Source organism: Anopheles ziemanni, chromosome 2, assembly GCF_943734765.1.
Source record: "Anopheles ziemanni chromosome 2, idAnoZiCoDA_A2_x.2, whole genome shotgun sequence".
NCBI lineage: Eukaryota > Metazoa > Arthropoda > Insecta > Diptera > Culicidae > Anopheles > Anopheles ziemanni.
Genome location: NC_080705.1, coordinates 75,688,630 through 75,802,015, shown reverse-complemented (window position 1 = coordinate 75,802,015; position 113,386 = coordinate 75,688,630). Strand labels below are relative to the sequence as shown.

Genomic DNA, 113,386 nt, shown 5'->3' with positions numbered 1-113,386 from the left:
TTTTCAAGTATGGTTTATGTTTTCCTAGTTGTATTTTGTAAAATTGAATCGGTTTAGATTGTTCAAGTGGAAAGTTTTAAACTGCCAGCATACACAGCACATTGACAGCATATAGCATTCTGTCAAAAGTAGTGGTGGGAAAATCATATCCCTGGAAGGATTCGAATCTTTAAATTCAATTCCGTCCTCAGATCCGAATCACCTTATCCAAATCCCAATCTTTCATATCATGTACGTGACATGCAAGTATATCAAACAAATAAAATCTAATTCAAATCCCAAGCGAGTCAAATGATATACAATCCTCGAAAATCCGTCAAGGGATCGAGTCTTTGAATCTTCCGAATCCCGATTCTGCCAACACTAGTCCGTCATCTGTTTGTAAATGTAAACAAAGACAAGGGGTGCTTTTTTTCGAGAAGAAAGTCGCACTTGCAGAAGTGTTCGGCAATAGCAGACACAACAAAATGCAATGCAAGTTGGAAAGTTCGTGAAACAAAGTTCAAGTTTAATTAAGTGAAGAGGACCGAAAAGTGAAAAAGGTCTGTTATTGCAAGCGAGTTTATCTGTTTGCTTTGCCTAAAAACAATGCGACTTCGAGGAAAAAAGAAGAAAGTTCTTTGCACCTGAACCAACGAGTAGAATTACGTCGTCGATACTAGGGGAAAAAATCGAGGGCTTAATGGTCGCATAATTTTTTCACAGGTCTTGTCCACCAAACCGCCACCAAAGCAGATTAAACCCCCGCTGTGTAGTGTTTGCCTGTGCATGCATTGACCCCCCTCAATGGTGATGTTATAGGTAGTTTATGTTACTGGTGAAAGTGTTTTTAGTGGGGTCGGATCGTTGCAATAATAAAGATTTAACTCTTTATCTATCGCAGAAGAAAAAGAATCAATCCTTGCGTTTGTAGAAGCCAACCATCGTACAGTGAAGGTAAACAGACAGCTTTCTTTAGAATATGTGTTGTGTTATTATCTTTAAAATGCCATGCGTGCCCTTGTGACTAGCCGGTTCTCTTAACCAGCCTAGCTTAAAAATAGCATTGGAATGAACCATCGCGATTGCTTGTTTCGATCGGTTTGTCTGCTCTAAAAATAAAATTAAAAAATAACAGGTATTCCCCGTTCGCAAGAGACACTGTTAAAAAATGTGATACAGATTTAAACGTTCCAATGATTCAGAGGGAGAGAAAGCTGATAATTAAAATTTCAAAAAAATATCGCAGCTTTGATATGCCTTCCACTGATTTTTTTATGCGTTGAAAAAACTTTTTCCGTCGATAAACGTTTGACTGCGGGTCCATTTCGCACTTCAGTAGCATAAAAAAATGGTTGCATAACCATGTTTAAACAAGTGTGTTCGTGCACTGAAGAGATTGTTTTTTAATTTTTATCACACAAAGTAGAAGTGCTTTATCTTGTAGGGCTACTATCGAAATCGCACGTGTGTGGTGGAAAACAAAATAATGTTATCTTTTTTTCCTCATTTTCCTCATTGGTAGATTTTTTATCCGCACGAGTGGAGTGTCGCTTGCAGCAACGTTGGAGCATGCGCCTTGATGCGTTGGTCGCATGGTATCAGAAGAAGATCGGCACCTACGACAAGCAACAATGGGAGAAAACGATCGAGCAGAAAATACTGGCCGGCATCAACCATCTGCCGCTGAAGAACACCAAGCTCAAAACCGAACTGATCGATGTCGATCTGGTGCGCGGTTCCACCTTTCCGAAGGCTAAATCGAAGCTCTCCATCCTGACCGTGCTCTACCTGGCCGCGTTACGCTTTCTGCTACTTCCGGTGTACGCCCGCTGGTGGGTTCAGCAAACGTCCCCCGGGGTGTTTATGCTGCTGCTCACACTTTATCTCCTGCAAATGCTCAACCTCGGCATCTACAGCTACCGAGCACGATCGATCGTTGCGAACAATGACGAGGAGGAGGGTACGTGTGCCGACCAGGTCGATCACATAGTGACGATGTCGGACTTTTTAATTCCACTCGCCCTGAGCCTGCTTCTCAGCGTTATTCACTCACAGATCGTCGCGACGGCTTCAAACAACAACGGCTCGTCGCTTTTCTCCTGCGAGCGGAAGCTCTCGCAAAAGTGTCACTCGCATGGAACCTCCACAACGTCGCAACACGCAACCGCTTCGGCGACGGCAAGTAACTCGATGTCCACGGCCGGTATGGCGATGAGTAAGAAGCAACGGGAGCAGCGCATACGCCGGAAGCGACGGGTCCGCGCACACTCCGAGACGACACAATCGTCCGCATCCAAAACTCCCTGCGAGGATCGAAGCAAGAAAGCGTTCGCAAGTGTTGGTGGCTCCAAGTCGGCCACCAGCTCACCGGCACGGACGGCCCCGAAGAAGGGTGCGTGTAGCACGAGCAGCAGCACGAGCAGTGATGCCGTCGAAAGGCAACCACTTCAGCTGAACGGTGAGAGCACGGCGAAAACAAGTTCGTTGAGAAAAATGCTTGACGACCCGGTTGGCATAACGGTGCGGGATTGCGGACCACCGAGTAACCCCGGTCACTCGGCAAATAGCTACCAACAACGGTGTCCCATGGTAGATGTAACGATCACGACGACAAACAGTTCCAGTGATCATTCACCACCGAATGGACGCGTTTCGCTGCCGACAACGAGTGATCACGCGGGATCGGACGAGATGCTTCTTGTTCCGGTGGGGCTGCGTCGACGCAACGTTAACTGGGATCCGGCGGTACCGGAACGGGCCCGTTCCGATACGTCCCCTTCGGAGGCGATCGTTGATGACGACGGGTTTGAAAGTTTGAACGGGAAAAGCTCCGGCGGAGAGGATAGCGTGGGGAACGTTTTTCATGCCGATCGGCGGGTGTACTACCGGAAGATGGATGTTAAAGGTGAATGGATTGACAGCAGCACCGCGATGGAGGCCCAAGAGCAGCATCGCCAGTCGGACTCCGATACGGACACGTTGAAAAATACCACCTCTGCTGGTCTCGGCTCACCGGTTGGTGTTAGCGAGGGTGTGTTGAATGTCCCCTTTCAACTGCACCACAAGCAAACGGAATCGACGGCCAAACTCAGGCCAGATATGGTAACCCCCGTAGAAGCACCACGAGTGAAAGAGTTGAAGCGTAACGCATCCGAATCGGACACCGCCAACGGGAGCGTTCGGGAACGGCAACGGCGACCAAAGGACTCAAGTAAGCAGCAACTGGCAGCGTCAGACCCGGCCCGCCCGTCCAAGGACGACGGTACGAGACGGTCGAGCGGTCCGGACGAAAAGCTAGGGACAAGCTGCAGCGACACGGACGACGAGAACGAGTACGATTTGCATTCGCCGTCGCCGCCACACATGCACCACCACTCACCGCCACCTTCGCTTCGCCATCATCCCGTCGGCATGCGCCCATCGGCGCCACCATCGGTACTCGTGGCGCAGCACCATTTGCTTCACCACCTTCATCGTCATTCCATGCAGCCGCTGCATACCGTGCATCATCCGCCTCATCCCCATCAGCACCACTTTCACCATCAACCCTCCGTACTGACCGAAGGTATGCTCATAAACTCGAATACCATTTCTTCAGACTAAACATTCGATAAACAAATCTTAACAAGCGCTTTGCGACACGTGAGTCATGCAAGAATCAGTATAGTTTAGTGATAACGAGTTTTGCAAAAGAATCAAATAATTTTATCTCTCCATTAATTCAACGTGTGCTCACCTTACCAATCATTATGAGAAGGATTAGCTGACCAATACTAATCTGACAGTAGTTTTGCAAAATAACACAAATTCATTTTGACACATTTTTACAGATGTACATAATTTTTTTTTTACTATTTATCAAATAGATTGGAATGTAATAAGTAGAATAATGTAATGTGTGTATTTACTGTATATTTTTAGTGTTAGGAACAATCATCAATTGAGAGACAATTTAATTTATATTTTATAGCTCGTATGAATTATATTAGCAAAACAGTTTTAGACACTGGCAATCATCGCCAATTTTAGAAAAAGGAATATTTTTTAAAGTATCGCAAATTTTCGCATATAATTTAGTAAAACAATTTGGCTGCAGTTTAGGAAGAAAGACATTCTGTGACGAAATTTAGTTATGGAAAGCACTTTGTTACATGTATTCTAGTTCTAATTCGAATCTAATTGATTGCGTTTGTGTTTTTCCCTCCCCTAGGTGAAGAATGTAGCTACAGCTCCGAGTTGGACCATTCCGATACGCAGAACGAGCACTCGGACGATGACTACGAGCTCGAGGATGCCCCAACGATCATACTGAATCCGGCCTGCGGTGCAAATGACCGTGTCAGCTGTACCATCTGGGAGGCGCGCGAGGCCAAAAAGGCGGAAATGTCTGTGCTGGAGATATCGTCCGCCATCATCGAACGTGTCGAAGCGATGCCCGAGTCGTGCGATTACGTCTACATCGGGGTGGTGCTTAGCGTGTTCCTGTCGCTGGTACCCGCCTTCTGTAGGCTGTGCGAAGCGACCGTCGATTCGACCAATTCGACCGAGGTGAACTTTCTCGACATGCCGCTGATACTGTTCGAGAAGGCATCCTTCTCGCTGCTGGCGATCTTCCGCTTCGCCTTCGGTGAAAGCGAATGGGAGCGGTTCGTCCTGGTGCTAGGTTTCTTCCTGCGGTTGGTGCTCACGTTTCTGGTGTTTTTCCTGCTGGCCGTGGCCGAGCGCACGTTCAAGCAGCGGTTCCTGTACGCGAAGCTATTCTCCCATCTGACCTCGTCCCGGCGGGCACAGAAGTCCGCCATTCCGCACTTTCGCCTCAACAAGGTGCGCAACATCAAGACGTGGCTGTGCGTACGATCGTACCTGAAACGGCGCGGTCCACAGAACTCGGTCGACGTAATTGTGTCGGCGGCTTTCATCATCACGTTGCTGCTGTTGGCGTTCCTGAGCGTCGAGTGGCTGAAGGATTCAGTGCATTTGCACTCGCAGTTCAACCTGGAAGCGCTCGCCTGGTCCTGTGCGTTTGGTACGTTTCTGCTGCGCTTCATGACACTGGGGACGAAGATCAACAAAAAGTACAAGAGCGTGTCGGTGCTGATCACCGAGCAGATTAATCTCTATGTTCAGGTAAGTGATGATTGAATAAATATAGGACCAGAGAAAAAGGTTTGATTTAACACATTTCTTTCGCTTGCAGATCGAGCAAAAGCCAAACAAAAAAGATGAGCTAATGATATCGAATAATGTGCTTAAATTGGCGGCCGACCTCCTAAAGGTATGTTCGGAAAGGGGCCCCTCAGTTGAAGATTGTTTAACTATGTTTTGTTTTCCTTCCCTCAGGAACTGGAATCTCCGTTCAAAATCTCCGGTCTCAGTGCGAACCCCTATCTTTATACCACCGTAAAGGTGGTCATTCTGTCCGCCCTTTCCGGCGTGCTTAGCGAAATGCTCGGGTTTAAGCTTAAACTCCACAAAATCAAGATTAAGTAATGGTCTCTCGATCGCTAGAATGTTTCGGGTCTGGCCAACCTTGTGCCAGATCGATAGTATTAACTGGTTATGAAAATATGGTTGCAAGATTGTGACGCAACCGGTAGATAACAAACAACTCGCCCATATATACCTGTGCAAGGAGCAATGAATGATTCCTAACCTGATGATTCTCATGCCTGACGATACCCCTTGAGGGTGATGAGTGTGGATGTTAAATTGGTAGTGCAATAGGGTTAAGCCGAACGGTGGTAGATGTACGATGATGCAGTAAACTGCACAACACAGGGTTAGTAGAATGTCACGATCCGTTGATCGGTAGTTTTTGGTAGCAAGTTTTCGTAGCCGCCGTCCCTCTCGGGAAAGAAGCTAAAGAGATAGATATCCCAGTGTGGGAACTGTGTTAGAACTGAATCGTATAGAGTTTATTTTTCTAGGAGGAAATTAATCAACTAGCAAAGATTTTTAAATAATATCACACTCTGCAAAGCAAAGTTGTAGCAAACGGGGAGGCAAAACACTTTTACACGGCAGAGAAAAAGAGGTCGTTTACGTCGTTTTAGATGGGGATGAGCTTCACACAGCACTAGTGGCCCGGTTGCCGGAGCAAATCATGCCTGCGTTTAAGGAGTTGTGCGTTTTACGACTGGTCCTGTTCCTCCTGTCGACGTGAATTAGGTGTGTAAGTGTGTACGTGTGTTAAATGTATGTGTTAAAAATGTAAAGATAACAGGATAGCAGAACCTACGCCTACTTTCACTTTACGGCAAACAAATCAATTATTATAATCTTTAACTTGATGCAACGGTAAGAAAGGTCGAACGTACGGCACGTTCTTGCCACACTAGATTCGCTCTATTTTAGTAGTTCTCAAAGAAGATAATTGTTAAAATCATAAACCGATAGTTGTTATTGTGTAAAAAACCGAAAGAAACCCACACTCCCTTTACTATTAAACATAAATCGAACCCGATGGTGCGATTCTCACCATGCATAAATAAATCCTTTTAGCTTTATATTGACTCTTGTGCAATACATAATGCTTTGCTCTTAATGAGAAGCTGATGATGTATAAAAGGAGCTCAACACCCAGGAGGGAAGGTCAATAACACTTTTTTCTTTGTGCCTTCTGTAGTCGAAAGTGTCCACGAGATGAAGAATAAAGTGCCGGTCAACTCGATCACGTCGATCATTGAGATGAACTTCAAATTCTACCGTTTGGTTGGTCTGTCTCCGTTCGAGCTGAACGCGAGCCGGGTTCGCCTGTCGAAACCGTTGTGCTGTGCGGTCGGTGGGTTCGTTACGTTCTACTGGACGTCGATGGTGTCCTCCATTGCCACGAGCGACCACGGCAACGATCGCATTTCCCGGATCTCCAACTATTTCCAGCTCATCAGCAACGCCATCATGCTGACGACCATTTTGCTCAGTCCGGCGTTCAAGTTGCGCAACTTTGCTGAGCTGGTACGCGGGCTGCGAAAGCTGGAGCAGGATTTGACGAAGGCCTCGATTATGACCAACTTCAGACAGATGACACGCTGGAACGTTGGTATCATTGCCGGCACGATCACGTTTCTCGTGCTGATGACCTCGTTCGATTGCTATGTGACCGTGTTTAAGGGAATGATTCGGGTTGATTATTGGATCATTACCATACTGCCCCAGTTTATCAATGTGATCGCCGTTACTCAAGTTATCTTGCTGCTGCTCTACATTAACGGCCGTTTCCGGCTGCTCAACCAAATGCTGCAAGACGAGCAGCATCCGGTGATCGGGAGGAAAATGTTGCTCCATTCGCGTAAGCCCACCATTTCCACGTCTAATGAACCGTCGAAGATAGGCCTGCATGTCATTGAGGTGCCGAGCGGAGGAATGGATAACGATCCCATGAGCCACCTGAAGTTACCGAAGATCCTGTATCTGTACAACGATCTGTACGACATCTGCAAAATGGCCGATCGCTACTACGGACTGCTGTTTCTGCTGACGTTCACGTCGATCTTCATCGTAACGACGATTCAGCTGTACTATAGCTATACCATCCTTTACTGGTTTACAGACGAAAATGGATTCACCATTTGGTCGTTGATGGTTTGCTTCAACACGATCTTGATCAACCTTGGTGTGCTTCTGACGATCGTGTTGCTGTGTGAGAAAATATCCAACAAAACCAAGCAGGCCAACGATCTACTCTCGGATTTGCAACTACGTGGTTCTCGTCAAATGTCGTCCGAAGTAAGTACCGGATGGATGGCACGTGATTTAAATTTAAAAAATTCTCTTATAACATTCCTGTTTGTTACCATTCTTATAATAGCAAATCATCAAACTTACCGTGCCTTTTCAAGCATCGAACAAGGTGTTCAAATTCTCAGCGATGGGTTTTTTCCTTATCGATTGCAACATGCTGTGCGGGGTAGGTACGATTGTTGAGTAATTTGATGATTGTTAATGGCGCACGTTTCTCCCTGTTTTGCTGCAGATGATTGGCGCAATCACGACGTACTTGGTTATCTACATTCAGTTCTACATCCTGTACGCGGATGAAGTGAAAAAATCTACATTCGTTTCTCGATTCCAGATTTAAAAGGACGATTGGTAACAGTTACTGGCACAAATTTGGTGAATGAGTTAATAAACTTGTTTTCTCAAATAATTGACACAAATAAAGAGCAAAAACAGCAAGGAGATGATGTCCGTGTAATTCGATTATCTAACAGCCACTTGGATCTGAATACCCTGAATAATCGGCGCTCTACAGTATCTAGAACTGTATCTTTTGGCATGACTCCCTCATATGAACTTTTCATGCAAGATTCTTTCGCATTGATTCAGAGACTCATGAATGAGTCGCTGGAAAGAGTGATTCAGATACATGAATCTGAATCTGAATTACTCTACTCTAGTTCAATCGGTTGTCAAACTAAAAGTCAAGGTTACTAAATACTAGACAGGTTGCGACAGAGCAGTTTTGCTCGGAACCATTTTGAATATCTTGTTTACAATTTGTCTGTCAAAATAACGGTGGTGTTGTTGCGGTTTTCAGGAACGATGAAGATTATTTAGTGGCTCGCATAAAAATGCTTCTCTTTTAATATTCTTTTGGTTTGCTTGGACCATGGCCGTATAGGTTGTGATATGCGTAAGATGTGAGAAACAACATTGCTCTAAATCATAGAATCGGAGGAAGGATTCAATGTGTACAATGAGTTGATTTTGAAGAATGATATGAACTTAAAAATCGTTTACGAAGTTTATCGAGGATTTAGCCCGGCTACAGGCACACCGGTACTCAAAGATTGTGTTCAATAAATTTCGAGTTCTCTTAACGCCTGCTCTCGTGGAATTGTGAATATGTCCCTCCGCTAACTTTAATAATCTGGTTAAAGCCTTCTTTGATTGAAAATAGCAGCGCAACAAACCATTCCAACTTGTTTGTCAAATTTTTCTTTCATTTTTTTATCGTCAAGCGGTAAAAATGTTCTGCTTGTCGCAACCTGTCTAGTGTTTAGTAATCTTGCTAAAAGTGCTTGATCTGTGTGCGAGAGTGAGAAGGCTAGCTGTTGCTCAGTTGTCAAAATAGGTCGAGCCCAAGGTTTAAAGCTTTGCCTATACAGGTTGGATTACAAAGTGCATTTTGAAGGAGAAAAATATCGTTCATTAGAAAGAAATTGCATTAAACTCATTTTTGGAAGCATTGAATTGTTCAAAAGATTTGTTTTTCTCAAAAGTACACATTCGTGGCATTTGAAAGACAGGCGGTGAGTTGAAAACGTAAAATGTTTCGATACGCAAAATCAAAATAAAGAGACATCAAAACATGTTATGGCCTTACCTCTAGAAACAATTACTGCACGTCCGAGTAGCCTTGGTCGTGCGTTGTTTTCAGAAACGATACATCTAGAAAATCGCCAGATTCCCGTGGTATTCGCATCGCATTGTAGTTAGTGCAATATATTTCTTCGGTTACCCGAAGTAAACCTCCAGCGTCCACCGTATCGTGGTCAGGGTTTCTCGTTTTTATCATCCTTTATCCCCCCCTTTAAACGGAGGCAGATTCGGTTGCTGGTTCTGTTTTGGGAGTGTTCCGTCGTGTCGATAGTGTGACACCCATATTCCCCCTTCGGTGTACCGAACCGTGTGGTGAAAAGCGAATACTATCGACAACCAGAAAATATTCTTCCCATTTGCCGATCGTCGTGCATATCGAAACGAAACTATTCAGCCCGTGTCGAAAGAAAGTGATCCGCAAGCAAACAGCTGTCACAGTTCATCCGCAGTCACGTCGTAGTTGTCCATTTTGGATGTGAAAGTCTCAGTGCGGTAGTGCAGATTCAGCTGGATGGATCACTTTTGAGAACGTACGTGTCCCGAAAAACCCCACCTCGGGCAATTAGATACACCGTCTTTGCATAATATTATCGAAGAGTACTTCTGTTATCCTAGTACAGCCGAAACGAAACAACCAATCGAACCCCCCTGTCCTACATACACTAAGTAGGCTCTGTGATCAATCTAGTCAACCAGCATCATTGGCTGTCGAAATATCCACCGCGACTAGTTTCGCTCCGTTTGCTGTGCTCGAGTGTCGATTATCGGTTTCGTGAGTAGGGTTTTCCCTCACCACACGCCTGCAAAAAGTTGCCAGTGACCGCCGGACGGATCACGTATCCCAGGGAACTAGTGTAATCCTTCGGTGTTCACCTACCGTACCGTCCAGCCAGCAGCATGTCGGAAGAGGAGCAACATCTGCGGGAATGTGAGGCGTACATCCAGACGCACCGCATCCAGCGGCTGATGAAGGATTGCATCGTGCAGCTGTGCATTTCCCGGCCGGAAAATCCGATCGTCTTTCTGCGGCAGTACTTCCAGAAGCTGGAGCGGGTAAGTGTACGTACCGGATCTTAGAGCTCTTTGATTTCATGAACACGTTTGTTGAAGTATTTATCTTCTTTTCGTTACTTTTTTAAACTATTGGAAGGTATTGTTAAACAATGTTTGATTGGTGCCCTTGGTATGTTCGTCCAGTCCAAGAATCTACTTCGCGTGATCATGACCCTATTCTACTTGCGTTTTTGTTTTGCACTATCTTTCTTCCTTATTCCCCTGTCCAAATATCATGGCGATCGAGTACTCTGTTGTGGTCCCTGTCCAGTTTCAAGACGCCAGCTGACCTTGTGCGTTCCGTCGTTTCAGCGAGAACGATGACGCTTGCTGTCCAACGTCCAACATACCCCATGGCCTGGTCGGTTTCATATCCCCGCCCCTTCATCTCAGCTTCCCAACAGCATGACACGATAGATCGCGATCGAGACCGCAGCAACCAAACACACAGTGCTCAAGCGCATGTCCACTTACACACATGCACGCGGTTTACCCTTTGCGCCGTGGAGCGTTTTTTGTTTACCTTCGCGATTGTCGGGTGTTGTTGCTGTTGTTGCATTGCCATGCAACCGTGAGTTAATATCGGCTTGCTTGCCTACAATCGTGATCGTAATTGTGTGAAGCTCGCTATGCGGGACGGCCAACGACGGGTTTGGGGAGCGGGAACGATTATCATCGACTGTCACCGTGATCGATCACTCCACGGTCCCACGGTGGCAACCGAGGCAGCCCGGCGGTCCGGAGAAGGTGCAAATTCGTTACTCAAAGCCAACGTGTTGATCTCGCGGCGAAGGTCTTACTGCCGCTTTGCCGTACATTCGACACGAATCGACAAACGGGCTCGCAAAAATGGGGAAAACCTTTTGTCACAGAAGGGGGGAAACAAAATTAACCTTTCCCCCTTGTACATTGTGCACAATGCTCAATGCGTCCCATAGCTCAACCAAACTGGTACACGGAGCGCTATCAACAGTTTGCCAATCGCTTGCTCTAATCAACAGCAACATCTTCAACATCGGCTGGAACATGTTTCGTCCGTGCGAAAGATACCCCACACTGCAGACAAGGCCAAAGCCACCAAGCAGAAGATTGCACCGGCCGACGAACCGTTGGCTGTCGTCACAGTGCCAGATTAAATCGATTTTAATTTTCGCCCCATTTCCTTCCGAGTTCAAGGGGGAAACAGATTGATGCGGCGATAAGAAAATTGGGAGCGTGAAAGTGGAACTTTCAAATGTATTAAGCGGTGGGAAAAAATATGGTTGGTAAAATAAATTAGTCAGAGGTGAACTGATAGACCAGATTGGTCATGCTAATGAAGGTGCAAGATGTTATAAGTTCGCTCAAAGTCACAAGCCTTGTACACACCCCCAAAGTTGTTATACTAAACTCTCTAAACTATTTCAGCAACGACCCGTTTTGGCTGGTGCAGGAAATAGAACTCCCCTCGAGATTTGCGTGCGGAACTTTTCACCATGGAACCCTGTCTCCGATGGGACCGAGCTGATGAGGTCATTGGAAAAGTATCTGCTTAAAACTTGATTGAGATACTTCCTTGTTCCTACAAGCCCTTCCTTGTTCCTGCCAGAAGCGGGACTCCCAATAAGAAGAGGGAGGGGCCGATGATGACGAAACGATGACGCCGCGACTTGCTGGCGACAACGGGCTAACCTTGTTCACGGCGATAGTGCTGTGCAGCCGCCTTTGCTTTGGATGGGATTTTGATTCGCTCGCTTTCTTTGTAGCTGCTTAACTACCGCTCGATAAGCGCACGTGAAAGTGGGTTGATACAATCTTTTAACACTATATTGCTCGAACCTTTCCGTCACGGGTCCGTCACGGTGCACGATGGCATTCAATATTGGGAGGCAATGGTTGTCGGGAGTGCTCGAGATCAGTATTGCCGCACCGCGTGCTTTGGCAGCACCATGTGAATCTGTCATGTGCATTTTACCTGCCTCATAGATGGCTTTTACGTTCCCTTCGCACATTTTTTATGTACATGGGTGTTTAATTCTATTTATGATTTCATTGTTTGCTGGGAATATTTTGCGAAATGTGCTAAATTCAATAATATGAATGAGACGTATATGACATTTTTCAAATCTATATCTATCTATAAGTCGAGATGGGGTTTTGCATCATGCAACTCGATACACTACTTATGGTACTTATTAATTAATCAACTTATTTATACCATCGCACAACATACTTTCAAAAAAGTTCTTCTGACTAGATCTGATATAGTTCTTGCAAAAGTGCCTCGGATTGTCAGGTGCATGATACAATACGTAAAATGTTATTTCAATATTTTTTTTGGTTATCAAAATCAACTACATCAAATTGCAGTTGCAAAACCGACCAGAAAAAAATCATTCGCTATCGGTATGTGTGTTATCAGGAAGAAAACAATATGCAGTCTATTGGACAATCGCTTTGTTGCTCATCTGCAAGATTGTCGTTTGCCTCTTTAGAAGTCGAATATTCAAAAGCCTATCCCATACCCGTAATCTCTGATAATGCGATTTAAACCCGTTCCAGATGAGTTTTTCCCGTGCATTGATCTTCTATGTTAGCAGAAGAGATTGCATGAGAAGTTTTCCACGGCGAACGTTTGCCGCACGAGGAAAGCCTTTTCGTCGGTTCGGGCTTGGCAGATGTTTCGTTGCACAACCCCGAGGTCTGTGTGTGGAGCACCAGGACTAGCTGAGGCCGACAACGCAGGAAAGAACGGTGTGTCGGGCGTTTCTTTATCTCCACCATCCGGGTGCATGCCGAAGAAAAACGAATGTTTTTGTTCTTTTTCACCATGAAGGGAAAAAGGGAAGTAAACAGTTCCCCCTCATCTACTGCACCTGATACCGATACCTTTGGTTGTGGGTGGCGCCCACCCAGGTACAGCGGAGCCCAAATGCAGCCCTACTTTCCGGCGAGGCGAATAGGCGAGTTTGGCATTTGCACATACACAAAAACCGGTCCCTCCTCTCAGTTTTCCAATCTCTATAAGCACGGTATGCAAAGAAAGTTTTCCCACCCGTTGCCCGTTGCCAGTCTCTTGTTTCCCCTTTGCAAAAGCTTTTCCACGAACGGAAAGCTAGGGATTATTTGCCCAGCTTCGGCCGTACTGTTGCGCTTCGAGGTTTTTGCTGGCTGGGGTAAGGTTTTCCACGGTGATTCTCCTGGAACCAACCGGTTGTTGCTTTGCCTGTTCGTGTCTCGTTTCGGTGGTCGCTTGTTGATATGGGAAGAATGTTACCATCGACCACATTGCACATCGGATCGGTCGGTAGGTGTCGTCCTGCGATGCTAACCGTACACCACCAAGGGAGACGCCTACGTGACTCCGATCGACGCTGTTCCTATGTGTGTGTGGGTGGGTGGTCAATTTATTATTGTTGGGCAACCGCCCGGGAAGCGGAAGGTTGCCATGCACTATCCGGAAGTTTAATATTAAATATAAATGGCTCTCTCTCTACCGACTCCCGCATTCGTAAGTAGAAGCGAACGTTAATGGTTTCATTTTAGCAACATAAAGTTTCCCTCCTTGCGCACGGTGTCGTTTAGTATTGTTTCGTTTGTTTGCCACATACTGGTTACATACTTACTGGCATTCGTTCCGAAATAAGCGAGTAGAATGGTTGTTAAAAATTAATTTGTACAGTTGACTGTAGCTTCCACCTTCGTATCACCATAACGATCCAATTAACATAGTAGTAATGAAGGTTTTTTTCCTGTGTGAAAAAGTACAACTTTTTTTTTCCAATTCCACAAACGGAAAGGAAGCTTTGCGTTGGTAGGTGTGCCAAACGGTGCGAGAATGAAAACTCAATCATTAAAATCAGACAGTCCACCCGGAGGCGTATTATGGCTGCGAGGTGAAAAGTTAACGATGAATAATACATCTCATTTGAAGCTGAACTTTATTCACATCCAATTTCCTTTAGGGCCCGATCGAACCATCAATGAATTCGATGAAAAGTGGGCGAAGAGAAACATGTGGAAAAATCAAATTGCATTCGTTGAAAACATATATCAAATTAACCGATAGAACGCCGTGAGGAAAAGCTCCACGATCGTGGAGAGTGTTGCCGTGTCAAATGCTTTTCGTCAGTGCGTTAAGTCGATTTTCCAGGTCAATAATTAATGCTGCCCTTGAGGGGATTCGGTCGTATCACGCGATAGATTGGGTAATGAGTGAATGTTTTGTTTGTTTATGTTGCCATCAGTGCGACAGATTTTTCTTTAGGTAGTTCTACGATCTTAAGTTTTTATGCTATTTTTAACTTGTTGAAGTATCTAAATTTTTTTTATGTTATTCCATAAATGACAATTATAGCTATACCATGGCTACAGTTAAATCGACGGGGTAAATCGATCAACATGGGATTTTTCAGATGTTAATGCCTGCACCTACTTTAGATATGTATCTGATTAGTGATGATTACAAAATATAAAATTGATATTTTTTTTTAAAGAATGCACTTCAAAATTGCTCTGCTATATGAAAATATCTTACAAAAAAAGATTGGTATTAACTCAACGAGAATATCAACAGTTTATGTTTCAATTTTATATCCTGAATACTTCAGAAAACTGTAATTTATCCTTCTTCACTCGTTTGTTTGCTCAAATTATAAAATAAATCTCTCAAGATACCCTTGAGATGATATTTTATTATGCTTTTTTTAAAAGGATGCTTAAATTCAATGTATAAATCCTATTATAAAGGCGACTTTCCACCACCCGTTCCTGCACGTCTCCCTTTGTGGCTTGAACAACGTCACATGGTTCCTACATGGAAGAGGCGTATCAATGCATCTTGTTTGCTTATCTTATCCACGGCAACAGTGTCATTCGTCCGCCGAGGTTCGTTCTTATCGCCGTCGCCGACATGGCATCGAAAATAGGGCCTGCCTTCCCACCGACAAGGGTGGGTGAAGGGAAAATAAGGTCGGTTAAAAGCACCCACCCCGGGTGGATGGCTAATCTTCTCCGATCACTCCCCCTCAAGACACACATACAGAAACGAACACTCCAAGCAGGGCACGAAATAAGGGTTTCAATTTCAAGCAAAGCGTCTCGCATCCGCATCGACGAAATGCCCTAATTCTTTGCGCGTTTATGTATTTTGTCACCTGATACACCTCATACGACCGCTCCGCTAGAGGGGAGCCCTTTCTGGTCTGGTTTGAAACGTTAACCTGTTTTCCTCGAGAAAATCGATGCAAGTACTGATAAGGACTTGGCAAATATTTGCATTCGATAGAGGTGGGGTGGTTTCTATCTAATCATACGCAATCGCATTCCCTCCTGCCCTTGGGTGTTTTCCCTACGCGAAGGCATCCCACAAAGAGGTTAGATAAACCATTTTACTCCGGAAAAGCGCCACTTTGGTGTGGTAAAACGTATCGATTATTAGATAATAAAATGGTAAATGCATGCGTGCCTTGGCGTGCCTGGACCACCGAAGCCCCCGAATAAACGTTGGGTTGCGTTTCGTGCATAAAGTCGCTGGGGGAGAAGCATTTCGATTTTCTTTCAAACAGCCTAAATCTGGTGCAATCGTTGTGTAACTTTAGTTTGGTGATACTTTGTGTAAATTTCTGTTGAAATTTTAGACTCCCAGAAGGAAAAAGGCTTGCGCGTAGGGCGAAGACTCTTTGGAAAGTACCCGAAGTGATAGAATTAGTGTCTCGCCCTCGTATTTTCCTCCGGATGGGCAATCAGTTAAGCAACCGGCTCGGGACGCTGTTCGGGCTCGAGAAGCAGGGCTCGGCTACGACGGCGGCGGAGGCAACGGTGGAAGGTGATGGTGCTGCAGGCTCGTCGACAAAGTACACATTAATCGAATCAAGGCCGCTCCATGCGAAAGGTCCTGTCAAAGGATCGGCGGTCAAGCAGAATCAATCGCTGAGGGAATCCTCCACCGGCTACGGAACGACATCGCTGGTGGAAGCTCCTAATGGTGATGGTGGTGGTCGATTTAGTCGTGTTCGGTCCTTCTTCCTGCGCTCCACCCCCGCGAAGGACCCGCCAGACGCGGTCCAGCGAAACCACCGACCGGCGGGCGGTAGTTTTTATTCGCGCAGCGGAAGCCGACGAAGGTTTCGCTTCTACACGATTCGTCGGCGGCAACAGGAGCAACAGGAGTTTGATGGTTCGCAGGCTCGGGAAGGCATCGGCACAACACGCCCGGAAGCGGCACGGGAAGAATCGAATCAATCGTTGCTACCAGCGAGCCATGGCAGCCAAAGGACTAACCCGTGGATCCACCGGCTCCCAGCGGGGGAAGTCGAACCCGCACCGGAGCTGGAGGAAAAGACAATCCAGCCTAGCGTGGGTGCCATGCCAGAAGCAGATCAGCCATCCGGTGCTTCCCAAGCCGACGGCAGTTTGGAGGAAACGAAGGTACGCAGCTTCTTGGTGGCTCCCACAAACGAAACACTGTCTGGAGGAGTGTTTTCAAACAAAGGCTTGTAACACTTTTCCATCGGTTGCTCTAGAATGTAGAAGTCTTTGTGCGCTGAAGTGTCTGGCATGTCGGGATGCTGGGAAAGGCAACGCAAACGCTTCGTTGAAAAACAACTTGCCCGGGACACACGATATGAGATACGGGATGGAAAACGTCCCTCATTTTTCCTCTCCAACTAACGCAATTAATTACGAGATTCTATTCATTGCGTTTCACTCACCGTGGAGGGAGGAGTGGAAAAGTTCATGACCTGTTATCGCATCGCGAATGTCTTTTGTGTGGCGTCCGGAACCTATATTTTTTTGTTGTTGTTTTGTTCGCCTTTTCCGTCACTCGAGCCAACTTTTCTGTTGCGTATTACGGGAGTTATCTCGCCCGGGCGGATTGAGATGCGTTTGTCTGTTTTTCTTGCGCATATTTGTTTTTTGTTGAGTTACTCGAAAAAGTTACTCCACAAGTGCTTCTCGCTTCGGAGCGTAATCGTATAATGTTTGCTTCAGTTTTTACTCTGCTTGAAGGAAACATTTACGATGGCAAATGTTTACGGATTATGAAACCGTTTAATCCTATAATACTTTGTTTACGAGTAAACTGAACTGCAAGAGAATATTTTTCTCTTAATTTTCTATTACCATGGCTTAAAAGTCGTTTTTATTAGGAAAGAGGCTATAGGTTTGGTTTTGAATGTCTTACTTTTTATATAAGTTATTGTAGTTTTTTTTAATTGAATTTTTAATTATTTTTATTTTTGTTTGCGTACTTTTCTATATTAAATTCGTAATTTGTATCAAAATTCTGCTTGGTTCCACAATTTCGAACTCACGTACAAGCGTTGCATAGTTAGTGATTAACTTTGAAAATTTAAAACACCTTAGTGCTTAAGAAAAAAATTGAAATGCTGGTTTTGGGCAAATTGTATGATTAAAATAACATTGCAAAAGGTTCGTGGGATTTTTTTCCCCACAATTCAGGCGTTATACAGAAAAGCACTGGAATACGCACCTGTGTTGCATTTCTTTTTCTTCCATCGTCACTAGCGTACGTAAGCTTTGGAAGCTTCGTGGAAAACGACTTAGTTCCACATTTGTGCATGATAGGGCGCCACAGGAATCTAGTCTTTTCCGTCGGTAAAGCTCCCTTTTCAAGAGCTTTTTAAATTGCGAAAGTTCGCACATGAGAAGAAAATTCCGGCGTCGGGAGGAAATTGTCTGTCGGACGAGTGAAAGAGACATAACGGTGCTTAGTTTTTCTCTATTTGGTGTTATATCGTAATACACACACCCACAACCGCAGGAACCATACAACCGTCCCCCCCGAGGTATGGAAAACTTTCGATGACGTCAGGGCGTTTTTCGCGAGATCATCGCCGGCACTCTGGAGCTTGTGGTTGAAACATTTTCCATGCCGCTCCCGCTCAGTGCGGGTTCAGGTTTTCTCTTTTCCTTGCGTGCGCGCGTGTGTGTCTTCGTGCGAAGGTCATCGATAGCGGGAAAAGAATGTTGACCTACGGACGCACACAGGCGCCCTCGAATAAACCGGATCCCGGTGTGGAACATACAACTCAATTTCGCACGTGTTTTCGTGAGCGTTCGTTTGGCATCAACTGTTCGGGCAAGGACACACACATCCTTTGTCGATGTGTGTGTGTGCTTGTCTGTTTTGAAGGGCAAACTATTTACATCATTATGTATTGTGGTGAAGCAAATCGCGGCAAAATCTCTCACAATATACTTTCCATGGTGGTGGAAAACCCACACGATCGCGCGCGCAACCTGTTCCAATCACATGCGTCACTGACATTGCGTGTGCCAAAGGTGGAAAAGGATACGGTAAGGACCGTGGGAAAACCGTCAGGATGGGCAATTGCTAAAGAAGGGAGTCAATTGACCCTCCCCCCATTCACCTAACGCAGGGTTTCCACTTTTGCTGATGAGTGCTAATGAACAAGGCCGACCGTTTCGGTTACGGAGGGTGTGTTTTCGTTGGTAATGTTTTTCTTTCATTTAGCGGCCGGACGATGAAATTAATATACCTTGGTGCTGGTAGACCTATTGATGCCTTTCCCCAATCACCCAAGGGTTTTCTCACAAACACGGGCTGCTTTCTCTCTCACTCTCTTCTTTCGCTTTTTCTCTCGCTTTGTGGCGCTTTGTGGTCGCCTTTGCAAAGATCAATCGTCTTTCTGTCCACTCCTTCCCCACTTGGCGACTGTTGCGTTCCTCTTTTGCTTGACGGTGGGAAAATTCTCCTCTCCAGCTTTCAGAAGTTCTCTACCAGCCTAAGCTTTTCCCGCCTTTCCCGCGACGGCAACCGAGCCATCGGTGCCGTCGAGCGACGGTTTGCGGCCGATTCAGTTCTCAAGTGACGCTCCTCTGTGCACGGCGTTCCGATCGGGACGAATTTTCCGGCCACACGGAACGGGGTATAGTGTGTTGTCGTGCTCATTTATCGTAATTTGTAAATTTGGCGCGTCTGAGCCGTGGAACCGGAGGGTGCGCCTCGTAGTCGTCGTCGTTGTTTTCCAAATGTGTGACGCTTTTCCTTACTCAAGACCGTTCTATTCGCTTCGGCCTGTCGGTAAAATAGGACGTGCGTGCGTGCGTGCGTGATTTGCCGTTTCAGTCGGGTTGGAATACTTCCATGTGCCGTTCCGGATTACGCTTCACGGTGTCGGCCTTTTTGTTATCTAATCGACGGGACGTTCCAGAGAGAAAGTGCTTCGCTACTATAGATTTTCCTTCGGTTTGGGGCAAGAAGTCAAGGAAAATGTAAACCAGAACGTTGAATCCTGAAGAGCATAAAAAATCCATTCTGATGAACCGTTGTATTATACTGGACACACTCGAAACGAAGTATTCAGAGGTTATTTTCAAGTTTGAAAAGTGCTTCGCTTCCAAGAAAATATGAAATCTTATCTCACTGAAATTGATTTAAAAACTTTGTAGGCCTTTGAATGTGGTGTGCAGTGGAGAAAAGTTTTGTAATAAATAGCGGCTTCCGCTAAGGACGGGCTCTCGCATTATTATCTTTGAGGACTCGTGTTCCTGCGTTAACTTTATTTTCTTCGACTGCAGCGGTGACCCTCATTTGGTAGGCAGTTTTCCTAAGAAAAGAAAATGGTTTGGTCTGAATGTTTCGAATGAAGAATGGTACGACCAAGAATGGATGCGGTAAATGTGCTACTTTCTTGGCCAGCGTCTGAGCCGTCGCATCCGGACAGGCGATCAACGGAAAACAGCGACCAAAAACTTCGATCGATTGCTCACACTTCGAACGCGTTTTGTGGCGTGATTTGAACGCACAGCTGTTTTCTTTCGTCGGCTTCGTTCGTTTGTGGCGTGGCTTCAGGACCGATTTTCCATCCAAGCAGGACCGACGATTGAATGTCTTTATGTGGTGGATTTGTAGTCGGAAAAATAGAATTCCATTTTTGGGTGCCAATGAACGCGCCGCAATGACGCACTATCCGGTTGCCCCCTATTTTTCCCGTCCTTTCCACCGCGCACCACAACGGGATATTTTGTACTCCGTCACTGATGCGGGTAATTGATGCCTTCCAGCCAAAATTTTCGTCATTGCCACAGAACGGCTTATCGTGACGTTATGGTTTCTGGTTGTAATAAATCATTCCTTTTATGAACCAACCCTAGCGATCCTCGGAAATGTTGGGAATCGAGTGTAGAACGAGGACTGAGGAGCTGGAATGGGTGAGTTCTCTCTTCTGGTCGGGACTTAGTGTGTCGCCACGAAAGTAAATCAGGCACGCGGCCACAAACATCCTTTCGGTGGGTTGACCGAAATAAAAGCCACCCCATTAATACCTGTAGCGAGGGCGTTTTCCGAGCATTTTTCGCTGGCCGGGTATTAATTTATGACAATTGGAGTTTTGACGCACGGAATGTGCTACTGTTTTGTTTTCGATGTTATTCGGCGCCCTGACTGGTCCCCTTTTAACTTTTAAAACCCAATCCCATATGGCTAGACTAATAATGAATGCAGGGAAAACTTTGCACAAACGCTGGGTAATGAAAGCATATAAAGCAACGCATGCCAATTTCACGCGGTCCGATGCGAGCCCCGGTTCGTGTTTGTTGCCTCAACTTTTCGGCATTTGGTACGGGTGTGCCTTTTTCGGTTGACGACTTAATAGACTTTGATAAATTGCTTCATTATGGCAATTATTGATTATCTAATCATGCCACGTTCCGGACGCGGGGTCTGCTGGTGGTGGTGTTTGACTTTTGTTGGCACAGGAGAGGAGAGGAGAGGTGAGGAGACACCCAGGAGAGTAATCCCATCGGTGGCCAACCCCGTGCTAATGAGGCTTTCCTTTAGGGTATCAACGCTTGAGGTTAACTAATTGGTGGACGATTAAATTTCTAATTCATTGTACTTTCCCCCGTAGGTTCATCTTTCATGTTTCGCTTCTCATAGAAAGCAAAGTTTGATCGCAAAGGTTTCTTGAGAGTGAGCAAATGAAATTCAATTAAATACGATTTTGGATGTTTTACCAAAGTAGAAAAACTAATGACTTTGTAGATATTCTTAAAAATAACTAGTATAAGCTACTATTCCATTCCTGGCAATGAACGAATAATGAAGAAATGACTTTGTATCGTATGTTGCCGTTTCGCTTTCCATGAATTCCTTTCAGAGCATTCCCGTACTCATTGTCTGTCGTTTAGCTTTTCTTTGCTTTCAGTGGCGTATCTCATACGGTGGAATTCTTGGAATGTTTCGCGTAACCTGAGATGAACTAACGCATAATGTGTTCGCTATTTTCTGCGCCACTGAGAGATATAATTTTCCCCGAAAAGATGAAAGCAGAAGTGAACTAAAGTAAAAGTAGCCTCTTGAAGTAGTCAACTGAAGAACCTCATCCTTTTGCGTCGATGGTTTGGTTTGAAGTGAATGTATTTCACGCGCAATCGTGATTTATTGACTCCATTGACAGGTCTGTCGTACGAACAAGGTTTATTTCCTATTCCCGGAAGAATACCCACGACAGGTTTTTGTTGAGTGAACTCATTTTCTTTTAAATTTAGCAAAGTTTTCTTTGATATGTTGGGGTCTTATTAACTTAGACGAAAAACATTAATGCTTTCTTTCGCACATCTTTCATTTAACAAAAAATATACTTACTCGCTAAGTAAATAGAAAGGAACTGTCGTTTACAGCAATGACGAGCAACGAACCGGTCGGAAATGATAGTTTTCAAAGTAACTTTCTACCCCGAAGAAACTTGAGGTTGACAAGGCCAGATTGTTTTCCAATGGAGGCGCCTGGTTGCTCGTGAAGTTACTACCGGCAAAGATTGGATAAAACTTTCTCCTGCATGCAACAGTATGTGTATGTATGCGTGTATAAATAAGGGGTTTTTTACTACAAGCTAACAAATGCAATCTAGAAAATGTAGATTACATTACCGTTCGAGAAAGAAGAAAATAATTGAAGACTTTTCGAGAAATTCAGACAGGTGTGCGGTATCGTAAATGAAATGATCACGTACACCTATATTCCATATGGCAGATTCATATTCAGAATTATTATAATGCTTACAATTGACGGTTTATTATTCCAATCGATTGTATTCTCGATGGAACGTTATCCACATCCACTAGTATCTATCATTTCTTTTCTCTTTGTCCGAACCACCACCACATTAGGTGCTTTTCCCACATGTCTTTATGTATTTGTGTGTGGTAATATGATATAATTGTTCAATTTATTATTGCTCGGTTGTGTCTTAAATACTTCTGGAAAATGGTGACATTTGAGTCAATATCTTTTAAAGAACATTTTAGTTTAGTTTTTATCCTTTGAATCACTAAAAGATGGCAATATAGGGAAAGATGACAGTTTACGCACGATTTCCATATGGCTGTTTGTCGATGTGATGATTTCATCCTAATACCTTTGTCCCGTTTATTGGATCCCGTTGTCTTTTCAGCTGAGAAACCTTAAGGCAATAAACAATAAAATGGATTATTTGTCACAGCTTAATTGGGACGTTTGGTCGGATTACGGCCACGCCTTTTAGAATCATACCACCGAGCTGAGCTACCTCTTTCTTAAGCGTTTGGGAAATGCAGAAAAACGGATGGTTCGATTTATGTTTGTAGAAAACATAATCCATAAGATATACGAAAAGCATAACAGGCTGGATTTTTATTGTTGCATATTTGCCCTTCCATGGTGTGGGTTGTGGCAATACTTTCAAACATTTCGAAAGTTGCGTTGAAAATGGCGGAAAAGCGATATGAGCAATGGTACGAATTATGACAACCAACACCACTAGGCCACGGGAACTACTAACCCAAATCGACTGAGAAAAACCAGAATGGAACAGCTCGATTTTTATGCTAATGTAACGACCGGTTTGGTTTACATCGCGAGGCTTCTGTCTGGCCAACATCGGCAGTCGGCATTTCTGTCGCTTTCCATTCGATTCTGCTCGCCAACACGTTTCGTTGCTGGATGCCTTTGAGAATATTGGGAAAAGTCTAGGTGGCTCATGGAGATGGGTTATCTTTTTTGTCGGTTCAAAGTATGTACCACCGCACCGTTTTTTTTAGACAAAAACAATGTAAAATGTGGCGCCATAATTTTGCTCTCGTTTGCGTTGGATATTTTTGCGGTTTCTTTTGTGGATTTGCACGATCCTAGATTTTTTTTTTCGTTTGCAGACGAAATGAATTGTAATAATAATCATAGAAGTGGAATAATATTTAAAATTTGTGGATAGTGGAAAACGTAGGTCGTGAACTTGAGCTTGACGAGCAAAATAGCTTGGGAAATAAGCTTGCTGCTGCCCGACTCGAGGTGGCAAATGGCATTGCAGGTCAAGAGCGAAAGTTAAAAAATTTAAAAATTTTGATATTATTTTGTTTCCAAGGTTGATAAGTCTTAGCCATTTCATACTTGCTTTTGATGGTTAAAACACTACAGTTGGTAAAATTGTTCCCCATTTAGAGAAATGACTAATGAAGTCTTTGCAAGTTTGAATTAATTAAAACTTGGGAGGGAACTTCAAACGCAGATTTTCTCATCGTTTTCCTTCGTTAAAATTTCTTCGTTAAATGGTTTTACCTCTCGTTTTGTTCCTTCATTTCTTGCTTGTCTCGCACAAACTAATTAACTGTGCTTTCGTAGGAAAAGTGGAACAATGTTTTCCATTTGCATGCACAACTTGTTGGAAATAGTTAAGAAGCGAATAAAACAGGTTTATCTGTTGAAATATTATTAATTATATTTCTTCTACATTGCTCCTCTTCCATCTTCCAGCAAATATACGGCAAAGTTTTTCGTTTAGGTTTGGTTGTTTAAGTATAATCTCCAAACTATGCATGTGGTAAAATAAATCCCTTTCATAGTGCAACCTCTTTCAAAAAGACGTTATCGATGCACTTTCCCTCGAAGGTCCTATGCGTTGAAGTGGAACTGTTTACTAACGTGTTTGCAGTGGCGGGGGATCTTGTTTCATTTTCTTGTGTGTTTTAATGGCACAAGACATCCTTCCGTCATCAGCTGAAGGAGGTTACTTGAGAGTGTGTATGTGTGTGTGTGTGTGTGTGTGTGTGTGTGTGTGCATTTTTTAAAGCCAGTATATCGATGGCGCTCGAGTGCCTGCTAAGATGGCTCATCATCGCCATCTTGGCAATCTTCCTTGCTGGTGCTGCCAGCGGAATCGTTGCAAATTCTGTTCGCATTCTCGAGCATTCCGTTGAGCATGGAGAGAAGTATCCTTCGACAAAGCAAACTTCTTCCGTTTGCCTTTACAAACCTTCCTGCAACCCCTTTTCACTTCGCATCGAAAGTGCATAATCGTGTCAGTGTGTTTTATAGCGGCTTGCTGATTCTCGCTTCCCTTCACCCTTCCACATGCCATCCTATTTGTGGCCCAGTGTCACAGTTTTTTAATTCGCAACGTTTTTCACTTCCCATGACCGTCACAACAGCTGACGGGGCGCGAGGGTGGGCGAAGCAGGATGGCAAACGTGGAACAGCTGGCACTGACAGGATAAGCCCCGTCCTGACCCCGTTCTGCCCCATGGTCGAAGCCGTCTGTGTCCTTCCGGAGCAGATGTGGTGGTAGAGTGCTGTGTTCGCGAATGCATCAAGCTTTGCATCCAACCCATGCATCCGTTGATGTAACAGCAGCATGAAGCATGATATTGTACGCACAACAAGCTGCTACTATATATGCTTGCGCGTGTGTGTGTATGTATTGATGAAGGAAAGTGGTGGAAGAAAAGTAGGGCTCACTTTAATGGGATCAAACTGAGAAAATCGATTTCCACACCATGCTGTTTCCCACCACCAGTGTGTTGCCATTGTGCAGCAATCATACCCAACTTGGGTTTCTTTTCCTTTTTGTCAGCTTCTGCTTTACTGAATCTCTAAACTGAAGCTCGTTTCAAGTGCACTCAGCATTGGCTTTCCTCGAGAGCGTTGGAGAGTCAAACTTGCGAAAACAAACGAAACCGATTGAGGTTTAATTTAATTGACAAATTTAAACCCTGCAAATAGTTTCTCAGAAATTTTATGAATGTAGTTGTTTTAGGTTGGTTTGCAAAATAACACTTTTCTTACATTGGTACATTGAGGAAACATGTAGTAATGTTTTATATTCATATCGATTTGATCGTGGTGAACGTTTCTCTGACTGCTTTTTTGTTGTTACGAGCTGGTCTTCTCTGTTTTTGAACTTTTGCTAATGTTTGGTTTTTTTATTAAAATTTATTGTTGCTTTAATTTTCATTCTATCTATTTCCACTTACGTTGCATTTTATTTAATGTATGTAAAGAATTAATTTATTCTCTTATCTTTTTTTCTAATACTGTACATCTCTTCGCTTGCTTTTGCCATTTGTTTTAGCGAAGAAAGTAAGAGTTGGGTTGATTGATCGAAACAATCCTTCACCAGTACAGTACAATTTAACTGGCGCCAGCTTGCATTGCCGTTAGATGAGCTCTCTTCTGAGAATAATTCCATCCTCAGCAATCTTCTCAAAATCTGGCGATTAATTTCAGTTGAATTTTCTTTCCCGATCCTCCGCTGTGGAGAAAGACAAATCCATCTGACGTGTCTGGATGTTGCAAGTAATCTCAATCTATTTGCTCCCCCTAAAGACACCGCACAAATTATCTTTCTACGTGTAATCGTGTTGAGCGGCGAATAATTGAGTTCTTGATCGTAAAACACTGTGACACTTGGGTTAGGGTAAGGGCGTGAGTAACTCACAGTGATGATCCTCGCGATGCACTTCGGCCGGCTGTGAAATTGAATTTTTTCCTCTTAGCTAAATTGCTTTCTTTCGAATCCCTCGCGAGCCACTTATCACGCCATCCGGTAAGCGCTCGGTCGTTTTCTATTTTTTCGACGTTTGTTTCGACCTTTACCTTTGAATTTTCCCTCCTTGTTGTCTCTGATTACTTCCCCCTGCGGGCCGAATGCGCACCGAGCGAAATATTAATCAGCAATGCTGTGGGGGGGTTTTCCTGCCCGACTGACCGCGCGCGGGTGTACGATGATAAATGAATGCAAATTAATTTTACCAATCCCTGCCCGAAGCACTTTCTCTCTCTCGCTCGCTTGTCGGTTTGGTTGGTAGTGTATTTTGTTCGTGGGAGTTTGTACTTAAAATTGATTGTTTTTGCAAACTGCAATATTTCTCTGGGCAAAGCCAAAAAAAATTTTCTTCCATTTCAACCGTTTATTTCTTCCATTTCAACCGTTCTCCGTTATGCAGTGCTATAAAAATAAAATCAATCGACAATGTTTCCACTAATTGGAATCGCATCGGGCTGGATGACGGTGATGGTGTGAATGGAAGCGCATAAACACCGGCTTGTGGAACAATCGCTAAAGTTCAGTCAGAAAAATAGATCGAATTCCAGTCGGCTTTTTGAAGCGTGTCCATCCAACGGGCGGTGAAAAACTCGGGTCTGGTTTGTGGTGCATCGTTGAAAATAGTGCGCAGTATTGAAATAACATTAAAAAAAACCCAGCCCACCACAAAACCAACCATGTTGACCTTGCCGTTGGTGAGTAATGGATGAGATTTTTTTTTCCAATTGTCTGTTTTTAAACGCTCTTGTTCCTCATGGAGAATGGAAATGTCTTTTTGTTTGAAAACCATGTCGTTTAATCGTAATCGTTGATTTTATTTTTTTTTTTAGCTCATTTGAGATTATTTTCGAATATTTACAAATATTGATTTGTTTTCATGAAGCAATATTTTGTTTCTAATATTTTCTATTTCTTTGTGCTTCTTTACAGGTAAGTCTTGATGTGCGATGAGTACGATGTACGATTTACGATGTCGGAGTGTCTGTCGGAGATATTATACTACTTATCTGCAATTGTGTAAGGACCGGTAATGACTTGGCCAAGGATTTTTTTCATCCGTCTACATGCAACAGCGGACAGCCATTTAAAGCTCGTTTGCTTTCCATTTCCTTTCTTCACCCCGAAACATGATTGACAGCCAGAAACGCAATCAACAACGGAGCTTCAGGGTTTCATTTTTTCTCCGTCGGTCGAAATCGATCATCCATTTCGGTTTGATTAATTTTTCGCTCGGCTCCCAACACTGGGCGGTGGGATTTATGTTTTCTTTCCCGGAAGACATCATCAATCGTAGCATTGCCTTCCAGCCAGACGGTGTTAGGGCCCGCTCGAGACTCTTCTTTCCGGCCCATTTCCGGAGCGACACATTTCCGGCTATCATCATTATCGCAACTTCCTTCGACGCTTTCCAGTCCACCCCCACCCCGAATGGTCCACCATCGTTATCACGAGTTTTCAACGCATGCCGGATATCCTTTCGTGCCGGAGTCGCCGCGCGCTCAACGCATCAGCAAAAGAAAGCCCACAAACGGTGCCCTGAGAGCTCCGACAATGGCAACGGAAATGGTGCTGAAGAAACGGATGGAATGAATTCATAAGGATAACTCTCCGTGCTCCATCCGGTTGGCGCCGTTTCGCCTGTTCGGTCGTTGTTTGCCGCCCCTCTCGAGGTCGCTCCTTGGTGTCGCGTGTCGTCTCAAGGGCCTGAGGCAGGTTTTTTTCCCCTCTTGTATTGGGATTATATTTTTGATCTTCATTTCGTGCCTTGTTTTTCCGCCAAGCTGTTTTCGGCTTAGCTTTACCACAGATGATGATTGTATTTCCATCGAATCCTTAGTGGGTGGGTGATTTTTTTTGTACGATCCAAACTACATACTGTAACGTTTTGTTTTCATCTTCCTTTCAAACCACACAGTGGCGTCAGATAGCGTCTAAATATTGTCCCATTTTGATATCGCTTTATTTTCCCGACAGCTGTCGCCGTTGGGGTAGAATTTAATCATAAATACATTGCTTTTCGGACCACATTTAATCAACTTCTCTGACCTATTCAATGCTATTCATCAGAGAAAAAAAATTGCTAATGTATTAACTTGTTTCTCGAAGATTCACAAAGCTGTGCGGTCCATTATCATTTTATGGTCGTAAAGTTAAATGTAGCTGGCATACTGACAAGAAGACACCACACCCACCTTCTACGAACTAAATGCATCACGGTTTGCCTCGTTCCAACCGTTTGCATCCCGAAAACCCGGTACCGGTGGTAAGTGTCCGTCGGGGAGAGCTATAAATTTGTTCCGGTTCGACTCGAGGTGGACGCTTGCATTAATGGGTCGCGCTACGGTTATGGTGCCCGTCCGTCGCCAGCCGACTGACAGATTAACTAATTTGGCGTGGGTCAATTCCATAAATATAGGTCACCTACGAGTGACGTCCGTATTCGTACTCTGTTTTTACTGTTCTGCTGCGTGGAATGGAGTGTGTTCAAATATACAGTCGGACTGAAGGTGATAAGGTAGAGACGGTTTTCATGAATGGTTTCGTTTCACAGTGGAGTTACATAATGAGGGATTTTAATTTATTCGGGTCGTAAATGTATTCACAAATTAAAAATAAAATGCAAAACCAGTTTTCTCTCTGCTAAAAACATTACCTTTTTAAGAAAAAGTTAGCATCTCTCAACCTCAAATCGAATGAAAGTTATTTGTATTACCCTTTTTCTCTAATATAATTGAGCTTTTGAAACCCTATTTTCAAGCTGTTATTTTTTTATCAATTAAATTTAAAACCAGTACAAAAACATTTATAGTATATAAAGAAACTTCTCCTGTAAACTTATAAAAAATTAAGGAATACATTTGTTCCTACACGTAAATTATTGAAGGTTTTGATAAAGGAAATTTCTTTTACACATTACTTATTTATTTTTTGGACTTTTTAAGCTCGTGCTCCTGCTTCAAATCAATAAGTGAGTGAAAATTAAATTTCACATCCAATTTCTCAGCCATTCGCGGAACTGTCCCCATCACTTATCATCCTCTCGGACCCTGTGCGCCTCGAGCAATGGAACGGGGAGCACGCAAGTTGTAAACAACTTCCATTTCAACCGCCTCCCATCGCCGAGGTACCAACACTACCACAAACCCGGGGACCCGGCTCGGGATAAGATTTCGAGACACTCGAGGCACGCGGACCGTCCCCGCTCAAGATGTTACTTCTTGAGAGCACTACACAACACAAAACCGACCGAAGTTGCACGAAAGAGGCCCGTACACGTACACAGATACACACACACACACATGGTCACCGATGGACGGACGAAAGTTACTAGCTTGATGGAATTAGTCGCAGGCGTCGTCGGAGGATTAGCTGCCGGGTGGTTACGGCGAAACGTAACGTTGTTATGGTCGTTAGTGGCCGCTCGGCATGGTGTTGGTGCTAGCCGACGGCAACAGCGACACACTCTTGAAGCGCAATGTCGGTGGCATCTGGCGCAAGCCGAACGCTGGCTCAGTCGTAGATTGGCGCGTATCTTGGACGGAGCTCTGACGCGTGCGAACTTTGAGTACGACTCGCGTAGTGATCCAACGAACGTTTGAAGGGTTCGGAAGTAACAGTCCGTGTCCTCGAGAGTGTTATTGTTGAGCTAGAGGGCTTGTCATTTTGCGCGCAAGACCAACCAACGGGTACGGTTCGTGGACCGCTTGCGAAGGAATACTCCTACGTTCGTCGTGGAACAAGTTCTTCTGCTTCTTCTCACAAACCCACCGGAGTGAAGCGAAGAGCAAACCGCAGCCCTTCTTGACAGGAAATGCATCAATTGGCGTAAATTCAATTAGTGGTTAGATGACGTTCCTTGCTGGCCGGTTGGGGTGCGGTTTAACTCGCTCGATTGTTTCTCGTATGCAAATGGTGGAAAATTGAAAAATCGTTACCTCCTACACGCGCCGTTACGTCTCGCCCCCGGGTACCGTACGATTTATGTAGGAGACATAGGAGCTGTGGTGGATTATAAAATTTGTCCTACATTTCTACACCTTCGGCAAGAAAGGCAAAGTTTCGAAGATCACCTGCTTTGGACCGTCGTGATGTTCTTGTTTCATTTTACCATCTCAAGCGAAGTGATTTGTGTGCAACAAATGGCGATCTGCTGCTGAAACAGAGCTCGCTCTCGTGGGTTCTCGCCCTTCCTCCAGACTAACGACGGTTGTGAAAAGATCGTCCCCCAAAATTGCTTTGCCTTTCCGGTGTGACGTTTGTTCACACCGGTTCTGCAAAGCGGTATTTTTCCTCATTTCGATCGTTTCCATCAGGCATTAGTGTCCGTGCGTTGGAGAAGTGTTTATTTGTGTTTATTTAGCGGTAATTGACCTACTGAATGACCAAAGAAAATCGATCCTCAAAGCGCGCTCGGAGTTTGGTTTTTAATGTTTTTTTTCCACTTCCTACGGTTTCTCGTTTTCTTAGCAGCCAACATTTTCCCGTAGCCAAATAAACTGTTTGGCGAAGTTCTCAACCACAGCGAGAGAATCTCCGCCCGGTGGACATACGGGAAATGATCGTCCGACCGTCCGTCGTTCTATAAATACGTTCACTTTTCTCGACTCGGTGAGAGTGCACGGAACACTTGGAACATATTATAGCGGAGGAAAATTGGAGCTCCCAGTCGTCCGTCACGGTCCATCGGGTTCGGTGTTGCATCGTGTCGCCTGAGTTTGCAGGAAGAACAGTCCAAAGCAAAGTGATCGTAGCGATCAGTTCTTGTGCATCGGTGCTGTGTTGTTTGAGAAATGATATTTCTATAGTGCGATCAGTGTAAAGTGTTGATTCCTGGAGTTTAAAATAAAGCAATAAGGAATATCGAAAACCACCATCTTTCCACGGTGAAAGTCCTGCGCCTCATCATCCCTGGAACCGATCGAGCCAGTTCTTACGGAATCATTTCGGAGCGTACACCAACGTCACAATGAGCGAGGTTAGCGAGTTCTTCGTCCCGTGCGCCGGGTTCGGACCATCACCTCCGTCGGTGCCTGCCGTTGATTAGATTAAGTAACCTTTTTTTTTCGAACGGAAGGCCGGTTTCGGCCGGAGTGGCGTGACGTCGAAGCGCCATCGTCGCTCGCCGTCAACATAATTTGATAACGCCGATAACACGATGGAGGCGCCTGGTTATGGAGGTGGCACGTGGTTTGATTGGCGAAATTTAGGCCGTTGTGGCTGATTAAATGTGTCGTAAACAGAATGATTTCTTACTTGACCATCTTCCCTCGCGTTCGCAACTCGCTTCGTCCGTCGGAGTCATGTGACAAATTCCACACGATTGGACCGGGAATTGATGGACCGAAATCCCGCCGACCCGACGATCGCACATACGAAACCTGTTCTCGCGATCGTGATTGGCACGGTGACAGAAATTATTTTAATCTTTCGCCACCTTCTTACCTACACGGAAGGGAATGCCGGGAGTATTTTTAAGAGGGGGTGGTTTTCTATTTTACGAGAGGGTGACAACGGTTGATGAAATGTGAACATATGCTGAAGACGGGTTTGGAAATCGGATCGAATGGAGTGAGAGGTTTGGTTTTTCGTTTCGTGAAGAACCTATCGATTGCATCTTTAAGAATGATTCAATAATGTTTGTCATCTTCTGACCATCAGTCTTACCCGCTATAAACCACCGTTACGTTCCTTGGTTCCTTTGACCCACGGGTTGCATAACGTGGGGAAATGGAAAATGGTAATCCGAATCGAACCGTCTTCGCCGAAGGGAAATTTGTTTTCTTTCCATTGTGCGATTTTCTCTCGCTCGCTCTGTGCGTTTTTGACTGTGTGTGTGTGTGGGGTGTATTTTTAGTTCGCGTACACATTTTTTTATGGCTTTGTTGCGTTTCGACCAGTTGTTGTTGTTATAATTATCGTTTTTTCCCCCTCATTCTTTCGTCGGTTCGGTTGGAACATTTTACGCCGGACGATGTCCTGCGCGACGATGATGGGCCCATCCGGACAGGGACAAATGGGTGGGCACATCGGTGGCCAGCTGTCCGTGAGTAGGATTTTCTTTGCACCCCCAGGAACAGGCGGCCTATCTCGAAATTGGCGAGCCTCGAACATGGTCAGCTGTTGCCCGGTGCCGGAGTGGTTGCGCTTTAGAAGAAATAATATTTAGATGTTACTTCTGTGCGCAAACAGCTGTCACTCCCAGGCCTTTGCCGGCGAACTGTTTACATCCGCCGGTAATGGGGAGGGGAAAGGGAAGTGTAAAGAAACCGTTTTTCCGAACATGAAACGTCAATTAATAAACCGACACCGACGGCGCCTTTGTCGATGATCCAGCACTCGATGGAAGGAAGGACGGAAAATGTTTTAATTCTTTTTATTTAACACCGTTTAATTGCAAGTTGCACGATGTTACTATAGTGGAAGCGAGTTACTTCCACATTTCTTACAAGTATATTAAATTGAATGATGTTACCCCAAACGCAATGTCCAAGCGTTACTGGAAAAAGGGGTTGAGTCCGTCCTTGCCCACTCGTTACTTTGTTTGTCGGTGATCATAAATTAACTTCAATTGCGGTCCATCATCGGTCGGGATTGGTGTTGGTGTTCGAGGGGGAGAAGGAAGTGGGATGGACATTGCTCCCCGAGGTTAAGAAAGGCCTTATTTGTCTTACTGTAGGTCAACTCCTGATGGACCGCAGAGTATAACATCGAGTGTTGTGAGTAAAATGCCAAATCGTGTTAAAACATCCATAGAATGATAGTGTACTTTAGCGGGAGAGCTTCAGTACGAGGAATAAGGAAGGTTAATCAAACATCGCTTATCTACAATGTTGCTTGTCAACAATGGTGATAATGCTGCTGTTCTATGCTGAGCGAGGGCGTTTGAAGATCAGATAAGGCTATTCGTGTTACCTCTTCTGATTCTAAATAGGTTTTCTAAAAATTAAGTATTACTGCGTAAATGAGAACAGTGTAAGAGATGTGTATAATGTTTTCGATAAAAATCATACTGCTTGAGAAAAACCATTCCGGTAAACTGCCCCTAACAAGTGATGTAAGATTATTTCAGCATTGTTCAACTCGGACGCCTAATGTATTTGATTTATATTAATGATCATTATGCTCCTTATACGTCCGGGGCTCCATTGCTGCTTCTGCAACGCCCGCCGATGAATTGCTCCACACTTCTACCCCGTTGATCAGGAATAGGCGATAACTTTGGACACCTCCCGTGGATAGCTTTGTCTTATTTATTCATTTGGTGTAGCTCCTTTTCTGCACTTCGTCTTTTGGCAAAGAAAGCCAGCTAACGACAGTGTGGAAATAAATAGCTAGTTGCCGGCAGGGCGGATGGAATTAGGGCGTCTTTGCAGCAAACGGCAGTCATAAATCAAGTCGGAATTAAACTGATCTCGGGTTGGCGAGATCGGCGCGAGTCCGTTCCCGTGTGCCGAATTTGGTACTGGACCTCTTCGCCGTGGTGAAGTCGTCGTCCCAGGGCCGGAAGAAACCTGTTGTGTCTATCGGCGTCGTCGTCGCCCCCAAACCTGGAGCGAGCAGGCAACGAATCGACTTATACCGCTTCAACCGGTCCGCCAGGTCACGATGACGCCAGCGGGTGGGTGGCAAGCCATTAACATTATAATTTGATGCTTTTTACTGGCATCGACGCTGCGGTCCGAGTGCGGGCCCTGGGCGCGTTGTAACACAATGTCCACGACGGGGTTCAAGTCTCCCGCACTTTTTCCCGCACGGGACGGCACGCGACGTCTCCACGTTCATTCGATTCCCTCGCCATAACCGTGGTGGACGTGTTGGTCCGTTGAACGTAAATGGACTAAAAATAGTTCGTCCACGCTTTTCGGTCGGTGGAACGGACATCACCATCTCCATTTATGCGTTATGGCGCGATGGCCGTGGATGATCGGTTGATGGCTGCGGACAAATAGTTTAATCACTTATCTACAATTAGTTTGTTCCGGAAGCCCGGCCCGACATCGTAAAGGAAGCGTGGTGATAATGGCGTTTACTTTTATGCTCATATCCTACAATTTGTGCGTGTATTATGTAATCCAGTAGTTTAACCATAACCTGACAAAGAGTGTAATGATACGGTCATACATCATTGTTAACAATCTGTCAATTCTAGAAGATTATCAATACGCGTTATGTCGTGCAATATGTTTGTTGATGTATTACGTTTATTTTTTACTTATCAAAACACAAATGTTTTGTAAAGTATCTTTCAGATAGTTAACAAGTGTTTGCATATCGAAATACCTGAATTATTTGCAAATATTATACTAATCAAAGCTCATTACCTGACTTTTAATTACATCATGGTTCATAGAATTCATGGTTTTGATCTTCTCACCAGTTAATTTTGAATTTAATAATAATTCTTATTGTCTTTAAATTCCTATCCTCGAAATAACGGTAGAAGTAAAACATGAGATTCCTGTTTTCTAATTTTTACAATTGTTTTTCCTAAAACACTGGGTAATTTAGATTCTGAAAACAGTACTGTTTGCACACATTCAAATATGAAATTTTGTTGCAAGATCCAAAGCAGAAAACAAAACAATCTTGCTTGGTGTGTGGTAAACTTTCAAAAGAACGATATTCACTCAAATCTATCAAAACCATCAAATCATTAGCTTGCGGCTAAGAATGATAAAAATTGTGCTAAATTATTTTTAGCACTTTATAATAAACCTTAACGAAACTTTTCGAAGAGTTTTGTGAACCTGTTTTCATAATTTTTAATGAATTTCAGTAAATGTAACAATTTAACACGGAAAAAGTCTGATGAGTATTTAAACAAACATGATCGCAGACGCTACAAATAATGAGTATTTCAGGATAACCGCAAACGCAAAACAAAGTGAGGTTGCCGAAACGAAAGCTGTCTGTGACCGCAACCAAAAGCCAGCGTATTTGTGGTTTTTGATCAGAAAGTTGAAACTTTAGACGGCTTCCTCAGCTTCCTTCCTTCCAACCTTAGGAAGTCAAGGTTTCTTGTGTTTCGCGACAAAGACGAGCTAAGGTAGCATAGTGTAACGACAACACACGAAAAGGGTATTTTGAGCTATGTTAGTGCCTGTAAGTTCCACAATTTTGTGGTCTTGCGTCATTTCAACGTTGTTGATGATGAATTTATTTATTCATTTTAGGCGTTAACTGTTTCCCATTGAACCAACGTTAACCTATTAATGAGACAATGTTAACCCGCTAAAGGGGGCAACGTAAGTTAGCGGTACGTTTGAATTAATAATCTTCACGCACTTTCTTTGGGGTGTCATCTTCGATCATCGTTTCGCCGACACACAGCGTACGGTCCACACCCGTTGGCGCCGTACTGTAAACAACGTTTGCCAAGCCAAGCGACCTGCTGGCAAGACGCATGCCGGCGCTTGTACTAAATATAGCCCCGTTATACTTACATTTTAATAACTCGCCGGTCGTGTAATGAACTTATATTTATTCCATTTAGTGTCGACCATTCGAGGGTGGGAAGGTAAAAATAAACATCACTTTCGTTTGTGGCCTGCAGCAAGGAACCAAGGATTGTTGGAGAAGCCCCGGCGTGGATGTGCCGGAGAAAGTATGGCCTGAGCTGCTTTTGTGCCACTTTGTTGTTACTGTGTGCCCGGCAGCTCATAACTGAGCCGATGAGCTGTCTTCTTTCAACGCCATGTGATGTTGTTTCTCTGTATCAAATGTTGGTGCGTCCATTACTAGCAGGGTAGAGTACGTTCTCTGGAGGCGTGTGTCGAGAAGGAGTGCTTCATTTGTGAGAATGTCTTTTGGAAACTGTATACTGTACTAAAAGCTGCTTTCAGAACGCGCCACATCCAAAAGCGATTACGATTTATTGTAGGAGATATTTTGATTTATTTTCTTCTGTAAGTAGGTCACATAAAGTGCAACGTGGTCTTTTCTTCCTTCCCGCTACACCTTACTCGTTCCTTTCGATTGATTTGCAACACACACACTGCGGATGCTGGGTAATCCATCATGCCCAAGGAGACACTTCGTTTGTGTGTTGTCGGTTCTCCTTACACTCCTTACACGAACGGAAAGTGAAGCCAGAAAATTTGTTTAGCCTTACCGTTATCTGCAAAATTGGCCTGCACTCTCGTTGCCATTGTACGGTTCCGCGTTCCCAAACACGTTCCGGATGGTGGAGAAATGTTCGTGCCTTGTTAGAAGAGATCATGTCTGGAGTCAACCGGAGTACCAACACTCGCGGAAGACAAACGAGGCCACGCGGCTGTACGAATGTACGCGGGCGATGAATCAAAACTTTGACATGTGATACACCGCGGGCGTGATTGAGTAATGAATGACGACGTCGTCGAGATCCGAAGCCTGTCGTCTTGGCAAAGTGTCTTTCCGTTCCTTGTTTTGTTTCTTGATGGCACAGACTTGTAACACGTACGACTTCTAACCACCAGTCCTGTATGTGTGTATGGGTATTCTATCCTTGTTTTACCAATTCCCGCGTAACGTGTTGTACTCGACTCAAGGTGTCATATGGTATACATGCCAACCAGCCGACGTCTCGTTGCACTCCCCTCCGCTCGGTTTGATCAACTTTCTTTTCGCGGGAGGTAAGGGTGTTTTGATGATTTGTGTGTTTCTTCTAGACGCGTGACATCTGCTAATTTCTTGCTTGCAATAAGGGGTGGGTGGGTCAAAAGGTTTAGAGGAGATAAGTGCGCTATCGATGTCTAGGCGGAGATTGAAGCCCATTCCATTTAAGGCAACGGTAAAAAATATGTTTAGATCTCTGGCATATATTCAAACATTTCCAAACACTAACAAGAAGCGAAGATGATATATTTTTATGTTTGTGTTTCTCGTTTTCGTTTCGCTGTTACTCAATACTTTATTTGCCCTTCTGGAATATTTCTCACGACATTCGGTTTTGCCCTGTACGAACGAAAAAAGGTTCAAACATCCAACACAACTCAATTACACTGCCGGGTCTCGGAATGTCAGATTAAATATTTTCGAACACTAATTAAATGATGCCGTTCCTCCCGCCCGGTTCTTTTCTCTACCTAATCCTTTTACTATGTGCTTTATTTGATAGAACGGATGGATAACGCCCTCAGCATGCGATTCATCCGTGCGATGTTGTTAATCTAATACATCAATCCCACGCTCCTGTCACACCCCAAATTCTGGAGGTGTTCTTCTACAATTTGCTTTAGGTCTTTTTTTTCGCCAGCATTAATCCAATGGAAAGCGAGTTATGATTGATTGCCCTCGGGTGAGTGATAAAAGAAACGCAACTGGCTACAAATGTTTGTTTTAGAGCGCACCTAGCGGCACGGGAACATCCGATGCCCAAATAAGGCACGATCTTTGACGTCAGAACCCGCCGTTCCGGCTCGCTTCAACGTGCTGGCAAACGGAGAAACGGAGCCGCCATTTCCATTGACTGATCGTTCGGCTTACGCCTGGGGCCGCTCGAAATTCCTCGAAAGCGTGAACTTTGCACGTCGGTTGCCTAAATTTGCTCATTCGTTATGCAGACGCGATTTCCCCGGGTGAAGTGTCAAAGGTTACGCACTCCTGGCGATGGTATTAGTATTCGGAAAGGCGGTGCCATGATTTTCCTAGCAACAAGTTTTAGTAATGGATTATTCGTTTTCCAGGCCATCTGAAAATCCAGCTCGTCGGTGTTGAAGTGGACGTACTTCGAGTCCTTTCTGTTTTCCAAGGACTTGCCCACGCACCGTTGCTCGTTTTCCGGCAGTCAAAATTCTTCACCCGACCGATTTCTTGAGTGGGGTAAGATGTCAAAAGAGGGGCGAAAAAAAAGCTCCTCCGAAGGGAAACCTGATGAATAATTGACGGCTGCCCTGAATAACTCATGCGATCGTCGCTCGCTTTGGCCGTTCCCTGTGGTCTTCTTCGATAGGTCGTCGCTTCCTTATTTTCCCGCCCACCCCCAAATCACGCCCACCGTCCGATGCATTCTTCGCGCGGGAAGGAAGGAAGCAAAGATCATTACTGGGAACGCGGTGGCGTTTGCCGACACTCCCGGGGTGAGTTTTGAGTAATTAACGTCGGCCCGTTGCTAATGTAACGTGTTAATTAGTGCCATTCGGAACGCGATCCAGATAGAATGTTGCGTGGCCCTCCCCCCTGGCTGTCGGCAGCCTTGTTGGATGTTGTGTGCGCGTGGCCAGGGATCCGTTTCCGTGACAAGGGGGAATTATTTATTTTTGCAGAAGGATTCTCGCTGGTGTTATAATTGTGAATGAACTGGGTGTTAGCGCGCCGATCCGGGGACCATATGGTTCGTTGTTTTGAATCCGATGCTAAAAAAAATAGCCGTCGAGCAAATTCTTTCGCAAAAACGTATCGATTACACGTGGAAAAATGTTCACACAAAGGAAGGAAGGTTATCCCATGTGTTGCTTGTTTCGGTTAGGTTGTTTTGTTTGATTTTTCACTCCACGCTACTCCTACCTCAAAAAGCTCCTTCCGTTAGGTTCTGTTTTAAAACAACGATACTATTTTTGGTTCTTCCCATATGGAGGTTTTTTTTCCCACACACAGACAAGAAAAATCTTTCCCATCTTCGTCTCATCCTTCTTCAAAGCATCTTTGTTACAGCTAGTCAGTGAAAATAAACGTTTGCCTCACGAAGTGCTCTCTCTCGTTCGGGGAGCCTTCAACTTGTACTCCCCTCTCCCCTTCCCCTTAAAGTTGGTGGTTAAACGGTACCGGGTTCTCGTACTGCTACAACACGAGCAACGACAATATTGACTTTGCACCGATGTTTTGCTACTTTACTGCCACTGAACCAGTACAAACCTCGAGCCGCTACTTTGTACTTTCTTGTGCTTATCGTACGGCAAGCATGTGGTGTGGTGTACCGACAAAGGGTCGCCTATTTGGTCGTGTTTGGTTTCTTCTACGGCATTCAATTTACATTACTTCCGGCAGATGGAACATTACGGACTTTGTGGCGACTGGTTTTCTTTTTATTTTGTTATAAATTGTTTAAAATTTATGTTTGATATGGTTTGATGTGCAATACTTTTTTTTATAAATTTTATCGTTTTTCACTTAATTGCCTTATTAATGGAAGGCATAAATTAACTTCTATGTTGCTGAGGGTTATCGGCAATAATAAGCGCGCTTGAACTTCCGTTAACAATTAAAAGCTAAATTTGGAAACCTACGTACCAATGCCGCAGAACTTTGACCATTGTCGAGCAGCCTTCCTTACAATTTTTCTTGCCCGACAGAAGGTTCAGTCACGCGAGCACCAGATCAAACGGAACGTTTGTAGAGGTAGACAAACCCCGAGGCGAGAAAAGTAAAACACAACCGGTGGATCCGCATTTTCTCACCGCATTAAATCGTTCTCACACGACGTCCGTTCCTGCAGATAAAGGTTACGTGTCAAGGTTTGGTACACAACCAGCGCCCTTTCCTTTCGTGAACCGGGTGATAATTTTCCCGTTGCCTGCCCAGAACCACACTGGCGGGTTCAACTGGTAGCCTTTTTTTTTTGTTTGATTATCGCTGACGCACGGACGCAGCGGAATGGCAAGAACGGGGGGTACGGAAAATGTTATGGTTTTTTGATGAGTGGAAAAATCTTTCCCGTGAAAAATTGATTTGACGTCACAAGTATCGTCGAATCGAACGGAGAGGGTTCGAACTAGCGCCTAGGACCTTTAGAGGAGGGACATGATGCCCGTTTAAAAATGGACGGATTATGGGATATAAAACAAAATGTACACAATGCTGCGTGCGGGGTTAGTGAGTGCTTCGCTTATACGTACGAAAAATGAGTTCAAATGGGAAGTGTTGAGACACTGATGGTACGGTAAATAAGAGCGGTTCACGTGTTTGGCTCCGATTGTTTACCCCTTTTGATGTTTACTTGATAGTGTGCGGTTAACGCGAGTGGCGTTGGCGGATATTTTTAAACTGTTCGCCCTTCGGCGAAAGGAAAAGAATCTCATCAGGCGGGTATTCGATTGCCGGTTGATGATGTTTTTGGAAGCAATACATTAAATAAACAAAAGAATAAACGATTCCGGCTTGCGTTCAGTCCATATCAGTGGTGCTTTTCGTGTTGTCATTTGTCCTGACTTCAGTGAAGTACTGGGCGGCTCCATTAGAGATTGAACACTTTCGGGAGTGCTTTTGTTTAGATTTTTAATTCAAATGTTTTCCCCGCGTGAATATAATTTTCAATCGTCTACCAATTTGTGTAGCATTTAAGATATAAGAAAACTAACAAATTGAACAAATATGATAAAATTTTACATCATTTTAAAAAAATTATTTCAAACTTTAATGTTTAATGTTGCTATTGTATTTTAATGATGAAACTTGTTGTACTTACAAATCTGTTTATGAAATTTCTGTAAGTAATGAGAGAAAGTGTTTAAAATATTGCACTTTAAATACACTTTTCCAGGAACAATTATACTATCTTCAAACATGTTTCAATTATGTGACTTTTTCCTACAAACATAAGCTACAGATAATAGCAAATTTATGTCTGACTCAAACCGCATGCTGTTAACGAATTTTAACAAAAAAAAAAACACACACACACATTGAATCTTATTCTTTTGTCTCTACACTTTCAAACATCCTCTCTATGCTTCTTAAAGTTGCCAACAGCTGCTCCCTGACGTACACCACCGTACCTTAAATCGAAAACGTAGAATGAATAAATACAGGCAATTTGCTCCACCGGAGAAGGCAACTTCCGGAGATGATGATACTCGGCGGAGGTAGGCTCGCAGCCGGCATCACTGGTTCCGCTATGGCCCCGAGTCTAATTTGCGGTTAGGCTTGGGGGAAATAAAATTTCCTTTCCGTCCGTGCTGAAACCAAACCTTTTCAAGTATGCCACTGAAGTAATGTAGGTTGAGTGTGGGAGAAATTGTAGGTTAAGAGGTATTGAAACGGAATAAATAAGTCGCTGGTGAAAGATAAATTTGCACAAACGAGTGGCGGCGGTATGGTTTGGGGTGGAAATTGAAAAGGATTCATTTCATTTCATTCATTCCAACAAACCGACCATCATCATCCGGCGTCTTGTCGACCTTATTGAGTTACTTTGTGCTTACTTATGGTGGAAATATTTGCGGCGTAAAGATGCTGAACCGTTTTCATTTTTTCTCCCTTCTTCTCACCCGGACAGGAGCAGGCAAAGCTGGACGCGAGCAAGCAGGCGGCCACGCCGGACGATCTGGATGACCTGAGCCCCATGCCACAGACGACGGTGCCGCCGGTGCGGCGCCGCGGTGGCATCTCGGCCGAACCGGTCACCGAGGAGGACGCGACCAGCTACGTGAAGAAGGTGGTACCGAAGGACTACAAGACGATGGCAGCCCTCTCGAAGGCGATCGCGAAGAACGTCCTCTTTTCGCACCTGGACGAGAACGAGCGGTCGGACATTTTCGACGCGATGTTCCCCTGCAACTTCCTGCCGGGCGAACCGATCATCCAGCAGGGCGACGAGGGGGACAACTTCTACGTCATCGACATTGGCGAGGTTGAGGTGAGCGCTAACAGTTCTTTCCCGGCGGTTTTAGGTTAAACGATGAAGGTTGAGGCAGTGCGGTTTGCAAAAACCACCTTTGCCGGGCGGCACTGGTGAATGTTTTCCTCGGGAAAGCGTAATATTTACATTTCCAAGCCGGCGGCCCCAAGTCACTCGTCGGGTATCCCCAGCGGGGGAGGTGCATGTGTTGTTTCATATTTACACAAACAAATACACACATCAACGACTCGTTTGCCGCTCGCTTTCCAGCTTGCTCTGTGCCGACTTGTTGTTCGCCCGGATTCGTCGGGATCGATCGACGAAAGGAACACTCACGATCGGGAAAACAACACCCAACCATCGGGCATTGGAATTTCCACAGCTCAGCTGTGGCGGCGTTCACGTTTAGCCAAATGTTAAACGGGGTTGGCGTTCCGACCTCGCGTTACAGGCGCGTTAGCAAATAAACAGTATGGAAATAAATTACATCAACAAGCGCGCAAATTTGAATGGCCACACCGCTGTTCGCCGCCTCCCCCATGGGTGGTGGATGAGCGTGTGCATCGGGATTTAATCTCATAAATGAAAGCCCCCCCCTGGGTGAGGTGGAACGAAAGGTGGGGCAATTGTTTGCGGTGGCAAATTAATTTGGAAGACTTTTATTCTCATCCCCATGCCCTCTCTGCTGGTGGCGAAATGTTTATGTTACCTTCCAACTGGAAAGGGAAACAATTTGGCACAACATCCCGGACGGCCGGAGTGGGATTACGAAATGAGACAGGCCACAACATATTTTACGCCATTAGTGAACTTGAAATGATGTACGCTGTGGAGAGCTATTTAATGCACTGGTGTGTTTCCGATTTAAATGGGGGTTCCTTAGTTTAATGGCCACGGCTCGTGCACGATCCGTGATTTTTCACCCACCACCGGGCAGACAAAAAGGGCGAACCTGACTGACCCTACCCAATGGAATGGCCTGCAGCAGTCAATTTCATAATTATACATCTCGGATTTGTTTGCGGAAAACATATGGACCACCCTGGTTTACCGTTTAAGTTTCGCTTCATCAATCTTCAATCTGTTTTAATGACCTCAATCTGACGGGTATTTTTCGGTTACTTTGAAAAGACAGGCTTTTCCCCGAGCGGAAATCCCGCATCATTTCCTAGATTTCGGTAAATTACTTTTAACACAACCCAATCCCCGTTTAACTGGGTTTTGGATGTTGGATGGGTTGTCTTGAGCGGATGCCAGTAATTGAAAGAAATGAAGTCTTCCTGAGAAAAATAACCTTTTGGTTCGTTTCAGCACTTTTCGGCTGTCCTACGACCAGTTCCCCCTCCCTGGATCGGCAGCAGATTGGTTCACATTTCACCGAAAACACCATAACCGTTCTCTGGTCTAACCGAAACTGACAGATTACGACAAATTGTTTCAGGGCTTTGCGGTTAGCTTACAGTGGTGAGGACGTTGAGTGCTGAACGAGGTTGACCAAACACCGGTCCAACGCCATTCATGCTGTCCTTCCTGCGGTCTCGTTTGTGGTCAGCCCTGGTGGCCGGCTTTTGGAAGATGGGTTCCACTCTAAACGTGACCGGGATAAACACTTGCCTTCTCCAGCTCTCGGGCTGGACAGGATTCTGATCGATCTGCTTAATATGACGAGGGCACGTTGGATCACGTCCCATGCCCTGCGGCACTCAATGTCCAATCAAACCGCTCGAATACCGCACGTTGAATTGCCTGCCACGTCATCGTTCCCTGCGGTGGCAAGCGCAAGACGTGGATAGTAAAGAGTGGTGTCATCACCTCATCATAGACGTCCGACCAACGATGGCCATTGCATTGCGGACAATGGAGGCCATTTGTTGTTTCGTTGTTTCAATTAGAATGTTCCGGTGTGTCAGTCAGGACGAGCTGTGTGTTACCCGACACTGAAAGTACTCGACGTGTGTACTTACGTGTGTGTTATCTCCCCATGGAGAGAATATGATATTGTCGGCAACACAAACCAGCATAGCTTCCCTGGCATTGTATGCTACGGAAGAATGAAGTCTGCAGACAAATTTTAACCTTTCACCACCAGCTGGAAAAGCATTAGGGAAAGTTTAATTTTTCCTCTCCCACTGCTAACTGGCATCATGACCTTTCCCATAACGCCCATGACCTTTTGCGATGCCAATCGTTTTCCGGAAGCTCATTTCACTGCCATTCTTTCGGGGAGAGATTTTACTGACGCGCCCAGATTTTAACTCCCTTATCGTACAAACCCGAGCCATTCGAATCTGCTTCAGCAGAGCCGTAACCTCCGTTCCATATGTGTTTTTGATCCCCTATAGGCCAGAGGGAACCGATTGTGTCCCATAGCCGTGATGGGAGAAGGGCTGGGTGTGGGAAAGGAAATGTACAACTTTTTCTAATTAAAACTTATCCCACTGAAAGATGACCCCACGTTCGTTCGTTCGTTCGTTTGGTCGTTTGTGTTCGTTTGGTGCTGTTGTGTTCACGTTGCACAGTCCGTTGTCCCAGAACATGCCCTCATCGGATGTATGCAGAACAGAACAAAAACCTCAGCCAGATACACTCTCAGGGCAATGTGGCACCTCGGAAGCCTCCTACGTGTTCACTGGAGGCCATTTGCAGTAATGTTTGTTATGATAGATGGCAGTGCTTGGGATACATTTAACAAGAGTGCCCTTTTTTTTTATTCACTTCAAATCCTTTATGGCGAAAGTGCTCTACCAAGCCTTCGAGAGTTAAAATGATGATAATTTAGGAGATTTTCATTATCAAAATATTATCCGATTTTGATTCGATTTGTCAGTTTTTCTTTTGCCTTCTGACACATTTAAATAATTACCCTACCAGCTCATCGATTCTCATTCATTTTCTTTTTAATTTTAACTGGTTGTCAAACACTGTTATCTTAGAAATACGCCTTATGTAATACAATTATATTAAAAGGACTTCAACTAATCTAGTCATCAAAGACGAGATATGCTTATAATAATTTTGATTACTGTAGACCTTTCTTGGATTTCACCTGAATGGTGCAGTGTGGTCTGTGATTATTTTGCTGCAGTTTCATCCCTTCATAATAGACATACTCCAGAAAGAGACAAATGTCTGCACATGTTGACAAGCTACGCGAGACTGATGCTAACGTTCGTTTTAATTGCATTGAGGTCTACTTCCGGATTACTTTAAACTACCTTTGCTTTCCCTTCTCTTTGCAGGTGTTTGTAAATAACGAACAGGTGACGACGATCAGCGAGGGTGGCAGCTTCGGCGAGCTGGCCCTGATCTACGGTACGCCCCGTGCGGCCACCGTTCGTGCCAAAACCGACGTGAAGCTGTGGGGCATCGACCGGGACTCGTACCGCCGCATTCTGATGGGTTCGACGATCCGCAAGCGCAAGATGTACGAGGAGTTCCTGTCGCGTGTGTCCATTTTGGGTGCGTATATCAATTCCCCTTGACATTCCGTTTTTCACATATTTAATCGATTCTTTACGTTGTCGGATAATCTTGTAGAGAGTCTGGACAAATGGGAACGGCTCACTGTGGCCGATGCGCTGGAACCGGTCAGCTTCGAGGACAGCGAAACGATTGTGAAACAGGGTGAACCTGGTAATGACTTCTACATCATCGTCGAAGGATGCGCCACCGTTATGCAGAAACGGGGAGAGGTAAGAGGGAGTGGGTAGATCTTCATCTCAAACGTACTCTAATGCGCTTTCAATTTCATGATTTTAGAACGAAGAGGCAGCGGAAGTGGGACGGCTCGGACCGTCGGACTATTTTGGTGAGATTGCACTACTGCTCGATCGTCCCCGTGCCGCCACCGTCATCGCCCGCGGGCCGCTCAAGTGCGTCAAGCTCGATCGGGCCCGATTCGAGCGGGTGCTTGGCCTGTGCGCGGACATCCTGAAGCGAAACATCACGCAGTATAACAGCTTCGTTTCGCTGTCCGTTTAAGGAGGATGCAAGCCCCAGCTATCGCAGGCCGGCTTTCTTAGTCTGTAGGGTTCGCTTTGTTCGCTGCAAAACAAGTTTCGCCCGTCGACTAGCGACTCACATTTTTTCTTGTGCGGTAGTGAGCGATAACATGATTAACAAAATCAAAAAAGCAGTAGAAGCGACCCCATACTGTACGTCACAGCACTGGACGAGCGTGCTCTAGCAGCGTGTACCATTACTTCTACCGCTTGTGAAGAAACACGTCAGCAAAGGACAAAAACAAGAAGCCTATGGGTCCCGGGCTAAGCGGCCGTTTATAATCAATGCAATTCAGATAATGTTTTCACCATCAAAGCAGTGTATGGAGCTTTGTTTCTAACTACGTTTGGTAGCGACGTTTGGTAAGGTTGTCCCCAGGGTCACGAACATGGCCATCTGTTGCCCCCAATGCAAGCAAGCAACAAGCCCATGCCAAACACCGGTGTGAAGGCTGAGGACACGTCAGCATTGTGGCCAGATGTTTGGGTCGCGTGTGCATAGTTTACTTAACAGTAGTGGGATGGGTGGTGGTTGTAGAGCCAAACAAAAGAAGTAAAAAGGATGCAAAATGTAAGAGAGCGAGTGTCCAAAGGGAGACGAGAGAAGTGTTTTAGAAACACCACGATAGAAAAAATAGGGAAGGATGTAGTGTTATTAGTAGGCGACGACGTGCAAAATTTCGCTCGCAGCGCTTGGTAACGATCGGATCGAATGATGAGGGTAAAAGTTTTCAACCGCAAACATAAATGAAAAAAAAAATCGTCTTAATTAATGCAAACTGTCATCTCTATAAATTAACGGATAAAATTAGTTAACTATTTATAGCTGACAGAGCAGGCGTCGAGCGAGAAGGAAAGAGTAGGCCAAGGCAGAAAGGCAGCAAACATTTCAATTGGAGACGCTAGGTCAAAGGATGGCCCGCGTCCGGTGTACGTACATTATTGTATTACTTGCCGAGGTGTGAACGCGAAAGGGAATGGATCATAGTGATGGAAAGGAACCCCCCCGTAACCCAACGTAGGACAATTATTTATAAATTGATCAGTAGGGCTGCATCCGTGAACTGAAGAGATAGTGATGAACGAGAACAGCAAGGTATTAATAGGATGCAGAATCGGAATGTGTGACAGAAGTTCGATGATGGGGCCCTGTTTGCATTTTTAATCACACAATTGGCAAATTAAACTTGAAAGGATTAGACCGCCCACAACAATGTGGATGAGGGTGAGAAAACTTTGGACAAAAAAAAAACACAAAACAACAATTAAAGTTAGGAGTAGTGGTATCATGGAGAAAAATGTTGTCGGTTTGCAAGCACAATTATGAAAACAAACATTGAACCGAACACAGGTTAAGTGTGTAAAACTCCGGTTGACACACTAGCTGTTCGTACACAGGTATACATATTTCTCTCAACGTTTTTAACTGTTTGGTGTACAACTGTTTGAATGTAACAGCATGAGAGAACGTGGCCGGAACCCAAACCGGCCCTAACGTACCGCTCACCGCTCCGTCACTAATCGTTTTAAAATCGAACAAAAACAGTCGTTTTCTCAACGAGCGTCTGCCGATCATACGTTTCTTTACGATGATCGGGAGGGTTGGCCTTTTTCTGTGAAATCTTTTCTTCATAAATATCATATCACGCACGTTGCAAGGTTTTCGGAGAGCTTGTGAAGTTTCCTTTTCGAATCGTCGGGGAAAGGGTTCATATGAATGTTTCTCTAGTGGTAACGTACCCGATAAACGCGGGGAACGGAGTGTCCTTTTGTCATCAAGAAAAAAAAACACAAACAAACACACATACTTTACATACATATTCATGCATATTCATAGCCCGCGCATAGGTCATGCGACACAAAATCCTTAAAAGATGTGATGTTGCCTTGTGAGATGTTTTAATGTAAAAAAAACAAACAAACAAAAAAGCAAAGCAGGAAAATCCAAATAAAACCTAAAACGAAAATCGGACAATGATGTTGAGTGTTTGTCGGCCGAGACAGATCAAAAGTGATTAAGAGATCGACGAGGCGATGCTCTAAATGCGCGCAGTAAATATTTTCTCACTATCGACACCGAAGAACGGCTTCACGGTACACTCTTTCATGTGGGGTTTTCAGTTAAACTAATGTTTGTTTGATGCTTACACGCTGTTTCCTACGCGCGCGCCTGCGGAAACTAGTTTATAAGGGCTTTAATTAGATTAATTTTCTTTCCCGCTATTTTCGTTTTTAAGTTTTTAAGACGCATGAATGATGCTAGATGCAAACTAATGCTATGATAGTAGAGCTCTAGAGCAGGATGCATTACCCGTAGACAAGGCTGGACCTTTATTATTTTTTATATTTTTCTTCTAAACTGGATAACAGGGCGCAAACTAACGTATCAATAACACAGTTTTACCAATCTGCCCCCAAACAAACGATTCATTACTACACGCATAGGCGGATAGCGTTTTTAGAAAAGCGTAGAAAAACTCTAGGAAATACTTTTTGGATTCTCCAACTCTCTCTTCACGCACCGCAATCGTTCCACGTCCGTTGAAGTCGCTTTAGCTACTGTAGGGGACTGTCTTGTAATTTTCAATAGCAAAAAAGATGCGTGCAAAATAGACATCGTTTAAATCACTTCCGTTCTTGTGACTACTAAAACTCGATAAATGCCCGCTAAAGTAACTAGAGGGAAAATATGGAAGCTGGCGCGTTTCGGATCATCCAACTTTTTCATGATCATTTTTCGAGTATTTCTGCTAGAACTAGGAACCTAGCGGCTGCTGTAGGAAACGAAGGGTGGAGATGATTAGATATCGTTTCTATTTCTGTCTAAACATCCGCCAAGCCAAATCTTAAAGTAGTATTGAACTTCTTCCTCTCTTTCCCAAACGGTCGTAGTAAAAGGAACCACGTCGACAGGAGAATAAATATCGACAATGAAATTGCTTTCGTTTTTCCCTATACCATTTTTCTTTTCTCGTTTAGTGAATCATTGGTTTCGTTTTAACGTTATTTTGATTTATAAATTAACCTTTTTTGTTGTAGATCTTTTGACAAGTCTTTTACCGATCATCTGATTCACTAACAATCAATTGGCACCATTGTGAAACGTTGTTGAAATCGTATTTCAATCATTTCATTGTAGATTTGGTCTGAGGAAGACAGGGTTACAGTTCGTTGAAACGAGAAAAACGAGATCGAGGAAAGTCGTGAATGATTTTTCAAGTCTGTCTGTTTTCCTGGGAAAGTGCGCACTAGTAGAGAATGTAAAAGTATGTAAAATGGATGTAAAGAGTGGAATAAACCAATACAAACAGAAATCTGTTTCAATACAGGATATTTATCGCTCCTTCTTAAGTTTAACTGTTATCACAAAACTGTATCCGTCCTACAGCATCTTTTCGAACGTAATAACTTCAGCCCCAGGCGCCATTCGGAACACGGGGTTTCCTTGATCATCTTTGTAGTCTTCGAAACGCATCCGGTGAATTTCCTTCATTCCCACTTGAAGCATGATGCGGGCTGAGAACGGTCCCGTTGCGTCCACCGTCACGGAGTCGAAGGCTCGCTGGCTGCATTGCTTAGCCAGAGCAATCTGCTCTTCCATCAGCCGTCGACCGATCCCAAGACCCCGATAAGCCGGGTTCACCGCGAGGGCGTGCACGTTGTACGAAGGTCGAGAACCAAGCGCCCGCAGGGAGGCACGTTCGTAGAGCATCCCGAGAAATGCAACAATGTCGGCAAACTTGCGGGTTTCGATCGGAACGTTGAGAGCACTGTCCGTGGGACTACCGATCGAAATGCCCACCAGCTCGGTGGGATCCGCTCGAAGCCTAGCCACGATGACACCGTTGTGATCGAGAAAGGAAAGATAATTGTCCATATCGTCTGGTGTAATGGCAGGACCGTCCCGGTGGGAGAACGTCAGTGGTTCCTCGGGGCAGTAGTAATTTGCCAACGCGGCCCGGGCAGCTTCACGATCCGAACGCGTTGCAGTGACGTATTCGATGTCTCGACTGGACCGCATCGTACCAACAACTGAATGTGTGAGACAATGATGACCTACATTTTTCCGTTTTGAGGGGAGGGAAACGTGTACTAAAACCCCCATGTGTGGTGTGTGAGAGCACGAGCTTTTCATTATCGATCCATTGGAGGGGCTACCCAAGCTATAACTCTGTCTCGTGAACACGTGCTTTCTCGACAAGCTTTTCGGTCACGTTCCAACAAAAGCTCGGCGCACGAGAAACCTTCGAAAGCATTATCAATTTTCAAACATTTCGGCAGGTTCCTTTAAACATGTTTTTATTAGAAGACAAATAATTGATGGCTCTTTGGCTACCGTACGGCAACGTTGCGGCTTTTGGATGTGCCTCGCTCACCCTAAATATTAATCGTTGAATGATTATGTGCCATTCGCTTCGTGAAGAACATTCTGTAGTGTATTTTGACTACCATGAATTGAGAGTCGTAATTTTTTTATCAAAATATTTTTATTTGACATATTGCTAGCAGAACATCTCGTAACGTTCTGATGTCGATGCCTCATCTGGAATCCTATGGGAATATGGTTTTTAGAAGATATCAAACGTGTGGAAGCAGCTAGCAAAAAAGGATAACAAATTAGAGTGGCAAAAACCAACTCAGAATTATGGACATCCAAAGGTGCACGAAGAATAGAGAGCAACATACGCAAGCAAGAAGCAAGAGCGAATGCGAAAATGTGACCGAGAGATCCGAGCGCTGGCCGAAAATTTTAAATTGGGATCTGATATTCGTCTCAAAAGCGTGCTTGGGACGTTTTCCCCTTGTTTTACTGGACGCTTGATCTAACTAGTTTTTTGGAGGTCAACTACCTGGCCCGTCGGACCATCTAAGTTGGCATGATATCTTGAAGTTTTATAGCCTGTACGTAGATATCTTCGTCCCGTTTGATCACCACGATAAGCAATATCTACTCAGGAAGTCGGTGTCTATTGATTTCAAGTAATGCGTACGCATACACTCTGCCTAGTTGATATAAACCCATATTGATTTTGGTAGGTTTAACAAAATATATTGAACAGCTTGATCTCGATAATTTTTTGGTTGCCCTATTGTCAAGCAGACACCATTACCTGCAGGCAAGATGGAACCTATTCATAGTTTGTACATCTGAAATGATTAAAAGGACGTAAGGAGAAAGGGTAGGAGTAGTATTGAAATTTTCTCCCTCTTTTCGAAAAGTAGTGAAAGGAAACTGAACCACGTGTTCCCATGGAAAGCAGAGTACGGGTAACGAAATTGATTACTTGTTTAAAATATTTTTTTAATGTTTCATGTGCTTCAATACATTTATACTCCTTCTTGTGGTTGCTTTTATTAGCTCTTTAAATGATTAAAAATTAAATAAACGTTGAATGCCACGCATTTTTAGAACATTTTTTTTACAACTTACACAGCCTACTACTATATTAGTGCATGTTTGCTTCATGAGTTTCGTGGCAAGTATGGAATTGCCTGTCACCCACTATGTGCCATATCACAGCATCCTACAGCATCTTTTCGAAAGTAATAACTTCTGCCTCAGGCGCCATTCGAAAAACGGGGTTTCCTTGATCATCTTTGTAGTCTTCGAAACGCATCCGGTGAATTTCCTTCATTCCCACCTGAAGCATGATCCGGGCAGAGAACGGTCCCGTTGCGTCCACCGTCACGGAGTCGAAGGCTCGCTGGCTGCATTGCTTGGCCAGAGCAATCTGCTCCTCCATCAGCCGTCGACCGATCCCAAGGCCCCGATAAGCCGGATTCACCGCGAGGGCGTGCACGTTGTACGCAGGACGGGAACCAAGCGCCCGCAGGGAGGCACGTTCGTAGAGCAACCCGAGAAACGCAACAATGTCTGCAAACTTACGGGTTTCTATCGGAACGTTGAGGGCACTGTCCGTGGGACTACCGATCGAAATGCCCACCAGCTCGGTGGGATTCGATCGAAGCCTAGCCACGATTACACCGTTGTGATCGAGAAAGGAAAGATAGTTGTCCATATCGTCTGGCGTTACAGCGGCACCGTCCCGATGGGCGATCGTTAACGGTTCCTCGGGGTAGAAGAAAGTGGCCAACACATTCCGGACTGCTTCACGATCCGAGTCGTCTGCAATGACGTATTCGATGTCTGCACTGGAACGCATCGTACCCACAACCAGTGGCGGATCAAGGATATTGGAGGCCCTAGGCGGTAGGCATTTTGAGGCCCCCAAATAAAAAAAAAATGTATGTGTTTTTTTGGGATCAATCAAACTTGGAGCGCGAAGAGCTGTTTTTATTATTACCACATATTCTGTGTATATTCGTAATTTCTCAATATCACATCATCTCAAAGAAAATTTATACCACATACAATGGTATATTTCAGTATTACAAATAATCCTAAGCGATACCGGGAAGTTTAATAATAAACTTTATATTTAAAATTTCTTTATGAAATATGTTTTTTTTACCTTTTTCTTGCCAAGTCATCTATTATAGTTGCTAGCTTTTCTTCTCCAATTGTGCTTCGCAAAAAATTTTCACTCTTTTTAAAACTGAAAATGAACGTTCACCTGATGCGTTGGACATAGGTAATGTTAAAAATATCTTAATCAATATTTCTACGTTTGGAAAAGTACATAACATATTCCTAGCTATTTTATATATGTCCATTATATTTACATTTTTGTTATAATTAGTTCTAGTCTCATCTTCTCGTATTATTTGAGTAAAGTGTTTTAATTCTGCCTCTAATGTAGGGCCATCAATATCATTTTTATACATATTTTTTATGTATTCTAACGATCAAAAAAAGTTCTAAAAGGTTCTAAAGCTTCCTTGTATCTTTGCGCACGCGTGAATAGTTCTTGTCTTCATCACGAAATGTCTGTAAAAATTGATCTAGCAATTTAAGTTACATCGAACCTTTAAATAATTCACATTCTACAGATTGTAGCGATTTGCTAGTAGCATTGAATCGCTGCAAAGTATTGTTCCAGAGAATGATCATTAGGATTGTTTCATATTTTTCCATTTTTGATATTAATGATTTTGCTTCTGTTTTTGTAACATTGTTTTCGTCTTCTGAATTTACAATTACTTACATAATATGTGATATGTTTTGTTTGTGAGAGCAGCTTGAAAAAAAAATTTAGGCACAATCGCTGCTTCGAGGCCCCCTATCAGCTCGAGGCCCCCCGCGGCCGCTTACTTTGCGTACCGCTTGATCCGCCCCTGCCCACAACTGAATACATGAGCCTATTTTTGACCTTAATTTCCCCATATCTAATCACTGTTTTAAGGGGGTGGAAACGTGTGCTCAGATATGCAAATGGGGTGTGGGACCATGCGCTTTTCATTTACATTACAATCGAGGTTGAATGGCGTCGCATTCTCACACGATCGTGTTGCGTTCACATGTTTAACATTTGTCTGGTTTAATTCGAAGCTTTTTAGAATGCCTGACGTAAAAATGTATCTGCAGTATTGAAGATCACCATTTCAGTTAAGTTTTCAAACAATGATCTACATTTTGCTGAACATGTTTTAAATGGATTAATTAAAGATGAGTCTCTAAGGTCTAAGGAACGAACACTTAAACCAAAACCATTCAATAAATTCAAACCTATTTGATTCTTTTCATTCTTTGTTTATTGTAGACATTGGCTTTTTCGCAGCATCTTAAAGTGGAATTTCCACTTAAAGCGGAAACTGTGTATCCTCGGAATGCGCAACGGGCACTGGACCGTCCACCGCCGGAATCGTAATACCACCGGCATCGTGCACCACCGAATCGGCACTTTCCGGTGGTAAAAAGCAATCGAGCGAAATCTCCGGCACATTTTTCACCTCCGTCCGTGACACGCTTCGTGGCGACGCGTGTGATTCCTGTTCGTGTCGATCGTTCTCACGCTCATCTCCCACGATCAGTCCCGCGTCGTGCTCGGCCACATGGCGCCGTAGGTTTTGGGCGTTGATTGACGCGTAGCTACACAGCCGACACTTGAGCCGCTCGTACTCCTGCGGATGACGGCGCTGGATGTGCTGCTTAAGGACAGTCGGTTGGACCGTGTTGAAACCGCACGTGCGACACTTGTATAGTTTTTCCCTCTGGTGGCGGCGCTTGTGATAGTGCAGTGCGCTCGGATCGGCCGTCTGGAACGAGCAGCTTTGGCATGCGAGGGGTTTCACTCCGGAATGCTGGCGCATGTGGATCTGTGAGGGAAAGGAGAAAGATAAATTTGTAAGAGCAAGCCTCCAAACACGAGATCTCCTTGGAATTATGACTCACATTAAGGGTGACCTTCCGTGCGCATTTGTATCCACAAACGTTGCAAATGAACGGTTTGATCTTCAAGTGAACCGTTTGGACGTGCTTCGAGAGGATTTTTGCGTTGGCAAACATGCGCTTGCACAACTTACACAGACGACTGGAGCTGGTTCGCCGTTTGACCGGACGTTTTGGTTTGGGTTCCCTAGTTTTCGGTGCTAGTTTCACCTCCCTCGGTTCGCATGCCATCTCCTCCTCCTCCTGGACGACATCCAGTGCCATGTGGTGACCCTTTTTTCGGTGCAGCGCTTCATGGACCGACCGTTGGGCGTTGTTGGCAAACCGTTGGCTGCAAATGCGACATCGAATTTCACGCATCGACCTGGGGCGATGGGTCTGAAGGTGATTAAATACGTGCACGACGTACCCGAACCGTTTGTCGCACACTGGACACTGCATCATTCCTAGGTCGATCTGATGGTTGTGCCACAGGTGTAGCAGACATGGCTTCCACGAGTCGAACCTCTGCTCACACTGCGTGCATTTGAAGCTGAACCGCTTCCTTTTTCCACCGCTAGCCACATTCGATGGCCCCGGTTCGTTGTCCTCCGTATGGCATTGAAGGTGCCGTTCTCGTGCCCCGCTCGTCACAAACTTGTACTGGCAGCCTTTGCGGGAGCATTTGTGGTATAGCTCGGATTTGAACTTTGCCATCAAAGATTTTAGCGTGATCGAGCGTAAATAATTTTCGAACTCCCCCGGCCGATCCGCTTGCTCCGGTTCGTACTCCGAAGAGGAAAGGCTGTATGAACGGCCTCGCGTTCGTCGGGAGTCTGGCGAAGAAACGTACTGGGTGCTGGATGACATTTCCGAAACCATGCCCGACGAAACGCCGTCGATCGAGTCGTTGTCGGAACCTTCGACGGACACGTTCGTGTCGGTCGATCCGTCGGAATGATCATCCGACGAGTAATCGGCCCCGGAGTCACGTGCTTCTTCATCCCGATAGCCATGCTCTTCAAACATATGCCGCTTGGTTTCGCGCATCGTATCGAAACACTCGACCCCGCACATACCGCAAACGTACTTTTGCTGCACATCCGGTAAAGCCTTGGATTCTCGTTTTGATATTGCACGCAGTGACCCATCGCCCGCCACTTCGTGATGCAGGAGAAAGTGAATGATCAGCTCGCGCATTGTGGGCACAATGGCGTGACAAAGTTTGCACTGCTGCGGTTCATTTCCGGCCTGTTCTGGTCCTCGCGGTGGGCTTAGCTCGTCGTCTACATTTGCTTCACCATCCGTCGCGTACGGACTGTACGCGATCACGTCGTCCAGCTCATTGTCCGTTGCGTACGGGCTGTACGCGATCACGTCGTCCAGCTCATCGTCCTGAAGAAGAATAAAGACAAGTTTGTTTGTTTGACTAATTCAAACTGGATTCTGCGACTGCACAATTTACCGATGATGTTGATGAATGCATTTAATCGGTATGAAAGTGGATGTTTCCTAAAATAGTAGATTGATTTGTTTACTTTTGGCTTTCGGCGTTTTCGTTTGATTTGTTTACTGATTTTACAGCAGTTCAGTGTTGCCAAGATGGCTGCATTTTCATTTCTATTTTCTTACTACATTAAGCGATTACTCCAAATAACATAAAACAAATGAGTTTAAAGAAAAGAAGAAATGCTCATGGCTATCCGCTTAATTTTCTTTATTGTAAATAGACGTTTTTTCTTTGCAAAACTAAAAGAAATTAATTCTTGCTCGAATTCGGTTGAAGCCCGGTTGTCAAAGTTTCGAGTAGGCAGCCAAGGCTATGTAATTTGAAAACTGCAGGTTGCTTTACATGAACGTATACAAAATAGTACGTTTACAATAGTTTGTACCTGTTTTAATTACTAATGGGCCTTGCTCTAAAAATAATATTTTGTGTGGCACTGCTTAAACCATTGCATGAATGGTAGATTCGTGGATTTCCACAAATTATTGTTAATTATCGTGTATAATTTTGAGGCAACCTTCAGTTTACGACAGGCCTTGATTTTGACAATACCGAGGATTGACAACAATGTCTAGTCCGTAAAGCGTTTATGACGGTGTGCTATTATACAAGTTGCAAAATTAGTGGTGCGAATTCTTTCCGGCGTGATATTTTCGTGCTGGAAAGACATTTCCTGGCTCTCCGGTTGATTCGCCGTGCCCTGAGGCCAGCAGTGCCAGCGATAAATCCAAGGCCGACCTGAGATAACAAATCCATCTCGAGAAAACCGCTCCATTCCTGCAGCAGGCATCAAAACAATCGGTTAGCATAGGTTTCCTTCGCAGTGAGTCTGTTTAGTTCGGAAAAGAAGTCCGATCCAAGGATCGCCATAGCCCTTTGCCGTCGTTGTCGCTGTCGTAGGTCCACAAAGCTAGTAAACAATGGCCTCACCGTTAGAGCATTTTGTTAACCATGTCCGTGCACAAAGTAGCGCAGGTGAGTGGTATTATGCACCAGGCGGGTCGCCGGAAACATTCACCAAAGTGGCATATTCTCGGTTTTAGGAAATTTTCGCGAACTGGCAGAATATTTAGTCGAGTCGAGCGAGCTGGTCACAAAGAACGGCAACATCTTGGACAACGTCCTGGAAACGTTAGACGTGCAACAGCACTCGCTCGGAGTGTTGTTTGTGCTAGCAGCCAAATTTAACGATTCGAGTGTATGTTACCGAAATGAGTTTTATTGGAACATTTTTTAATACTCCTTGGTCTTTCCATGCGCAGAATGTAGACGAAACAGAGAACGTCCTGCGAAGCGTACGGGAATTTATCACGCTTTGTAATGGCGAGCAGGTTCGACATGCACCACAAGTTTGTAAGTTGGATGCCATGGTGGTCTTTTCGTAGTTGTATGTTCAATGATCTACATAACAAAATACCTTCCTTTCACCGTAGACTATGAGCTCTGCCATCACCTCACGAACGCGTTGGTGAAAACCAAACAGCACATCATCCAGGGCATCCACGTGCTGGCGCAGGCGGTCGAAAAGATCCGCCTGTTCAACAGCCAGCTCACGCCTATCCATGCCGACCTCTGCCAGCTGTGCCTGTGCGCGAAGGTGTTCAATCCGGCGATACGGGTGCTGGACATCGACATCACCGCGATCGCCACCACCGACGACAACAATGCGGACACGAAGTACTTCCTACTGTACTACTACTACGGTGGCATGATCTACGCCGCGGTCAAAAACTACGAGCGGGCGCTGTACTTTTTCGAGGTGGCCGTCTCGACGCCCGCCCTGGCGATGTCGCACATTATGCTCGAGTCGTACAAGAAGTACATCCTGGTGGCGCTCATCCTGCACGGCAAGGTGCTCCCGATACCGAAGTACTCGTCGCAGGTGATCACACGGTTTATGAAGCCGCTGAGCCATGCGTACCACGACCTTTCTACCGCTTACAATACCTCGTCTAGCGACGAGGTGCGCAACGTGGTCAACAAGTTTCGCGACGTGTTTCTGCGCGACACCAACATGGGCCTGGTGAAGCAGGTGGTCGCCTCGCTGTACAAGAAGAACATACAGCGGCTGACGAAAACCTTCCTCACGCTCTCGTTGGCGGACGTGGCCAGCCGGGTGCAGCTCAGTGGACCGGCCGAGGCGGAAAAGTATATTCTCAATATGGTAAGAAGGCGTTAAGGGCGGAAAACGGGAACAGATAACAAACCATCTGCTTGTGCATTGTGCAGATCAAATCGGGAGAAATCTTTGCCAGCATCAACCAGAAGGACGGTATGGTCGTGTTTAAGGATGACCCGGAACAGTACAATAATCAGGAGATGTTCGACAAGGTGCAGGCAGAGATTGGTTCTGTGATGGAGCTGAACAAGCAGGTCCTTAAGATGGACGAGGAAATAATGCTCAACCCAGTGGTATGTAAAAAAAATGGGATGGGGATGTCTGCTTTCTTTCAATATTCAAACCGTTTTTCTCCTTTCCGACAGTTTGTTAAAAAATCGTTCGGCAATCAAGAAGACGACGGTATCGGCTGTACTTCGAAAGCATTCAGCGGGTAAGTGAGGAAGTCATTTGAGAGGTATGGAAATAATATTAGGTAGTGTTTTTCGAGCCTTCAAAGAATTGGTTTGGATTTTTATGATGAAGTTTGTATTTATGTGTTTGTTTTGCCTTTTTTGTATAGCCGCCCAAAAATCGCACACTTTTTCAATGCATTTTTCTATCTCCCTCCCATTGCAGTGATCCAACTGAGTAAATTTGTTAACGTTTGAAAAAGAAACAAAATCAAAGAGCGATACTAGAGGAAAGATGTAAAACAACGGTATAAGAAAAACGCGGACAAACAAAAAAAAAAAAAAACAGAAGAAGCAAAGGACTCGTGCGCATCCCATCGAATTGAACAGATATCTCAGCACTGATCTAAACCCCCGGGTGACCACCGCAATGTGGATGTGTGGCCGGCAGCAACCGGGTTACATCATTCTCGCTGTCGATGAAAGTTTAACGGCACGTGGTCCCCATTCTAGGCGCCCCCCAAAAGTTCCCTTCCAACAATGTCGTAACTCTCTAATTGAAATGCGTCGATGTTATCGAGAAATAAGCATCGAAGGAAGGCAACCGGCGGTCGGATGTTTGAAATGATCGACACGAAATAAACGATGGAACGGATGAGAAAAAAGCATGCAAAATACGAAAAAAAGACATCGAGTCTGTTTCTTTAATTCGAAATCGAACGATCCTCGCCACGAGGGTCCCGAGAGAACTGGCACGAAATGTATTTTCAGATGACAAAACACGCACCTCAAGCCGCGAATGGTATGTTGTAAAGAGTTTTGTTTTGAAATTCAATGATATGGTTGATTTGTTTTATTTTGTTCATTTCAGTTTTTTTCCATCTTTTAATTTCATTCAAACGGGTTTCGTAAAGTCATCGTTTTCCATTTTTTTTCTTCTCCATTACTTACTGGCAATCCGCAGGGCATAACACTATAATCACGTTTCCTGCTTGCTCTCAAACGTTTGCTGTCTCCTACATGTTTGGTTGTTGTTTGTAAGTTTTAGCAGTTTTCTCTTTGCACCTTCCATTTCTGCACTAGTATTCCTTTTCCTTTCTGTTTAATTGTAGTTTTGGAATTATTTTAATGTTTTAAACTCACCTTCATTTACTCTAACTCCCATCCTCCCCCCTCGCTGTTCTCGCGTTGGTTTGAGTTTCTTTTGAATTTATTTTTAATTAATTACTGTCCTTCCCAGCACTTACTAGTATGAACGGTTATTGATTTTTTGTTGTTTTCGCTAATCGTTATATCATCGAGAGATTATCTTAAATTCCATGTTTTGCTTACCTCCGGCCCGTTCTCGTTCGGTTTGATTTGAAGTGTCACAGAAATCAACATACATAGTGGATATTTGCTCGTTACTTTTCCCCCCTCGCCTTAGTTTGATCAGGGTTTTCTTTTGTCCCGGTTTAGTGAAAGTTTTTATTTTCCCCCTCCACTTATCCTTTTCCTCCCACCCAATCACTCCTTCGCAGCTTTGAAAAAGAGTAAACGTCGCACATCCAGTTTTACTTTTGCTGATTTGACGATAGTTTCCTTTCTGTTGGAGGTAGTATTAATTAAATCAATCAAAGAAAGCATATTCTTTCTTAGCTTGCATTACGGAGACTACCGTCGCCATATGCTCTACAAATGATCGACCAAAGTTTTGGATGAAGTTTTGAAATCTAAGAACAATATCCATTCGTTTCCTTCAATCCATTTAAGTACCTCCATTTAACCGTTTCGTTTAGGGTTTGCCATTACCATCTTTTGTTGCACCATTTCTCCGAACGCGAACCATTACTTTCCTCTTGTTTTACATACAAATCTACTATCTCGTGTTTACTACTATTTCACATGTTCTACTTCCACTCATTCCACTTTTTTTCTAGCGATTTCTATCTCTTATTATCAACTTTACCATGCCTTTACTAATCCCTCATCCTCATCCGCCCTTTTATTGTCATGAAGTCTTGAATTCGTCGATATTTTTTGTCTCTCAAACACTTTTAGCTGAAACTGTTCCGGAAGGTGCACTGGCTCTGTTCAACTGTGTATTGACCATCGACCGCAATGTGTAATGTTTTGTGTGTGTTATTTCCCATTGTATCCTTACATAAATCACGCTCAGGTGTGTGTTTTTTTTTTCAAAACTGTTGGGTACAAGATTACCGTTAGGTTGAATTTACAACCGTTTTGTTTTTTTCGGGGAGAAAAGTTATTGTTTTAGAAAGAAGAATGTCTCTATTGCTACTTATCGGATGTGATTTGGTTTTTCGTTCTGCCCCTCTTCGCAGCAGAATATTTTTTAACTATTACTTGAGAGTGTCGAGAACAAACTGGACTCTTGTGTTGTTTTGCTGGATAGGTTTTTGCTTTGGCAGGGAACGGGATGTAACCTTTCGAACGGTTCTGTCTACGTCGTGCAGATTTCACTTCTACGATTCAAGATTCAATACAAGAACGTGAGGAATATAATATTTGTGACTCATTGTCTTGCGCCGTAACGATGTGATTTTCTTGCTCAACTCTCTCTCTCTCCGCAGGGATTCGGGATCGATGACAATTGTAGATGGAAACGTGAATGCACGTCACACGTGCCGTTCAATTCTCGTTTGATTGACTAGATTGAAAAGACTAGACCATCTATAACTATTTACACACCAGAACGTTTGTCGAAGTCGTTCTTTAAAATTTACCGAAAAAAGATCAGTATTTAACATACGGACTAACGGTACGGAAAGGAAAGGTGGTCAGACGGTTATCCTGTCGATCGTGGGAGCTTTCAATGCCCCGTCAGTTTTAACAAGTGTTTCATTAAATACTGCTGTTCTGCTGCATCTTAACATGTGTCCTAGTGCTCTTTTCTTTACAATCTTACATTCGATTTCCGATTCCGGCTAAGGATAAAGCAAGGACAAGACATGCCCGTTTCTTGTTTTCCGTTTGAATTAAATAGAGACTTCCCAAACACTAAACGATTATACGATTCACCTTAAACAACCCATAAAGGTGCTAATGGGGACGCATGGGGTTTCGAAATAAACTTAACGTGAACACAACGTATGCATATGCACCGCATATGTTTTCCTCCGCGGGTCGTCGTCTTTGGCAGTAATGGTTGTGTGAAAAGTATTTACTCGTGGTCGTGGAAAACGTTTCGTTTCCTTTGTTGGACTAAACACCGCTAGTGAAAATGGACAGTGTTAAAGGTTAGCCAAGGGGGGGGCACCCAAAGCTAAGGGTGGAAGGAAAGTTTGCGTCCACGGTAAACCACCCACCGAAATAACACTGAAACATTGAACGTATTGGCAGTTTGAATGTTGTTTTTACGTTTTTTTTGGTAGTGACCGTTTTGATTTTGATTTCATAATTTTCATTGTTGCTCGCCTTTAATTTTTTTGGTTCATAAATAATCACTTTCTGTGCGGAGTAATAAACGCAAAAATAAAATTTCTTTTTTTTTGTCATTTGCGCTGGCAGTAGTTTTGTTCGATAAATTACTCGCGCTTCCGCCGGACACGGTTGGGACTAGTGAACACTAATATAATCATGTCGCCTTGGCCACCCGGGCTTTTGCCCCTAGTTATACTCTAATTTGCCAATCATAGAATTTGCATGCCGGAACTCTACTGCATATGCGCTCCCCCCGGGTGGAACAAACCGATGAATGCCACGGCTTTCAGAGTGTTTGGAATTTAATCGTTAATTTATGCTAATTGAGACACAGAAATCACCCTATTCCCGTGTTTTGCCACTCTTTTATTTACACCTCCCCCTCCATGATTCCGTTATCCATTTCCAACACATCGTGTCCTTACACCGTTAGCGAATATCTTTAGTTTTGGTCCGTTTAGAGGAAAAACATACGTCCAGGAAAGGGGCAGCGAATGGAGAGTGTCCCTTGGTGGTGGATAAAAAGTGACAAACCGTTACGCTGCCAGCGAGTCTTCAATTTTGCTCCCATCCTGCTCAATGCGTTTGCATGCAGGAGTTCGGGTTCGGTTGATAACAAATGCACAAGCGCAAACCCCCTAATGCTGGTGGAACATGGGTTTTGTTTTTCTAAATGTTTTCTCGTTCTAAATTTTAAACTTAACTCCAACCCTATCTGCTATCCTCCCCCAACATTTGCCCTCCAGCCTCCAGCTACATTCAAAGAGTGTTTTTCTTGCTTTAAATCTGGTTGCACGGTTAAATTCTATATTCAATTTAAGTTTTAGTTTTAAAAGTCTTCCACGCGGCTTGTCACGCTTTAGTTTAATGTTTGATTTAATTCGATTTTATAATCGTGGTTTTGCTACTTTTGAACATTTTCGGAACTACGATTTTCCAAGTTTTATAACTGCTTCTATAACCCCTTCTGCCTTCCCTTCTTAATGCTATTGAACTCGATCGATTCAGTGTTGAACATGTGTTTTATAGATCTGCTTGCTTTCTTCTAGAGTTTCCTTTTTTGTTTTGTTTTAAATAGTATTACTTTACATCCATATTAAATTCAACCATGGTTTTTTTTCCTTTAATCTTTCACTGTCAACGATTTCATTAACGGTTTTCCATTCACTAATTTATTCACTATCTTTTTTACCGATCCCGATGCTCTTCCTCCGTAGAAATGAGGCGCATTTTTCCCCTTCCCGCCTTGAAAGCTCTCTGAAACGGTCCTCTGCACTGGCACGGGGGTCCAGTAAGAAAGGGAAAGGTACAGCGAAAGAGTCCGGCCAGTTTCCTTTCGCCCAGTGTTGGCGGTTTTGATCAGTTTTCCACCGGAAAAAAGCAGCACGAAGGTCGTTGCGGTTTGGCATGTTTCGTTTTTAATCTCCCCTCCACCCCTATCCCCCTCCAGTGACTCTGCTGTCGTACTTGAAGTAATACTAAAACGTAGTACAATAGTAGGTGCCAGTTCCGTGCGTAGTCAGCTCGCATGGATTGATTGATTTCTCACGCGAGTACAATTCGCCGGTGCACACAGCAGAAGATTGTTCCGTTCCCCGACGGCCCTCCTCACGCTCCCTCCCTCCCTCCCAACCCCACAAATGGTCTAGTAAAAACTGGTAGAATTTGAATTACTAACACTTTGTTCCTAAGTTTTTTTTTTGTAATGATTATAAGTTCGCTAGCTGGTTCTACGGTCCTAGAAGTAATGGTAGTAGTTAGTAGTAGTTGGTAGTAGTTTGCAATCCGCCTCCCGAAAGGTCCCGGTTAGTGAATGTTAAAGTTGGCCGTGCCCGGGCAGGGTCCGGAAGTGTGTTTCCCATTTGCCGCACCAGGAGACGCCAGTTCCGTAGTAGCCAGTGGTAGTAGCAGTAGTAATAATAGTAGTGGAAGTAGAAAAGAATGTCACGATAGCTTGCAGATACTCAGTCCATCTAGTTCCTGCGCGTCGTCCCGGCCCGTCCGACTGTTTGGCATTGTGTTTGGTTGGTTTGCGAATCGCGTTCGGAAGACAATTCTGTACGGTGGCATGGTGGCGCGGTCAGACCGTGGTAACGCGGTCGATCTCGACGTACCGTACAGAATTGTCGTTTTGTCAGCAAATCACCTCCTTGTCCTCGAACACGGCCGTGTCCATCGAGCTGAGCGATTTGAGGCGCGTCTGGAGCACGCTCGTTCGTCGGCAGTTGCGTTTGATTTTTCTAAAACAAAAACAACGAAAGGAGGTTCAGGTTGTGGGAAAGCGTTTCGAAAAGGAGGGTGTGACTAACCTGTAAAGATAGCCGAACAGTCCACAACACAGCACCAGGAGGAGGACGCTCAGTCCGGCTAGAATTTCCGCCGGAAGGCGCAGCAGGGCGGAACAGTGCGTGAACGCTTCGTCCTCACCCGAGGGACACTGTTCGATGCCGTCGCACCAGATCGATGCGTTGACGCAAGCGTTCAATTCCGGACACAGGTAGGGACATTCTTCTTGAACGAGTGCTGTTTGGGAGATAGGGAGGGAAATGAAAATGGAGAGTAATCTCGAACGTTCCGAAAACCCATCGTCACCGGCCTTACCATAGCTTTCCGAGGGTCGCTTCGTTAGCTCGAGCCAGCTGAACGCGTAGTGGGACCCCTCCGGGTCCGGGTTGAGGAACTCCACCGAAACGACGCGGGACGCTTCCGGACCGAAGAACGGATCCTTGCGACCCCAGCCGGCACTGAACACCTCCACCACGTGGCGGTGCTTCGTATCCTCGGGTAGCGGACAGGCGGTCACCGAGATACCCTCGCCGTTGGTGATGATGACTCGCGATTTCGTGAAGCAACGGATCGGCGTGACGGCGCTGAACGAACCGTTGTAGGCGAGCGGTGCGGCCGAGTTGAATTTGCGCAGGAACAATCCTTTCAGCCGGATGTACAGATAGCGATCGTACGAGGGCTCGATCAGCCATGGTCGATTGCGGCATTCGATCTGAAATAGGTACCAAGAGAAGGACGGTATAAAATACTCAGCCACAAAGTAGGCTTCTCTTCATTTTTTTATAGACCGGATATAGATCCTCCTAGATCAGGGGTCGGCAATGTCCAGCTAGTGGAGCTGATTATTTCCGGCCCGGAAGTTTTTTTTCTAACAACATCCAAAAAACCAAAACGTTTAAATTCTTATCGGATTTTATCACGATAGCACTCTTTCTGCATCCTAAAAAGTTTCGATGAAATTATTGAACGAAGTGGTCAACACCAAGGCAACTTTATTACACTTTTTTCAGATAGTGCTATTGATCGCTTTAAAATTCCTAACTCTCGTGAATCTCCCCCAGAACCAAGCGGCAAGATAGCATGTTAATTTTGCATCCACAATAACTGCATTCAAGGAATACCATTTTCGACACCGTTTTCAAACCGAATATGATTTACAATATTCAAAACATCCAGAAGCATATTTATGTTAAAAAAGTACATAATACAACGAAAACAAAATGAAAATTGATGGTTAAATGTCAAATTTTGAAATATTTCATATTATCTTTATGTTAATTTTCGGTTTAAATAAGTGATATTCTAATTAAAAACGGATTAGTATCACTTTCATGGATCAGTCCCGCGATTTCTGTTTCTCTTTCATCATTTGCCCCTTTTCAACAAACATGTGCCGACCCCTGCCCTAGAGCCACAGTTTTCTCACAAAAAAGCAAAGCTTGCTATTCTACTTGTTTGTTATACTCCTCCCTTTGTAAATGTTGCATCTTGGTTCTAATATTTTCTTAGGTTTTCTGAACCTTTCGGTTTTCTTTCTTTAGCTCGTTAAACGAACCAGATTCGTATCTTTTATGTAATTTTAAAAGTTTTTAGTTGATTGAGGATCCATAATCGCTCAATACTGCTAGATAAAATTAATTAGCGATCTCGTTTCGTTTTTTAGTTAGCTTATTCCGCTAGAGAACTCGCATTACTGGAGGTCAAATATATACAATACATACGACATTTCTTTCCAATGCAAATTCGTATTAATATAGCCTCAAATAGTTGACAAACAAATTAAACTCTGTGATTAATCCTTATTCTTATGTTAAAGGCATTTTGTATGAATCGAATTCTCATTGAGGCGTTCCATAAATTCAGGATGCAGGACTATTCGGATACTTGTGGTAGTTCTCTCTTATGCAGCTTTACTTTATCTTTTGTTGGTTTGTAAATAGCAAAACGTCGTACGAAAATTACTTACATCCCCAGAGGCCAAATTCACCACACCGGTGATGGCGTTCTTTCTCCGCACGTCCTTGCACATCATCGGCCCCTTGACGAACTCGTACGACGCCTCGAAGCTAAGCGAGTCCGGATCGTCCGCGTTGGTCATGTTGGCGGCGCTGAAGTGCACCTCCACCTCACGCCCGGTCGACGTGAACACGATCGGCAGGTACGAGCTGTTGGTCGAGTTGCAGATGCAGCCACGCGGGAACAGGATCGACTCGTGCCAGGGGCGCTCGAAAATCTCCACCCGTGCCGTAAAGTCACCGAAGCAGTACGATCGTCCCGTGTCCGGATCGACGCGCGAATCGCACGTCCGGTTGCCCGTCATCGCACGGTTGATTTCGATGCGAACCCGTTCACCGCGCTGCGCCTCGAACCGGTACACGCAACTGGGAAAGTGAGGTTAGCAGGAGATGTTAGTTAGACCGTCAAACGAAGGATTGATGCTTCCATTTACTCACTGCAGATGTTTCGCACCGCCGCGACCGAAGAGGAATATGTTCCGCACGCTGCGGACCTGGTGGGGTCCTTTGCGCTCCATCTGGCTGCTTGCGAACCGCCGGTTGCACTCATGTTCGCTCCCGATGGCCGTTCCGTCCTGCAGTAGATCGACGAACTCGTACCGGAGGGCGAACTGCAGCGGACGGAGCACGGTCGAGTCGGATGTCTTCAGTTCGAGCGTCACAAAGTCGCTGCTGGAGACGAAGCTCTCCGACAGTGTACAGGGGCGTGAGCTGCTCACGTTCAGGATGCCGTGATCGCACGATCGTGGCACCGATCCGCGGCAATACCGGGCGATGATGTTGGTCGTATTCGCCCCGAACCGGATGCTGCTTCGTTGCGTCCCATCCTTCTCGGTGGTGAGGCTGTAATATCACCAAAAGGGTAAGTGAAGCAACGGAACGAACGTGAGTCACCCAATGTGAGTCTTACCAATCGATGTCCTTGCAGATCGGAACCTCCCGTAACGGACCGTCCCATATCCGCAGCATTCCGCTACAGTCCTCCTTCGTCTGGTACTGGAGCATTTGCTCTTCGGTGGCGCCAAACTCGGGCGCTAGCTCGAACTTCATCACCGATATCCACACCTTGAAGCGCGTCGGCGAGGTGGAGAGTGCCCCCGATCGGCGGGGAATGTTGATGGCGTCCAGTGCCCGCGCTTCGGTACCCTTTGCGATGCGAACAGGAAGAGCGTTAGCGAGAAAATACAGCGAGGTGGCGTTACCGTCTACTTACCTGGAGGTGGTACAAGCACGTCGTGTTCGGGGCCAGCGAGTGCAGGGGGTTCTGCAACACACCGTGCCCAGTGCCGCGCAACCAGAACTCGCAGATACGCTTGCTTTTGGCGTACGTTGGCGTTTGCAGGTCCACGAAGCGTACCGAAACCTGCAATGGGGCGAGATGGAAGTTGAGTTTGTCACCTTTGGGTGAGGGCCTTTCGATTGGTGCTGGTCTTACCTCGAGTTGAAAGCCATGCAGCGAGTGCCCGCTCGTCTGGGGCGTATTGAAGGTGCCGTACGGTGAGGTGGTGAATTCGACCAGCAGCTCCGGTCCGCTGGAGATGGCCTGCGGGATCGCTTGTCCACCGCCGCAGATTTTAAGAATGATCGGATCGCGCGTCGTGTAACCGTCGTACACGGTTATGTAGTCCTGTAAAAGCCAAACCAAATTCATTGCATTATTTAAACAGTTTTCCAAAACGCGAGGGTCTTGGTGTGGGATAGTTTGCCGATCGTGAGACACTACTTTGGGGTGATTTATTAAATTTTTTGACACGGGAGTGAGATATAGAAAGACAGATAGAGAGAGTAGATCAATGGAACAGAGTGAGAAAGAGAGTGAGACAGAGTAAAATAGAGACAACGATCGTGGATTGAACAGTTGGAAGGAAGAAATGGTGGCGCACACTACGGAAAAGCTTACTCTTTGCCACCGTATCGGGGACGTACTAAAACTCGCATACCGTACACCGTTGTTTTGGTTGCAACTAGCGGAAGGAAATGGTGAGGAATGCTAGCAAAATGCGCATCTATGGGCAAACATTATAATCTTACTCTAAAAGGGCTGGCAAACGTGTAGGAGGTAGGTGCATGAAGTATCTAGAAAAGCGAAGAATATTCTACTTCCATTCCGAACCTCTCCCACCACGGGAAGGACAAAGTTCAAATCGATGCGTTCCTAAAGCAATACTCAGGTGGATGTTGATATACTATCCAATTCGTTGATTTATTCAATGCGTTTCCCTGTTTACTCCGCACCAGAGTAATATGTCAATCGTTTGCCAATCGGTAGATTTTGATGCATTTAAAATTTATTTTGCTTTAACGATCACCGGAACTTTGTTCATTGCTAACAAAAGCGGTAAAACAAAATAACGAACGAACTAAATAATGCATGCTTTTTGAGTGGTTAACTGAAGTGGATTGCATAAAAATTCAAAAGATGGAAGAACAAATGCTTGAAAGTATGAGATGATGGAATAAACTTTTGCTAAAACGCAAATTACTAAATTTCCAGGCTCAGACAATATATAAACTAATGTCAGTTAAGAACACACTGTACCGTTAAGAAATAACATTTGCATTTACCCAGCACGCTGTAAATTTTTACTCCGTGAAAAAGTAATTAATAGCTACAAAAGTACAGCTCACATTTCATTTGGCCCCGAAAACATCGCAGTTGGTTTTTAAATGTAGGTAATACGTATGACCTTTTTAGATTAATGTTTTAAATAAACATTGCATGTTATCACTTTTACAACGAATTAAATCTTGAAACATTTTTACTCCTGTTTTACTGTCAAGTTTTTAATTCATAAGTTCATTCATATATTTTATGTCATAGCTCATTTCTTTTTTTTGCTACTTCCATTATTTCCATTCCCAATGAAACCATTCGTTTAAAAAGATTTATTCCAAACTATGAAAATGGCTGTTAAAGGTGTACACATTTGCACGGCTTATTGTTTTTAAACAACAGTGTCTCTTCCAGTGTTAATTACGTGCCGTTGTTTATTTGACAACCCAAGCCCCATCACCTAGTTAGTAATTCTAGAAACGATCTGTTCTTGTGGTGCAGAAGTCCGTCGCCAACTCACAATCGGTATGCAATCAATTCCTTTTACCAAGCACCATCAAACAGTTACAATAATTACATCATGCACGGGATTTCGTCTGTGTAATGCAATTAGGACAAAGGCTCCACTCGATGAGCTATGCAATGAAATAAACGGTTGATTTATTTGCTCTTCCAGCAGAAGAAATTCCTTTTCCCGGGAAGCTCTTCTGCTCTTCGGTCCGATTAATTAATAGGCTGGTCAAGGAAACAAAGCGATCAATGGCCGGTAACGAAGGCAGTGGAAATCATTCTCCATTTTACTTGCGGCCATTGACCATTGAGCTTGACGGGTTCATCCCTAAAGTCAGTGGGAGGGAATAATTAAGGCGACATTCTTCGGTCGACTGTGTCGTCCGGCATGGAAGCGACGTAACGCGTTGGCCAAACATCAAAGCACCGTTCTGAGCGCCATTGCACAAGAGAAGTATGCGAGCAGTTGTAAGTGCAAGTATGCAGCAGTTGGGTTGGCTTCATTTGTTGCACAGCAGTTCCCTTTCCGGGAAGGGCGATTACAAAGGCCTGCAGAGTATGGGATATTGATTTCAAAATGACAATTTCCCTGCTTATGCTCATCTATAAATCTATTCCTGGACTGATCCATTTCTCCTGCCCCGGCTCCACCTATTTTCCCCCGATTCAGAAAGGCCGCATGCGGACAAATCGAAACCCTCCCACAGGGGGGGTTGCACAGTGAGCACTTTGTAGGAAGTTGTAGTGTAAAATAACTACTCAAATGCTTAAAATTGCGAACGTGATTGATCTACGTGAAATTAAAACTTAAACTTGGATTTGGAGGCAACTCCCTCACAAAGGGTCTCCTAACTGGCAAACAAATAAATAAAAAAGAACAAAAACCTGTTGACACAAGCTTCGTTGCTTTCCCGATGGAGGCGCCTGGTACCTCGTGGGTTGCCATGAAGGAACGAGTAAAAATCTGGCATAACATTCGAAGCCGTGCATATGTGTAAGTAAATTCTAAATTTAATTTATTACACGATTTATCGATAAATTCAAACGCAATATTTTCCGCGTCGGTCAGTCAGTCAGTTCTTCAGGATCGATATGGTTAATACAGGCCGGCCGCGGTTTTCGTCACCAAACGGAACTTTGACAGTAACGAAAATCGAGGCTAGCGGACTAAAGTTTAACGTTTATAATACCTACTCAAGACTTACAAAGTTTGTATATTTTATCATCAAATCAATGACCATCAATCGTTTTATGTTCCGTTTTACTTCTTTGGTTTCTATGCCGTGTAGGTTTACAATAATACATTCAGTGCTTCAATTGAAATAGATCTGATTGAGCAAAGTAGTCTGTAGCAGAAAACCTGCACCACTCGTTTATGCGTTCATGTTCGAATCTTCTGTCATACAAAATGTATTGAATCGTATGAGTAAAGAACAAAGTGTCAAACGACGAAAACCGAGGTCGACGAAAACCAGGGCCAGCCTGTATCCATATTTAGGACAACAATTGCGAGAACCTCAACGAGTCTAAAACGCTTTGGCTACTGTGATATTTATGCATTCTGTTGTAAGTACAAAGAGTTGTAATTAGCACCTGCGTGATGTGAATGAAGAGTCAAGCGAAATCGGTCAACTTGTTAATGGATTAGAATTACAAGGTTCAACGTAGTAGACAATTTGTTGTTTATTTAAACAAAATAGATAGTTTTCCTAAACAGCATTTGCCACAAATATTGAAATACAAAGTAAATTATTGTGGTAGCTATAATGTTCTTTTTCCAATCAGAAATTTTTTCATAATTTTAGGTTGAATCATGGATATGAAGTTTAGGCTGTCCCTTAGTTTTGTTTTCTGTAGTATGTAGGCATGACACGTAGGTTGATTCTCAGACCTGAATGCCCATTGTGCGGTGGTACGAAGCGGTGGCATTATTTACGATCTCCGTTGGTGCGGCGTGGAAAATGGTGCATGTGCGTTCCGTTTTCCCCACTGGCACACACCGTGACGTTGTGGTGGTGAACCTATCAAGGGCACCCTAGGGATTGTCTTCGCTTTTCCGACAGTGGAAATATCGATACACCAACTCTACTCTCCCTCCGACCACGAGGTTGTTGTCGGATCGTCGGAAAATTCCTGGAGGAACCCTCCCCTACTGGTGGAAGATAATGAATCCCGATAATAACTAATAAAAAGTGCTTACGACGGCGATGGCATCATGGAATCGCATTGGCGTGTTTTTACGACTGGAAGATGGCTCTCGACGGGGCGAACTCCAGGTTCTCTGTATTTCTGCAAGGGAAGGAATGTGCGTGGTAGCAAAAACTCCGACGAGAACGCCCGTTTATCGATAGGCGAGATGAAATTTTTATCGATCGATTGCGGCCTCTCAACCTGACGGTTTCCCGAGCCATTCGTCCCGCGAACGTGTTTCGCACCCTCTCACCTCGTTCCGAACACTTTACCGGCCTTTCCGGTACGGTTCCATTGAACTGGAAGTGTCTTTCTTCAACCTTTTATTAAAGCTTGTCTAGGCCTTCCATTGAAGTTAGGGAAATGTAGAGAAGAAAACACTCAGAACCCCTGTGCTGTGTGCTGTGTGACTAAAGGGTTGGGAAATCATTTTCAAACCATTTTTGCTTTCATAATAATTTTATTATTTTCGAACTCGTTTTAGAAGACGAAAGTTTGCGATGTCCTATTGTTGAAAGCGGGTGAACCGATGCAGTTCATAAACTTTATGGATGTGTTATATTACCCATCATCACCCTTTTTTTCCTTTCGTTTTCAAAACATAAATGAGGCAGCAATGTTCTAACACCACATGAAATGGAGAGCTGGGGGTTTTAAAAAAATGGATTTTAGATTCATGTCATTGAACCCCGAAATGGACCATTCCTTCACTTAATTGACAATCCAGTATCCCTCAAATGTCCAAAGTTTGAAGTTAATGATTAAAGGATATGCGTATCAGCGGGAGATGTTTTGGGATTTTAAATTTCATCCCAGCCCCTGACAACTGAGAAATGGGAATCTGTCAGCTCAAACGTATCGTTAGGTGGCGACGCAAGCAAAAAATTCTCCAAAAGAAGTGACTCGGTTGAATGCGCCAGGATTTACAATTTTAATGAGCCTTATACCGCCATGTTTCATCCTTTCACTGTTCTGCAGCTGGTGAATAGTTTCAAACGGCTTTCATCCCGACTTTCAGACAGCGAGACAGCGAGTCCCATCGGCCGTGTTGCTGCTGCAACGCCCGTTCCTCGAAAGCCATTATTTTATGCTTCATTTGACGCACATTGAATACCGTCAAGCATCGACGGGCCGAGCCGGAGACGGCTTGTTTCGGTTTAAGAGTGACGAGAAAGTGATGCTTCGAGGTGGTGGTGGTTTCTCTCGACAACGGTGTCTTTCAGGATGATGTTGCCTTTGTTGCATACCCGCGTTGTTCCAGTGTTCTGTCACTGTTTGTTTGCAAATTTTCTAATTACATTATAGTTCCGCACAAAGCCGGAACGCTTCTTTGAGTTAATCCCTACCTCTCGGTGTCCAAGCTTAAAGGAACGTTATTAGCATATTCTTAATCTCATTCATTGAAATTGAAAAGGGACCCGTCCCGTCATCATTATTGAGGGTAGTTTAATCCCGTTCCATTTTTTTCCCCGCCATCGTTCGGAAAAGTCCTTAATCCGTAAACTATCCGCAATTTCCGTATCTCATAATAACCATCCCGGAAGGGGTTTGCTAAAAGACTAGGACCTAGTGATTTGATTCGAAAAGGATCATAATTTAAAGGGCCAAATAATCGGCTGTAAGAGTGCGGTTCTGCGCAAGGTGGAGTACTTTAGGTGTCGTTGAGGGAAAAATGTGGCAACACTTTCCATCGACCCGCATAAATTATTCCTACTGGTATTTTAAAATCTAGAGATAAGGGGAAGTTCTTATATAAAACCTGTGTTTGTTTTTCCTATTCTTTTTCATTATGTTTCCAAGTTTCCAAACTTCCTTTCACAAGTTCTTTCATTTTATTTATGCTTGATTCCGTTGGGCGGACTTTCAACGACTTCGGCTGTGTTTGTTGTGGGAAATCAAATAAAATTATCTTCCTTCCATTGCGTCTTTAAAAGGCGCTTCGAAAGATTCAACATTAAAGTTGAAAGTTAAACATTAAAAAATCGATTTTCTTTTTCGTTCTTGTTATCTCATCTTCTGTCTTTGTGTGGGATCCGTTCCAACGCACCAACGCATTGCCTTGTCTTTGCCCAAAAAATAAACGGGATGGAGACAAAAAAAAAAACACGCTCCCAATGAGCCGGCGAAAGATCAACAAGCGTGATCAACACACGAGCACATGGTGGTTAAAAATTTGCTCCAATTTCCCCGGAGAAATCATTCGCGGTGGAAGAAAATCCACCTAATCATAAAAGCAAATGGGGCTTACAGACGCGAAGTGAGAGGAGGGGGCGAAAAATGTACAAAGCATAAAAAAACCGTTCATCGTTCGCTTTTGGGTAACCATTTTAAATCGTCTTAAAGAACGTCGAGCTGACGCGAGGACACACACTCAAACACTTGTGTAAACACGATACACGCTTGCAAATAAAAGTGTCGGTTGTTGCCGAACTTCTTAAACTTGGACTGGGGAAGGAGACACACCAAATCAACAAATGCTCTTCCGTTTAAAAGGACATTTATTCGGAAATCTAAGATAGCTAAGGATGAAAATTCCATCATCTGTCGTCTTTGTTCGATGAATGAGTTCAATCTAGAGTGCCCTGTTTGTTGAGCTTTGTTTTCAATAGGGTATTTACAAATGTTTGCACCGCTTGCTAATTCTTTAGATAATTTAAAACAGTTAGTTTTTATTGTATTTATGATTAAATATTATAGATGTTATTTTTTTTTATTTATTTTTCATAGAAGAAAAGCTATAAAAAGTACAGTACTTCCGCTATAACATTCAACCAATGAACCCAGACGAATGATCTATTTATTATGGTGAGGCGCTCTTTTTATTTGCAGACCATTTCACATTTTTATAGTAGCAAATTTGAACATCAAAATTCTGTGGAATTCTTCTTTTGATGAAAAGATACAGTTTGGTTGCATTTTATTTTCCCCATTCACATACTCTTTCCCATTTCCCTCGACTTTCCATTTGGCAATGAATAAACCATGAGAGGAAGAGCGAATGAAAGCAGGTAACGACCTACACATGTGTTCGCAGGTGCTTTCCACATCCGCAACCGAAAAGGTGTGCGTTATATTATCCTCCATTGCAATAACCCCACGATGATAGTATTCTAGCACGAAACGACCAAAACCCTCGGCACCTAATCTACCCCACTCGGAGGGAGGGTTTAAGATGGATGATCCAGATCCAAACAACCCCCCCTCCTCAGCTCGCATCCCTTGGTTTGGAGGAGGCTTGGTGGATCAAGCGATTTGATCTGATTAAATTAAATGAGCCGACGTTTGTGGGTTCATCTCGAAGACACTGGCAGGCGCATGGAAAAATGATGGGCTGAAAATCTCTCCCGTCGCCCGATTGGCCACCCTTCCATGGGAAATGGACCACTCCGTGATTGAGAAGGATCCGGACACGCCCTTGCAATCCCTCTTTCGCCTCCCTGGATCACTCGGTGATTAATGTTCCGTGTCTCTGTTGCGAGGATTCCAAGCGTTGCCGGGATTTGTGTTAGGACAGGTTTTGGATTGTGAAGGTTACCACCGGGCGCTGGGTTCCTTGCGTAATGCGTTTCAATGATTATCCCACCGTAGTTCGATTTACGTACAGCGTATTTTATTGCCAAACGGAATCGAAAAACGGCTCTCGGTGAACCGGCCTCCAACCGCAAACGAGCGGACATTGTAACCATTTGGGTTCAGTGTTTGGTCCTTTTTTCTAATTTATCCCTATACTCTGTTGAACTCCCTTCCCGCACGGTGAAAGACACTTCCGAAAACCGGAAGCAAAAGGATAAAAAAATGAGCAATTTTCCGAATGACCGCAACGCGGGAAACCGAACCGAAATTGTTTCCCGAGCGGCTATGGATGCGAGAATTAAAAACATTACCCGCCGTGTGGTTGCCGGTCTGAGACGGGTTGGATAAGGGATTTCCAATTCGGCAGGTTAGTAAAAAAAAAAAAATAAAAGTAAAACAAAATGGAAACGAATGACCGTTACAACTCAATTCGGTAGCAATTAATTTGATTAAAAAGGGGCTGGCAAAGGAATACATTTTGGTAATCTCGGTCTGTTCTTATTTTTACTCTTCGAATCGTTTGAACAGTGGCAGAACGTTGCGTTGTGAAGGAGTTAAGTGTAGAAAATATTCATTTTCGTTCCTTTAAGTTTACTTTTCCTTAAATGGGCAGAATCTTCCGATAAAGTTTATTAAAGACAGCGCAAATGATCTTTGCAACGCCCAACACAATGTCGACGCAAAAGTTAACGATTTTTGTGTAATTTAATTCAATGCACAGTGTCATCTTTCCCGACCCACCCCTATTTCACTTCTTTCACTTCGACACATTGTACCACGTTTTTCTCTGTACCTAGCTCTTGTAGTAGGAAAATGGTTGCATGAAACCACGTCGTTTGGCAGATACTCCAGGAGCTGGGCTGCGTAGAAGTGGAGATAAGTATTTTCTCTTTCGCTTATGAAAAATGACACACACACACACACACACACACACGTACCGCTTGTGCTGGTGCCGGTGCGATGCGATCGCTATCTTCAGGATGCGTATTAACATCGTGTTGTCGGCACCGTCGACCTCCCGCAAAACCGTGGAAGATGTATCTTCAAGAGACAAGAGCACCCAATGCACATTGTCTAGTGTCGCCATGACGGCTAGGACGGCTTCTTCAACGGTGCCAGATAAGAGTGCCATCGAGTGAGGGGGGGGAAACTCCTGTCTCGTGAAAAGTTGCTGTCAGGTGCAGCCACTCTTGTCGTCGTCGTCGTCGTCGTTGTCGTAGTACAACTGGTACGTGTGTTCCTTTCTGTTATCAGCAAGATTACTAACGGCGTTAGCATTGGCTAAGGGGATGGGGTTTTTTTTAAAGGGGGAAATAATATTTCTCCTTTGCAAGGGAGACATTTCATCGACCGTTGGAAAACGTGAGTTACTTCTTTTTTCGCCAGGAAAAAAAAACAGCAGCAAAAAGACAATGTGCACCAACCCAACCCCGTGGAACCGTAGATTGCATCGCTGATCGTTGTTTGATTGAGGTAATTCCCAGCCAAACCTTTGAACGAGCGTCTGGTAGAGCGGACGTCTGGGTAGAAATGTTTAAAGCAAACCTTTCCCTTTACTTTGGGAGAGTTTTCCTCGATTTTTATGGCAGCACAACGGAAGGATGAAAGGGAAAAATCCCCAAAATACCCCAACTCAACGGAAAAGAATGTACATGGAAAAACCATTAACCCAATCACATGCACTCACCGGGGCTTATCATGATGTGGGATGGGAGGGTAATTTTTAAATTGCCAACCAACCATCAAGCATGGTGAGTGAAAAACGGCCGCCAGAGCAGAGCATCAACTCCGAAAGGGCCTGTAATGGCGCCTGCTTCTGTTAAAGAAGAACGGGTTTGGCGCCCGAACAATGATGAAAATGGAATGTAACATGAATGCTCTTGAAGGCTTCTGGACGCTTTGTCAGTTGCACACCCGACACACCTGAGGACGAGGCACAACGTACGTTGGGAACTTGTTTTGATTGTTCCCGGTGATGATTGGCAACTTTATTCGTATTTTTCGGTGCGGGTTTTAGCCACACAGTAATAATTAATTAATTCGTTTCAATGAACAGTATTTACTTCAACATGAATTTGGAATGAATTTAAACTACGCTGTAAATTTCATTAGCTCGTAGCTGTTAAACCATGCTCACTAGAAAGGGGAGGTCTACTCTATTACTCTCCAGCACACAATAAAACAAAACACAATCACATTCAACAACCGTCAACCAAAACGAGCCACTAGAAGGATGAGGAAATACAATCTAAACACAATAAGAAAAAAGGATCACGAAGAGGATGCACGTTTTTTAAACAATCATAGAGAAGGTGGAGGATTGGTGGTTGCTTGTTTGTGTGCCAATCTAATCGCACAAGTGCAGCCAGAGTGCCCGTCAACCTCTTAATGGTGCATGTGAAGTGCGTCAGGACAAGGGGCAGTAAGCACTCGAGCTGTCACCAAGCGAAAAGGGCAGTAAGGACAGTTGTGAAAACCGATTCACCCGACGTGCTTGGATGGAATGGTTGGGCTTTCGCTGCACTTGGGAGCCATTGTCATGTGGATTCAGTTTAATTTTCAGTTTTTGTTTTATTGTGACCGCGACTCGTGAATCGGAAACGGAGAACTCTTCCGATATTCCGGGCATCGTCTGTCGGTATTCGTTGTGCAAATCCGAATTCAAAACGAAATAAAAAAACACACACTTGTTACTGTTGGAAAAGCGAATGGCGGTGAGGTGTCATTAAAACGGTGTTTCGCTAAAGAGAGGCTGGCAAAAACGGTGGAACTAGAAGCGATGCGATGCTGTTCTACTGTAGGCATGTTTGTTTTTTTCTTGCAGGATTGGTAAATGTGGGGTGTTTTAGCTGAAAACTTGTGGGTGAACGATGGTTGAATGGAAATGCCGAACGAGAAAAGTGGCACTCGAGTGGTGCGCTTTCTAAATTGTACCATAGCTTCCCATCGGAATCGGGGGATCGGTATCGAGTGGGAACCGGAAAGAGTACTAGAGTGAGCACTAGAAAGTTACCGACAAAAAGAGAGCGAGAGAGAGACAGTGAGATTGGTGTAAACTAGTGAGAAAACGGTGACGTGACAAACTAAATGAAAAAATAAAACGGAAGCGTAAAAATGCAACTGTGAAAAACGGGGAAAAACGGAAAGAGCGAACTGCAAGGCCGCCGTAGAAGAAGGGAAACGAAAGAAAAAGGGGTATGAGTTAGCGGTAGAATTTGCACACTTTACCGTTGATTTCCACTTCGGATTCGTGCTGTCCTGTGGCGTTTGAATGGTAACGCGTAACGCATTAGCACACGGTAACGGCGCGTAACGGGTGATCGTAGCCATGGTGGTCATGGTCGGGTTTTTAATTAGTTTTACATACGAAAATTGGTTTTTGTTTGTTTGTTTGATGATCGGTAGGAGATTATGAAAATGGAAAAGAAGAACAAGAAGAAGAAGAAAAAGAGAAGAAAAAGAAAACAAGAGAAAAAAAGACCGTAAGGATAACGAAAAGAGCATCAACAAGCTTGTGCCAAGAAGCAGAGCACGAAGCAGCAGCAGCAGCAGCAGCAGCTGGTCGCCTTCTGCGTCAGAGCACGGGGATTTATGCTGTCAAGATAAGGTTATGTCGGAAGTGGCAGCTAGCCAAAGCCTCCACCCCTTCCCTTCCTTTACTCGGGAGAGTGATGTGAAAACGAACATAAACACAAGAAAACATGGATAATTTAATGTAATCGCTTGTACTGTTTGATGTTTCTCTGGCCATGCATTCGGTGTTCGAGATGTTCATGAGAGAACAGCAAAACACTTCTGTACATCCATGTTAACTAAAAATCTGCTTTCTTCCGATTACACGATAACTATAAAGAACGATTTTACGGTACCTACTCAACATACGGAGGTAGTTACGATTTACATTGGGCGTTTGATCTATGTTTGGCAATGTTTTATCATTTAATTATAAATATCTAGATTCATGTTCCTTTCCCTAGTAACATCCAATAGAAAAATTCTACGCTTAACCTATGAAACGTAGGAATGATTTTGGAAACCCATGATTTGTAAAAAGGAATAACGTGCACTTCGATACATTTGATGCGCCGGAATGTATGCAACTGACGAACGAGAAAATTCGTTGCAGAATGATTTTGTTCTGAAGTCATTTACGTCACGAACGTTGTAGTTTAAATTCTAATTTAATTTCAAACAAAACTTTACATTAAACATTTATTATAAAAAAAGTTTAAAGTATTAAACACTTTAACGGCTTGGCTACGATCAGATACATTGTGACGCTGTCAAGTGCACGTTCTTCCTTGTGATCCTCAAGCAGACACCTCCCCCTGTAAACTCCCCTTGGGAGTAGAGTGCAATCAAATCGGAACCGTCTACCAGCGTGTGTTCAAGAGTGTGTGGGCTTTTCGTTATTGTGGTTGTTGTGTAAAAGTATTCAGCTTTTGCTTGACGAATGGAAAAATGTTTTGTGTGCGTGCGTTTGTGTTCACGTGGTGTCTTTTTTGTTTCGCTTTTCATATTTCCTGAGGAATGGAGGGAATTTTTCCGTACGCAGCTTTTCCGCCGGTGAAGCACAAGGCCTCCGGGCCCTTGGCGGAAAGCACGGAGAGCATTATGATATGCGCTTACAATGCTTATTACGGGGCGCGTTACACTGTGAAAAGTTAATGGCATCCACGTTTAGGCGTTTTGCAGATAAAAGTCGACAAGGAAACGGAAGCCTACGTCGGGCGGTGTGCGTCGCAGAGAGAAACTGTCCGGGCCCGCGTAGACTAACCGAACATTGTTCGGCGAAGAAAGTAGCAGAAGGACGCAGATGAAAGATGCTCTCCGGGTTTCTTTCGGGTTTAAGGTGAAACGACGCACGGTCGGTATGGGGATGCGGTAGAATGGTGGGGAATAACTTTTACCACCCTGCGATCGGTGGCAATTTCATAAAAAAACGAGTCGTAAATTTCACTCGAAGCTAAAGTTTTGTCACTTCGCTATACACAACGTCCCGTGGCCTCGTTCCACCAGGATGATTATCCTCCGCCAGCTGGGGCGCTCTCCGTTCGATATATTGATATTTCCAAGGAATACCCATGGCAAAGAAATCCTGACTGATTTCACGCCAAACATCACGCGCCAAATCAACGTGAAGAACACTGCAAAGTCGAACCTCGCGGGCGAAGGGCACAAAGTTTCAAAGTTTTCCCCCCAGCCCCGCCGCCTAACGACGCTTTCCCTTCCCAGTCGCCTTTTGGACAGGATTATAAAGCCGTCGGTTTTTGGGAGATAAATTTTTATTTTCCCCGAGCAAATGATGAGCCATAAATCTCGCATTCGTTTTCCGATTTTCGGAGGGGGGTTTCGATTGAAAATTGTTCCGGTTCGTTCGAAGGTTAATAAAATGAAATACCATTTACACGGCATAACCACCGGATAAAGCGTGATAAAAGTCCGTATAAATATGGGGAAGAATAAAAAAAAAGTGATCATCCGAGTGGAATCCAACATGTGACCGGCTTAATAAAAATGCTACCGAAGAGTGAAATGGGTTGGCCGGAGTTTAGGTCCTTCCCGGAATTTCTCGGTGGCATTTTAAAACAACTTCGGTTTTTTTTTGTGGAGTGAAAAGCTGCCATCGGTGTAATAATAGGAATGTAATGTACCGTTTGTTATTTTCATTTCCCTCCCTGAGGGATTCGGAATGCATTTCATTCTTTTCCATTTCTCTCTATCTCTCTCTCTCTGTTTTCAGCGGAAAGCAAAACAATTTCACCGCCCAAGCGGAAGATCGTAATGGTAGCACACAAGACCACAACAACTTCGTAAAATTGACCAAAGCATGCTTTATTGCCTGTGGCTTTCGTCCTTCTCCGGTGGGGTGGGGATACATCGGTTAACTTTTCCCATAGATTCCACCCACTCTCCCCCTAAAGGCATCATGCAGATGCCAATGTGAAGTCTTCTTCGGTACCCGGAGGCACACAATGCACGACGATGCATGTTGCATACAGTCAACTTGTGGCTGATGAGCATGTACGAGCCCCTGGCTGTACCTTTAAATATTCATCGTGTATATCATAATCTTTCAATCCATCCCGCTTCAGCCGACTTCGAGAACCTCCTTCTCGGGTTCTAGAGCCGACCCGCCGGCACTGTCAACGGCAAACTTACAGCCAACCTTCGGAAGGATCGACACTCCCGTCAGCTGGTCCTTCTTGCATTCCCAACGTGCATCGGGTAGGATAATAAATTCATGTCACTACCAGCGAGTTGTTTCCTTTCGAATCCTTCCCCTTGTGGGTGGAACTCGCATAATAAAACCCTCAGGTCTACACCCAACCCGACGGTAACTGCATAGTTCCACACACGTGTCCGGGCGTTGGTTAATATATTTATATCCACATAAATATATCTATTTTACAAAGGTCCATTATCCTTCGCCTCTCTCGTCGATGCAACTGGTTTTACGACCCTCCTCTAACAGATTTCCCAGCGATATAAATCGAAAAGTTGAACTTGGTTGCATTCGGTGCGGATAATTTATGGATAGTTCAAACCTAATTTCTCGCCCGTTTCCAACTTTACATCGGGTAGCGAAATTCCCTATCCGGCACGGTGGGGCATCGATATCGATTTCCCAATGCATTCCACCCCAATGCAACGAGCATGGCACACACACACACCAATACACCCAAACCGAAGTATAACTTTCCCGAACAAGGTCAACAGGGATTCCTTTTTTGAATATTTTAGCAAAGCCGATTACGAGGCGTGAGGAAGCCATTATGACACCATCGGTAGGTATAGTACACCACATCATCATCATCGTCATCATCATCATCATGCATCGTCGTCGTCATCGACAGAATCGAGGGCAAGTGTTGGTGCTGGACTGGTTGTTATGCGGATAGGATAGGTCTCAGTTGGGAAAACAGTTTGAAGGTCATTTGCAATTCCAATTCCAAACCGTGTGCGCGCGCTTGTGTGAGCTTTAGATTATTGGACTGGATTTAAATAGTGACATCTCCACAGGAGAGCGGTGCTCCAATTTAGTAGAACAGCGTATGCAATTTCCCATGCTACGAACGTAATGAAAAATTCTCCTACCGGTAGAATGTTCTACGGATTACAATGCGCAACTTTTCCAGTTATGGTAAGCACAACATACAAGGGAAAATAAATTGAAAGTCTTTTGAATGTCTAGAATGTCGTTAGGAAAATCTATTGCTAAATGTTTTACCATTAACTATATTTCTACTTAATTTGGAGGAAAAGTTTCATGTGATAATCAGAGATTTAGATTTAAAATTTCCCAGTTTTGGGTCTTGTATATTTGAAAAGATTGAAATGAAAACAAAAAACAACATAACACAATGTCTGGTTCGATTAAATATTTGTATAACGTAACTGTTCACAAAATTAAAATTGAATCGAAAAAACTAGAACGAAGAATGAGAAGAAAAAACTAGATCTATAGACGTGTTTTAGCCAGGGGTTTGTCAAGAAAATTCAAAATTAAAAATAAACAAAAGGGACCAATGCGACCAAAACAGCACAATGACCAAAAAAACACAATTAATTCTGAAAAACACACAAAAGTTGATGAAAATATTTGTCTTTGCAAAATATATAATAAATAACTGTTTTGAGAATATCTAGCTCACATTTATCCTGATAACTAATTCTTATCAATTCGTCACAATTAAGCTTGCTACAAAATTTTGTATCATGTTCATGCATACCCCATTCTTCGGTTCTATCTATCTTATTTTCAAGGAAATCCTGGTGATGGTCTCGCTTCGTTTTAAGGCTCAACTGCTTATTACTTCCACAACCGAAACCGATCTCCATCTCCAGGCGAACGCATCCGGTAAAGGCACGGAACTCGCAGCAGCGGAAGTTCCAATGCAAACACTTTGCATAAAACAAGCCCCAGTCTTTGTCTTTGGCCCCAATTTTCCACCTAACCACTGGGAGTCGTCAGCGAGTGGACGAGTTTAAAACGTTGGTGACCTAGTTTGAGGGACGTGTGGATCGTTGATTTTTGACCAAACGGGGGGTGGATTGTTTTGACGCGGGTTTTTTTGCAACGATATGCTGTGTGTGTGTGTTTCCTAGTTTTCATTTTCGAACTTTTTGTTTGCTTCCCCCATACAATGCACATGCAACTCCTCGGATTGAGGTGAAGGAGATGGAAATCTGCCAGACGCATTACGTTTTACGCCACGGCAATGCGCTAAACACTGCGTAAAAAGTTCACCACTTGTATGGGTGTATGTGTGTGTGTGTGTGTGTGCGTGTGAAATCGAGTAGGACACGCAGCGGCAAGCGATACATCGGTACGTCGCGAGGGACCGACCCGCTGGTGCATCATTGACACGAATTTTCCAGCCAGGCCAAATGGTGCTGACAGGCATTTTTCAGCGAATTGTGCAACGATCGGTTGGTGCTGCCCGTTCGCGTGTCAAAAGTTCGTTCGATCGTCTAATCAATAGCGCAATAGGGGAGAGAGAGAGAGAGAGGAAACCTCGAAAAAGAATCGCTTTTTCTATCCAACGGACTTTCGAATGCGCGGAAATGGCAAGGTGGAGTCCTGTGGGAGACGGAAAATCATAAAAACTCAATTTATGTCAGATGAAATCAATTCCACCGGCTAGACTTTGGCCGTTTAATGGGACATTAGGACAAATGAAACAACTCTCATTCCGCCCCGGAAGGACGAACGGATTGGAACACTTTAATTTTCCTATTCCATGTCCAGCCCCGTTCCAAACAATTTGATTCAAAGTCCTTTTGCGCGATGCTTCAAAGTTAGTTGACTGACTGAAATAAATGCCTTTTGATATTGAAGTAAGCGCCAAACGGCCACCGGATGAATCGTGTTGGTAATTTATTTGGCGTTTCCATTTGTGTTCGTTGCACTGGGGAAACCCCACAGTCGCAATCGAAACAGAGAATGAAAGCGGAAAAATACCAACCGTTTCAGAGTTGTTTTTAGCAACATTTCCTTCGGCACGGCGTGCGCTCGGTGTGGACTCCATGGAATGGATTTTTAAATAGTTTTGGGCTTTCGCACTTATTCCTCTTTAACAGCAGACCCCCTGCCATCTCCTCCTCCTTCCTCCCTCCCCGTGGCAAGATACGGGCAAAGAAACGTTACGGCCACCCGAGATGGCCGTAATGGGCGTAATTGATGCAATCGAATTGCAATTATGTTTATTGCCTCGATGCTACTGATAATCACTCAATTTTGCGCCTGCCTGCACTCCCCTGGGTGCCTCGGGTTTGTCCGGGTTTCGGGTGTCGTGTGTGTGTGTTTGGTTTTCCGTTGTCGTTTAACCATGTTTATTTCGTTTTCCACAGTGGAATTGAGCCTGCGGTTGAAATTAAACACTACCGCTAGCGGTGGTTGGTAAATAATTTCCAATTTTCGCATTAATATTTTTTACTTTCACAACAAAACCCAACCAGGGGTGAAGTGGATCAATAAAGTGCTATAAAATACACCATAAAAAATGAAAAATGATAAGTAAAATGGCTCGCTCCCATTAACTGCAGAGTGTTTAGTTTTCGGAACACGGTTCTGGCGGGTGAAGGATGTGAACAGCGTCCTGCCCGGTATGAGAAACCCGACTATTAACCGCAGCCTTATACTCTATCAGCACCGAATGCTAGCCACGAATGACGAAACGAAAGCAAAAATAAACCTAAGCTCGAATGTCTGTTGAATATTTGCCCTCTTGTCCATTATAACTTCGCCGTTCGAAGGTGGGTTCGAAAGATAAACGAATGGAGTGAAGCTCAATACTCAACAAAACACCTCCCCAGACACACACACACACACACACCTAGAGCAGACCTAATGAAGGCATCTCTTCGACAACGGTCAGCGGATTCAAGAGACCTCCGTCCTTTGCTGTTCTCTACTATTCGGACATTTTCGGGGCCCCGGTGGTATTTGCTGCAAGATAATGAATGGAAGACGATATCATGGCCCTTATCGCCGTGGCCAGGCGCCGGCGTTGGGAAAAAGGCCTCCGATCGGGACGATTTTTCGAACATCATTCCTTTTCCTTTTTTTGTGTGCTCTTCTTTATTCCGCTCTGTATCAGCATAGGGAGAGTGAAAAGCGATTGCAAAAGATACCCGGAGGTCGGCCGAGGTCGCAAGCAAAGTCGCCGGAAGTCGAGGAAGATGTGCTTGATTAATGAGCTCCAGTGCGGCGAGCCCGGTTTATTACGCAACCGTGGACTATTTTCACGCTTAGACAGCATTTTTCGGCCGGGACGCTGGAGAACGGATAGATAGGAAGGATTACTGACCGAAACTGTGTGTGGTTGAAGGATCTGACGAACAAGTTTTTCTGGCCTGGTGGTGGATTTTGTTTTGATAGTATTTGATAAAATTATTAATAGTTCGGTTGACTGTTAAGAAAGTTTCCAATAATTCTTTTGTAGTATAACAAACGTTAATATATCCTAACAAAATTGTAAGGAAGCATTCGGACCGAAATAAACATTATTGAAGTAAATACCGGAACACTTCCGGCGAAGAAGTTATTGAACTTCTTAGCTCAAGCACAAAGTGATGTACCACACCTAGCTTAAAACTTGAAACAAGACTCCTTTTAATTACCGCTGCAGTGCTCGAATCTACGGAAAACTTTGGTGGGATTAAAGCGGCGGTGATGAACCCAACCTAAGGTAGGGAGAACTTTCCCTCTTGGGTGGGATTTTCCGGCGCATGGAATCGAAACAACATGGAACGGCAAGTGAATCTCTCCATGCTGGTAGCCCACAGATATTTAGCACACCGTTACCACTGTCCAAATCTGCTCTCCTTAATTAACGCACCACGAGCGGGGACGCGGGTTCGGTGGTTGGGGAAAATTCTAGGGGTCAATGCGGGCACGGTAGGAAATATTTGCACTGCGTCGGTGTTGTTTGTGGTACTCGTAAAGGGTATGAACAGGGTTTAGTTAATTTGAACAGCCTTTCACTTTTTCCAACTCGAACATTAAAAGTTTATTTGTGATTATTTTCTTCGAACACAACAATAGTATGTGGGAGGTGAATTTTTCCACGGCCATTAGTTTGTAAAATAAAAATTCATAAGAGTGCAAATAAAAGTGCCATTAGTCCATGGATTGAAACAAAATGGAAAAGGGCTTTAAATCTGAGAAATCAAACGGTGAGCAGTAGAAAAACTTTCGGAAAATGTCAAGGCATGTTTTTCCTTCACCAACCTACCCCAAGTGGAAGTGGGGGAAAGAAATAACAAATTACACTTGTAAAGAAATACGGAAAGTTCTCGAAAGAAAAAGTGTCATTTTTCTTCCATTTCCCACCGGTGAACCTTTGGAACCGGGAGAAGGGGGGCTGTGTTTATGTTATTTAGAACCCTTTTCCGGGAAAGGGCACAAAGCCAAAGGAGGGACCCGTTTTTCCGGCCCGATGCCCACCATGATTCACCTGATAATGGGTGAAATAAAGGAAGGGTGGTAAAGGAAAAAAAAAATAAACAGCAAACAAACGGAAACCTTACGGAAAACACACACAGGCACACAAATGGACGATAACGAGTATCTCAAATAAAAAAGGTAATAACAGCAAAAGGTGTAACGCGGCAAGTCGAAGGCTTACGGATCGACAATGGGGCGGAATGGAAAATATATTTTCAGTTTGTGTAAAGAAGTGGCAAACAAGAGAAGAAGCAAAAAATCTATAATCCCGTTTTTTTTCTCTCTATAGGTTCTATGCAAACGCCCAATGGATGCATTATACAATTTAACCATCATGCATCGGCCCAGTTTGTGTGATGGTGAAAATGCAATAATAGGCTCCTTGACAAAAGATCCTCCGGAAGCCAGCACCACCATCGTCCCCCCCGGGTAATGAAATGACGACCGAGCTGGGGGGATTGCAAAAATTGCATCCTACAGCATGTGCATCGGATGCAAGTGCACCGGCGTTCGGGTTTTTGTTTAAATAGCGAACATCACGCAAACCCTCCCCAGAGCATGTCGGCTTCGAATGCTGGATGCACTTCTTCTAAACGGTGCTATTTGACGGGCCTTTTTCCCCCGCAATGCGTGCCGGCATGCGGAAGGAGGGAAAGAAGGAAACTCTGGGACAGCAAAAAGGACACGTTAGAGGGGGTGGCATTGCATTGGCAAGCCGTGGCGTCCGTTCCGGTGGCGAAACGACCCGGTGCCGGCCTCGACTCGGTGAATGGTGGATTGAAATGAATCCCGCACGCCGGCGTGAGCCGGATGACGCCGGGGAATATGCTTTGGCTTTACTTCCGGCACACTCGGTACGGTCTCGCACGGCCGGGTGTGGCACGTAAGGGGGCGATGGAGGGTGAGTAAATATTGTTCACCGGAATGGCACATTGTGGTTTCGACGCCGAGTTACGGGGTAGGCCGGCCTTCGGAGGCTGTTCGTTTGCGCGCTCGCCTGGGTAACAGGAACTAGTACAATTCATTTCCTCTTCTACATGCATTGCAGACACATGCAAACACACACACACACACACACGAAAGGCACACAAAGGGTGGACACCAGCGTTTTTAACAGTGGAACCTCGATTGGCAATTTTTGTTCAATTTAGCTTCGCCTTTTATCGATTCCCTTTGATCGAGCGCGGAAAAGGATTAGGGAAAATCGGGGTCAAAGCTAAAAGTAGCCGGCGAGCAGTGAAACGCACACCGAGACCGAAAGGTTTTTGTGTTCGGTGGAGTTGGTTGGCATGCTCCCCGCAGGAAGGGTTGATTTGTTGTTGTTGTTTGCGTGTGCGATGTTGCGTAGGTGCAATTTATGTTGGTGAAATTATTCGCTACTCTTCTGTCTAAGGGTGTGTGTGTGTGTCTGTGTACATTGGTGTGTGAATGTGTGATGAAACTGGTGAACGCCAAATTCCGATTCGGTGTCTGCGAAGGATACGTTCATTAAACCCATCTGTGGCAAGGTTTTCCCACAGGCTTTCGAGAAACCTGGTGCGGAGAATGCTCGCTTGGATGCATTTCGTTGCATCAACCTGCTCAGACCCTTTCCCCCTTCCACAGTCACACCATTGTGATTATGGCGCATCCCTGGGCCCGTTGGGAAAATGGGGGGTCCTTGTTTTTCTTTTTCTCTTCCTCGAGTAAGGCAACGCCAACGTACCTGCACACTGTCGCACTCGTTCCAGGTCTGCAGACGGGGCTTGTACTTTTCCTTCTCGTCGCGGGACGCGGCGTTCGGGGCGGCCCCTGCGGATGCCTCGGTCGATATCCAGACCAAATTGCCCTTCGGTTGGCTGATGACGATGAACGCATGCTTACCTGGTGGGACGTCGTGCTGGTCGAGGAATAATGAGACGTACGAAACTAATTAGTATATGTATGGCGAGTATAAGCAAAAAATACAGATTTCACATCAATTCGCAATAGTATAAAACATTGCAAATACGAGCATAATTCAATCTGCAAAAACTAAATTAGATTAAACAATAGCGGTATTACAAAGTTCCTAAGCTCCACTTATTGCCAACTCGTAACTAAACAACCTTATTACGTTGAAAGAAAAGAAAGATTTGTGACCGAAGGGCCACTGTTTTCTTACTTATATTATTCTTTTAATTATCAATACAATTGTAATGTTGAATAGTGCATTCATATTTAAGACTGTCAAGGCATAATTTGACCCGATTTAAAGAGTTCCGATAACTTACTGTTCACGACCAAGGGAAATATTTTTCCCATCCACAAAACTCGTTAATGTTTGTTCAATTATTATCAAAACGATACTTTTGAAACGATACATCAACGAAAACATTATGTTAAAGGCGGCAAATGTCTTTTTGAACGAATAAACAAACAAACAGAACTATCAAAATGAATTGTTCCAAAATCAATCCATTCGTGTGTTTAACCAACAGCAACAATTTAGTATTTGGAAAGTTAATTATTGGACTTGATGAATTTATTATTTTTTATAGAAATGGCTAAGATCTTTTTTTTTATTTTTAATATGTAATTTGTATTGGAAAGCAAATAAAAGAAATTCTGATATTATAACTATACTCGTCATTTATTTACTTTTATGGTTCATAGGGAAAAATATTTCCCATGATATTATAAATATCCTACACCGACTGCTAGGTTTTCCTGGTGAAATTCTCTTATTTTACACCCCAAATAGCCAAAATATTGTGTTGTATTGCCAATTTTAGTCTTGAATAGCTTATGGTCCTGAAAAAGTTAACAAGCGTTGAAAGCGGTTCTGACTTACGGAACATTAAACTTGTTTCATATGCTTTGTAGTACTTATACCAATTGGTTCCAAATAAACCTTTCCCTCATGATTGAAGAAATCAGCAACAAGAGCAACCTCATACCATTGCCCATCTTTTTACCTTTCAAAAGTACGAAACGAATCGTACCTTTTTGGTACTTAAATGGCTGATGAAAATATTCATTTTATTGGCAGTAATTCAGAGACCATTCACTGTGACATATTTTTACAAGCAACTCTAAAAACCTACCCACCGTCGATCTAGCGCTAAGGAAATTCGGAGCGCTAATAGTGCCAATTGCGTTCATTTACATCTTAAATGTGATTTTTATTAAGGAATAAGCAACAGCAATCAAAGAGATGGGGCTTTCCGAACGAGATGAGTTTGAGAGCCCGTTTGGTGTAAACGCGCCTGAGAGTAAACATTTCATTAAGCCATAAAATTGTCACCGACGATGTAGGAAGCAAAAAAGAAGTCCTTAATCATACGTAATACGTCTTTGGTAGCACGGTTGAGGGTTTGCTGAAGGAATTTGCCTCTTGAAAACGACGAAGCAAGCGCTTTTCCTGGAGCTGTACTGCAAATAAATGCCAACTGTAATCTTCCTTTTTTTCCTCCATTAACTGCGCTTTTCGGGGACTGTGCTCTAATTTCGTAAGCAAGCAAACGAGCGCTAATCGTAATCATCGGCGCATACCCGGCCATCAAAGGACCAACCGGTCCGGTTCACATCGGACCGGGTTTTTAGAGGCCCCGGTTAATCCATAATCGCTGCTGCTCAAGCACTTTTGCTCCGTAACAGCGACGACATTATGTTTTACCAAGCCACCCCCAACCCCACCCACGGGAACTGTCACCACCGAGCGCTACTAATTATGGTGAATTTATATTTATCCACCTTTGCGCCTCTCCCACCCGTGGCCCGTTTGACTCGGAAAGACTGTCTCTGCCAGAGGTCGGACTTTGATCAAGCGGATCCCGTGGTGCTCGTAGTGACCGATGAAGTGGAGGGGACAACCCATGGCACGAAGGAAAAGAGAAAGCTGATGCCTCAAAACGGCGGGAAAAAACCGAGTCAACTGAAGCCCTTCCAAAGGACATGGGGAGGGGACAAGAACCAGGTGGTGGATGTTTGTTTGTGCGCTAGTTTAATTAAATTTCATCTGCAATACGTTCTGCAAAATTCATCACCGTTTATAAAATTCATTAAAACTTCCATCGGCACCGCCGTTTTGTCATCCGGGCGTGGCGAACCACATTTGACCATGGCCAACGGTCGGGCAGAACATTTCTCTTCAGCGAAAGGGAGGGAGGGTACTGTGACACTGTGCCACCAGCTTCCAGGCGACGTCGGTGTCAACCGAAGGAGTGACTTTTAATGACGCTTTAATTGCTAAGTAAAATATTGAACCCTAATCAGCTGGAAGGCTCGGTGTGATGTCTCTCCGACGAGGTGCGAACACTTTCTTGGCCCGGGACACCTGGGTCATCGTAGGCGAGACCATCAGCCAGCGCCATGGCCTTAATTTCCCCGGGCTGGAGGCTGATAGAGCAGTTCCGGCGGGACATCGGGATTTGCGGAGCGTCACTTTCTATTATACAGGCGAAGAAAAGTGAACTTCTGAATGCTCCATAAACGGTTTCAGCTAGCGAAACGTTTTAAACCCAATTAGTGCTTGGTTGCGGTTCGGAGCCTCGACCCCAACTGCTTTCAACAGCAGGTGGACCATTTTAAACCGGCAGTGAGTGCATTAGAAGGAGGAAATTTAAGGACGATTACATCATTCCGCTAATCTTTAGTAGAAGAAAAACGACCAAAAATTAATACACAACTCATGAAAACATGAAACAGCTTTGGAATGATTTTTCTTTATTCTCTGTATTGAGTGTTCTTGCTTGGATCAGATAATTGGATTAACAAATTCAACCGCTAAGAAAATGGCTCGGAGACCAGCCTACTTTGACAACGTCGGGCCGTTGATTTTATCGTTTTACATTTGTGAATAGGTTTATCTGTTCGACGTCCTACGCCTACTTCAAAAGGACGCAGGTCGTCCGTTTTACAATTTACCCTTGCTTTTCCCTATCTTCATTTGCATTTAATTCTTTTTGGCACTAAAAACATAATTCTAAAGCCTGTGAGATTTAAGATAAAGTGTGACATGTCTGAAGGGAAAGGAATATTTTTGTTAAGTCTTGTTTTAAGGTTTTCTAAATAGCCATTACTAGTTCTAAGATGTTGTTGTTGCTTATAAATATTTTCAAAACGATTTATACTTCCATAATCTTTCATAAGCTGTGCAATTTCAATTTTGAAACATATTTAGTCGAGAATAGAGTTGAATAATCATCTGAATAGTTGGTGTCTTGGCGTCGCATTGCAATTGAAAGTATATCGTTGTGTAAAAGCCTTTTTAGAACACTAAACTCAAAGCTATAACATATATCAAGTCCATCTAATGCTTCTGCACCAGATAGCATGAAATGTACCTGTTTAACCCCCTTACCTGTCTAACGGCGAAGTAGCACGTCAGGTTCCTTGGGTAGATGCCAGGAAAGTTGGGTGACTGCAGCCGGCACACCTTCTTGTCGCAGTTGGTGAAGATCCGCGAGCAGAACGTACCCGTCATGAGATCTCCTGTGGACAAAAGGAAGAAGAACGGGAGAGGTGAGTCGGTTGCTGGAACGGTTTGGGACATTGTTGTTCGTCACGTGACGACGGGTTTCGTACCTAAATAATACTGCGGTTCGGTGTAATTGAGCTGCGTACGGGACGCCACCCCGGTCGTCCAGTCCATCATGGAGGCGTTAGGATGGCTGAACGTCTGGCCGGGGCGACCGTCGTAGCCGTAGGAGGAACCGCCCGGGTGGCCACCGCGCGTTACGTTGTCGTAGGACGCCGGATAGAGCGGCATCAGGTCGTGGTTGCTGCCGAACGCCGAGAAGACCATCCGGTTGCGCTGGCCCGCCCCGGCGCCCGCCACTTCCTGGTACGTCTGGTGCTCGGAGTGTGCGGTCGAGTTGGTGAAGTCCTCCACCAGCGGGTAGTTCGGGATGTACGTGACGTTCGTCCACGGGGGGATGTACTCGTGCCGGAGGCCACCGTACCGCACGACGGCGCTCGCCCGCGACAGCATTTTGTACTGTATCCGGAAGTCGAAGTTGTACCCGCTCTGGTCACGCGACAGCCTGCGAAAATTTGGGAGGATGAAAGCTCATTCCAATGAGCCCCCCGGTGCTCAAACATTACGACATTGGGGGTTCTCGCAGGACCACGTTGCCGAGCGACACTTACTTGAACAGCTTAATCGTCATCACGAGCGAGTCGGTTTCGCTGTAGAAGATCGCCGGTCCCCAGGTGGTGCCGCACCACATGCCGCCGACGTTGGCCCGCTTCGCCTCCGACACCTGCAGATATCCGTCCGGGCAGCCGTTCTCCGTGTACGACGTGAACCGTCCGAGGGTGAAGCTGTCGAGCGTCACCTGTAGCGAGCGGGTTGTAAACAGGGGCGATTTGCGTTAGGTCAGGGATTACACTATTTTTATGCGGCGCATAGTTGGAGCTACTGTGAGGGAGGCCCGGTTGCGTCCCCGAAGCAGCGGACCATTTGATTTAATCATTCACTTCTGGGTTGTTCCAGCGTTTCGACGAGGGACGTGACCGAACGATAGTTTTACCGAAAGAAGAACGCTGGAGTTCTAAATAAAACCATACCTTAGGACGCAGTTGGTTGGAGTCCGTACAGGACAGCACGTCTACACTTGAGCCAAACCCTCTGAAGCGCTCCTTACATACACATTGGAGTTTCATGTGCGAGGTTGCCTTTATCCCGAATCCTACTCTCCCAACGGGGTCCTTGCTGACGTTGCAGAAACAAGGATTGCACACTTTTGTAGAGAGTTTGTGGAATTCGTGTACCCCTGGAGTCGTATACTGGTGGCCTCTTTTATGTCCTTCATGCTGCGAGCCGTGAACCCGGCTTCTGTGTAGTGCATTCCACTTGGCCCCCGTGCCAGCTTCCGACCGTCCAGTGCTCTCCAGCTAAATAATGTGCTCCGGCCTGCGGTTGACTTCTGCTGAAGTCGACGGAAAATGTTGCCACTCCCGTGCAGCAAACCGGGGTGGAAGGCCACCTACTCACCGGGCGCACGTGTAGAGCACGTCCGAGCACGTTGCATTTAATCTACAATTAACTAACAGTGCCAGTGGGTGGAATATTATTAGACCCGCACGCCAACCGTCCGTTCCGAAAGGGGTTGCGCATCGGAAGGCTCCATCTGGGCGGATAATGGCCGAGGATTAGCGAGTTCGAGCGTGATTGGGCGAGCTTGCCGCTTTGCACAGTACTTCATAATTTACACCGGGGAACGGATTCCGTCGCTGAACTGATCCTCTCTTTCCTCAACTCCTCCCTATCCTCCCCCTCAAAGGTGGTGGTTTTGTGTGAATTAGACTCGGTGGGCACGAGTGTGATGGTTTTAATTATGCCCACGGTTCACGATTGGCCCCGTCGATTAGTGGCCGTGATTATTTAGTAACAGAGCCGCTCACACACCCACACTAGTCGCACCGTATCCATTTCCGATCAAACACTAATGTGTGAAGGATTATAATTGAAACAATCGTTGGTTATTAGTGCATGAGTTATTGCATTCGTGGATGGCGAGTTCATCGAGCGACGTGCAAATGCGGGCGATGCATAATGATACGAATTTAAGTTGCGGGATATGGTTAGTTGTGGGATAGGTTGAATATTTGTATTTCCAATTGGTTGTGTAGTTCAATATGTTTCGGTATGCTTGATTGAAAGAAATCAATTTATTTATTCGTGAATTCAGGACCTTCCCTGAAAGGTTTACCATCATCAGTTCTAGGAACAAATGCAAGGTTTAAAATCATAACGCATATTTTGGTAATAGCTGTAAAGTATTAGTTGTAGGAGTATTTAAACTTTAACATGTGCCTTATGCTGAGGAAATAATAACTTGGAAGCTTATCCCGCTTGATTACTAGTTTAAACTCAAGTAGAGCCCCATGGATGTGACATTTGCTATTGGGGGAAAGATGCCTCAGATGGTTAAAACTGACATGATTATTTGTTAATCAGCGTATAACATTGTTCAGTGAGTCACACATTTTCAAAACATAATTTTTTTGCTTCAATCACGACACAAACAACCAATTTTCTTCTGCACTAAAACTAGTCTCTTATTGTGAAGCTATTATTTGAATTCCATTTTTGTGATGAAACCAAACATAAACATTATTCAAATTTTCGTATTTTCTGCTAAGGAATGCATTAAATTCTGTTGTATGTCAAACAATTTGATTGGATTTCCATTTTAATGAAGAAACCAAACATAAACATTTTCCAAATTTTGTTTTTTTCTGCTAAGGAATGCATTAAATTCTGCTGTATGTCAAACAATTTGATTGGATTTCTATCCATGTTTTGTACAATTTTCCCTATTATATTACATAGTATTGAAATGGAAGAAATTTGTTAAGATGCTGATCGAGTGTTGATAATTAACAAAATCTAGAAAACAATACTCCTATCTTCAATATTTTAATCTTGTGTTTACGATTGAAATTTTCTTAATTTCTCAAATGCTCCGCAAAGAGAAACCCAAAGTTATAGAATCGATACGTAAACTGATAAAGCTATTACTGGAAGACTCTTCCCCAAGCCCGTAACGATTGATACCAAAAAACAACAACCTACGGTGGATTTCTTTCTCGGCAAATTATGCGTGGTACCCTCGAAAACAACCGAACATGAAGCCTTGTCGGACATCGGCATGATCGTTATGATTGCCCGTCGTCGTTGTCATTCGTTGTCATCGGCCGAAAACATTCTCCCCCCCCTGATGGCTTTCGGTTCTTCGGGCACTAACGATATGTCGCTTTTCTTTTGCGATGACCGCAGCGAAATCCGATGGATTTTCCGACGTTCGGCCGCGGGGGGGGCGCGTCGCGTAAGCATTATTAGTTTCCGTTCCGTGCGACATGCTCATAAATTAGGCCTGGAATGGGTACAGTTTTATGTGCATTTCATCGTCCCGAATCGTCTTGCGCTTGTTTGGGACGTTGTCGTGCCGTGCGTCGTTGCTCTTGTTGTTGTCGGTTGGGGATTGCAGGTTACGGTTGTATCATGCCGTGCCCGATCCCCCACCGTTGCTATCCACGTGACCCAGTCCGGTCCCAGCGCTCATGGCACCATATTTTATGGTATCCTTGCCTCGGCCACGGCTTCCACACCAACGGCCTGCTCGAATGATCGAACGGATATTTATTCACCCTGTGACCATCATCGGGCACTGTTGTGCTTGACCGATAAATCGATCTAATCTACCTCCCATTTCGCACAACACACACACACACACACACACACACACACACACACACACACACGTTTTCTCTGCCTCACGGTTGGCCACTTCCATCCAGCTCATCGATAAAGCTGTTTAGGCGCGGCAGTCGAAAGGGGATCAGGGCTACGGCTTTAAGGAATTAATCGTATTAGGTGGGCCTGAGCATCGGCAACGCGGCTCGAAGTCGCCCGAAGGAAAACACGGCGAAAGGGCTAAGGGCGTGAAATCGCTTTTAATCGAAGCCCTTATAATGGCTTCTGCTTTTGGCTGTGCTTGATTTATTCTATACATTCGGTTCTCTTGTGGAATCCACGCAAGTCGATGAGTTCATCTTAAAATTGTCTTATGTCACTTTGTTTGTGTGCACAACATGAACATCGTCAGCACGCCCGACAAACTTCTGTCAGCAATTTTCCGACGAAAAAGGGAACTATTTACTAGCTGGCCTTCTTCCAGAACTTCCATTCCACGCTCCATTCCGCAACGGAGCTTAGCTCCGCCGTAGAGCTTAAAACCCTTCGAACGAGCTCATCCAAAGGAATGCCCACCACCTTACGGTAGGATTTTCGATAAATTCAATCGAAAGACACCGTCGGTTTGGTGTCACCAATCCCAAAATAATTCTCCGATTTAGTGGCATCGTTTCGGAATCGAGCGAACGGCGTGTTCGTGTGCTCTCCACCCGGTGCTTGTTTGTTGTACCACTTCGGCTTGAGAGGAAAATAAGGTCAGCCGAGTTTGCTGTAACGGAAAGCCATGAGAAAATCGATAAGGTGCACCCGGTATTACCCGGTGCCGGTGATTCCGGAGAAAATCCCCCTGTCACGAGGGAGCCGATTTGAAGAACCAAATTAAACGACGTGTGCTACGGCGCCGTCCGCTCGCTGGACGGTAATCTCTTCCCCAATCGGAGTGGGGGGGAGGAGGATTGGAGCGGAGTGTCCTTCAAGGCGATGAAATCTCTGTTCGTTCTTTCTTCTTTCACTACACCCATTGTCGGTCATCCTTTTGGGCCCTAGCGTGTAGGTTTATTTTTCCCTTGGCGTCACGTTATTGCCCCTTCTTGTCGAGCCGAAAACGAAACGACCCGTAAGTGATCCGTGACAAATAAGTTGAATTAGGATGTCAGTTATCGTTTGAAACAACCGAAAGACGAATCAATGTGTGACTTTTGATTCGGTTCATGATGAAACGGCGGGGGTTCTTCTGTTCTTTTTTAGCGCTTTCCAATGCGACTCTTGGACGTGGATAAATATTGTAACCAGTTGATGCGTGCTTTTACGTGCGCTGGATTTTAAGATTATTTTCAACAAGATAGACATGAATTGTGTATCTTGCGGCCATGTGCTTTAAAACACGTACGTAGTTTGTGTAGTAAAACGGTGCGAAATATAAACTTTTGACGTTCTTCTGCGATCTTTTAAATTTTAAACTGTGAATTTTATTTTAACACTATAATTTCGATCTATTTATCTATTTAAATATTTGCTTAACTGAAATCATTATGAATTGTTCTATCGATAATTCAAACATGTCAAACTTATACTAGTCACTCTGATAAAATTGGAATAAAAAGGAATATTGTCTATTTTTTGAGGCTGAAAACGGTTCGAAATATTTCAAAATTTTATTGAAAAAAATAACGGTAATAAAATGTATGCTATGTATGTACCTATTTTGTTTACTTTTATGAAAGATACCTTTTTATGTCTCGTTCTAACTAGACCAAATAAATCAACATAATATAAATGGAAAAACGATGTCAAAATGAGGAAAACACACGTCGATTTTTAATTTGCCCACACACACCTGAAAAAATAATTCCAACCAACTCAACGACGTATGCCAATAAACGGAACGATGAGTTTCGAGTAGTAATTGAAATTCTTTCGCCAGCTCGCCGCTGTAATATTCGCGATGATTAAACCGACCAATTCTCCCAGAATCGCGTTACTTTTTACGGAGCACCAGGCGCCTCCATCACGCTCCGCTCCACGCTGCATTGGTGTCGATTCGGATTAATTTCCTATCATTTCCCTCCGCTTCATCCTTTTTTTTTGGGCATGGAAAATTTTTCAAAACCATGCTGCACCCAGACGAATGTGAGCAGCGACCGTGGGAAAAGTTTTTTGTCCGTCTTTTCTCGGAGGGGGAAATTTATCATTTGATCAAACATTGTCCCCTGCCAATGCAAGCGGACCGGAAAACCCTCGCTCCATCAAACGCCACGAGCATCATGGTATGCATGAAAAGATCACGATCATCGATGTGCCGGTCGGGTCAAAAGTTGTTCGTTCGCAAATCGATTCGGTTCGGTGCAGATGAAACGCGTCCAACGGAAAAGCACCCCCCCCTCGTTTGGTGGGTGAAAGTTCATCAATTCAGGATCAGCTGGGGTCGACGGTTTTTACTTGTGATTACTTGTGTCGTTCGAAAACCGACGTTTCAGCTGAGTTAATACTATTTGCTGCTAAATGCCACCAGCGTCGGGAGTCGGCGTTAGTGGACCCCAATGGAATGATGAAGGAAGGGGATGAAGAAAAACTGATAATCTTGCAGTGAAAATTGTAAAAAACTGTGTGTGTGTGAGAGAGAGAGAGACAGCGAGGGAAAGAGATTTTGATGATACGCAAAACCGTGCCGTCGAGCGATCGGGCGGATCAAGTTTAATTAAATTTTGATGAAACATCAAAAAGCTTTCGGTAGATCGATTAAATTTGCACCCGCACGGTCGCACGTTTGCCACCCTCCGCTGCTGTGGCCAACGATTTGTGGAGAGACGGATTTGGGTGACCATAACGGTGTGCGTGGTGTTATCACTTTTGCTCAAGCCGCCAACAAAAACGGCGCGGCGCGCAGGATGTACGACACAATTTGCACGATTTATGACCAAACCCGGCAGCCGAGGGGTATTGGAGGTAGGGTGCGATTAATTTGACGTGCGCATTTGCATAGCGGCAAAAATTGAAATCTAAAGCCCTGAACAAAACCTACCGGGGCATGAAAACAAATATTTAAAAAAAAAACCCGGTGAGGTCTGCGTTGATGCGAAACATGATCTATACACCCTGACACGAGGACTTCTAGGAGTCGAAAAAAGGACTCTTTTCATATACAATAGTTGGTCAAACAGTTGCAGTCGAAATGCGTCACCCATTGTGGGTCGGTGTGTTGGTTTTTCGTTTTTTAATTCCCTCTCCGAATCCATTTTCCTAACCATCAATATTTACAACCACTGTCCGTTTCCATTATGCAGACAAATCCTGCATGCGTTTGATTGATTACTCGCACACTTTGTGCTAACATGAAACGCAGCAACGGTAGAGAAAAGGTGTTGCAGAAACCGGAACGCATAGTAGTGCTGAAACCAATTTGGCGTTGATCAACAGTGACCAGTTTCTCTTCCACCGGAATGAAGTGAGTTGGCCAGAAAAGTGTTTCGAGAAGCCACTAAAGACAATCTTCCATCGCGTGTGTGGTGTGGTTGAAAAAGTCTTCACCGCACCTGTGTGTGTGGTTTTGTGTGATGTTTTTTTTTCTCGTACTTTGCTATGTTTACGTTGTTTTCTTTCGCCGGTGGAAATGCGTCTACACAGAAAAAAGGATGGTAAGGCACGGTAAAAAACCAAAACAAAAAACTCACCTGCACGATGTCACCGTAGTTGCCTCCGGCGGCTGTGAACGTCAGGATGCACACGTACGGTATCCGGTCCTCCTTTGGTCGGTGCAGCTCCAGGTTGTACGTCAGGCCGATGTCTCCATAGTACGTACGGTTGCAGCCTGCCAATGGAAAACGCGCAAAAGAAAATAATGATAAGTGAACGGAAACCCCGACCGGAGTGAATACAGCGCACTACGATGGGGAAAAACGAACGATTTTCCCTTCGAGGCATCGGAAGAGAAGCGGAGGTGGTGTAAGGAAAGTTTGTGGAGGATGTGATCGTCGTAACCGAAGTATGAGAAAACACACTCCCGGTCAGTCCGAGAAAAGTCCAATGAAAGGACGATGTCGAAAACAAATAATTGAGATTCGGCCAAAGTGACCACGGAAGCTGTGCATGGGATCTCGTCTTTTTTTCTTTCTCATCCTGCCTTTCCCTCGGGGGTTTCCTCGAATGGGATGCCATAACTCTTCGCTGGATGCTGTTGGGGGAAAAAACAGGACATCGACGCTTCAGGTTGATTGATTTTCAATAGTAACTATTCGATTAGGTTCCGAGTGACCAGAACTAGCTGCGGTTTCCCGCTTCGTTTGTTCCGGTGAAACGCAAACTGTTGCACTACGGAGTGGGTGTGGTGTGCGCAAAAACGAATGCGCCACACAGTCAAGTGCTTGAGGGTTGTGTAGAGTGTGCTTGAATCGATTACACCAAGAGGAGGTGAATTTATTTACATTTCCTTTGCCCTGGAGTTGGATCGTGCTTTGCATCAATCATGTGAAGGATTTGTCGCAAAAGTGCATGCAAGTGGAGCACTCTTCGCATTTGAGTAGGATTCATATTGTCTTTGGGGTTTTGACAAGCAAAAACGGAGGAAAAGTTTTATATCGCATTAGATTGTGTTTTTAAATTTGGATTTAACTTTGAATTTAAATGTACCACCCGTTGCATAACTTCAGGCGCTTTCGCACAAGAAAGTTGTTCCGGGGATTCATTTGGGATTTTACCAGATTAACACCCCACAAAATAAGCGAATTAAAAACAAACCACTACACCTAAAGTCCCAAAGAAGGGGATGAAAATACTGGAAGGAAAAGAAAACCCCAAGACGGGCGCGGAAACCACGGCACGAGGCTTTCAACGCTCATATCCTTTTTCCGAAACTGCATTGTGTCGCGTTAGCTGTCGTGTGTCGGCACCTTCGAGGAGTCTTCCGGTTTGTGCACACCCTCTTCCGGGTGATAGTAGTGGTGGTACGCGGTTGTGTTTGTCGTTGTTGTTGTTTTTCCTGTCCACAATTTCCCGCCACCGAAAGAAGGACGGTAAAAAGTGGTACTTTTTCCCGGTCATTACGCGAGTGGCGCCGTTTCCACTCGAAGTAGTTGCCTTTGCTGGCCCCGGAGTAAGCTAAACGTATTTTGTTTCCTGTTTTGCCAATAGTTTTGTTCCAGTGAAACTAGCGTTTTATATGCTTTTTCCCGCCAACCGGAACAGTAAAGTTTTCCAGCCCGCTATCGGGGAATCCTTTTTGGCCACTGTTTTTTCCCGTTCCCACCGAAATGGATGGGAAAGTTCGTTATGATGCTATCGGGATGAAAGATAGAGCTAGTTTGCGGCAGCTTAGCGTAGCAATTTTCATTTTGTTTTCTCACCTTTTTTCTGGTTGTTGGTGGAGAGATTTTTGTACTGTTTTTAGCAGTTTGCGGTCGCACTGGCAGCTTTCGGAATCAACGGCAGTTTTTGTGGTTAGGCGTGTAAAAAATTGCTGCGAGCTTTTATGTTGTTCTAACGTGGAAGTGTATTCATGGCAGCTGGAGCAATAGTGAGGTAATGTGCATTTTATGAGCGAAAAAGTAATATTCCTTTTGGTCATTCCAGGAAAAACGCTTCAAATTTTTCTCTTTGATACTGTGACAAACCAACTGTGAAAATGCGGGATGTTTTTCTTAAATGTCCAGTGAACAGTGAATTGAGTTAATTTGCCTAAAAATATCTCAAACATTAAAACATTCAGTGTATCATTTATGTTTTCTACTTCACCTTTTAATAAATTTTCATGATGCTCATAATTTAGCTCACCAAGTTGAATCCTCTGAAGGAAAAGGCTTAATTTCCTTTAACATTATATTTGTATTGAACATAAGCCTTATGGAAACATGACAATTAAAGTTGATGGATCCACCTGAACTCAAGTGTACCATTTGCGTCAAATTAAGTGCCAATTCCTTATTCCAGTGCATGATATAGAATCTGTACAGGAGAATAGACCGGAAGAAGAATTGGTTTCCGGTTGCAAAGTTATTCAAAACACATTTTTTCGTTTCACTTTTTCTATGTTCTACGTCCTTCCAAAGTGTCAATCTATGAGGAAGTTGCCTTTGTGTTGGTAAACGATTTTTCTCATCGACGGTTCCCTTTTCAGCTAGGCAAATTTCGACGAGGATGCGCAGTGCCAGGGTAAGCTTTAACAAGCGATAGCGCGTGATGTGCTACATGTCGCTGGTTGGGAAAAAGAACCTCACTTAGTGGGAAACTACCTTGCCTCACATCACTTTGCGTTTTTCCCTCGCCAGCGAGCGATTGTGTTGGCTTTCCAAACTCATCCCAACTTGAAAGACCCGATTGCGTGTCATTTTTTTGTCCCGCTGTTGGAGTATTTTCCATACTGGAGTTTCCCACGAGTGCGCATGGAAAGGAAGGGTTCGGAAGAAAAAACGCATCGCGTTGCATTAAAAGAGCGAGCAAGAAAAAAATATGCCATATTTGAGGCAAAACGTGCGCTAGTAGATTGGCGTTGGGTTTCGTGGCTCGGTGTGTGAGGGAATTATGCAAACACGGTTTTGTCGCTCCCCTCTAAACCCGTTCATTTTGGCGTTCATGGTTTCCCAACAGGACCCGTGCCATTTATGATATCGTTTTTTTTTCATTGTCACCGCCAATTGACGCTGGTGAAGGTGAAAATCGATTTTACACAGCCTGGGTCGATGATCTTTTTTTCCCACCCGCTCCACGTGTTCCATTCAGCTGGCGCAAAGAAAAAAAGGACGAGGTTTTCCCTTCGCCCGGGAATGGTTTGCGTGTGGTATTAGTGGACGGGAAATTTAACACCACCATCAGCGTTCTGCACATTCAATTGGGGGTTATGGGCGACAGTACCACTCGCATAGATGCAAAAAGAAAAAAAAACTCAACAAAAATGAAATACAATGTCGACGAACGGGAAGAGTTAAAAGTCATTCACCATTTGCATATCAGCTCGTAGGCGAGGATGTTTTTTTTATACTCGCAGCCAATGTTCAAAAACGAGTTAAATATAAGGGAATGTGAAGCGAAAATTACATCATCAGCGTGCCATTTAGCGGAATGGAAATATGATCAAACGGATTACGAATGCAGGCGGATCGCTTTTTTTCTTCATGTTTACCTTCCGCTTCATTGTATCGAAGCCTCCACAAAGTGTTGCGAAAACGATTAACGAGGATGGAAAATATGTAACAAGGATAAAAAGTCGGTTCATTGAACCGAATAAAAACGGGAAATTTATTTTTGAAGCACAAATGAATAAATTCCAGCTAAACGAATGTGCTATTTTTTATGGTAATAAATAAATTGAATAATTTTATATTCATTAACCAATTAAAGTTGTTCGTAAAAAACATGTATACATTGATTAAAATGTTAGTAGGAATACAAGAAATTTTAGTAGGAAATCAAACCATATGCGTTGGGAAAATTTTCTGAAAGACTCGAGACCGTTACCGAAACAGATCGATTGCCAATCATTGTCACTCGATTGACGTTGGGTTTACGTTTTGGGAATATATTAGAAGGGAATAAATAAACAGAACAAAACCATTTACAACTTTCATACTTAAAATAATACTAGGTTAAAAAATTAAAGTTTAAAATATTGTTTACTTTTCAGTATTCTTTCATTTTATTTATGTGGTTATTAAAAAAAGAAGTCGAGTAAAACTCGCACTTTTCATCCATGATACAACGCAACGCAACGCTGAGGTGTTTTGTTTAAAAGGATGGAAGTGCTGTTTTCACAACAAATATTCACCATTCTTTAGTAAAATTATTTGTGTAATGGTGTCTTCCCGGTAAAGGAAACAAAAAATAAAACCACAAAATGCAAAATGGAAACCGGAATGATGGAAAACGCACTGTTGTTGGTTTAGCTGCTTTTGTCCGTGGATGCTTTCAGTGGCACGTGTTTTTTATCACTTTTCATTTCTTTTCGTTTCCTCTTTTCGAGCCAGTTACAATAAAACACCGGTGGAGAAACAAAATATCCATTACCTCCAGGAAGCGGTGGCTCCGATTGCACCAAAACAACAGGAAGTGTGCCATTCACGGTGCAGTTTTCTTTCGCTCGAAAACGTTTCCCGTTTGTTTGATGGATGCGAAGGGAACCGTGACAGGGACAGGAAATGGGATTCGGTCGTTTCGGGTGGGTTTTCCCCCCCCCCCGGCATGCGGGTTTGAATGAAACACTTACGTGTGCAGAAGCGCGGTTCGTCGCTGCCGTCACCGCAGTCATTTACGTTATTGCAATACTTGTCCCACGGAATGCAGCGCCCGTTGGAGCACGTGTGCTCAGAGAGGGCGCACTGGGACCGCTGGGCCGTGCCACGGTTGCTATGGTACGACGCCGCCTGCTTCTGGCTGGTCGAGGCCAGCGCAATCACGGACTGCCTGTCTTTCGGCTGGTTGAACGATGTTTTAGTGTTGCCAGCCGACGACGTCAACACCGTCGGAGGGCCCCCGGATTCGGCGGCCACCGCGGCCAGAGTGGCGAGTGTTAGCGTGGCCAGGAGAACGGTGCCGGCGACGGGGGGTACTATGTGCAGCCAGCCGCGACGGTGCTGCCATCTGTGGGATCGATGCGAAACGGGTGGCTGACGAAAGTGGCATGCTGTTCGCCTCGGCTCATCGGATCGGGGTTTCATTTGGCCTTTGGTTGGTTGGCGGGGGTGGTAGCTTTTACTGGTGGTGGTGATGAGGGTTGTCTCTGACCATTTCCCCAGATTTCGCTGCCTAAGTTGGATCCGGGTGGGCATTCAGGTGTTTCGGAATGGGCCGCACAACGAAATTCCGTTGCTGGTGCAAGTACTCTTGCGTCCTTAGAATCCTACTTGTCGTTCAGAAGTCATTTGTTCATTTGGCAAATGGCACCTGAAAGAGAAATAAAACATTTTGATCCATTAGCTTTTGTTGAGAAACTGTTTTATTTGTTTAAAAATAATCTTACTTTATCGAAACAAAACCAAAAATAGGACTTAGAAACAAATTTCTGATACAATTTCTAAGGTGTAAAGTAAACATTGACTGATCAGTGATTCAAGAGACTTAATTTTTCAGGTTAGTTGTCAACTACAGTTTAGCATTTATATTATTTAAAATACACAGAAGAATGAGCAAATCGTACAATGTAGCACTTAACCCGTATCGAAAGCCATACGTAAGGAACAAAATAATCGGTTTGGATTTATGATACATGATACACTTTGAGCAGATTAGTGAAAAGTATTATAAGCCGCAGAAACATTCCTTGTTAGATCGTCAACATTTTTCATGCTTTGATCGAGAAAACATCTTGAATTAGTTTCAAAAACCTTTTCAGAAGAAAACAAACTTATGAACCCGGTCGAGTTTTGGTGAGGCCAAGTTGTTTATTGCTTGTTATAGGAACAACTGCTTGCCTTACGTCCCCATCGCTACAGGACGTTCTGCAAGTTTCGAAAGCAAATTCGTCATCTTGTACGCGTTCATCGTTTTGTCTTCGGTGCGATGATGTTGCCATGGCAGCCTTTGTCCGATCTATTTGACTTGTATCGATTTCATTTGTCGAAATTACGCCGGACGATACGGAAGACACGAACGACGGCATGTTCCATTTGATTGTGCTAGTACTTCTGCGCAATCCGGTTGGAGGAGCGTTGTGTGCAAATGTTTGCTCATATCGACACCGTACACTACCATTGCGTCCGTTCTGTTTGCCCTGAGTCTACATAGAATCGCACCTAGGGTGAAGCACAACGATTCAATCCAATCCCATTGCTAAACTTGCGTATGCTTTTGGGGATAGAAAAGCAATGGCGTGTCGGAAAATGCTAACCCCCAATGTTGAAACTTCCTTCGATCGTGGTTTGTAGTTGTACCACCGATTTGAAAGCCAATGCACCGAAGCATTAAATATGCGACGTTTATGGTGGAATTCGAACTGGAAAAATATACACATATGCTCCCATCTAATCACTCAAGTGTCGTATACCCCATTAAAGCCATTTACCGCAAATAGAAGAAAGTTACACTAAAACACGACACCCTAACGAAAACAGATGCCTTGGGGTGGAATAGAACGTCGAAAATGGCGGAAACACGCTGTACCGACCGAGAAGCGTGAATTGTTTGCCGAGAAATGATTGTATCACAAGTGCGGGCTCGTGGTGGAAATGTTTACGCAGGGGAATCGAGTGCTGTGACACTTTTATTATTTATGCCTGGGGCAGGGGACGGAGAGGTTGGGGACGATAGCAACCACCGGCGGTCGGGTGCGCCATCGTACATGATTGTTTCACATTGTCGCATAAACATAACCGTCGCTCGCATTTCATCGTCCATTGGAAGCTCCGACTAACGTTACGCGTTTATTATTTGTTTACGATCAGTTTAGCTCAACCGGATTGACCGGTGAGGGTGGATATTATTTTCCATTTTCCACCCAAACCATGAGGCCCTGAGAGAGGCAAACGTGTGGCCCTGATTGATCAACGATAAAGGATTTAATATTTAAACAAAACATCTCTCCAACCTTTTGTTGATTTTATTGAGAGTAGATCAACTTTAACTATAAACCAAATCATCAAAAGTACCATTGGATAACAAACAATCCGATGAAATCAAAACCAGTAACAGAACCGAACCTTAAAGCTAACATGTTTGACTGACTTCCTGACGCATAAGTACGATTCTTGATGCTTGTACTGATTCAAGCGATAAACAATTTCTCGCTTGATTGTTAACGCATTAAACGCACTGAAAACACGCCACTCTCTGGTCCTCGCATTTTCTTTTGACACAACAGGACATTCCACCGCCCAACGGAGGGAGGGAAAACAGAACGGGAACACCCAATCGCCGAAGGAAACAAAAATAGAGAACGATTGTTGTCGTTGAGTTTTTCGTGTTTTACTTCGCTCTCACTCGGTTTATTCTTCATCAGAATTTCTCCTTCTACTACGACGGTTCCCCGAATGCTTTCGCCAAGCAGGGCCACCCATAAACGCCCACCACCCCCCCCCCCCCCCGTGAACGGAGTACCACCATTTTACACGTCGGGCGTAACGATTCGCACCAGCGAAAAGGCAATAAAATCCGCGCCACGGAACGCAACATTTATCGCTTGCCCGCGCCCACCCTTGGCCACATTTTTCCAGCCCTCCAGCCCGTCCGCCCTGTTGAGTTTCTAGAACCAATTAAGTCCTTTGCGAAGACGGACGGTTGGACGGAGGTTGTAAATGGGCCTAGGCTCCGAGGAATGCGAAGGCAAAATGGCCCACGGTGAGAAATTGTGTTGGGGCATGCTTATCCGTCCGAGGTGCGATATTGCAGCGAATGGAACGGATTAATTTTTGGTGCGTGGAGAACAAATGTTTACGCACGGCGAAATGAGACATAAAGCAAGATAAGTTTCGTTCCATGTTAGTTTCTGACGAAAGTGTTTCGAGTTAGAAGCTGTCGAAGGTTAAAATTGGGTAAGACATGTCAGAACGACTATACAATACAAAATCTATGCAAATTTTCTTCGTTAAAGTATTGGAATAAATCATTACAACTGCAGAACTGCTGTTGTAGCTTGTTTCAGATAAATTACACGTTATTATACAACATGTTGAATACTTTTTCAAATTGTATTTCCGATTAATGTTACAACACAGCCCAATAACTTAAGGATAAAGTAAAAATACATGACAGCTTTATATGAATATTTTCTTTCATGCAATTTGATTGCACTTATCATTACTTTTAAGTAGCTTATCGAATCAAAATACTATTTCGCTTTTACGAAACCCGTCTTCTCGCCATTCATGTCTCAAAATACGTTCACGCTTTATTTTTAGTTTTGCCTCTTTGCTTCAATTCATTCCGCTTTTGATGGTGCAAACATCAGCAAGATAGAATTTCGTCTGAAACGGTATGATGTGAGTTTCTTTTGCTTCAGCTAACCCAACGGCCGACGTTGAACGGCGTTCCGAAGGCCCAAAGAAAAACGGAACGAAATGCCACGCGAACGATTCCGATGCCAGCCGGAATGACAACGGATTTTTGTGCCATTTTTCATGTTTACAACTGTCATCCTATTACACACACACACCCGACGACGACACACTGCTCCGAGCATGTCCGGTACGATCATTCCGAGAAAAAACCAACCACTTTTTGGGTGGCATTTTTTATTATTACTTTTTTCGAGACTGCCCGTGTCGTACAAACGGTTGGAATGGAATTTTACGAAAAGCCCTCTCCCACGCCGGTTTTGGGGCTGCGTTTTTGGGCGGCAAATCTCATCGGAAAGTATTTTCACACGAAGAGACACTAGGGCTGGAAGAAGAAAAGAATACAAAACAAGCCCCCCACACAGCGTGTCAGTGTGCGGTAGGAATGCAAGTTGGAAAGCGGTGCCGGAAACGAACGGGACGCCGAGGACAAGATGCTGACGCTGATGCCATTTGCCAGCTGACGGAGAATTTTCAATTTAAATATGTTAACACAACGCGCACGGGAACGGACGAAATGTCATCCACGGGCCCCTGCAGGGGTGGAAAAGTTAGAGCTAAGTGAAGGGCGGAGGAGGGAGGGGGGGGAGGATTCCAATGTGGTTGTTTGATAAACCACCGAGACCGGGGGCAGGATTCTCGGAAAAATGCATGAAATGGACTTCATATTCCCAAAATTGAGGACATCGGAGAGCCGCTGCTTCTCAAGCGATAACCCTCCTCCTTTTGCATAACAAGCTGACCACCAACACCGATCGTGGTGACGATGTGTGAGAGGCAGGAGTTGAAAGGCAATTCCTACCTCCCTCATCAACCTGCTTCACCCCTCTTCCCGTGTTTGTTTGTGTAAACCTTCTATTTCCCTGCTCAAATATGTTTCGCTCTACAGCTCCAGTCCAGCCTCAGTCCGGTCGTTTGAAGAGCACCAGGGATAAGTGTGTGTGTGTGTGTGTGTGTGTGTGTGTGTGTGTGTGTGTGTGTGTGTGTTTGTGTGTTTGTTTGCTAAAATGGCATCAGCAGAAAAGCAAAACGTGGAAGGGGACGTGATAAACAATTGGGTACACGCGACAGAAATGGGAACAAACCACCGACAGAAGCTAGTACTTCGGGGGGAAAAGAAACCGCTCATAGAATAGCACGACGAGTGGATGCAAGCTGATGATGTTGATGATGACGCTGCCGGTGTGCGCCAGTGGCCCGATTTTTCGTTTTGTGTGTTGCCTCTGCTCGACTTGCTGGAGATGTGTCAGGATAAAGATGGCACACGTTGACGTAGGACATGGTTAAGCAGATAGGACGAAGGAATTCATTTTCCTTTGCTTATAGAGGAAAATTGCGAAGGGAGGGTGAGGCACGATGAAAGGTGGTGGAATATTATACAGAACATGAAACGAACATGACACATCTATCAGTTTAAAGGATACAACTCTTTGGTTACCAAATAAAGTATGTTCAACTAAATGTCTTTGAATGAAAAATTTGATTCGACTTAAATAAACATGATCTGTAGGTTAATAAACTGTGCAAAGATCATTTTAGATCGTTTACTCCTATTGCTCTAGACAGGAGACGGAAAGGAACATAAATGGACTGCTCGGAAAAATCGAACTAATCGAACACCGAACACGGGATTGAAAATCAATAGCAAATATTGAAACAAGCCACCTCCTATCCAAGAGCATGACCTCAAACGAAACGGATGCAGATTGACAACGCGTGCGTTCCACTTTCCATCGATTAAAGTTTCTTGCTCATTCGTCATTCCAGATGTTTCTGCTGCGTTGCGCTGAGTCTTCAAAGACACGAATCGGAGGGAAAGAAATCGAACTTTTTTTGAAGTCTTCGGTGGTGGCTTCATAATCGAGTACGATTTACGACTTCATGACTGTCGGTTGGATTTATCGAACGGATGGCACGGAGGCGGAGGACCAATGATTGCTGCGGAAAACAAACAGTGATGAAAAAAAATGGTCCCTGTTTTTCCAGCAAATCATTCCACCCATCACATCGATGGTGGGGGTCCGGGGTTTTTCCTCCCCCCCACCGGCACAGAAAATCGCTCCAGAATGGATCCAATTTCCGTACACCCGCAAAGGCCAATGCCAATTTTCAGCATCGTAGATATATTTGTGTGATGTTCCCTTGTCTTCTTCGCTACTTTTTCGTGTCCCCCAAGTTGGAGGAACATATTGGGAGCAGCTGCGGATTAAGGAGAAGGCCGAGTGGTTTCCAATTCAAGTTTGGTGCCGGTGCCGGCGAGTTGTTCTTAGCTCGAAACCGTTAACCTTATCCCCGCTTGACGGTCTGGTGGCCCGGATTTTTCGCCCTCCAAATGGAAAAAGGGCACATCTGCATCTCAAGCCAAAGTGGACGGTAAAAATATGATTGAGGTTGTAAGAGAGAAAAAACCGGCAGTATTTGAGATAAGTGGTAGCTGCTGCATGTTCCAGGCTGTGACACGATGGAACTGGTCGTGCTAGGGAGAACATTCACTCGGCTCAGAGGATTGATATTTTTTATATTGAATTTTCCGTTTTAGAGATTGTAAGTTTGCATAACACACCTCAGCATGTCCCAAGTTTTAAGAAACATGGTTTTGTAACAATTTTCCTTTTTAAATAATTTTGAAATTTAGTCTATTATTACCAAATGCTCATTTATATTTTTTATTATCAAAGACATTTATATTCTGCAACGGTAATAGTTGCTAGATCAATTACTTCTCTTAATTCATATTCTTTTTCATAATTAAAAAACAATTCCACACACTTTATTGTAGAAATTCCAAAACATACGACTCCCTCAAAACGAGCCTTCCATTTGAGTAACTTTAAATTTTAAAAATTCAGTTTTTTGAAAATCGTTTGTATCCCATTTCTGTATCGTTAGTGGAAAACAAACTGACGTTCTAAATTTTTTTATAGTAATGTTTATTACAAAGAAACGGATGAAAAGCAATATTTCAACTATGGTACATAAGAAATGTGTTCATAGATTTAATTGAAAAACAAATACTCTTGAAAAAACCTTCCTGAATTTTCTAAGCATTATTCGTTATTTAACAGAGTGATCTTTTACTCGCGGAAATTCTATTTCTTCAGTGAAAATCGGTCTTATGACAAGAGAAGGGATAAAAATCGAGAGAAAATAGGAATCAAATTGTTTACCAGACATAATCAGCATGCAACGAGCAATAAGAACTCGATCTGGGGGGCATACGATTGTTGAACGCATTAACAATTGCTGCTAAGTGGAATCAATTGGGTTTTTTTTGCACCAGCTGCTGGAGTCAGCTTGGCCAGACCGAGCCCGATTGACCGAATCAGAGCTGCACCATAAATTTTCTCTGCATGCAGTAGTGATTTAAATTAACTCGTCCATTTAATGCCACATAAAAATCAAACAAACAAAAAAACAACAAAAAACCAGGAACTATGTTGATGTTTGTGAAGCGAGCGAAAAGGGCCGGAAGGTAGAGCTTCCCCCCTGTCGATTCCACCTCCCCCATTTGACGCAAGTCGGTGTCACGAAGCAGATGCGTTCATACCCGGGAGTAGCATAATAATTCCGGAAGTGCACACGTGCCAACCGGGGTCGCTGAGGTCATTTATTGATAATGCTCGCTTTGGCAACCCGACGTTGCCGGGATGAATGCAGCTGATGTTTGTTTTAAACCCCACTCCCATGCGCGTAAGCCGACATAAGTGCTCCGACCACAACGGGATTCCACGTTTGAATGCATTTTTAATCTCACCACAAGGGTCTAGCATTCCACGCACCGTCACTCGAGCGTTTTCAGGGTCGGGCACAACACCTCCCAAACCGGGTAGTCGTGTCTGATTTTTTACCAAATGGTGTACTTCGGGTGCTTATTTAATTTTACCATCAAATTGGCCAACTTTTCCACGCTCGACACGGTTCTACTTTTTCCCCGGACGGGGCGGGTAGGATTAAATGTCACCCGAAACAAGCGTGTCATCGAGCAGCGAAACGCAGTAAATTAATTTCGATTAATCAACGGTCACCAGGCGCAAGATAATCAGCTGCGCTTGTTGTTGGCTGTCGGGTGTTCTTTTTCCTTTGTATGAAAACACCCAATTTCATTACCTTCCCATATTCACATGTGGCACGAGGGGAATGGAAGCATCGCGGAATGGGAATTGACGTCCAAAGGACAAGTGGATTATTAGTTCGGGATTTCACAACTGTCGTCAGATAATCCGGATTTATTTGGATACGATCGCCGCACTGATGTTTGCATAATTGTAATTTACCTTTCGTTATGATCCCTATAAGCCGTATTTACCATGCTGGCAGTAGGGTATTCGTCACTTTCACATTTTTCAAAATGCAATCATAATTAAAAATACCATTGTGTTCATTTAACACACATTTTCTACTGTTTCTTGTTTTAATACTTTTGTTTACAGTATTAAATGAATTTTTATTAAAACTCTTTTCCAATATAAAAATAATATACGGCTGGCAGCCGTATTTTGCTGAGTTAGTTATGAATGTTTTGCAATCCAAATGATTATTCAATCCACACCCATCAAATTGAAACGGGAGGTATTGAATTAATAAGTTTAATGTTATCTGAGCGGTAATTGACGCCATTCAGAATTGGCTGAATAAAATAAAATGATCGAATGAAGTATAATTTTATCGCAACATCTAAATTCCCGTGCATTGAGATTGTTACAAGTTGGATTAAAGAAAATGTCCTCCTGTAATAGCTTAACTAATATCCACCTTCACCTTGCGCGAGCACTCCCGAGCGTTCGAGTAACAAAAACTGCCCATTCGACGTTGTCCTTCGCACGTTCGTCCTCATCAATCTTCGGTCGGTTAATTTATACCGACCGTCGGTCGGGCAGATGGAAAATAGTCTCATTTCGATACCGCAAATGAAGGGCAAGCGTCAGCGTGTTTGTCAGACGAAAGCCACTCAATCACTTTGCCACTGAGGGTTTCAGGGCAGAGGGGGTGGGGGGTCAATTGTGGGTTGGAACAGGCGCAAACAAAGTGGCACGGGGTGGCACATAAAAACGAATGACTCCCCCGATGGCAGTCTGCTGCTGCATACAAATGGAGCACTTCTTCGATGCATAAGACGCGAAGGTGATGCCACCGGAGCAGTTCATTTTTCATCCTAGGGAATTGGCGACACAAGGCGAGTGGGGGGGTGGGGTGGGAAAAAGTAAGAGCAAACTGGGGTGACAGTGACACGACGGGCAAATAAAATACTTGTCGGACGATCGTTCGGATGAGGCACGGAAAATGCGTCTGGTTTCTTTTGCAGAAAACTGTGAGGGACAAGTGAATCGAACAAAAAAAGAGTCGTGGGAAAACTGTACGCCTTGAAATAAGTTCGTGTATTTTAGCATCGTTTCTCACTGCAAGTTAAGGACATTTCTTGGAGCATTCGGAGGCTGAATGTCAAAGGCTTCGCATGTTCTTTTGCATGGAAGTTTCCACTGTTTTTTTTTATTGTTTTACTTAGATGGCACTCTTCGTCTTGTCGAGTTCCCCTCCACCGAGAAAGGAAGTGGGGTTACTGGATTATGCCTAACCATTCCACACACGCTTAGGCACTGGTATCGCAGCCATCTATTTCAGCTCGCCGTCAAACGTGAAATTAACCCATTTTGCGTAAATGTCATTATATGGCAAAGGGGGAAAACCGGGCGTAGATTTATGACGGCACCGCAACAGCAAACACCCGGAACCGGAAAAACCGCGAAACTCCACATGGTAGTGTGCCAAAAAAAAAGGAAAAATATCTGGAACGCACACCGAACGCGCATGGAAAGCGCCGTGCGAGGGGAGGGAAAACTCCCGTAACATTTCCATGCCGAACAGCAGCAAGAATCAAGTGTTCAAAAAGGAACACCCGGCCCCGTCTTGGCAACGGTTTACGGTTACGGAATGGCAGCAAGAGCGTACCGTAACCGACAGGTTTCTTTCCTTGTCGTCGTTACATTCCCTACGCGCTGCACCTACGCGCAGGGAAAAAAGCCAGCGGGCTGAAGAAGAAAAAAAAAGAACGAACCCAAAACCGTCCCAAAAATTGAGCGAACAAACGCAAACCCGTGCGGTTGGCCGCGTTGGTGCAAGCAAACGGAAATGAATTGCTTGGACAAAATTTACGAGCATGTCGTTCGTTTAGATGAAAATAAATTTATTTTACCCACCGCAACGCAACGTGTTGTTTCGGCCAGGTTTTTTCTTGCTTGGTTTTTTTC

At 44.3% G+C, this 113,386-nt stretch overlaps 8 protein-coding genes across 9 annotated transcripts; 4 read left to right on the top strand and 4 right to left on the bottom strand.

Moving 5' to 3' along the window:
• The first annotated feature begins 1,551 nt into the window (after positions 1 to 1,551).
• LOC131289341 (protein phtf) lies at positions 1,552 to 6,356 on the top strand. Its single transcript, XM_058318579.1, has 5 exons — positions 1,552 to 3,013; positions 3,080 to 3,547; positions 4,193 to 5,109; positions 5,180 to 5,257; positions 5,323 to 6,356. The coding sequence occupies exons 1-5, from the start codon at positions 1,552 to 1,554 to the stop codon at positions 5,470 to 5,472; spliced, it is 3,075 nt and encodes a 1,024-aa protein (XP_058174562.1). The 3' UTR covers positions 5,473 to 6,356.
• A 268-nt stretch (positions 6,357 to 6,624) lies between these two features.
• Positions 6,625 to 8,059, top strand: LOC131282236 (putative gustatory receptor 2a). The gene is made up of 3 exons (XM_058311647.1): positions 6,625 to 7,707; positions 7,790 to 7,888; positions 7,955 to 8,059. Exons 1-3 carry the CDS (start codon positions 6,625 to 6,627, stop codon positions 8,057 to 8,059), a joined length of 1,287 nt encoding a protein of 428 aa, XP_058167630.1.
• Positions 8,060 to 9,913: 1,854 nt separating this feature from the next.
• LOC131282469 (cAMP-dependent protein kinase type I regulatory subunit) lies at positions 9,914 to 46,280 on the top strand. 2 transcript variants are annotated; one of them, XM_058311946.1, is made up of 5 exons: positions 9,914 to 10,356; positions 41,374 to 41,733; positions 44,955 to 45,174; positions 45,253 to 45,407; positions 45,475 to 46,280. In XM_058311946.1, the coding sequence occupies exons 1-5, from the start codon at positions 10,201 to 10,203 to the stop codon at positions 45,694 to 45,696; spliced, it is 1,113 nt and encodes a 370-aa protein (XP_058167929.1). In that variant the 5' UTR covers positions 9,914 to 10,200; the 3' UTR covers positions 45,697 to 46,280. The 2 variants fall into 2 exon arrangements, with proteins under 2 accessions (XP_058167929.1, XP_058167928.1); XM_058311945.1 differs by having other exon boundaries at positions 9,914 to 10,362.
• Positions 46,281 to 49,098: 2,818 nt separating this feature from the next.
• Positions 49,099 to 49,737, bottom strand: LOC131294361 (uncharacterized). Its single transcript, XM_058322408.1, has one exon. The coding sequence runs from the start codon at positions 49,735 to 49,737 to the stop codon at positions 49,099 to 49,101; it is 639 nt and encodes a 212-aa protein (XP_058178391.1).
• A 1,504-nt stretch (positions 49,738 to 51,241) lies between these two features.
• LOC131294359 (arylalkylamine N-acetyltransferase 1-like) lies at positions 51,242 to 51,880 on the bottom strand. Its single transcript, XM_058322407.1, has one exon. It carries the CDS (start codon positions 51,878 to 51,880, stop codon positions 51,242 to 51,244), a length of 639 nt encoding a protein of 212 aa, XP_058178390.1.
• Positions 51,881 to 53,417: 1,537 nt separating this feature from the next.
• On the bottom strand, positions 53,418 to 55,538 carry LOC131288606 (zinc finger protein 433). The gene is made up of 3 exons (XM_058317757.1): positions 55,451 to 55,538; positions 54,010 to 55,380; positions 53,418 to 53,933 (listed from the first exon to the last, which is right to left on the bottom strand). The coding sequence occupies exons 1-3, from the start codon at positions 55,469 to 55,471 to the stop codon at positions 53,418 to 53,420; spliced, it is 1,908 nt and encodes a 635-aa protein (XP_058173740.1). The 5' UTR covers positions 55,472 to 55,538.
• Positions 55,539 to 56,085: 547 nt separating this feature from the next.
• On the top strand, positions 56,086 to 58,348 carry LOC131293072 (COP9 signalosome complex subunit 3). Its single transcript, XM_058321155.1, has 7 exons — positions 56,086 to 56,467; positions 56,536 to 56,690; positions 56,755 to 56,845; positions 56,926 to 57,656; positions 57,722 to 57,904; positions 57,977 to 58,044; positions 58,230 to 58,348. The coding sequence occupies exons 1-7, from the start codon at positions 56,413 to 56,415 to the stop codon at positions 58,243 to 58,245; spliced, it is 1,299 nt and encodes a 432-aa protein (XP_058177138.1). The 5' UTR covers positions 56,086 to 56,412; the 3' UTR covers positions 58,246 to 58,348.
• A 5,212-nt stretch (positions 58,349 to 63,560) lies between these two features.
• LOC131294358 (uncharacterized) lies at positions 63,561 to 104,634 on the bottom strand. Its single transcript, XM_058322406.1, has 16 exons — positions 104,570 to 104,634; positions 103,361 to 103,734; positions 98,841 to 98,977; positions 92,118 to 92,305; positions 91,554 to 92,011; positions 91,330 to 91,460; positions 87,712 to 87,885; positions 77,783 to 77,812; positions 67,163 to 67,354; positions 66,941 to 67,090; positions 66,638 to 66,873; positions 66,166 to 66,570; positions 65,679 to 66,093; positions 64,028 to 64,424; positions 63,736 to 63,949; positions 63,561 to 63,666 (listed from the first exon to the last, which is right to left on the bottom strand). Exons 1-16 carry the CDS (start codon positions 104,632 to 104,634, stop codon positions 63,561 to 63,563), a joined length of 3,672 nt encoding a protein of 1,223 aa, XP_058178389.1.
• Between the last annotated feature and the right edge of the window lie 8,752 nt (positions 104,635 to 113,386).

Excerpts from the sequence above, each read along its gene's own strand:
- LOC131282469 (XM_058311945.1), top strand. The coding sequence starts at position 10,201 with ATGTCGGAAGAGGAGCAACATCTGCGGGAATGTGAGGCGTACATCCAG. Across the intron at positions 45,175-45,252 it reads GTCGCGTGTGTCCATTTTGG|AGAGTCTGGACAAATGGGAA; the intron begins GTGCGTATATCA and ends ATAATCTTGTAG. Across the intron at positions 45,408-45,474 it reads TTATGCAGAAACGGGGAGAG|AACGAAGAGGCAGCGGAAGT; the intron begins GTAAGAGGGAGT and ends TCATGATTTTAG.
- LOC131289341 (XM_058318579.1), top strand. The coding sequence starts at position 1,552 with ATGCGCCTTGATGCGTTGGTCGCATGGTATCAGAAGAAGATCGGCACC. Across the intron at positions 3,548-4,192 it reads ACCCTCCGTACTGACCGAAG|GTGAAGAATGTAGCTACAGC; the intron begins GTATGCTCATAA and ends TCCCTCCCCTAG. Across the intron at positions 5,258-5,322 it reads TGGCGGCCGACCTCCTAAAG|GAACTGGAATCTCCGTTCAA; the intron begins GTATGTTCGGAA and ends TCCTTCCCTCAG.
- LOC131293072 (XM_058321155.1), top strand. The coding sequence starts at position 56,413 with ATGGCCTCACCGTTAGAGCATTTTGTTAACCATGTCCGTGCACAAAGT. Across the intron at positions 56,846-56,925 it reads TCGACATGCACCACAAGTTT|ACTATGAGCTCTGCCATCAC; the intron begins GTAAGTTGGATG and ends CTTTCACCGTAG. Across the intron at positions 57,657-57,721 it reads AAAAGTATATTCTCAATATG|ATCAAATCGGGAGAAATCTT; the intron begins GTAAGAAGGCGT and ends TGCATTGTGCAG.
- LOC131282236 (XM_058311647.1), top strand. The coding sequence starts at position 6,625 with ATGAAGAATAAAGTGCCGGTCAACTCGATCACGTCGATCATTGAGATG. Across the intron at positions 7,708-7,789 it reads CTCGTCAAATGTCGTCCGAA|CAAATCATCAAACTTACCGT; the intron begins GTAAGTACCGGA and ends TTCTTATAATAG. Across the intron at positions 7,889-7,954 it reads ATTGCAACATGCTGTGCGGG|ATGATTGGCGCAATCACGAC; the intron begins GTAGGTACGATT and ends GTTTTGCTGCAG.
- LOC131288606 (XM_058317757.1), bottom strand. The coding sequence starts at position 55,471 with ATGCATTCATCAACATCATCG. Across the intron at positions 55,381-55,450 it reads TGCATTCATCAACATCATCG|GACGATGAGCTGGACGACGT; the intron begins GTAAATTGTGCA and ends ATTCTTCTTCAG. Across the intron at positions 53,934-54,009 it reads CACGGAAGGTCACCCTTAAT|ATCCACATGCGCCAGCATTC; the intron begins GTGAGTCATAAT and ends TTTCCCTCACAG.
- LOC131294359 (XM_058322407.1), bottom strand. The coding sequence starts at position 51,880 with ATGCGTTCCAGTGCAGACATCGAATACGTCATTGCAGACGACTCGGAT.
- LOC131294361 (XM_058322408.1), bottom strand. The coding sequence starts at position 49,737 with ATGCGGTCCAGTCGAGACATCGAATACGTCACTGCAACGCGTTCGGAT.
- LOC131294358 (XM_058322406.1), bottom strand. The coding sequence starts at position 104,634 with ATGAACGCGTACAAGATGACGAATTTGCTTTCGAAACTTGCAGAACGT. Across the intron at positions 67,355-77,782 it reads ATCCGAAGTGGAAATCAACG|GACTACATAACCGTGTACGA; the intron begins GTAAAGTGTGCA and ends TGGCTTTTACAG. Across the intron at positions 64,425-65,678 it reads TGAATTTGGCCTCTGGGGAT|ATCGAATGCCGCAATCGACC; the intron begins GTAAGTAATTTT and ends TACCTATTTCAG.